This window comes from Zootoca vivipara, chromosome 10 (assembly GCF_965207765.1).
Source record: "Zootoca vivipara chromosome 10, rZooViv2.hap1.1, whole genome shotgun sequence".
Lineage (NCBI taxonomy): Eukaryota > Metazoa > Chordata > Lepidosauria > Squamata > Lacertidae > Zootoca > Zootoca vivipara.
Window position 1 is genome coordinate 20,635,562 of NC_142593.1, and position 112,572 is coordinate 20,748,133.

At 41.4% G+C, this 112,572-nt stretch overlaps 2 protein-coding genes, 1 long non-coding RNA gene and 1 other non-coding gene across 5 annotated transcripts; 3 read left to right on the forward strand and 1 right to left on the reverse strand.

Annotated features, from left to right (window-relative positions):
- Positions 1-168: 168 nt before the first annotated feature.
- Positions 169-9,912, forward strand: STARD4 (StAR related lipid transfer domain containing 4). The gene is made up of 6 exons (XM_035100181.3): positions 169-298; positions 2,834-2,951; positions 4,867-4,916; positions 5,572-5,698; positions 6,922-7,036; positions 8,114-9,912. Exons 2-6 carry the CDS (start codon positions 2,847-2,849, stop codon positions 8,338-8,340), a joined length of 624 nt encoding a protein of 207 aa, XP_034956072.1. The 5' UTR covers positions 169-298; positions 2,834-2,846; the 3' UTR covers positions 8,341-9,912.
- Positions 9,913-13,528: 3,616 nt separating this feature from the next.
- CAMK4 (calcium/calmodulin dependent protein kinase IV) lies at positions 13,529-97,957 on the reverse strand. 2 transcript variants are annotated; one of them, XM_088653111.1, is made up of 12 exons: positions 97,428-97,660; positions 63,832-63,910; positions 59,726-59,779; positions 57,034-57,096; positions 56,678-56,760; positions 45,757-45,829; positions 26,422-26,512; positions 23,994-24,068; positions 21,252-21,327; positions 18,042-18,168; positions 16,925-17,077; positions 15,015-16,203 (listed from the first exon to the last, which is right to left on the reverse strand). In XM_088653111.1, the coding sequence occupies exons 1-12, from the start codon at positions 97,643-97,645 to the stop codon at positions 15,958-15,960; spliced, it is 1,338 nt and encodes a 445-aa protein (XP_088509237.1). In that variant the 5' UTR covers positions 97,646-97,660; the 3' UTR covers positions 15,015-15,957. The 2 variants fall into 2 exon arrangements, with proteins under 2 accessions (XP_034956155.1, XP_088509237.1); XM_035100264.3 differs by lacking the exon at positions 59,726-59,779 and having other exon boundaries at positions 13,529-16,203; positions 97,428-97,957.
- On the forward strand, positions 54,955-55,027 carry TRNAQ-CUG (transfer RNA glutamine (anticodon CUG)). The gene has a single exon. It is a non-coding gene; the product is annotated as a tRNA-Gln (tRNA).
- LOC148684392 (uncharacterized) lies at positions 97,706-105,750 on the forward strand. The gene is made up of 3 exons (XR_015946193.1): positions 97,706-98,060; positions 99,694-99,746; positions 104,388-105,750. It is a non-coding gene; the product is annotated as an uncharacterized LOC148684392 (long non-coding RNA).
- The last annotated feature ends 6,822 nt before the right edge of the window (positions 105,751-112,572 follow it).

Genomic DNA, 112,572 nt, shown 5'->3' on the forward strand with positions numbered 1-112,572 from the left:
CCATGAATTTTGCATAGGGAGATCGATACCGACGGCGGGTTGGGAGGCAAAGAGGTGAGAAAAGACGGGCGCGCTGCGATTGGCTGCGACGAGGATGCCGGCTGAGCTCTGATTGGCCCAACGGTATGAGCTGCTCGACCGGGTGAGCGCAGCAGAAGGAACAGAAGCAGAGCTGGGGGGAGAAGTAGCGGGGACGGCGGCGGTGGCGGGTCGCGCGGGGACGGAGACCGGGGGAACCTTCGACGTGGCGCCGAACCGTCCGCGGGGGAAAAGTCGCTCCTCGCAGCCCGGGATCCTGGTAAGCGTACGCGGCCTCTTTGCCCGGCTGGGGAAGCGGGGCAGTCAGACGCACCGAGAGATGCTCTCTTGGTTGGGTTACTCGTGGAGATGCTGCATCCCTGACCCGCCGCGAGACGCTTTTGCGCGTGAGCCTCTCGCCCGTCAGTACCTCTCGCCTCGCCCGTGTTCACACGTGACGTTTTCACACACACGTGTCCGCGTTCCGAGGCACGAGCCGCTTCGAAGCCTCACCTGTGGAAACGGGGAACGCGAAGAAAACCGCCGCCCTCCCCCCCCCGGCCAAACCTATAACATTGGGTGTTCAGTAGATTTGAAAGCAGTGGGCTGATTGAACAACCCCCCCCCCAAAATGAACCCGAGGACAGGCAGCATGTTTGTTTATGTACCGAATTCATTGGTACCCGATTGCATTTATATCTCAGCCTGCCTCCAACGAGCTCACTGTGCGCCCCCACCCCCCAGTTTTATCCTCAGGAGAATATCTGGTATGAAGTTCATAGACAGCGACTGGCCCAGTGATTATAGATGGAGGAGTAGGGATTTGAACCCGGGTCTTCGCATACATATCACAGTGGCATTCAGGTTATTCTGGAGTGAAAGGATATGTCGCCTTGCTCTTTATTCTGGAGTAGAATCTGAGTGGATGTGGTAACCGAGTAATTTCTTTGTTCCCGCAAGGGGACGATGACAATAAAGATTATCTTATCTTATCTTAGAAGAATGTGGGGCATTACTCATTATTCTGGATTAAAAGGATATGGGGCATTACTCATCTCAGATGAGTAGGTTGTCGGTTTTTTATCCACTTGACAAGGAGAGGCAGGGCAGGATCAAATAGTTTCAGCTCCTTGCTCTGAGCATGGCACTTGCTTTCATAATGGATGTCTGTTAAAGAGCTGGCACAGAAGCCTCAGCTGTTATGGTTGGCCAAGCACCTTATTATCTATCTGTGAGAGAGATAATGGGATGGGAGCAAACAGCACATTTAATTAAGACCAATTTGCATAGTTATTTAGGTCGCAGGTGCTTCTAAATAATAAACATTCAGATTTGTTTTTTAGCAGCTACACATTGTGCATAGAAGCCTCTTTGGGCCTATTGGTCACCGGCCATGGTGTAGCCAAGGGGGGCAGGGAGGCAGCTGACCCTCCCCCAGTCAAGCAAATAAAAAAATAACTAACTAACTAACCAATCGTATCACAGAGAGCTGGGTTCTGCCCCCCAGAACATAAATCCTGGTTACACCTATGCACCTGTATCAGAGGCCGTGGGATCAGTGTTTGGTTATACAACCTGCATAGAATGGCACAACAAAATACTTACACATTGTAAGTTTCTCTTAGGCCAGCTTCATGCCGTCTCTGTTTAATGCTCAACTATGAGCCAGTGCTTCAGTTTTAGGAGTAACTTACTAGGAATATATTGATACCAGTGGATCTTACTTCTCAGTCACCATGTTTAAGATTATGCTAAGAGATGTAGAAGTTACCAGCTGGATGAGCCATTAGAACGGGGATAGGAAACCTGTGGCGCTCCAGATGCTTTTGGCATGCTAGTTTATTTTATTTTAAAGGTTTAATCAACTACAAAAGTGCCTCAGTTAATCAGGCATCAGATATTATAAAAAATATATTTTAATACATGCACTTATCGAAACTGAAAATGGCATCTTAATGGCCATCCTTAAAAATGTATACTTTTAAAATGTTCAGTCTATATTTGTACTGCTTTGCCTTTCAGTGAAGGTTTCATTTCTCTTTTGAGAAAGTGGTTGTACACACAGAAGTGACACCCATCACTGGAATAATTGTATGTGAAGCAGTTTTACTAGAAGGTACAATAGGAGACACTTCACTCTCCATTTTAACAGGTTGTTCTGTTAATGGAGACATCTGTGGGTTAATGTTAGGTTCTGTTTTTGTCCAACTGACTCTCTCATTTGACAGTCCTCCTGTGCCGCTTTTCATAGTCTTCTCTTGAGCTTCTTTGTGTTTTTGGCACTAATATCTGATCTTGTAGGCAGCCTGTGCTGGCATGAGCCACACAGCCCCTCTGAATGCCATTTGCTTACCTTCCCTGATGTCACAGAGGCGCACGCCAACCTGGAGCCATGCAGCAGTTTAAGCGTATACTCTAGAAATCTTAGCACCAGAGTTCCAAGCTCCATGTTCAACCTGTGTGAACCTTAACCACCTTATCAGGGCTAGCGCACTACAGCCTTTCAAAGGTCACTTTCTCACTTGTTAAGATTGTTTGGTGTCCAAGAAGGTGACTGGCAGCACTTGCAACATACGTGTTTAGATCTTGAAACGTGTGTATTTTAATTGTTGGACACTGCAATAATATATTGCTTCTGGTTTGTTGAGAAAAACACTTGCTGCTTACTCCAGATGATCCTGAATCATGCAGCTGTATAATTTAAAGAGAAGTTGAGGTTTTTGTATGATTAGTATAGTGTTAATGCCAAACAGGAAACTGAGAAGGAGCAGTAAATCACTGCCTTTTGTTATTTTTACATCCTGATTTTCTGTAGAAGACGGAAGAGAATGGCAGACTTTCCTGATGTAGCTTCTGTGGCTACAAAGCTAAAAAATGCAGTCATCCAGTACTACAATGTTGAAGATGGTGAATGGAGACTTACTAAGAAAACAGTAAGTTACCAAGCCGTTGCTTTTCCAGATTATTTTCTTTTGTTAATAAATGAGTAGGGTGATTTATATTCTACTTTTGTGTTTTAGGTGGGCCTATATATGGTGCAATGATATGTGAAGTAGCATACTTGAGTGGGTAGATTTCAGAGCCTTGTTTTGGTGTTTTGTTTCTTTGAGTGTTGAAAATCACACAAGGAGATCGAGGGCACTTTCCTCTTTTTTCTACCTTTTCACAAGCTAGAGGTCACACAGGGATCCTCCACATGGGTGTAGCCGGGATTTTTGTTGGTAGGAGGGCAGGCCTTTTGTTGTGGGGGGACGGAACCTCGGTTAGCTATGGGTTTTTTATCAATTTTTATTGATTTGGAGGGGCAGCTGCCCCCCCCCCAGCTACACTCGTGAACCTCCATCAGTAGAGGAGGCTCCCTGCCTCAGACTTTGGCTCTCAAAACTTCTGGAGGTCTCTAAAATCTGTAGTGCTGGTTCACTAGAGCAGGTGGGACATGGCAACCTGTCCCGCCTTTTCCTCATGTGTTTATTTACTGTGTACGGTTTGGGAAAAGCCTGTTCTTCTTACCATCTGATAGTGTTGTATCCTTACTTAACTGCATGTGCAAATGCTGGAACAAGCATAATATACTTTTTCCCGAACCTATAGTGATACTCATCAAAGCTCATATCTAGTTTGGCCCCAGATCAGTTTTTTATACTATCAGATTAACAAAAATTTAACTTAAAATCTTAAATCCTAAACGATTGTGTCAGTTGTGATGCCTACACAATGCCAAGGCAACCTAGGTCAGGGGTTCCCAACAAAAATTTCCCGAGGACCCCTCATCGAGCCGCTATTGTGACAAGGACCCCCATTCCTAATCCTAAAATTAAAAAGTGAGAGCCAAATTAAGAGTCTTTTTATATTTTATATTTATACGTTTTTTACAGTTACAACAGAGTACTCGCATCAGTATACAGCTAGTTTTAATTTTCAGTTCTTAATGAGATGAACCACTTTTTAACCAACGGTCCATTTTTAACTACGCGAACTGTAGCTTCCGCAAAAAAACAACGCTTTGTTTACAAACACTACTGTTTTGCAAAGGGGCAGCGCGCGCCAGGGAGGAGGGAGGGGAATGGAGAAGACAGGGTACCTGCGCAGTAGTGCACAAATGAAGCCGACGCGCGCAAAGCATCTTGGGGAGGTGAGCGTTAGTAGAATGCGCACGATGCCTCTTTGCAAAACAGTAGTGTTTGTAAAGCGCCACCTAACGGCATACAGCAGAACTACTGCCTCTATCTAATTCTAGTTTTGCGCTAGACTCTGCTCATGCAGGAAGCGGCCAAAACAAAAAATCTGTTATCATACGAAATATATTTAATATATTTTTTTATTCTACTAGCATCTTGCGGACCCCTCTGGCATAGCTTGCAGACCCCTGGGGGTCCGCGGACCACCTGTTGGGAACCACTGACCTAGGTAAAATTTGATGTTGTGATAGGGAGACTTTTTGATGTGTGATTTGTCAAGTTTAATTCTCAGAGTTTTTCTTTGTATGCCTTTTAAAAGATTTTTTTAAGAGGCATGGTATGATAGGAATGGCCGTAGTTCATAGAGGATGTGTTCTTACATATAGTGATTTAATGCTATATTTTGGTGTTTGTTTCTCTCCTCATTCCCCAGAAGAATTTACATGACAATTTATTGCATGCATTATTATCATTATTATTTTTTAAAAACTACAATTGAATTAAAATGTGTGTACTGATGAACAGGCTGGTGAAAGATGCACTATATATGAAAAGTTCCTTCTGGTCTGTGTAGTTCATGATTCTGTCATTATATTTGTACATTCAGAGGTGTGAAGTGATTGAGTCATTTTTACTAAAGTACAAATACTGTGATTTTTTTTTTCTGCAGAAAGATACGGCAGTTTGGCGTAAGCCATCTGAAGAATTCAATGGATACCTGTAAGTTAACTTACAGAGGAGGTGAATTCTTTCACAAATACAATTTCCAGTAGAAAGGGGTGTGTTTTTATGAGGGGAAGAGCAGAAGTGGGCCATTCCCCAATGCATTGTGCCATCATTGTTGTATCATACTTCATTTCAGGATCGTTTCTCTGCATCTACCATGGACATAAAAGCATAAAATGCATAGTGGGCGTGGATGGCTTTGAGTGCTTTGTGGAATATAAACGTGAAACCGTCACCTATGCATTTGTGTACATAATGCCGCTGGTGCTAAGCATCCTCCTCTCCGCTGCATTTTGTTTGTTATAAAAAAAATGTTATTTTATTTGTAGACAGTTCTTGCTGTTCTCTGAGGCTGAGTAGGTCCTGTTGTAGCTTTCCTTTTAGGGAGTCCTCATTAAAAAACCTTTGGCACACCTCCTCTTTCCTCACCCACCCTCAAAGTTCATAGAGAGCAAACTTTTTGCTTTGGCACAAGAGGATCTGAGGCATAATGGATGAAATTTAATATTCCCAAGGCCTCTAGATACTGATGGAAAATAAAAGAGATATTGGCACGTGCATAACCCATATGAGTTCCTTTAAACTGGTGGAAAGTTGCTAGGCGCGCTGACATGTTCTAAGCATTTTTGTATTAAATCTGATTCTGTAGCTACAAAGCACAAGGGATTGTGGAGGATGTCGCTAACAGAATAGTAGATCACCTACGTCCTGGGCCCTATCGACTCTACTGGGATAGTCTGATGACCTCGATGGATATTGTTGATGAGTTTGAAGAGGTAATACTTCACCCATTTATCACACAACCGGAAGTTCTACTTGCATGTTTTTCATTTGGCACAGTAGTTGCAATGCAAGTAAAAGTTTTACAGTCAGCAAGAAGGGAGCTTCTCTACTTGCATATATCCGTACTTCATACGTTGTGCTTTGAGTGACACTTTAACCTCCTTGTTGGCAGTGGTAGAACCTGTGATATATAAAAAATCCGAAGTGAACAAAATAGCTTTTGCAGTTTTCAAGAAAGCGCCTAATTTTGAGGAGCTGAAATCTAGGACTTACAAATACAAGCATATCCAAGCTGTTTTGAGTATTAATTCCGATATGACTTCCAACTAAATTTGAACCATACAGAAACAGTTTTAAATCCCATTGGCTTTTGTGGGAAAGCTAATCCCATTGCGATAGATTTAAACTCCTTACCTTTGGCTGCATCGTGCTCTCAATTTTTAATTTCAAGCCTATTATCTTTTGATGTCTAAGGTCTCTTTTCTTGGCCAAGAAGTGACCTTCAGCAGAACTGTCCTGGTTTCAGCACAGCATCTTAATGAATCCTGAAACACAAGCAAAGACCTTTTTTTTTAAAAAAAAGCCTGCAGATTCTACACCAGTTCTGGCTATTTACATTTTGCCAGGCACCTTTCATTCTGATGTGTGTAGCTTTGAGCTAGTTCCTTACTGTTTCTAGTGAAGTTAACTCCTATTAAGAATCTGTTCCTAGCTTTCTTAAAGATGTTTATTATTTAAGATAAGACTGATGATTCATCTCAGTGTGTTGGAATAATCAGGAGCACTTGTAGGAAAACCCGATTGTTTCTTCAAGTAAGATATATCTGTATAGTTCATTATTTGAGTCAGGCAGTCAATTAGGCCTGTAGCTGGAATTTTTTTTAATGTGAGAGACCTAAGGGTACACTGGGTAAGTCTCTTGTCTCTTGAAACTACATAGAGTCCTGAGTCATATCAAGAAATAGCAGCTGTATCTCTTCACTTTCAAGAGACAGCCCTCTAACCACGACCCCCAGTGCCACAGACCTGATCCAAATTGGGGTAGGGAGTGGAACTGCTGCTGCAGAGCTTAAAAAGATGGAAATGTCATGATTTATTTCTGGTCTCATCTAATTTGACCCTTCAGCACAGTCTCCATATTGCTTGGCATAGCTATAAACACTAGGTTTCTACAAAAGAATACTACCTAAACGGGCATTTTGTGATTGCACTGCAGAACTGTTGTATTATGCGGTACACCACAGCTGGCCAGTTGTGGAACATCATTTCTCCCAGAGAGTTTGTTGACTTCTCCTGCACAACAGACTACGAAGACGGGATTCTGTCATGTGGTAATTCTAATTAAATCTGTTTTATTTTCTAATCTTGCTGTCTAAAGCACACCTAAACCTGTAGAAATCAAATCTGTGTATGTTAGTGCTTCTGTTTGCAACAAATCATTGATTTGACCCCCACTTCTTCAAAGCTAAAATTAGAAATAAACTAGCGCCACGAAGGAGGATATCCTGTCTGTCACTTGGCAGATCGAAAGTACTATACAAAAGTCACTTAGTGCAAAGAATAGTAGAATAAATAACTTGCATTTTCTGGTGAGTGAGCTGCACTTTGCCTGAGATTAGGATTGGCTGGTTGAACCTGCCATTCCTGACTGCCTAAAAAGTGGAATTTGAGCAGGTGCTGCTTTGCTTGCCATTCAATCATAGAATCGTAGAGTTGGAAGGGACTTGGAGGGTCATCTAGTCCAGCCCCCTGCAATGCAGGAATCTCGGTTAAGCATCCATGACAGGTGGCCATCCAACCTCTGCTTAAAACCTTCCAAGGAAGGAGAGTGCCAAACCAGTTCTCTCTTCTAATGTAACTGTTTTGGGGAGCAAAGAACCAGACCTAGATTTTGCTTGGGAGATTGCCATGGTTCAGACTAGATTTAGAATATTGTAAATATTGCACATTGACTTAAAATGTTGTTCTTGGGTAACTTTGTCCCCAAATCCCGCCTCTCCCTGGATGGGGGACGGTTGGTTTGGGTAGCTTCTTTTAGACAGCACCATTTCTTGTTGCAAGAAATGGTCACATTCCCCATATGATTATAAGGTACTGCTTTGGATAAGAAATCCCTCAGCTTTACAAGCAGAACTTGAACAGGGGCAAGACAAATGACTACATATTGGGACTTCCCATTTTTTTAAAAAAATCTGCATATGGCTTCTCCAGGTTTGTCAGCGAACTGCTGGATCTCTAGATCCCCTGAGTCTGGATTTTGGGGTTGTTAGAAGGAAGCTTACCTCTACCACAGGATCCTTGGGATATTGGCTGTAATAAAATCTTTAAAAGATTCCTTAGAAATAAAAACAGGTGCATTCTCTTTACTTGAGAGGTTCAACCCACAACTGTGTTCTATTTTAAAACAGGTGTCAGCCTGGACTATGGTGAAGTAAAACCAGGTTATGTTCGAGGTTTTAACCATCCCTGTGGCTGGTTCTGTTTCCCTCTCAAGGACAATCCTAGACACAGCCTGTTGATAGGCTTCATCCAGACAGATTTGCGTGGGATGATCCCCCAGTCAGCGGTGGACACGGCTATGGCCAGTAGTCTGACTAACTTTTATTCTGATCTCAGAAAAACCCTGAAAGCATAATCTGTGCTGACCTCAAACTGTGTGTGTTTCTTGCAATCATATTCTGCACCTCATAGTCGATTCTGAAAACCTTAGGATAGGTTGGAAGCTTCCTGCATGAAGGTCTGTAGTATTTTCCTTATAGGTGCTGGTAGTCCCATTTGCACAGAAGAACTGAAAACATGTTTACTCTTAAGTAAGATCCACTGAGCTCAGTGAAACTCACTTGGCAAGCCTTCAGCACATCATTGCTTCTTAGCCAAGCCTTGGACACAGAAGCCCATGGCACTCGTGCAACCACATTCTGGACGGAACTGTAAATCAGAGTGTTCTAGCAAGTTGAGGGAAAGGATCTCTTCCCTGCAGAAATACAGTCTATGGGCTGACCCACACAACATAATTTCCAGAATGGAAATCACAGTGCTCACATTTGTAGCATCCCCATGGAAGATGCTGGTTTTCACAAAGGGAAGCTGTAGAACTGGGAGGTGAAAACATGTTCTGCTCTAGCTAATTTCACCCCTAAAGGAAACTAGGCAATGATAGGAAAGCTCTGCCATCCAGCAACCCCTTTATTTACTAAGAATGCTTTACTAAACTTTATTACTAGGGAGAAGCCTCATTGAGCACAGTAGGACTTGCTTCTGAGTAAACATGGAAGGCGTTGGCCTGTAAGAGTGGGAATAGCAATACACTGGCATCTTTTCTTTTCAAGGGCTAAATGTATGAATGCGAAATACTAATGCTTTCATGTACTTTATGTTGCTTGCTAATCCTGATCTAAAAGTTGGTTCAGAATCTTTTATCCTTAAACTAAAAAGCTTGATGCACTGTAGAGAATTCTGTGCTCCTGTTTCCATACTTTACTGCTTTATAGAGTAATTTTGTCATTGGTTATTTGGGGTGGCATGCAACTGAGTCTTATTCAGAGTAGACCCACTGAAATTAATGGCCCTTGCTTAATCTTTAATTTCAGTGGACCTACTCTGAATAAAACTTGCTTGCATACCACCCATTGTAGCCAAAAAGTTAGCAGTAGTTGTTACTGATAACAAAATAGTAAAGCATGTGGTAATTTGCAAACTGCTCTGATTATTACTAGTACATGGTGACAAGTTTCAATTAGTAACATCTGTAAAATGTATTATCCTTCAATAGGAGATTGGAGGGACTTAACAGTGCTTAACTTTGACTGGGTGCACCTAAGAATTGAACCAAGATTTTCCATAAAAACAGTTTAATAATATTTAAGGCCTATACTCCAGGACATCGTTTTCTTAAGATTGCTCTTATGTTAACATACCAGGAAAGAATTCATTTGAGACTTTGGTAGAGCATAATCTTCTTAAAGCTTCACGATGAGGTTTATTTTTTTAAATTGTTAATATGCTTCAATTATTTAAAAATATGTTTTTAACTTCACTTGCTGGTACAAGTGACCCACAGTTCTACTGAAATGACTGCTAGTCATTGAGATGGTGCTACTGCTGGAAGAATATATAGGAATTGTGCTGCAGTTCTGTATTATAAACTGGTGAGAGATTATTTATATAAGATGCTTAAGATGTATATTAAAGTATTCAGTTCAAAATATTAGTGGTGGTGGTTGTTTTTTTAAAAAAAGATAACGTTGCCAGTCACGCAAATCTGCTTTATACAGAGTAGCTGGGGAAACCCAGCCAGATGGGTGGGGTAGAAATATGTTGTTGTTGTGCGTGCTCTGGTCCATGGGGTCACGAAGAGTCGGACACGACTAAACAACAAATTTATTATTATTATTATTGTCTGCCTAGTCCAGCATTGTCTGCTTCAACCAGCACTGACCAGCCAATGTCTTGGGCAAACATCTTTCCCATCCTTTCAGCTGGGATTAAAGCAAAGCATGTGCCCTTACATAAGAGGTAGGGGAACTGGTTCTGGCCAGCTAGTCCCACCCACCTGTCAATTGCCTGATGTCACTAGGACATCAGGTGACCCAAACAGGGCTTGAGCTTGCTGCCAATCAGCTGCTTGGCGCTGACTTCAATCCCAGCAGGCTTGACACCAGCACTTATTAGCTGTTTGCTCATTGACTAGAAAGGCTTGCCAATCAGGAGTGCACCTTAAGATTGCCAGTTGTGCACTAGCAGCTGCATCTCTCTACCTGCCCCATGCCTGACACCCCATAGCATCTTTGTGACAGGTGTGGGTGATCTGGAGGAAACATCTTGTTGGGGCTGTGGACTTTCAGCACTTGGTGTATTTTTATTATGACAACTAAGTGCAGAAGTCCATGAGCATATTTTTGAGCTTTCCTTCATAACCACAAGTTCACATGTGCCTATTGTGAGCCATCGTATCATAAGGCACCAGCTTGAAAGCTGGTGTTGGATTTCAGGTGTTACTAGGCAGATCTTGGGATCCTGCACAGATGTCTTTCCTGCCAGCTCATCTAATGTAAACATAACATAAAGCGCAGAACCTGGATACACTAACAGCTGGAAATTCTTCCAGATCCTATCCAGTGCTCCATCACTCGAGCATCACCCACCCAGATCAGAAATTCTGAAAGGCACAAAATTGGGGATGATTCTTGGGTTGTCACTGCATTTTCAATTTTCACAAATATATGGTGTTCTAAGTACCTGCCCCCCCCCCCCGGCACAACGTCTCTATATAAAACCCTTATATCACAGAATGACAAACAGACTTCTCTAGACATATGTGTTTATTTTTATGGTACATGCAAAGTACTTCTTAAACTTTTCAGCATCAAAGTGCATTCTCTTCATTCTCCAGATAATTCGTTTCCATATGGGCATATGAAAGCCTAGGTGAGTTGCACTCATTAAAGCTGCAAACATGCCTAATTCTGAGACTTCAACAGTACTTGTGATAGAAAGGTTTTGCAAGCTTGATCCATCAGATTCTTGGTTATAGTATCCAGGCATTTCCACACACAACTATTTCTTGTTCTTTAGTAACATTGCAAATGGTTTTCTTGATACACTAAGCAACAAAAATGTGCTAGATGTTCGGAGCAAATATAACAAAGCAAATATAATGAAGGTGGGGAAAATATACAGTACAGGGAATGCATACATAGCAATCACACATACACAAGTGTTGCCCAAACCAACTCTAAGGGTCCTTTGCTAGTGGTACTTTTGTGCAACATATCTTGGATTAACCATAATCATTCAATGCTTTACCTAAAAGTGGTCCTTGGTGATAGTCCCACAAAAAGTGCACATATTTCATTAATGGGGGAAAGGAAGGTTTTTATACTTAAGTCAAGTGCCTTAAGCCACAATCGAACACAGTTAAATGTGCTTAATCTCATTCTTTTTAGTAGGTTTAAGGCTTCAATTTCTATATGCCTTTGCATCAGTTCTATTAACAGTTTACTTCTGAGTAGACATGCATAGGATTGTGCTGTTCTGTGTTGGATGGTGTCTCCTTTTAAGAGTCTAGAAGTACACATCCCAATATTGTGCCCACCAAAATCCTGAGCAGGAGAGAATTCCTATTCCTTCTTCAGTCAGAAGTAATAGCATTCATAGACTGTTTTCTATACGCTGATACATAATTTGCACAGTAACTTTTACAACAGTCCTGTAACGTAGGCCTATATCATGAGCCTATGTTGCACATGGTGCTGGAAAGTGGAGGTTCAGAGATAGTCGCTTGCCAATGCCACCTAGGGAGTTTGAGGCAACCTCTCTTCACTTAGTCATTATACTAACAGTGCCAAGCTTCTCCAATACTAGCCAATATTAGATGAGAACCCATAAACAACTTTATGGTTATGCAAGGGATTGCAGCTGCGCAGCAAGCCGTTCGGTTTTTGCAATGAGAATCCTGAAGTGTATTGCAAACTGTTTTTGAAAGTTTCATGGTGCAATGGAGACCTTCCATACCCATGCTTTCCAGACATACTAATAATGTCCTACCTGCATTACAAATTGGTTATTAACAACCTAGTTCTCTTATACTAGACATGTATTCTATATTGCACACTTGAGATGATTCAACGGCAAAAGTAAGAGACACCGCAGTGACTGAGCAGTGGAAATTATATACAGCTACTCACATGAAAATGCAGCAGTAGGATCAGCAGGAACAGTTGCGCTGCTTGAGGGAACCCTATGTCCTCAAGGTCTGCAGGAGTACAAAAATATTTAGGGCAAAAAAATCCCCCCAAGCCTATGGAGGGCTAAGTATGCTCAGAAGGCATGGGATGCTCTCTGGCTGTTAAGAGAAAAAATGGGAAACCAGGTGGGAAGGGGGAATACAATGAAGTGGCTGGAAACCTGAGCAGGAGCAAGCCACACTGCAACATTTAATTGCAGGTCCCGTTCATCCCCTATTATTAGCCTTGACATGCATTAACCATGGGTGTAGCCTGGCTGAACAGAGACTTAAAACCAACTTAAGTCATTTGATTGATTTGTTGCTGTTCTGCAACCAGGAACTGTTGACGTAGCACTCACGAGAAACATAATTCTGTGAAATAATTTTATAATAGTACTTGCTATACTAGACCCTAATCTTGTCTCACCTATCAGAATAATAATAATACCAGTGTCTAATTAACTTTACCAATAGCATGTATTCAATGTTAGTCTACACCTCATTTTCCTCCCCTGTCACAGTAAGCTGCTTTCATACCATTATGTGAAATGGTAATGCTATTCCTTAGGCAACCACAGAATCAATGTCACATTTTAAGGCTGCAACCTTATGCACACTGATCCGGGAGAATGTCCCACTGAATTCCACAGAGCTTACTTTTGAATAAGTATACGTAAGATTGAGCTAAAAGACTCTTATAAACTGGAATTTCCATGACCCATACAGAATCAGATATAACACACCCTTGATTTGCCCTGTTTGCAAAAAATTGCCGCAGAAAATGGGTAGCACCAATGCAGTGTGGAATCTTGGTTTCCCAAGAGCACAGATAATTTTCACATACCTGATCAAGTGCTTGTCGTGATCAGATTTACACACCAAATCAAATGTATCTAGAATAAGTACAGTGGTCCCTCGACTTATGAATTACTCGACATCCGTAGGTTTCGACTTACGAATGGGACAAATGGCCCCACGCTTACGAATATTTCTACATCCGAACGGAAACCGTTGGCGGATTTAAATGTGTTTTTTTCGACTTACAAAATTTTACATGCAGTTTTTTCGACTTACGAATTTTTCCAAATATTTTTTTCCTATGGGAAACCGCTTTTCGACTTACGAACTTTTTGACCTACAAATGTGCATTCGGAACGAATTAAGTTCGTAAGTCCAGGGACCACTGTATAGATGAAGGTTCTGGACCGAATTTTGAACCTTTAGGTGTTTTGATTGTCCCCAGACCTCGTTGCCACCAAGATGCTGATTTTTAAAAATATATTTTATGTGGTTCACAGCACGAGTAGCTTCCAGACTTTTGATAATATGCTAAGAGAGAGAGAGAGAAAGAGAGAGAGACTAGTTTTCTGGAAGAATTTCTGAAGCAATTGTATAAGAAGCTAGGAAATCACTGCATGTACCCTGTGTTTCCCGAATGGCTGGATTTAAAAACAATTCTGTTTTCCTGGCAGCAATAACCTGCTTCCAACTTCAGGCTCAGTACCCAGAACACATAATGCAAGTCACAGTGTGCAGCTGAGAAAGCAGCCCTTGATTCCTTTCAAGCAGATATGCAGCTGATTGTACGCAGAAGTTGTGATCTGGCACTTCTGATGTGTGCACAGAACTTCACATGTAAAGGGGCCATGTGATATAGCCCTCTTCTATATCAACTCATATTGCATGCAGTGGGCAATCTCCATGCAAGTCCAGAGCATTCCTCTTCACAGAAGAAAAAGAACTAGCCCCACCTGCGAACTGCTTTGGATTGTGCTGTGCTTTTCTAGCTAAACACTTCGAATTCTTCCTTTTGCCAGACAGGCAAACACTTTCCAAGAACAACATCTTGGAATCAGTTCGTGTGCTTGGGCACAATGATTCCATGTGCAAAACAAATATTTTTCATGTAAGATCTATCCATTTATAAATGGGTTGAAATATCATGGCAGCTTTCAAAAGTCATATAGGAAACTTTCACTGCAAAAAACTAACTCAGCATTCTGTTCTGTCGTTATCAGAGTTGTTTTAATTTACCAAGTCTCATAGAAATATTATTTAATTACCTTTCTAACTACAATAGAACAGAAGACACAAAACATGTGCATCCTCTTGGTTTCCGTAGTTTAACCGATTCTTGTTTCTCTGCAAGATAATACTATTTCAAAGGCAAAGAAAAAAGAATGCAAGAAATAACTAACGTATTGGGGTATTGGCTGTGTTCCTGAAAAGCAACAGAGACTGCAGTGCTACACTGACTTACCTGTGAGTAAGCTCCACTGAACTCTGTGGGGCATACATACTTCTGAGTATAGGATTGCACTAAAAGTTAATTGTTGCATGCTAATTTCTTTGTATCATTTTTATCTATATGTTAAGAAATTCAGGTGCTACAAAATATATTGCAAATGCTATCCATTCTGCTTATTTTTCAACTCGCATAGGTTACACCTGGCAGAGTGCCTGAACAGAACATTTTCTTTCTTTTTTGCAGTGACAGCGTCCTATCCTAACCTTAACCTCTTCTTTACTGGCACACTTATATAGATCAAGTCTACACTGACGGATTAAACAAAATGAAAACAACAACTGGCTACACAATTCTCATGTATCTCTAATCATGCAAGCATTTCTATTGCTGCTCATGGCAAGTACCTTGATTGGTATCCTAAAGCAAAAGTATCATGTTGTTGAATATTGTTCTTGCAGGACATTAATTGCAGAATCCCTCTCTGTATAAACAGGTGCACAGTTTCATAGTCATGACTAATTCCAATTGTACCTTAACAATGGCACACATACCTGCTCTGTTTGAGTACTATCCTTAACACTGTTTTGTAAAAATAATACTAGATAGTAATGTGACAGAAGTCTAAAGATATTCTAGTTATCATCAAAATACTGTACAGAAATGGTTACTTATAGAGGTAAGGCATTCTTAAGGAACATAGTTTCATAGCCATTCAAATAAATCTTTCACAGGATTCAGTGGAATGTTTTTGTTTTTTGCATATAAATATTTAAGTTCTCAGTTGTAAACAGTTTGTAAATTATCACGGATGAATGCAAAATATTTCATATGCCATTTAAAAAACACTTGGTGGGTCTTAGCGCCCGTTGATCTACTGGGTGATTATGAGTTTGAAAAGAAGCAGATTGAAGAAATGTCAAGATCTCTAGAAAATCTTGTATAATAAGCCATAATCATCATTCACTTCAGAGGTTATCTATAAACACTCTACATGAGATATACATGTTGGTAATAAGGAGTGTTCCCTGCTCTCCACTTCATTCGTTGGTATTACTGTAAATATCACTTTATCCATGGCATGCCATTAAAAGACTGTGAACTATTTATTTTTATCGGAAGCAGTCACATGCATTTTGAAGTTCAGGTCACCAGCGAGAGCATTTTCCATCCCAAGGCAAAGCCACTCAGAGTAGCCATGCTTTTAATTTGTTTCTGTTATGGTATCTTGGCTAGTGCACGGAATGACAGAACTTGGCTGGAATAAGATACCCCAAGATTTAAGACTCTCCTTCAGTTGCTCCTTCAGTTGCTCCTTCAGTTGCTTCTTCATGAGCGTCCTCTTCATGAGATTCAGTGAAGTTTGCTTCTTCTTCTTCCACTACTACTACTTCTTCTTTTCCCTCCACGGTGTCCTCTATTTCTGGGCGCAGAGACTGCCTTTGGCTGGGCTTATTGCTGTCGTGGGTGCTGTGGCAGCTTGCACTCCCAAGACGAGTTGATGCAACAACAGCTTTCACTGCAGCCTGGGTTTTAATAAAAACAAACAAGAGTGGTTAGACTTCTTGGCACCTATGCTGTGGTTTCGTGGCACCGATCCCATCCGTCTCCACTGTGTACCAACCCAGGCAAGGCTATAATCACTTCCTAGTAGATTCTCTCCTGCATAATGTATGAATTAACTCTATTTAGAGTTGCAGGTGTTCAGACAGAATGTGTCCCCAAACTGAACAATCAGTGTGGTCTAACGAAGGAGAATATTTTGCTAAAAGCCAAAATAATTGAAGTTACCGAGACACCAGCCTGTTTCTGCTAAGACTGGGTGATATGCAGCTGTGCACATACAGAGTAGGTTTTAGGGGAATAAGCATGTTTTATCCACACATTTTTCACCTTTATAGGTATTCTTTAGAGCAGCCCCTCCTTACCTTTTTCTAAGTGTGTCGCTATGAGGGATGGGGAGAAATTCAATTCACTTTACATTTAAAGGGCAAACCTACTTCTCACTCTCCAAAGCAATACACAAACCAAAAGACAGCCACACTTCTCTGAAGTTCTCTGGCCAGGTGATGTGTACAAAAATCCATGCACTTTGGTGACGCATGCATAAAAATACACACATCGGTGAAAATAGCATGCAAGTGTGGTGCTATGTAGAGGAGCCCTTGTGCTGTCTTCCGTTAACAGAGCGAGTTACTTGAATCCATCCAAAAGTAAACAATAACACCCCACCCTCCTGAAATGTACCTTAAGTTTACGTCGAGCATTGAATTCTTGGAGTTTCTTTTGGGCTGTATCCATATGAGCGAAATTGGCTGCCTTGCCTGTGACCCAAGGGTGTTGTAAGGCTTGAAATGTGGTGAGACGTTTCTTGGGGTCAAGCACAATTAACTTCTTAACCTGCATAACAAGATGATTTAAAAGTAAGGGGAAAAATGCATTCCTCAGAAACCTCGTAGGCTCCAACCTAAGGATATATGCACCCAGGAGAGGCTGCTGCAGAATTTCATATGCTAGCAACTTGCTACCCGACCAATATACACTTCAAGCATCAAACAACTGTTTAGAAGCAACGTTAGAGTAAACCTGATCTGAGTGCTCTGCACATATTATTTATTATTATTTACTGCATTTATATCCCACCTTTTTCTCCAAGGAACTCAGGGTGGTGTATATATTCTTCTGCTCCTCTTTCAAACCCCACAACAACCCTATGAGGTAGGTTAGGCTGAGAGGCAGTGACTGGCCCAAAGTCACCCAAAGTAGCTGAGTGGGGCTTTGAACCCTGGTCTTCCAGGTCCTAGTCCAACACTCTAACCACTGGGTAGAAACATCCAGTGAATGCATGGATAGAAACTCTCAAAGCACATTATTCCTCCCCCTCAAAAAAGGAGATGGAAAGGAGTCGGCCAAGCTTGTGCTTCAAGCATCCAAAGTCTGTTGTCAGCTGAATCAGCATATGAACTAAGTTCATGCTAAAAGTGCATCTGAACAATATCAAGATTCAAAACTTTCAGGCTATAATTTTACTGGGTGAAATCCAATGTCACACAATCAGATTTCTGCTGATGCAATGAGACTTCTCCTTGCTCTTCTGCCTCCTGCAGCCCCATGAATCCCACCTCCGAATCTGTTCCATAGGGTCCACCAACCCTCCACAGATCTTGCAGAGGTAAGGATAGGAAGTAGAGGTGCCATTGCATTGGTGGAAGTCTATTTTGCTCATGTACAGACACTGGGGATAGAACCTATAATGAAGGATATAACCTATAATAAAGTAGATTCCACATGTATAGTACAATGCTGATTACTGTATCCTGATAAAATTATGCTGATGGTAAATGGCAGAATTAGCTGAACATACCAAATCCTTGGCATTTAGAGACACATCATCCCACCAGGGGGAAACAAAATCATATTCACAATTCAGGATCCTTTTGAACATGTACTGGTCTCCTCTTTCGTCGTAGAACGGCTCAAAACCACAGAGCCTAGAGACAAGCAATAAACAAACTTGTTACATCATTATCGGTGAGATAGCACAACCACGTAGATCAGCTTTCGCTTCCTTGACACAAAGCACATGTTATGTCTGCAAAATACGCAGGAATGTGTAACCTCTGTAGTAATCTACCTTGCCCTGCATGTGCCCACTTGACCGCTTCAATCAGCGAAATTGGTACTGCTACACATCATGCCACATAATATCTGTTCAGCGTTTGTAAGAACTCAGTCGTTTGGTGTGGCAGCATCTACACTTTGGAACTCCCCGCCTATTGAGATCAAGCAAGCAGCTTTGCTGTGCTCTTGTTGGCGCCTGCTATAAACATCCCTGTTTAGACAAGCCCACCCAGATGCTTAGGAATTTGAGGTAATTTTAAACTGTTTTAACTTTTGTATGTTTTAAAGTAGGCTTGTAAATTTCTCTTGATTTTACGGTTTTATGCTTTGTAAACTGCTTCTGAGGGTTTGTTTGTTTTTACACTCAAGCGGTGTATTAATTTTAAGAAATAAATAATATTGGACATGGAATTCATATCATGTTTAAAAGTCTTCAGTACTAAGAGTCAAATGCAAGTGTGTCAGTAAGGAACATCAGATAGAATGGCCCTTCTCAGACTGTAGGGGCTGTAGTCACATGTTCATCTCCCCATTAAATTTCCCCATGCCTAAAAGAATAAAGGAATAAGTCCTAGACCAGCTTCTTCCTGCTACAGCAGCTTTTCACATATGTTCTTATATGCTACTCTGTTCAGCCAGTGGCTCACAGGATCAGGCCATAAGAGATTAACAGAGCACGTAGGATTTTGCAATAGGTATGAAGAATTTTTAATCTATTTATTTTTTTTCACACAACATTTGGGAGGATTAAAAATTATCTAGGCAATTTGAAACCTAAGCATATCTCATACTGGGCTGTAGGTGGAAGCAAAGTAGCATTGGAAATACATTCTGTTCTGGGGCTGACACAGCAGAATACCTGGTAGGTATCAAGGCTGCCATCTATTGGTTTCTATGAAAAGAAAAGGATGTGGCAACACTTGGGTCTAAATAGTTCAGTAGAAGAGTGGGACATACAGTAAATAGTCTTAATAGATAGATAAATAGTTGGATAGACCTGGAGGGCAACAGTTTCCCCATTGCTGTTCTAATGGCACATCTAGGTTTACAAAATTGCAGCCACAAACACTAAAAGAAGGAGCACAATTGCTGCAATAGGGGCTGCCTTCTCTGTAGATAACAATTGGCTCTATCCAGCGTTAGAAAAAGAGGTGCCGGAACTCACCATGAACACCTCCCCCGTTCTCTTAGAATGGCAATGGCATTGAAACTGAGTTCCGTCAAGTTCCGGCTGGAAAAAAAGCCCTGGTTCTATCATAGTGAACCAGGCAGAAGGCCTTCCCGGCAGTGGCACCCTCCCTGTGAAACACCCTCTCATCATCAGATGTCAGGGAGATAAAGAATTACACAACTTTTAGAAAACATCTGAAGGTTCAGGGAAGTTTTTAATGCCTGACATTTTATTATTTTTTAATATTTTTCCTGGAAAGCCATCCAGAGTGGCTGGGGGAAGCCAGCCAGATGGGCAGGGTATAAGCAATACAATTATTATTATTATTATTATTATTATTATTATTATTATTATTATTATTAGATTTAACAAAAGCAGCCACAATACAAGTATCATCTCCACTACAATTAAAGACCCAATGCAAAAAGGGGTTTACAAAAAAAATTGTTTAAGCCAGGGGTTCCCAACAAAATTTTCTCGAGGACCCCTCATCGAGCCGCTATTGTGACAAGGACCCCCATTAATTCCTAATCCTAAAATTAAAAAGTGAGAGCCAAATTAAGAGTCTTTTTATATTTTATATTTATACGTTTTTTACAGTTACAACAGAGTACTCCATCAGTATACAGTTAGTTTTAATTTTCAGTTCTTAATGAGATGAGTTAAATCTGTCCTTTGAGTCCATTATTTCTGAAATATTAGGTTCCAAACTTGAAACTTTCACTCTGAAATCCGACCGCATGTTGAGCCGATTCCTATACAGTATTTGTTTTTCATGAAACACATGGAAGAAAATGCTTGCTCACACCGATATGTGGTTGCAAATGGAAGGATCTTTTTCATTGCCTTATCTCCAAGTTTCTTGTAGTCCTTGCGGCATACAGCAGAACTACTGCCTTTATCTAATTCTAGTTTTGCGCTAGACTCTGCTCATGCAGGAAGCGGCCAAAACAAAAAATCTGTTATCATACGAAATATATTTAATATATTTTTTATTCTAATAGGATCTTGAGGACCCCTCTGGCATAGCTCGTGGACCCCTGGGGGTCCCCGGACCACCTGTTGGGAACCACTGGTTTAAGCTATCTTGGAGAACAGCCCCCCTCTCACCCTGGTAACCTAAACTCCTAGCTCTTTCTGAGGGGGCATTCCTTTCAATAGGTTCCCTATTCTCCCGGGAGAGCGCTGGGAACTTCTCAACTTCTCCCACAAACATGAGGCAAATTGGATGACACCCTCGCCCTGCTTCCAACCCAAGGGGGTGACAATCTTTGATACTACACCTTCACGGCTGCCTGTATTGGCTAAAGGGCAATGTTGATACCAGAGCAGAGTAACATAAGGGTGGACAAGGGTGGTGTGTACTGCAATCGTACCCATGTTAATTTGGAAGTAAGTTTTTACTGTGTTTAATAAGGCTTCCTCCTGTGTAAAGTGCATAAACTGCAGCCAAAAATAAATTCCAATTCACTCATGATCAGTGTGAGGGAAGCCACTGATTCCAGTTAAAGATCAGTGGCTATTCCAGTTAAACATAACGGCCATCCATGAAAACAAAAAGAGAGCAATTAGAAGGAGAAGCATGCCAAAATGAGGGGCAGTACAATTTTTTAAATGTACGGTTTGAACCATCTTCCAAACACATTTCAGAACACAAAATCTGGTGACTAGAAAACAAACTAGTTCAGTAAGGCGAAAGATTGATATGCTCTGAAGAAAAACCAAGAAAACTAATAAATGAATCACATTTGCTTATATAGGGTAATTTTTAGCCAAACTCACAGGATGTAAGTGATTATTCCCAAGGACCACATGTCCACTTCTGGGCCATAGGCGCAGCCTCGCAGTATTTCGGGTGCTGCAGATTATAAAAACCTTGTCAATAAAACAAAAAATTAATGTAGAAAGAAATAATAGTGAAAAAGAGCAGTGGCCAGCATGGATGGGCCCAATGCAGAGGCAGTGGTAAGAAAAAGCAAAATTCTAGAAACCTAGAATTCCTATGTGAGAGAGAGAAAAAGAAAGAAAATAAATAAACCCGCTTAAGCTCAGCAAAGGTAAACCAATTTCTTTACTGAAATATGCGCATTAATTGTGCATTCATATGTTCTAGGAGAATGTGTTTCAGGAAAGAGATATAGTGAAGCTATTCAAAATGAATATTATTAAACCATTATTCTTAGGTAATATTATTATCATATGAAGTGAAGCCTCTCCAGAAGCACAAAAGAAAGCACAGCCCCCTCTCAAGCAATTGTCTCCTGCACTTCAATTGCTTGATGATGCTGGCTTATATTGTGGGACCTTTTGTTACAACCCTTAATTTTTTTAAAAATGAATTCTGGACCATGAAATCTGACTCTGCAGCTGTGTAGTGTATATACTTTATCTTTAAAGCACATTCGAAGCACATCTTTTCCCTCAAAGAATTCTAGGTTCTGTTGCTTGGTAAAGGTTGCTGAGAATTATAACTCTTTGTAATTACAATGTCCTGTTCAATTGTCTAGTCCCATGTTTGGCAAAAGGGAAAGAGCGAAAAGCATTTCGTTCCAGACTCCAATGGAATGTCCTCCAAACAGGTTAAATTTATTTTAGTCAAGGGATAAAAAGGTAAAGGGACCCCTGACCATTAGGTCCAGTCATGACCGACTCTGGGGTTGCGCGCTCATCTCGCATCCCTTTAAAAAAAAAAACTACCAGCAGCCCCTTTTCCTTTTCCCTTCATTCAGGATGCAGTCCTACACACTCTTGCTGATAAGTAAGTGCCAGAAAGCTCAATGGGGTTTAGTTTTGAGTAGGGATGCATAGGATTCCACGGTTAATTATTCATACTTTAAATTTCCTTTCAGATTTGAAAAGTGAGTTTGTATTCCTTGCATGTCTTAATCAGTGCATTATCTGAGATGTCAGACCGTAGCTCATTATACATAATGTGCTCAAAAAGTGATAATCTATTATTTCCATTTTGTGGTTGACTTGCCTTGCTACCCTCAGGCAATGCATGACTATTCTCAGAAGTTAATTATTCATGGACAAGTAACACCACCATTTCTCATTGCATGTGGTTGTTTCAAATTTCCCCATTTGGAATCCTGCTTTTGTCTGGACATTATTTTGCTGCGTTTCTAATTTCTGAATCCCCTGCCCTTTATTTACATCTATTATTAAAAGCCCAAGGCTGGTGGTGCGTCGAAACATACAGATTTATTTCTTCCTACCAAAATGCAACATAATCTAATACTGACTCTTGCTAATGTTTTAAACATTTACAGGGCAGTCTTAAGATTGGGAAGGGAAGGGGATGACTCCATGGTGGAAAAACCACCACTTCCTAAGCTGGCAGTAGCCAGGGCAGAAAGTAAGTGTGGATGGATTTTCTGGAGAAAATCCCCCCCAATTTGGCTTTTTAAATTCTTCTTCTCACTGACACCGATGGCAGGGGAAATAACTAGCTCCATGGCTGGTGTACATCTCCCAGCTTTTCTGGGATGTCAAAGGAACAAAGAGACTTTGGATCCTGTGGGTTCAAAGCTCTTCTGATGCCCTTCCAGAACATTCCGTTTTGGGGCCGCTACCTACATAACACTGCCACTGCCTCTGCCACTGCTAGAGCGATGGCAGGGGAGCTTTCCAGTGCCCTACCTGGAGGGCCTCCACCCAGGGCTCAAGACATTTTGCTGCCTGAGACAGAGCAGCAAACAGCATCCCTTCAGTCACTACTTAAAAGCCAGTCAAGATATTTTGGCATCTTGAGGCAGAAAATACCACAGGGCAGAGGCGCTGAGTTCTGCTTGACATATGGAGGTCTTGTAACGTGGCAGGGAGGCCTGGCAGGGCCCAGCCCCTCAAGATTAGGGGGGGGGGCTCAGCCCCATCCCCATACACTTTGTGGGAACTCAGCTGTCCTCAGCCTTATACAGTTGGCACATATGCCACATGCACCTCTTAATCTCATTTGCAGAAAAAAAAACCACAGCAATAAGAAATGAATCAACTAGTCATTTCTTGATACTCAGAACCAGCTGCCTGACTTGGCTGCCTCACCCTGCCTGATAGTAAGGCCACGGCTTCCAGTGGCCTTCAGTTGGGACTTTAGGAATGCTCACCTAACGTTACCTCAAACAGAAATACCATTAATTTTCCTAAAATGCCTTGTCCTTTGTACTTAACGCCACCTTCTACACTTTACTATTTTTGCATTTAACACCCTTAAATGTGTCTTTAACACTGTTCATTCCATGTTAGTAATATTCATTTTGTGATTTATGTTGACAGACGTCAGGATAAAGAAAATGCAGTAAAGAATAGTAATATTCTTGTGTATCAGTCATAAATGACGCCCCACATGGAGGGACATATCCAAAACCCTTTACAGACCCCCCCCCCAAAAAAATTAACTGTGGATTTTTAAAGTGAAGCTACAAGTTATTTCAGTGGGTCTAATCTGAATAAAACTTAGGTGACTACCACCCTAAGCATTTAAGGTAACTGAATACAAATAAATAGATAGATAAAGGAACATACCACAGTACCCTGGAGTCCCACAGACTGTTTTCATGGTCACTTGATCTGCAACAATCTTGGAAAGTCCAAAATCAGCTGTTACATATAAACCAGAAAGGATTCATTATTTGTTATTATCATTGTTTTATATTTCTTGCACGATACCATGGAAAGAAATGAACATAATATTTTGTCATTTGGAAATGTTATAACAATCAAACACTAATCAAATTACTCCTCGTATAAGGTACAGGAGTGAAACTTTCTGGTGGATGAATACATCCAATCCTAAATTCATTGAATCCAAAGTTGTCAGTGTATGAGTGGGAAACACTTCTGCTCAAGTGAGAGGGGCTTCCTTGGTTTGTGTTGATTTTCTTCTCCATGTACATATCACCAGAGCAAATTCCATGACATCCCACTCAGCAGAGAAGAACCAGTAGACACCTTCTGGTGCCTCAGTGAAGAGGCTTAGAAGGTAAAAACCTTCTCTCTTTCCTCCAAAGAGATTCCCCCACCCAGGGCCGGATTTAGGTTTGATGAGGCCCTAAGCTACTGGAGGTAATGGGGCCCTTTGTATGTCCAGCTGTCCTTTGTCAACAACAAATTGTCGTTTTTTGTGTTGAATATATGCTATATGGTAATTTATGGACCTAATGGGTATCTAAAGCCATTTTATTTGTTTTTTATCTTATATTTTGGAAATGTACCGGTACATCCAGTCCCCCCCCTTTTGTGGAGAGAGAATTGCTAATTGTATTATTGAGCTAAATCTGATTATATAGTTGCATTGTATAATTCTGATTGTATGGCTTAGCCCCCCCCCCATATCCCTGGGATGCTTTCCTCCTAAAATGCTTCTTAAAATGCTTTCCTCTTTTGCCTCTCTGTGTGCCAAAATGTAATGTAAGTGAGACAGCTTCCTATCAAGGCCGAATAAGCTGGCCTTGTCTGGAACACAGAGAAAGGCTTATCAGCGGATGAGCTTGACGCTGGAAGTTGCTAGCTTGACGCATAAACTAGTCTTACTGAAGGCTTTGTTGAGTCAGCATGTGTTTATGCACAGGACCGGACAAGGATCTTCCTTATATGTACTTGTGACCCCCTTGCGTGCACACATTTACAGAGGAGGGGGGAAGGAGCCCAAGAAGTGTATAAGAAGCTTTGCAAATTTGTGTTTCTTGACTCTTGTCATGAGCTGATCACCAAGAGTCTCTTAAATTTAAGAATTAAAATTCTTTCTCTGGATTCAACCCTCAGTGTCTTGTTGACTGTCTCCGTCCCTGCCTGGACGCACCTTAAGGACCCTTATCAGCTAATAAGGCTACACTTTAATTTTTTTGGGGGGGGGCAGAAAGTGGGGCCCCAAGCTATAGCTTGTTTAGCTTATACATAAATCCGGCACTGCCTCCACCCCAAATCCTATGGCTTCAGGGGGACCACAGGACTGCATCCTCAATTGCTTAGATAATGAACATTATTATTTTTATTTATAATTGAAGGCATCATATGCCCATTGGGGCAATAAAAGGTACCTATTCATTTGTTGATTATTTCTAAAACAGAATGCACAGAGGTATAGGGAAAGGAGGACAAGGGAATCCTGAGAAAATAATGTAGTACAAAATAATGTCTTCGATATGGACAATTGATTGTATAGGAATGGGGATCATTGGAATTCAAAGGGTTGTTTTTTTTTGGTGACTTAAGCTGACGGAATATGTGCAGCTTGCAGACCTAACATATAGAATAAGAGAACAAGAAGAACATACGTTTAGAGAAGTTTGGAAAATATTTATTGAATATATGGGGTGAAATTGTGTACATTTGAAAACGTTGGCAGCATTAAGATAAATTCAACAGTGTAAATAAGTTTTTATGGATGTAATGATGGAATACTGAATGGATTAGTTAATGTAAAATATGCAGGGATTTATGATATGCAAAATGAACCATGAAAAGAGAAGAAGGGGAGTCACTGATATTTTAAGGATGTTTAAATGAGTATTCTAAATTGCAAAACAGAAAAATTAATAAAAATTTCATGAAAAAATAAAAATAAAGGAAACCACTTCCCATTAAAAGGGGGGGGGGAATTCAAAAAAGGGTTTTGGAGGGCATGCAGAGGTCTCTGAAGCACAGGGTGCCCTATTCAAAGCTGTGGAATGTTCTGTGATATGAATGAAATAAAAGCATGAGCATTCCCTTTCCTGAATTGAAATAATGGGGCAGCTGCACTAGATTAGAGCATCCTTTTCCCAGTCTCGGGTCCCCAGCTGCTGTTGGAAAACAGCTCCAATCATTCCTGACCACTGGCCCTTCCGGCTAGGAGTGATGGGAGCTTATCTTGTGAACAGCCCAGAGACCTGTGGGTAAAGGGCAGTATAGGAAAGGCTGCAGTAGAACACCAACACGCAAACCAAAGCTGGTACAGAACAAAAGTATTTACCTATTTTTAAAGATGCATCTGGAGCTGGCGTTGCATACAGTAGATTTTCTGGTTTCAAATCACGGTGAACAATTCCATTGGCATGTAGATACTTGGAAGGAATAAGTGGAAAAACACAATTTTAAACTTGCATTTGCAACAAGTATTTCTCCCCCACCCTCCATAACACTGTGCATTTAGAGTACTACAATTCCAAGAGCAAACGAACCAATTATCTGAAAAAGAAGAATCTATCTCAAGACATTTGAATGCAAATTGTAACCTCAAGAGGAAATGGAAAATAATCACTTTTTATACAGTAAAAATATATCAGGTGGGGTTTCTTTTTAGTTCTTTTAGAAATTACAATGGTAGCCATAGTTTTCTGTGTCTGCACAAGATGTAGCTACATTAGTGGCCAACATTGTGGGAACCTTTTGGGGAAAGTGTTTTTCCAAGGTTTGATGGCTCATAGCACCTGATTGGCTCTCTAAACACTCATGCTCATTGGCTACAATCAGATGAAGGAAAGCTACTGCATACCAACCTAAGCAAGTTGTGCTCCTTTTTTCTGGTTATTCGGCTATAACTTTTGATAGAATAAAGATAATTAAACAAACTTAATTGCATTACATTCTTCATTAAATTATCTTTCCATTGATATATCATTTTATGGTATTACTCCCCAAAAAAGTGGTGTTATGAGCCATCAAACTTCAGAAATACACTTTCCCCAAAAGGTTTCCACAATTTTGGCCGCTAGTGTACATGTCTAGCCTTGGTAATGGACTAGATGAGAGCCAACAAACTGAAGCTCAATCCAGATAAGACTGAAGCAGTGTTAGGAGGTGGTTAGGATGGTTTGTTTGAAACTTCAAATCATGGGTTGTTTCAAGAAATGATAGTTAGGATTAACTGTAGTTCAGGGTTTCACATTAATGCTGAACCATGGTTAGTAAAAACAACAACCAGAAATGAAAAATAGGAGTTGGTGGGAGCAGGGAAGTTTGAAACATGCAAACCTCAGACATGTTGCTGCTTGTTCCTGTTGGTTTATTGACATTTGAACAAGCATGATTGCTCTGTGCAAAAATACAATTAGATTTTCTCGTTTCAGAAGCTCCTGATGATTTACAAGCATTGTTTATTTAAGCTGCAGTCACAAACCCAATTACCTGTTAATAAATTCTAGCAATAACATGGCTGTGTAATAACTGTGTGTTTAATAGGGAGTTTTGATGTAATCGCTTCATGAACTGCAACCAAAATGAATGCAGTAACATTATAAAAAAGAACTTTAAGGAGATACAAGAAAGTAGATCAAAATATATTCTATTATAAAACAACAACACATATTTTAGTGTAATTATATTATTACTACAAAGGTCAGGCTTGAGGAGATTTATTATGTTGATCTTGCTTTCTAACTATTCCTCTGTCATCTGCTATGTATTTTGGAAAGTGACTTGTCAATTTGTCCATCCTTCTGTCCTCTGTGGTGTTTCTGAAAGAGCACATTCCCCAATATCAACTATCTCAGACCATTATGATCAGCAGGTGGTGACTCATGACAACAATGCCTTTTCAGTGGCAGATACTGACTGTGGAATGCCTTTCTTTGTGATGTGTGTCTATCTTTCTCATTATTGATTTTTCAGGAAGAACTTCGAAACATTCCTGTTTACTTAGGCATTTGATTACACACTGTTCTTGGCAAAACTCACATCCCTAGCTGAGAAAATGTTTTAACTGTTTTTAGAATGAACTGTTTTCATGTTTTAGATTGTGGGTTTTTTTAGTGCCTTAATTTATTTTACTTATTATTGATGTGCCACCTTGGGCTTCTTCAGGAGGACTGAAGAAATAATTAAAATCAATCTTTCCCCCCTTTTTTAAAAAAATAAATGAATAAATAATAAGTAAAGAAGCTGATTGCACTGTTAACACTCTAAATCACTGACTTTACTCCACTACTCTAAAAACATTTAAGCATGGCAGATTTGTTTAATCTAGTATTCCATGAATGGTACCTTTCCATGTTAGTTAACTGCATTAAATTAAAAACAAAACAACAACTAGTTTATTCTGTAATGAACTTTTTAAAATGTGTGCATACCATACATATGAATGACTGAAATAAAGCAAAATCTTCAGCTGGAAAAGAAATCAATTTATCAGACTTACATCAAGTGCTACATATATTACTTGGAATTAAGTCGCACACATTTTCAACACAGGTTACACTGAAGTAATACAATGCAAGTTAAGAATTGCTTCTGTTATGAAAAGGAGGTCAAAAAACCCCAGAAGCTACAGGTTTAGTCTCTCTGTAATAGATGTAACCTGCTTCGGAAGGGGAGGGGGGAGTGGAATCTAAAATGACACATGAATAAAACGATGTGTTTTCTGCTAGTGAATGCTAGGTGATTTCTGACTGCTTCTGAATGCAAGGGAATAATTCACATCACACCAAGTGTTAGCAAATTTGACAGCCTTATTAAAGTCCTCTCTTTTTTTGGATGACTAATGCTACAAGGTTAGAATTTTAAGTAGTTGTGAGCCTAGAATACTAACTGTAAGAAAATGTTGACTTTTTTGGATGTGGATTTCTGCTGGACCTATGAACACGCCACATGACATGTTGATCAAGATAATTTAATAAAACACCTATGTTTATTTATTCAATGCAAGCATATACGTGCATTAATGTTTTTCTCTGTTGAACCTCACAAAGCAGTTCACATTTAAAAGATTTAATAAGCATCAATAAAATGTATATAAAGGGGGGGGAAGCGTGGTATTCAACTGAGCTTTAATCAAAGTACCGTATTTTTCCATGTATAAGGCGCCCCCATATATAAGACATCTCCTACTTTGGGGGATTCCGAATTAAGAAAACATCCCTCAGCACTACCCGTGTATAAGACGAGCCCCAATTTTAAACCTATTTTTTTGGTAAAAAAACAAACAAACCTTAGTCTTATACATGGAAAAGTACGGTAAACCTATTGAAAAAAACAGACCTAACTTAGGCTGTGTACACACTATACCTTTAAAACACATTCAAAGCACATTGTTTCCCTCAAAAAATTCTGGGGACTGTAGCTCAAACCTCACAGAATCACAACTCCCAACAACACTTAACAAACTCCAATGCCCATTATTCTTGTGGGGGAGACAAAAGGAATGAAGGGGGTTAGGCTAGAATCAGTTATGTCCACCTGAAAAGAAGTGGGAAGAGGTAAATATCTGCCTAAAAGAAGTAGGATGCCATTCTATTTCCACCCCATTTTTTAACATAGCTTCTGTTAATACTGTTTCTTTCTTCTTCTGACCTCTCGCTTAGTCTCTGCATTTGGATATGAGGGTGATCTGACTGCGACATCTGTCACCCCATTGATTGCTGGGGTTGATTCAACTGATCTGGCTGGCTAGGCAGGTGTCCCCTCCCTCCCTCACCGGTTCATGTGCGTCCCTCCTGAAGCTGCGCGCTTGGTGGAAGAGTATGGCCATCCCAGATAGGAGGAGTGAACTGTTCTTCGGTCAAGCCTCTGCATTTACTTGAGCTAGTCCTCCTGCCCCTCATTTCTACCCTGGCTTGCTTTTCCTGTTGTCTGATCTTGCTTTCATTTTAACCTACAACATAACACTCTTCTTGACTCTGTCCATTTCCCCTCCACTAAAACCCACTGTGCCCACCATTCATCTCTTTTATCTATAATCTCTATCTTCTGTCACTAAGATGCATCTGAGTTTCCATTGGGCAAATGAATTTTCTTCATGAAACATGACTGGTGTACCCAAAGGAAATTAATGACTTGCTGAGCACTTCGCCACACAAAGTTTTTACTTTTTGCTACTGCAAAGAGCTACTGTACTTTTATAAATCTGTAGAGAGTCCTCTCTGCTTTTGACAGTTGCATCTTCTCTGATTTCTTGATGCATCATGATGGTTGAACTGCAAATGCTTCTTAAGAATGAAAAGTATCATATTTCCATTTCTTGCAGTTTTTCCAGAGGTACTGTCAGGGCAGAATGTTTGGGACTTCATGGCCCTTTATTTCCCTTGTCACTAGCTCAATGTAATCAACTAGCCAAGCAAACTTACCATTTTCCACTTACAAATCACTGCAATACTAATCTGGCAGGGTTGATGTAAAAATATCAGTTTTGCCTCACTTCTACTTCTCTCACGTTAGCGAAAGATTTATTAGAAGGTACAATTTTTTAAAAAAATCTTTATCAATTCACCAATGTTGTTATGCAGCTTTCAAACACTCCATATAGTGCTGCGAGTGAATTAAATCAGATGGGATCCAAAATAAGGATGAAGAAGGCAGACATTATAAAGTCTGCTGCATTCTGACTTTGCTTCCAGGGCAGTCAGAATGGCTGTCTTCATTCTAATATAACATTGGTTATTTGATTTCATGATAGGATTCCATTCATCAAACCATACTTTTGAATTACAAATATATTCCCCTAAGGTAGAAGGCGGATTTGAAATATACATTAGGACAGCATTATTAAATCATTATAATCACAATTAGAGTGCAAGTTACCTAGAAGCAGAAGCTAGCCTTTGAGAAGTTAACAGGGCTAAGGTTAAAATGATATTTTAATTCTGAGATGCCTATTTTCAAGGAAGAATCTTGCAAGAATATTTGAAAAGCAGCAGATTGCTAATTGTGGGAAATGAGTCCACTAATAAATTATGTAAGGAGTACACCTTGTATCGATGGGGAATATGCCTCTGGATGAAAACACGGCTGTTAAAAGTAGTCCTTGTTTTTCAAAACAGAACCTACTATGACTGCGTCATTTCAAAAACAGCAGCTAGAAATCTAATTACTCTGTACTATTAGACACGCAACACACACACACACACACACACACACACACATGTCCTGCTGAGCTGCACTGCATGGCAGCCTGCTGAAAACCAAGGATTATATTCAAGTAAGTTTTACTGAGAGTAGACCCAACAAAGTTAAGTCCATCATTTCAGTGGGTCTACTCTCAGTAAAACTTACTTGAATATCACCCTAAATGAAGGGAGAATATGCAGTATATTCTTATGAGTTTATGGGCGCTAGATATTTGTAAATTCCTGGAAGCAGTAAGTGCTAGAATTTCATCAAGGTTCTGTGTGTTAAAACTCTAGGTGTCAGACCTGTGTATATTAAGCCAGACCTGTGTGTATTAGGCTGTGTGCTGGACATTTCTAATCCTATAATTAAGCCAAGTGTTAAAAGCTAATTAAAGTAGGCTAAGCTTCTTGTGTTGAGGTGATAGCCCAGGGATGGGCTATTAACAACAAATGATCAAGGAACTCTGTTCCCACATGGATGAAATATAACCCACATGCATCTCAATGGAGTTTTACAATACCATAAATGTCTAGTTGTCAAAGACAAGTATTGGGCATCAGTTACATTTTTTAACAGATTGTTTAGAGCTGCTATACGTCTGGATTTTCCCAGATATTACTGGGATTTCAAAGATGGAATTGATGTCCATGGAGAATTTCTGAAAGGCAGCACTTTGCCCTGGATCTTAGGCAAGTTAAGCGAGAAATTGGTTTTTTTGGTATTTTTGTAAAAAAAAAAAAAAAACCTTTGGGGTTGGTCTTAAAAAAAGATGAACAACTTGGGGATTTTACTTAAAAAGCTCAAAGGTTTTGGTGGTTTCCTTTTAAAAAAAAAAAACCTCAACAGGATATCAGTGCAACCTCCTGGTTTTTACTTTTTGAAATATGGCAGTCCTAAGACTGTTTATTTAACATATTTGATGAGCTACTGTAGGTCTTGTCCTATGAAACTACAAGAGGTAAAACCCAACCTGAATCAATGGTAGGAATAAAGAGCTGGATTCAGGGAACATCATTTATATTTCAGAATTTGTGTTCTAGACCACTGCAACTTTGCTCTGCTGCTGAATCAGAACGTTACGGCTACAGTCAGCTGTCCTCTTCACTCCTGTTTACAAATTTCACCTCTACATATTCCAACGCTTGTGATACCCTGTTTCTCATATTTTAAGGCATCCCCATAAAATAAGCCATAGCAGGATTTTTAAGCATTCAAGGAATATAAGCCATACCCCGAAAATAAGACATAGTGATAGGAGCAGCAGCAATGCCGGCCGCGGCAGGAGGAGGAGGAAAAAAATAAGACATCCCTTGAAAATAAGCATAGTGTGTTTTTTTGAGGAAAAAATAAATATAAGACGTGTCTTATAATATGAGAAACACGGTACAAGTCACTTTCTCATGGCAAAATATCCAGGCCTGGACATGTAAAATTAGTGTGAGTGCTGTCTTACACGGACTGCTGCACAGTTGCACTCCTCATTTGTCATTCATGCACAGAAGCAAGTGAGAGGAAGAGCTTCACTGGGAATTTAAAATGACCGTAGGCAAATAGTCCTGAAACCTAATCTGACAGGATTGGGTTGTCCAAACAGCTTCCATTCTGCTTCTTCCTCTGCAGGAGTCAAGCATCCTTTAAGATTATTATTTTTTTTTAAATTTTAAAATACCTTTATTTCGAATAAGGATTTAAAAGTTATTTACACCAGATCTTTCCAGATGTAAACAAACAAATAAAATATATGACAAAATACATCCAACCAAACCAAATTCTCAACACTAAAATTATACATACCGAAACCATATCTCTGAATGTATTCCATTTCCACAAATAAACCAAACTTCCAACCCTTCACCAGTATATCTAATTTTGTTGTTGTTATTGATATTATTACCCACAGGTTGGTTTATATCAGCTTTAACCACAAATTCTTCCTCACTTTTCTTAGTTTCCCTTTTTATATTTTACAGATATCGCTCAAGTTCTGCCAATAGAATATTGTTATTGCTATATGTTTTTAAATACTCTCTAAAAACTTTCCATTCTTTGGATATCTTTTGATATTCTATATCCCGCACCCAGCCTGTTAATTTCGCTAGCTGTAAATATTCAATCAACAAAGTTTGCCATTCTGTTATAGTAGGGGGTAGTTTATCCTTCCATTTCCTTGCAATCAGAATTCTAGCGGCGGTCAAGCTATACATCATAAGTTTTCTATCTTCCTTTTTAAAGTTGTCGGGCAAAATGCCTAAGAGGAAGATTACGGGTTGTTTTTTAACTGTTGTTTTGAATAGTTTTTTGATTTCATTATAGATCTTATCCCAATAGTCTTTAATTATATCGCACGTCCACCACATGTGGAAGTACGATCCAGGTTCTTTCCCGCATCTCCAACATTCAGGACTTCTCCCTTTATACATCTTTGCTAACTTCTGTGGGTAGAGGTGCCACCTATATAGCATTTTCATGCTATGTTCTCTCAGTGAATAGCACGCTGTGAATTTCAGATCTTTGGTCCACAAACGTTGCCATTGCTCTGTTGTTATATTATGTCCACAGTCCTGCGCCCATTTAATCATGACCGTTTTGGTTAGCTCTTCTTTAGTTTCCCACTCTAGTAGGAGGTCATATATCCCTGAGATATTTTTCTTTTTCTTTATTAATAGTTCTTTTTCAAATCTTGATGTTTCCCTAGCCAATCCATTGCTGATATCTACAGCTAATTTTTGGCGCAGCTGAAAGTATTGGAGCCAGTCCGTCATCCTTCCTTTAATGTCCTCATACTTTTTTAGAATTATCTCTCCATTCTCTATATCTATAACCTCTCTGTATGACGGCCAGCTCCAATCCATATTTCTTCGTTTAATCGCAAAGGCTTCCGTTGGGCAGGCCCATAATGGAATTTTGGGCTCTAGAATTCCTCTGAACTTGGTCCAGATGTTGTACAGGGATTTCCTTATGATGTGATCTAAAAATCCTCTGTGTGATTTTATTTTCCCATATAACAAATATGCGTGCCATCCAAATCTTGTATTATGGCCTTCCAAATCCAATAACTCTCTTTCTTTCAAAACTATCCATTCTCTCAACCATACTAGCCCAGCAGCCGCATGATAGAGTTCCAGATCGGGGAGTGCAAAGCCTCCCCTTTCTCTCTTGTCTATCAACAATTGATGTTTTATCCTTGGTTTTTTCCCGTTCCAGACAAACCTCGCTAGGTCTTTCCTCCATTCCTTAAAACAAGTTTTCCCTCCTAATATGGGTATTGTCTGGAACAGGAACATCAATTTCGGTAAGATGTTCATTTTTACCGCGGAGATTCGACCCCATAGAGATAGGTGGAATTTATTCCACTTTTCCATATTTTTCTTTATCTCTCTCCAGGTTTTACTATAATTATCTTCTATCAAATTTAAATTATTATTTGAGATCCAAATTCCTAAATACTTTACTTTCTTTTTTATTTCTAATTTGGTTATGTCCTCTAATTTCTCTTTTTCCTCCTTATTTAAATTTTTTGTCAACATTTTTGTTTTTTGATAATTTATTCTTAAACCCATCGAGTCTCCGAATTCTCTGATTGCATCTAGGGCTGCTGGTATTCCTACCTCAGGGTCCTGTGTTGTCACAATTAGGTCATCGGCAAACGCCCTGACCTTGTAGGAGTTTCTCCCAAGCCTAATTCCTTTTATGTTCTCTTCAGTCCTGATGTGCTGGAGTAGCGGTTCTAATGCTAGAATGAATAGAAGTGGGGAGAGGGGGCACCCCTGTCTAGTACCTTTATTTATTTTGATTTCCTCTGTCAGGTTCCCGTTGATTAAGAGTCTAGCTTTTTGTTGTTCATAGATGGCCTCCAATCCTCTCCTAAACTGCGTCCCCAGCTCCATCATTTCCCATTGCTTTTTCAAAAATTTCCAAGAAACATTATCGAACGCTTTTTCGGCGTCGATAAGTAGGAGCGCGGCTTTTTTATCAATGTTTACCTCCAGGTACTCTATAATATCAATGATGTTCCTCGTATTATTAGAGATCTGTCTCCCTGGGAGGAAACCCAACTGGTTTGGGTGTATAATATCTTTTATTGTTTCTTTCAGTCTTGTAGCCAGTATGTTGGTGAAAATTTTATAGTCACAGTTTAGGAGTGAGATAGGTCTATAATTTGTCATCTTTTCTGGGTCTCCCCCTTGCTTGGGTATGAGTGTTATATAAGCTTCCCTCCAAGAATCCGGGATTTTGCCTGTTTTCATCACCTGGTTCATAATTTCCACCAGTGGATTGGTTATTATTTCCTCCATTTTTGTATAATATTCCGTTGGCAGACCATCGGGGCCGGGAGTTTTACCTATTTTCATCTTTTTTATTGCCTTCCTAACTTCTGTTTCTGTAATTGGGGCATTTAACTTTTTAATTTCTTCTTTAGTAATATGTGGGATCTTATGTTTAACTAGATATTTTTCTGCTTCTTCTCCTATTTTCAGATCTTCCTTATATAATTCTCTATAGAAATTGACAAATTCTCTTATTATTTTCTTAGGGTTGTCTATGACTTCTTTATTTACTGTGATTTTATTTATCCGCTTTTCACTAATTCTTTTTTTTTAACTTCCATGCCAAATATTTCCCTGGTTTGTTTGCAAATTCAAAATTATCTTGCTTATACATTATCCAATTTTTATCCATTTCTTGATCTATTTTACATGAATATTCTGTTTGCAATAGTTTTAACTCCTTTTTAATTTTCTCGTTGGTAGGTTGTTTATCTAGTTCTTTTTCTTTTTTTCTTATTTCCTCGTAAAGTTTCTTTTTTTCGTTCTCATTGATTTTCTTTCGTATTGAATCTTGTTTTATAAAGTACCCTCTGATTACTGCTTTTTTAGCTTCCCAAATTATTTGAATATCTGTTTGTTTTTCCGAATTTAATTTGAAATAACCACTGCAACTTTGCTCTGCTGCTGAATCAGAACGTTACGGCTACAGTCAGCTGTCCTCTTCACTCCTGTTTACAAATTTCACCTCTACATATTCCAACGCTTGTGATACAAGTCACTTTCTCATGGCAAAATATCCAGGCCTGGACATGTAAAATTAGTGTGAGTGCTGTCTTACACGGACTGCTGCACAGTTGCACTCCTCATTTGTCATTCATGCACAGAAGCAAGTGAGAGGAAGAGCTTCACTGGGAATTTAAAATGACCGTAGGCAAATAGTCCTGAAACCTAATCTGACAGGATTGGGTTGTCCAAACAGCTTCCATTCTGCTTCTTCCTCTGCAGGAGTCAAGCATCCTTTAAGATTAGTGTCCCACTTGTAAACGATGAAAGCTTCGTACATTTTGGTCCATATGTTAGCAATAGGTGTGAGAAGAGGTGAAGGTAGTTTGACAGATCCTCCATTGCCCTGGATGTATTTTCTACTCTAAAGTTTCCTTATTTCAGATCAGATTATTTCCTTCTCTAGCCTAGGATGGGGAATCCTTTCGGCTCCACAAACAAGATTCTTATCAGGACCAGCCTTGTGGCCAAGTTTGGCAGGTGAGCTGGGTTGTGTAAGCGTTTGGCAGGTGGGCTGGGAGCAGGCCTGGGAGGGCAGGCACAAAAATCATACCTTTCCACTCTGATTTGGAGTGGCTAGGAACCTGCCCACCAGTCTGTAGACTCCCTTTTAGACTTTCAGGTCCATAGTATCTCCCAGTATAGCTCCTTGCCAAGGGTGTAAGGGATAGAGGGGAGGGTTAATATAGCTCCTTCTCAAGGGTGCTCGGGAGCTTAGGTACACCTCCACGCATACGCAAAAATACACTGATGCATTTTCCTCTACTCTGTTGCATTTGTATTATTGCAGATTAATATACAAAGCTGGAGAGCAAAGGAACTTGGTTATATAAAGCAATAAGGCACCAATATTTCTCTGAAATTGCCAGTGGTTTCTTGCTCTTTATGAGAATGGCAGGTTTTAATTTAGCTTGTACACAATGGCTCCAAATTACCAAAAGTACTAGTACAAAAGAAAATGGCCGAAAGAAAGGAAAGAGTAATTTAAAATATATAACCATTAATAAAATATTGTGCCTGAGTTGAATAACTCATAAATATAAAGCAGCTTTTTTTGGAATACCAAGTCAAGTGCACTGAACTCAAAGGGTTTCAGAACTGCAGTCTTTGCTTTCACAGATGAAAGGCTTCCTGAGGATATGACAGTATCTGCAGTGTTACAAAGGATGTTCATTTAAAATCGATTTGATGCTGGCTCATATCTAAAGGCAGACCACAACAGAGCTGGCACAATGCTGTCTGCAGCAGGATGTAGAGTCAACAGAACTTGAGATTTAACCTTGCATGTCTATAGCTATAGCATGAAGTTCTAGCTTATTCGAGAATGCTGGCTAAATCAGCATTACTGAATTTTCAGGCACACAGAGGTACCCTTTTTGGTATATTTGTATGTTGGCAAGGTTAGTTTTCATTACTGTGCAGGTGTGCTTCATTTTTAAATGGAACCGCAGAAAATACCTGTATAATTTCCTCAAAACAGAAATGGTTCTAACGCTGTTAACAATTCCACGTGTTTTGTGTATTTTAGTGCCTATCAACTGTTGTCAAGTTCAGCCAGGAAATTCTCAGTTGGGCAGAGCAGCAATGAGATTACTACTAACTGTTCCCGCTGACTAGAGCTCAAGTAATCCCTGGGCACCACAAAGAGCTGCATATGCTGAAATATCAAGGATGACAACTAAAGTGCACGTAGAGTGAATAATTGGGCAAAAATAACTAAGCAGGTCTAGATTCTGCTTTTGAACATATTGAGCAGTCATGGCGGTGTGATCAATGAAATGATTATGGTTCTGCACTGTTGCATCAATGAAATGTTGGTCATTGGAGCTTTTCTGGGTAATTCTGAGTCTTAGGGTATCTGGGGACAATGGAAATAGTACATACATAGTGATCATGGTCAATGGCTCCTAATGCTGGCTGTGTACCACCTCTGAATACTACGGGTGAGTCCTTTAAAACAGGCCCCGTGGATACAGAGTACACATGTTCCACGGGGCCTCTTTTTAAAGACTCACCTTGTACTTGCTAGGGATTGCAGCTGGGAGAGTACGATTGCACCCACGTCCTGCATCTGGAGAAGAGAACGCTGGACTAGATGGGCTTTTTGTCCAGCACAGCTCTTCTTAGGTTCTTACGGACTACTCAGTTGAGTGATTACTCAGTGATCTGTTATGACATGTGTGGCAAATTTGAAACGGTTATGTTATGTTTTTGTTTCGCAGCCGACCTATCGAAGGGTTAACCCAGACTCCTGGTTAACTGACAGCAACATTCCATGGGAGGCGTGGCCTGCATGGGGTTTAAATGGAAAGGGGAACAGTTATGTCAGTTGGCGGTTGGGGTTTTTTTGTGTGGGAGCTTGGGTGGTTGTGGAGAAGGGAGAATTAGAGTAGGTGAAGTAGTGGATAGGTATTCTGTTATTTGATTACCAAGAACGTTACCTGTGAAATTAAGTTTGTACCAATGTTACCAGAAAGCAACCATTAAGATTCAAGCCAATAAATATCCATCTTTAAAGTGTCACATTAGTAATCGTCTATTTCATTTTCCAGCTAAGGTACCCAGGAACCCAGGTGGTGGGGAACTCTTTTAAACTGTCAAAACTGCCTTTTAGAGGAGAAAGGTTAGGTTGTGGCTGAGAGAGCACCAAGAAAGGGGGGGGGCTAAAGGAGGAGACAGGTTCTGAGTGATAATAAAGTTACCTCAGGAAGGAGGCTAGCTTTACAGTAAGGGAGGTTCTAGTGAAGGGAAACCCTTATCTGAGCACACATAGGAACAGTCTTATTTATAGCCCCAAGTCTATATAGGTACCTGGTCATGTTTAGGGTGGAAGAGGACTCTCTTTTATTTTTGAAAACCCACGAGTGCTAGAGGGTTTAAAGAAAGGCTAGAGGGATAAGTGGGAGGTTTGATTTACCTCAGAAATCCCTGCTAGAGCTTTTAATAATTGAGAGGTCAGAGTTATAAGACGGAAAGTGAGAGGGACTTTCGTCGCAACATGTTAACAAAAAACTTTGTGAATAAAATTTATTGCATCCTGCTTTGAACGGCCTGCTGGTTGCAGAGCAGTTTAGTGAAGTGTCATGGGTCTTGTATTAGCACAATTGCTTCAGTATGTTTTGTTTGCTGTGGACTCATTCCAGAAGGTATTAGGTTGATGACCTACACACTCTAGAACAGGCATGTCAAACCTTGCGGCCCTCCAGATGTTTTGGACTACAATCCCCATCTTCCCCAACCACTGGTCCTGCTAGCTAGGGATCATGGGAGTTGTAGGCCAAAACATCTGGAGGGCCGCAGGTTTGACATGCCTGCTCTACCGTGTTTCTCATATTATAAGACACGTCTTATATTTATTTTTTCCTCAAAAAAACACACTATGGCTTATTTTCAAGGGATGTCTTATTTTTTTCCTCCTCCTGCTGCTGCGGCCGGCATTGCTGCTGCTCCTATCACTATGTCTTATTTTCGGGGTATGGCTTATATTCCTTGAATGCTTAAAAATCCTGCTATGGCTTACTTTATGGGGATGCCTTAAAATATGAGAAACAGGGTAGAACTTTGTCCATCATGCCTAATTGTAGCTTGCCAGAAGAGAATGACCGGCTCTGGTAATAGGCCTCTCTGTGAAGACCCTTGGCTTCTTCCCAACTTCCTGATTCTCCAGCGGCTTTTGTAGCACCCAGCTCCTCCAATCTTAGGTCTTGAGTTCTGCTTTTTCTCTGTGCCAAACTGACCTTCCAATTTCCTTAGACACAGTTGCAAAGTTTTGCAACACAGTTGCAAAGTTTTGCAACTTACCTTTGTTTTACAGAGGGGGAAATAAATGGATATTTGGAAGTTGCAATGAAATAATGTTTCATATTCGACAATAAGTTGGTTGTCATTCAACTGTATTTCATGTCTGACAGCGTTTGATAGACAACATGCAATGATAATTAGTAGTAGACGGCTTCATGAGATTTCGCATGTTTTGATTTTGACAGGTTTCAGTCAGGAAAATCTGTTAAGGCTAAAAGCATTTTGATTCAAATTGCTGAGGTAAGTGTTTCACATTCAAAAATGAATCTGGATTCTCCATTCAAAATCTGGATAGATATATTGGAAAGTTCATTTTTTAAAAATCATAAAATTAATTTTAATGTTTGGTTTGGACCTAAGTTTAACAGTTGATATATTTGAGGAGCTGCCTTTATTCGAGCTGGATTTAGGGTCTGCAGTCCAGTACTATTTACCCTAACTGGCAGTATCTTTTAAAGGGCTGAGCTACTTCAGCTGGAGAAACTAGTCATGAACCTGGGACCTTATACATGTGCACTACCACAAAAAATTGCCTTCTCCCTGCTCTAGTGTATAGTTCACATAAAAAACTATTTGCCTATTTCATTATTATTATTTTTTAAAAGCAAGCTAAGATGTGTGTGTTTAAAGTATTCATATGATATAGGTGACCCTTCCAACTCTATTATTCTATAACAGTTCAAGAAAAACAAATTAAGACTAAATACTTTGCAATGTTTATGTGCTAATCGTCCATACTATTATTTATGTCTACACTTCGTTATAGAATAAAAGCAAAGGCAAATAAATCAAAATTGACTCCTGACAATAAATTAATGACCAGAGCACTCAATATTTCATGAAATAAACACTGTCAAAAGTTCAGTTTCTGAATGGACACTGAATCATTGCCCAATTTTTCTCATGAATTTAAAACCACTGGAAGAAGGCAGAGTTCTAGGAATCCTACTTCGGTTCCCCAAGTTGATGAATGTGAGTTCTCCTTTTATAGTTTACTTCATTTATCAGTTTTTGAAAGGGGTTCTTAGTAGACACAAACAACGGAAAAATAAAAGCCCTTCTACTATTATTTAAACTGTGTCCTAAAGGTAAACTTTTGAGTAATATTTTTTACGGGGGACGGCATGTACTGTTTTCCTATACATTTGCTAAAGGACATGAAATAATCACCCAGAGCCTTTTAAAAAGTGGTTAGAAGAAGAAAGCATGGTTCGTTTAACAGAGGTAGGCTTTTGTTTATTTCCACATAAAAGCGCAAATGCACATAACACAACATTGCGACTGGGGCTTATTTTACCATAGAACTTCTAATTATATGAATTGTTATATGAATCCCAGGGTCAATCATCATCCTGGATCATATCTACTGTAGAAAATTATGTCCCACAACTCATTTTAACTAGGGTTTAGAGAGGGTAACATGCTAATCCATTCCTACCAGCTGTGCGATACATCTAGAAAAGCTCAGTGTGTGGAATTACCTGCCAAGGAGACTCCTGGATATTCTATAACCTGGATGTTCAACTTGGGAGTCAGATGCACTGGCAGAAAATGAGGCAAAGGGAAGTGGCAGAACATGGGAATGAGAATAATTCTTTCGGACATAAAAGACACGCACATAAGCATGATGAGCTACAAGGAACTGGGGTATGCAGCCAAAGCAGAACTGAACTTCGCCTTCTGCCCATCAGCTGTCACTTACCCGTTGGAAGAATGTCAGCTGATTGACAGGTGGGCGTGGGGTTTTTTTTGGGGGGAAGATGCCCTCAAGGGCTAAACTGAGACTCTTGTGGGCCAGGACTGCCCATGGGATGTTGGTTCCCAATTGCCTAAGCCACAGTGGGGGCTCTGGGGGCCAAGAACCCTAAGTCAGGTCTTTCAGAGCCTGCACTCCTGATGAACCAATCACCTCCACATGGACACAAATACCCAGGCTGACCTACCAATGTATGTGGTAACACATCTCGAGGGAACTTCTAGGCTCCAAGCCATGTGTCTGCCCTCGTAGAGCAAAAGCCTTAGGACCTCTCTTTGTTGGAGCCACTTGCTCACTTACAGCACTCCCAGTGGCTGCAACTACTAGCATGCCATGTTCCACCATACTGCATTGGTTCCTTGGTTTAAGGTCAGTCAAAAACACCCAGCAAACTTCATGTTGAGTGAAAATTTAACTTCTGCCTCCTCAGTCTTAGTCTGACCTCTATGCCACACTGGCTCTCTTTTCCTAAACGTTATATCTCTATCGCATCTGCATCCTAGCTTTTCTTTGTACTGTGACATTTATTTTAACAAAATACAAATTAACCTTTTGTTTACTTTTTATTACGTGGCTACAAACATGAAGTAAAGGAAGTCAGTTAGAAGCCATCAAGTATCAGTTCAGTAGTCCTCTGTGAGTCATTATATTTAAACTAGCATATCATAAACAGGATTCTAATGAACTTCATTGAAAGAGCAACAGAAGATCAATTACCGGTAGTTCTGAAATTCCTCAGTTCCTACAGAATGGAACAGAATATTCTAGCACTTCATGACCTGACATTTGTAGTATAAACAGCCATATAACCAAGGCAATGGAATTAAAATGAGACCCAATGCCTCACTTTTTTTTCTTTAGTTAAATGGAACATAATATTTGGCTAATTCCCCCACACCCTGCGCGCACACATTTTGGGGCAATTTGCTTCAATGTCTTCCTGTAACAGCCTCTTTTCTCTCTGGACATTTGTAATTTCATGTGTTTCCAAGTTAATGCTTTTAAAATAAAATTGTGCATGCTGAGGCACATGGATAATAAGACTTGAATTCACTGCACAATAAAGGCAAAGGGAGTAGTGGTGGAATATTCCTGAGCTTCAAACCACTGTGGTGATTAAAATAGTTTCTTTAACTTGCAAGGATTTCTCATTCACCTTAGCATCATGCATGCAGCCAATGTATGCACAGAGATTATGCTGACGTGACAATGAATGGGGAAGCATGTCATGACCCCCAGAAATGAGGAGGAGAAGCTTGAAGAAGCCATGGTGGTGGGGGTTGACACACAGGAGGAACTCATGGCAAACTCTTCTTCTTACTGGATAGCACTCCTTGCTGATTCCTCCACCAAAGAGGAGAAATAATAATAATAATAATAATAATAATAATAATAATAATAATAATAATTTATACCCCACCCATCTGGCTGGGTTTCCCCAGCCACTCTGGGTGGCTTCCAACAAAAGATTAAAAATACGTTAAAACATCATTCATTAAAAACTTCCCTAAACAGGGCTGCCTTCAGATGTCTTCTAAAAGTCAGATATTTGTTTATTCCTTTGACATCTGATGGGAGGGCATTCCACAGGGCGGGCGCCACCACCGAGAAGGCCCTCTGCCTCATCCCCTGTAACTTCGCTTCTCGCAGTGAGGGAACTGCCAGAAGGCCCTCGGCGCTGGACCTCAAAGTCTGGGCAGAATGAAGGGGGTGGAGATGCTCCTTCAGGTATCAATAAAGGACATCTCACCCTCTATTTATGAATCCTGAGGTGTTTCTTCTAGCATCCTCAGGTGCATCCTCTACAGCCCCCACCCTATCTTCAATCCCAAGGGGAGCTCTTCATAGCTTTTGCCACTACAGTGTGTGGCCTGGGCTGATGTTGCTTTGATGGCGAGGTGACCATTTAAAGAGAGCGTGGCCTGAGCTATGGCTCCCTTTAGTAGTATTTCAGAGCACAGTAGCCCCCAATAATCTCTGAGCTGGATAAACAATTAAAGCTCTTTTCAGATTTAGCCCTGCACCGTGCCTCCTGTCTTCTGCCCAAGAACATCATGCCTCACCTATAATTCTGACCACTGAACTGGTGTTTACTCAGATCCTGCTTTCTACTGCAGACGCCTCAATGTGACTACTTCCTAGGTAAGATTAAACTGAAGGTACTCTCCACTGCAGCAGCAGCAGCAGCAGCTCCTCCATGGGCACTTTAAAATGTCACACTTTTGTCGAAAGTTGTAGTTTACAGGCACAGAATAAATCTGGTTGTTTCCTGCATCTTTCCTCTGTGTTTGATTATGTGGCTCATTCAGCTGGGTGGCAGCAGCCTTCATCCACTTTCTGATTGAGTTTAAGATTTGTACACACACCCATCTACTTTACAGATACTGTATCTGAGAAGTCCAACACTGTTTGAAAGATCCCTCCAACTCCAAGCTGAAGTCAGTATGGGGATGAAGCAGAGCCTTCCTAGTTATTGCCCCAACTTTAAGCTAACAGGTAATCATTTAGAAGGCAACATAGAATACTGATACAGTATTACAGTACTAGGCAACATGATAGCTGCTAAAAAAAAAACCCATTTGCCAATGGTTTGGATCAGCAGTGAAATGCAGTGGACCTGTTTAAATATGATGACTCACACAGGACCACTGAACTGATTCTTGATGGTTTCTGACTTCCTTTACTTCATGTTTGTAGCAATGTACGAAAAAGTTAGCAAAGGGTTAATTTGTATTTTGTTAGAATAAATGTCACAGAATAAGGAAAAGCTGCTCACCTGACCTCCTTCCAGCTGTGTTGCTGCTGCTGCATACTGGGAAGGAAAGGGGAGGGGGAGGCAGCAGAGATGTTAGCGCAGTGCAAACACATTGGAATTAGTGCCAGATGGGCTCCACATTGTGTCTGCATTACCCTTATGTCATTGCTGTGTTGCCTGCCCCCCTCCAGAAGCAATGGAGAGAGGTCAGGTGAGCAAAGCAACCCCAATGTGCTGGTTTAGTTTCCGCAATGCAATGATCTGCTCCAAACTTAACCCAACCCTCTGGAGCAGATTTTGAGGGTGCACAGTGGGCTGCAAGAGGGACAGAGGAAGGTGATGTCCTGTTGCACAAGCAGAAGTCTGTTCCACTCATGCACAGAGAGCATTGGATCACAACCCAATGAATGCAAGGTCCTGTCCTGCAGATTGCTTGGATTGTAGAATTACTTCTCAAGCCCACACTGGCAATGGCTCAGGCTAAGCTTTCAGTTTGGGATGAAGCAATCTTTAACTGCTTCACCACATGCCCAGCCACTCATCATGGGCAAAATGAATCATGTGGATTTTAAAACATTGTCCATCAAATGGTAACCAGGGAAGTTGGTGTGTAGAATGCTATCTGGCCCCACATTTTAGGACTCAGTTTATACCTTTCCAAGATCCATTCTCCATTTGAATACAAAACTCAATGCTGCCTTTGAACATCTGCTGTTATTTTGTTAACTCTCTATACAGTAAGAAACATACACCCCAAACTGCCTAAATATAAAAATTATATACTAAAGATGCTTTACCAGAATGAACGGATAGCTATTGGCACACAGCAGAAAGTATCAAAGCTGCCTCCTCATTCTTGACATAAATGACCAAGAGTGAAAATAAATAGGTTTCACAGAAAGTGAGCTGTGATAACAATCATTCAGGTGTGCAGCAGGAAAGATGCTGCTATCGCAAGATCACTTAGGTCTCAAAGATGCCGCTGATTTAGACAGGTAAGCAGAAAACCAACCCAAGAATTGTAGGCAAGAGCTGTCACACCTATATGTATATTGATTGCACAAATTGCTCCAGGTAAGTGAAAGATTATTCTAAGCTGAGTCTGAGACTAGTAATGCTTACAGCAACTGCCTCCAGGATTTGCTTGACGGCACCCGCAGCATCTCGTTCACTGTAATATCCCTTTTCCACAATCCTATAAAGAAATAGAAGATTTATTTATTTATAATAAATTTGTATACTGCCCTTAGCATAAACATACAAACAAAACAAAACACAGCATAAACATACAAAACACATAGTAAAAGCAAGAACAAAAATGACACACACCCACAACCCCTCCTACCAACACATTTAAAATGACAAAGATTGCAAATCAGTCCAAGGCCTGGCTGAAGAGGAACATTTTCACTTGGCACAAAATTTCACTTCAGACTCAACAGAAAGCACAGACCTAGGTAAATGTGCTATTAAAAATTAATCACACAGTAATCAGAGCAGACACATCTTATAGTCTAGGAAGTCTCCTGCAGAATAAAAAAGCCACTTGCTCATAGCTAAAAATAGATTTACCAAGTATACAGCAACTCTGATTCTCAGCTAATAACAAAGAGATTGTTTTTCACGACATCAGCTTAAGTGCTATGGGAATGAAATAAATTTGTGCTAATAAATGCAGTATCCTTAAAAGGCTACCATAAAAAATGTTCATACTTATGAACTCCAGAATTAAAAGGCAGATGCACAAACTCCATACTCTTAGTCAGGAATAAGCCCTTCTGAGTAAAATGCTATTTATTTCTGACAGTGTGTAAAGGACTAAAGTAATGGCTTGCAAGCCTAACCAAGGCTAGCTATAATGAAATAAAAGTGATATACTGTACAGGAAAAGTCAGGAATAGGTAAGGCCATAATATGCCTTTTATTTTGTGTATATATACACTAGTTTCATTCTGTGATACAACTTTCAGGTCTAAGTACTGTTCCTTATTGCCTTATTTTTACAGAATGGGAATCTCAGTGTTGTTATTGATAACTACTGAAAAGCTAGACCACACAGTTGGCTTCCCAAACAAGGAAACCCTGAACCAGGCTCTATGGATATAGCTGAAACTATTCCCATGGTTGTGTTGGCTGGGCATGCATATGGCTGAGAGATTGGCCATACTCCTGGCATGTAGGTGGTAACAGTGATTTTATGATTTAATCTGAAGTAAACCATCTAGCCCTAGTTAAGAGTGCAGGTGAAGTGACTGCATCCTAAGGCTAACAAAGCATCAGGATGCTACTTGCATTCATAACTTTTTAGGAGCTTTTGATTGCATTGCAACTACTAAAAGCTGCAGCATAGGACCAAGCATTCCCATTGCCATAGCTCCATTGCACAGAATATCATTTTAGAGCAGGGGTAGGCAACCTAAGGCCCGGGGGCCGGATGCGGCCTAATCGCCTTCTCAATCTGGCCTGCGGATGGTCCAGGAATCAGTGTGTTTTTACATGAGTAGAATGTGTCCTTTTATTTAAAATGCATCTCTGGGTTATTTGTGGGGCATTATTCTTTTTCAAAATATAATCCGGCCCACCACATGGTCTGAGGAACGGTGGAGCAGCCCACAGCTGAAAAAGGTTGCTGACCCCTGTTGTAGAGGAATAATCCTCATACCTTTTACTCTGTGGCAGTTGCAGTTAAATCAATGGATCTACTCCAGAATAAATGATTTGAAGACTGCAGAAATAATCTGTGGTCTCCTGTACAGAAGCAGCATTTTGTTTTCAGGCTGTTCACTGGCTGAAGGCTCCGTGAACTAAAATGTGATCACAGCACAGCTCCTTAGAAAAGAAGATTGCCTCCATGCTATAGTAATAACCACAGTACAATGAAAATAATACAGCAAAATAACCTTGAACAATCAATTGCAAAGTGCTTCTGAGTTAGAAATAGAAAGCAAGAAAGTTGGTATATTTTGAGGCACTGAGGCATTCGACAGCCAACCTTTCCCACAGACTCACTTTTATTACTCTATTGATCCAAAAGAGAGAGAAAAAGATTAATCTAGCTCAGCTCAGGGGGGTGGGGGGAATACCACAGAAACATTGTTTTGTACAGGGTTTCCAGCTTTAAATTTAAGAAATATTGGCCACCTAAGTCCATGGGGAGAATCAGAGGAAGCCAAAAATGGTGCTTGGCAGGTCAAGGGTATGAGGTAAAATATCATTGCCTGGGCTTTCTCTGATATTTACTGGGGGTTTTTAAGATATTGATTCTAGTTACTTCCCAGAACATTGTTTTACTACTAATAATGGATAGTTTGGCAATGCTGTTTCAGCAGTTCATTAGACAACAGAGACACATGTGAGTGACTCATATGGGACACAGAAGAAGAAATACACTAACTTGTCAGAGGCTATAAAAACACACACACCCCACATAAAAAAAGAACACGTCTAGATCATTTATCAGTGTCCTCACCTTCGATTGTCAGCTCATGCTTTTCAAAGTGCTAAATTATCTAACTTATTGATGCCCAAAAATATCTCAACAATGCAAGAAGTTTGTGCTATTACTCACCCCCCCCCCTCAGTTTTAATGAAATGAGAAGGCAAAAATAACTTCTCTGTATGTTCAGAAAGGGTTCTCCCAATGTAACCCCCCAAAAAGCCAAAACTTATTTCTTTCTGCTCATTTGAAGACCTGATAATTATCACTTTGCCTTTTAACCGCCTACTCTCAGAATAAATTTTCATGGAAAAGCAGACAACTCAGTGGGTCGCATCCAGTGGTGGCTTTGCCTTACACAAGTGAGGGCATTTGATTTTTGCCAATCTGCCATGCCCACTTAAGTCCCCCAATCACCCTGGAAACTGGTTCTGAGAACTAGTGGGACACCCACACAAAGAATAAACACATAATGTGATACCTCCTGGTGCACGTATGGAAGCAAGAACACACATAACCACTTTTGCAGCAACTGCACAGATTGACTGTGAGTTTCCAGGTCCCATTCTGAACTTTCTGCACTACCTGGCATGAACTAGCAGGGCTTGGGATGTGGTGATGAATCCTCTGTGCTGCTCCCTCCCCCGTTTAGGTTTGCTCTGTAAGGCTGTAAACCTATTTGCACTACACACACACACACACACACACACACACACACACACAATGTGTAATATCACATAATGGGATATGGCTCAGAGGCCTGCAGTAGGTAAAAGGGAAAGCATGATGTCGCAACATGCATGAAAGGAAACGTTTCCACTAAGGCAAAAATTCACATTTGGATTCAATGCAGCATTTTAGATTGCTAAACCACTTAGGACTCAGCTACATTAGTAAATGAAAACCATTTTATATGCGTTATAACACTATGACACCAGATGGCACTGTGGAAAGCATGAAGTGGGTAAACTTGCCTTTAAACGCAAACTGAATTGATTTTCTACCCACCTGCCCCCCATTCCTACCTGCAAATAAGGTCCATTGAACTCAATGGCTCTTCCTTCTAAGTAGACATGCATAGGGTTGTACTGTAAATGGCCTTTCCTCTTGTAGAATGTTTATGGGCCTTTCAAGATGTTGTGCACAATAAGAGGGAAAAACAAAGCATTGAGTCTCATTGATTTCAATGGTAGAATTATGTGCATGTTTAAGATACCCTGTATTGAAATAAAGTAAATTAAAAACCTGGCTGAGGCTGCTAGTGTCAGGAGTGTGGGCAGGAGTCAGGCTCTGGGGCCTGTAGTGCTTTGCAGGACTGGGGCCTGCCTCAGCTTGTGCTGGAGAAGCTAGGAGTGGCCACTCAGGTGAGGCCACTTGATAACTCACTGCACCTGGTGGCAAGAGCTGGGAGGGATAAAAGCTCAGCATTTCCCTTCAGCTCTTTGCCACAGCGACGCTATCCCTGCCTGGTTGCCTCTGGCCTTTTGCTCCTTGGACCCTTGCCTTGCTGACGCCTTGCTCCATGGACCCTTGCCTTACCGACGCCTTGTTCCTTGGACCCTCGCCTTGCTGACGCCTTGATCCTCGACCCTTGGACCTTCGTTTTCGCCTCTGCCTTGCTCCTTGACCCTGTGACTGCCTGCTGCTGGACCCTCAGCCCTGCACCTGTTCCTACACCACCATCTTGCCTCTGGTCCTGACGTCCTCAGCCAGGGCTTCAACCGCCCGCTGACCGGACCATGACAGTTAGAAGTTGTGGTCCAAAACATCTGGAAGGCAGACTAAGGTGGGTGAAGACTGCTATAGTGCATCCTTGGAAATCACCTTCCATATTGAATGGCAGGTTTGACCCTTAAGCATGTGTGCTCATAATAAAGAAATGTAGTGCCTCAGCATGCTATAAAAGATTCCCCCACACACATCTTCATCTGAAAGTAACAAACTAAAAATCTACTTTTACTGCAATAAAAAAATACACTGATCCTGTTTCAACAGAGTGTGCAACAGCTGGAGATGCATGTGTACAGCCCATTCAGAAAATTGGCAATCATGCTGATTAGTTGCTCTTGGGGAGGGAGATGAACAGCTGGTCAATGTTAACACATATTTTCTAAGACGCATGATATATGCATATAGCCCCATTAGCTGAATCAGTGAGCTCTCTTCTGTATGTATTGCTTCTCAATCAGCAGGTGAAGGGGGGGGGCAGGACACACATATGGAAACCTGCTCCCTACAGGTGTACTCCCAAGCAGGATCAGAGATTTTTAACTTCAACTTGCCTTCATCCCTGTTTGCTACCCTTTCCGAGAACTACTGGCGAGGAACAAAGTCCAAGCTCTACCTGTTTCGCTGAATAGTTGCATTCTCCAGCATGCCAGAAATAAACAGTAAATTGCAAGAACTCGGGCCAGGAGGAAGATGAATTTCAAGTAAGCCTTCAAAAGGTTTTAGTTATGTAATGATAAGATGAATTCAAATGGGAATCAATTCCAGTATGATAGTGAGGCAAATAAAAATAAATCCCAGTGGAAAAAATCCCAGGACAAGGCCCTGTTTCGCCAATTCATACTTGCAAACATACTTGGTACACTCTGACCATTAAAACATTGCTGATGAAGAATTGGCAAAACAGGGCCTTGTCCTGGGATTTTTTCACTGGAATTTATTTTCATTTCCCTCACTATCATACTGGAATTGATTCCCATTGGAATTCATCTTATCATTACATAACTAAAACCTTTTGAAGGCTTACTTGAAATTCATCTTCCTCCTGGCCCGAGTTCTTGCAATTCACGGTGCGTTTTTGGACTTCACCAAGAACTCAAATTTCTACAGTTCTCCAGCATGCCATCATTTGTGTTGCATTTGCTGCACTTTTCTGTGCTAGAAGCTGATTTAGCATTATGTTTACGCATACACTTTATTTCGTGCTTCTCTCAGGCTGATTAGCGAAAATTGAATTTTATGCTAAGCAGACCAGTCAATTATTGCCCAGTTTGAATCTTGTGCCACTTCAAAACTGTCTTCAGCTCCTGGTCTTTCTTAGTGCTGATGACACAAACATTTCAAACGGCAGTCTTTTGCTACGACAGGGTTGGCTGCCATTTGGAAACAAAACTGGAAATGCTTTCAGGAACCAGCAGTGCCCATCCTAAAATACTGGGCTCTACTATTGCCCGTTGGGAAGAATTATCATTCCAAATATCAGTTGCCCATTGCCTTCACTGAACTATATTACTGCATAATGTGAAGCATTCGGCACTTCACTGAATAAATATTTCTTCTACTCTCCTATTTTAAATAGCTTACATTATTTCATTTTTCTAACATCGTATAATAGCTAGATGATTGTCTAAAGCAGAGGCTGATGCACAAATTAAACTTCCCTCAAAGCAATGCTTTTAAAATTACAGGTATCTTGGGTTTTTTCTCTTTTGCGGAATGAAACTGTTGAAAAGTTTGTAAAATATTTAAAACAAAATGGTATCTCTTTATTTCACTAAGAAATCTGACAGCGTGTGGATGGCTTTCCCCAGTGCCTGCCACCAGCATTGATGCACTTCCAGTTTCTTGTTGCCAAGATATCTTTAGATAGTTACAAAGTGATGTGACTTTGAAAATGAATCCAGTGTGCTAGTTTTGCACTTACTTCAGAATTTTTAGCAAATGTCAGCTAGCCAGCCTTGTAAGATATCATATCCTGACTTGTCTAGCCGTCACAAAGGAATTGTGCTTGGCAATGGTGCTTTCTCCTGCTTCCGACACTGCCTACACAGCGAGACGCTGTCTCGGGATCCGGCCATTTAGCACAGATGAACATGAACTTATGTTGCAGTTATATAACCCAAAAAAACCTGGAAACAGTGTTATGTTTTCTGTATACCTCACCGTCATCATAGCAGTTTACAGCGGGGATGGGGAACCTCTGTCAGCCCTAGATTGGCATTGCTTATTAGGCATGCAACCACCACCGCCACCGCCACCACCCCAGCCCTTCAGACTGAAATGTCTGCACTCAGGCTTTGTCTCTGGACTTCACTGGTTGCCCTTTCTGCCTTGCTCCTTATTCATGTTTTCCTGCTCAATATTCTTGATTAGCAACTGTGCCAGTACGGGCCTTGAAAACAGAGCCTTTTATTTTTATTCTTAATCCAGTTTATAGCTCCACTCTTAAGACACAACATGTCATTTCTCTGCACCCTTCACAACTCCTTCCTGCCCCAGTTTTATTAATTTCTTTGTGTGTGGGGGGGGGGGAGTCAGCTGCAGACTAAGCCAAGATAACTCCATTCGAGGACCATTCGGAAGGAGAGTGTTTAAGGCAGGGTGGTCCAAAATCGTGCACTCTTCTTCTTTGCAGGCTGTGTTTATTTACAGACTTTGGAAGAATCTCTACTAGTTTTGAATATTCTGAATTATTATTATTATTATTATTATTATTATTATTATTATTATTACCCCGCCTTTTATCCTGACAGGAACTCTACTACTACTTACTTATCAAACCTTTATTAGGCATTTTACAAATAAAACCATAAAAGAGAGAATCACATACAAGAGCCTTGAAATATATATAAAAAAGGCAGCAGTTGGCTACATAGACTGATTGTATGTGTATATATATACCGGTATATATATATATAGTAGAATCTGGGGTTTTCCCTGTTAACCTGCTCCTTGGAGGACTGCTACCAAAAACTCGGCCGTTACCCTTTGGTCAGCGTCAGATAGGCAGAATCCCACACTTTCACCTTACTGGGGTTCCAGACCACCCAAAAGAGGGGACAGCACATGTTGACGGAGCGTACTGTACAATGGACAATGAAAGAGAATATGCTCTTCAGACATTCATAGAACATCTGCAGAATCTCTTGTTTCTAGGAATGTTTTGATATCTTCCCCCTGACAGGAACTCAACACAGGTGCTTTTGTTAACAATGCAGACAACCAGTGGGATGTCTGAGTTAGACAATTCTTCACCAGTTGACCGATGTCCGCCTTGAGGTTGGTTGTTGACATTCGCAGGCAGCTCTCAAGTGAATTATCTACTAGGTTATTTTGAGTTTGGGACTTTATGAAGTTCATGTTTGAAAATGATTGTTCATAGTTCACCCACCTAACCTCTCTGGCACCAAAGTTCCCTTCTCTCCCCCGCCAATTGGTACACCCCAAAGCTCAAACTTCTCTGCATTGCAAAAGAAAGAAAGCAAAGTCTCTCTCTCTCTCTCTGGACCGCCCTGGCCCAGGTGATATGAAAGCCATATGAAAGAACCCATGTAATGTGCTCTCTGCAGACAATCACCCATAGGAACCTGCATTAGGAAATTCTCAAAGTTCACAGATATAAGCAAATAAGAAAAACAGGGCCTCCTTGGTTAAATAATGTTTAGCACAGAAAAATGGACCTAATTACTATGAAACAAAATTTAAGAAATCCTTCCAGTAGCACCTTAGAGACCAACCAAGTTTGTCATTGGTATGAGCTTTCGTGTGCGTGCACACTTCTTTTTTGTGTGCATGCACACTTCTTTCGTGCATGCACATGAAAGCTCATACCAATGACAAACTTAGTTGGTCTCTAAGGTGCTACTGGTAGGGATTTTTTTATTTTGTTTCGACTACGGCAGACCAACACAGCTACCTACCTGTAACTAATTACTATGAGTCTATCTTACCTCTAGGATCACGCAGCACTGCCATCAGAAGGGAAAACGCAAGAATGGGAAAGTGTTCAAAGTGGTCTGATTTTTACAACTCATTATAATGATGCAAATCTTGATGATTGGTTATTTTATCCTCCACTTCCTTTTCCTATAAAATGCCCATCTGTTTCTTGTACAGTAATACCTCGGGTTACGAACGCGATCCGTTTCGGATCACAGTTCATAACCCGAACAGTTCGTAAACCGAACGCGATGGGCAGCGCCATTTTGCGCATGCGCAAAGCGCGATTTTTTGCGCTTTGCGTATGCGCAGACCGTGTGTGTGTGCGCGCGCCGCTTCTGCGCACGCACGACGAAAACACTTCCGGGTTTGCGCAGTTCGTAACCCGAACTGTTTGCAAACCGAGGTGTTCGTAACCCGAGGTACGACTGAATACTTTTGCCTCACCTGCAGATCTGATCACATCCATTCACTGGCAATTTGCCCACATTCACCTTCTGAAACTCTCACTGTTCATTACTCACTTCTGCTCTGTTGACCTTCTATAAATGATAAACCTGTTTGACATACTGATGTGACCAGCATGTTCATGATACATGCTGTTTACTTTTTGTCATGGTATTTGAGCCTATGAGGTATGAAACTTTGAAGCTATGATCCACATTCATGGTATAAAATGTCATCTTTGAAAGAATATGCCTGTGTGTTATGTATGTTTGGCATTTTTATCTCAGCTTTTATCCAAGGAACTCAAGACAGCATACATGGTTCCTCTCACACCCTATTCTATACCCACAACAACTCTGTGAGATAGGTTAGGCTGAGAGAGAAAGACTGTCCCCAGGTCACTCAGCATCATGGCAGAGCTGGGATTTTAACCCAGGTCTCAGAGATGCTTAGGAAACAGGAATAAGCATCCCTTCCTGTTTCCTCTGTAAGACCTTCTAACAACGGCATCAAACCAGAGAGAGAATGGGTCGTTTTGCATACTTAAAAGGAGGCTTTGCTTTTGCTTCCCAGGGTAAAACTGGAGCATTCAGAGCATAAATACTGCTGAGTGAGTGCTTCTATGCTGCTGAGTCTGTCCAGCGGCTGTGGGGGATGGTAGATGCATGTACATGGTTCTGCTGTGTATATGTCTGCCTGCGTATATCTGTGCATGCAGGAGCATGGGGTGGCTGCAATCATTTTTTGGCAACACACGCTGCTGGCATGCAGCCCCTGGTAGCTCACTGGTAGAGTATGAGACTCTGAATCTCAGGGTCGTGGGTTCGAGCCCTACTTTGGGCAAAAGATTGATGCATTGCAGACTAGATGACCCTCGTGGTCCCTTTCAGCTCTATGGTGCTATTATTTCTATGATTGGACAATGGCGAATGCAGCCCCCAGGCCCTCTGCCCTGCAAGGCTAGTCACTCCTGATAAATATTGGTACATAAAACATGGTTTAGTGTTACATCTGAACCCAGCAGAGTGCCTTAACTATAGTTTAACTTTGAAAGCCATGATTTGTTGTTGGCTCAGTGACCTTAACTATGGCCAAGGGTTATGTGTAAACATGAGCACCTCCCTAACTATATAGTTTAAGTGACCCTTGTAATGTCACCCTTCCCAAATTGTCCACCAAGAAACAGACACCAAACAAGAGTGGCTGAAAAATGAATCCACTCTTTGTGCTCAGTTCCTCTCACTGGCACTTTTCTTGTAGTTGACATTGCTGCTAACTTTGCCTGGTAACAGGACTCTTTCCCCTTCTATTCAAAGCTGCAGCTCAAGCTGGATTTGAAAACTTAAAGGAAACACTGATGAATTTTTGCTTTGCAAATGTTTCCACTGTTGGGCACTGGAGTGATTCTGGTTAGTGGGTGGAATGATTTCTGGGAATGTGCCTCCTTTAAATTTGGGCAGGTTTTGAAGGAAAAACTCATTATGCATGAGCTTGAAATGAGGTTTTGTTCCTGACAGTCATTACAATTAACATATGAAACTACTTAAGTGTGCATTAGTCAAATCAGTCTTTCAGTACCCACCTAGCAGGAGAAGAACATAGAGAGGGGTCCAATGTAAGGAATGCTTACTTAAACCAATTGCCAGTTGGGGAAAGAAAAATAAAAGGCATGGTTGCAGAGGAAAGGAGTGCACTTTAAGAAACAACAAGTTGCAAAGTAGTGTGGGTGTTTCTTTCCTGGCAGAATGGAAAGAGGGAGCAGTTGTTTGATGACAGCTCTCACTCTCACAGCCGACCAGTGGAAAGGGAAATGGTGGCATGGTGAGGCGATGCCAGCAACTAGGTGCTGCAAACACTTAAGTGATGTCAGCAGGAGGGGCAGAAGAGAGTTAGAAGCCAGATGGGATGAAAGGGTGAAACAAACCAGAATTACTTTGATAATTTGCAGTTCATCCTTTGGTTTAAACAAGGTTCGTTGACTTGCTTAAATAAACCATGGTTTAAGAACGGTTTAATGTGATGGTGATGATGATGATGATAATAATAATAATATATTTATACCCCGCCCATCTTGCTGGGTTTCCCCAGCCACTCTCCCCAGCAGCTTCCAACAAAATATTAAAATACAGTAGTCCATCAAACATTAAAAGCTTCCCTAAACAGGGCTGCCTTCAGGTGTCTTCTAAAAGTCTGGTAGTTGTTGTTCTCTTTGACATCTGGTGGGAGAAGGGGCCTGAGGCCTGTTCCTCTTTACACCCTAACAGGGCAGTCCTTGAGAAAGACATGTGCTTTGAAGTCCGCCCTGTGAGCCAGAGGAGAGCAAGATCACAGCAGTTTTCAGGGCAGGACAGTGAGCTGAAGTCCCTCCCCACCACCTTGGGCTTCCTGCCTTCTCATTAACTCTATGCAAAACTGGTCCCCATTCCGTAGTAACTCTTCATTAGAACAACATTCCTGCAAGAGATATGGAATAACTTGTCACACATCGCCTACCTGTCAAACAGTTCTCCTCCTGTGACCAGCTCCAAGACAAGGCTGATTTCTGTGGGGGTTTCAAATATCTCCTTCAGTCTTATCTGAGAAAGGCACAAAATAAGGAATTTTTCAATTTCAGAGAAAGTATGTACAGTATATACTTTGAAGGTCAACAGCAAAGAAGTTACAGTGAAGGATAAATGTCTCATTTATCCCATTAACTTGGTCTTGGGGTTTGTTTGAACTCATTATTGTTTTTAATTACTTCTTAAAACCTCTGCTTTTCATTCTGCCTCAAGGTTCCACAATAAAACATCTGTATCACAAGCAAACAAGCAAACAAAAAATTTTGTTGTAAAAAATACCCAACTTACAATATTTGGATGTGAAAGCCGAAGTAGAACGCCTATTTCTGTTCGGACAATCTTCTTGTCTACCTAGTTAAAGGGGGGGGGAATGCATAATAAGTTGTTGGTATTCATCTTAGACATTTTTAACTATTACTGTGCAATCCTAAACACATGTCCTAGAAAATGAGTCTTAGTGAAGTCACTGGGACTTACTTGCATGTTAAAGAACATTCAAAGATTTCAGTGACTTTTCATACAAAATTATGATGGAAATTTGATCAGCACCCAATGTTTCAGCTGACAGGAAATTCCACTGGATCAAAAAGTTTTCTATCTGCAGACGGCACAACCTTCTACAACCACCTCTCTCATTCAGCAAGGCTACTTTTTTTAAAATCTTGCATTACTATTCAAACATCCTATATATTTACACAATACTGCATATTAGAAACACATTATTATTCTGAAAGCTGCCTTGTGCCCAATTACCTGCTGAGCACAGTTCCAATGACATCAGTGTGACTGCAAAAACCAATATAAGAAAATATGCCTTCCTTTCTGGAGTTTAATGTCTACATAAAAAGACAGTATGTTGCTAGCACATTTGCAAAGCTAAGCAGGGTTCAGCATGGTTTCAAAGTGGATGGGAGACCGCGTGTTGAGATTCCTACATTGCAGGGGGTTTGGGCTAGATGACCCTCAGTGCCCCAACTCTATAATTCTGTGAAGTGGAAGGCAAGAAGTCTCAGGGGGTGGTGGAAGGAATCTTGCTAATACCAGTGAGGGGAGAAAATGCTCCAGGCATCGAAGTCAACATCACTGAAACCTATATAAGGAAAATAAATCATTAAAAAAATAACAGTAGGTGTGATCAGGGGCATGAAGAGGTCTGAAGTCTGAAACAAAGATGATCAGCTATTTTAGACAGATTTGAGAATATCGCAAGATACTGAGGAGACAACGAGAAATAAGTTTACACTAAGTTGGGGGGGGAATATGTTCAAGAAACAGAAGCAAGGTACATGAAGCAAGGCTTCCCTTTGTTTTATTAGGTTAGTAAGCACTCCCTGCTGGCGAATATCTGTGCCCCCAAGCTACTTCTGTGTGAGGCAGCAGTGACCCTCTAGTGCCAGCATGTCACAGAGGATTCTCTTTTTACAACACTACAAAGTTAATTTTAGAAATGTGCTCAAAGACAGAATTTTATATCACTTGTTGTTTACACATTTGGGAGAAGGGAAAGGTTTCCTCTGCGCTCTGAAAAGACCCAGCAAGCTAGCTGAAACAAGAGGGTAAGGAATAAGTGCCTGGAGGGTAAACAAGAATGGAAGAAAGGAACAAAAATCTTACTGTTTTGTAAGCTCCAGTAGTTTTTCTGACTGCCTCTCCACTTAAGATGAATGTTGCATGTTTCAGCAGAACTCACCACTCAGTTTTATAAAAATAAAACATTAATTACTCAGTCCTTCAGTGCACTCTGCCCACCCAGCAGGTTTTTTTTGTTTTTGTTTGTTTCCAGTTTCCAGTTCATTCAATGCTCAGAAATTCCATTTGCCAGTTTCCATCCTTGATTTGCCAGTATGATATCTACACATGTTCATACCACAGAGTAATAGTTGGCATTTATTATTGTCCTACTTTAACATTTTGAAGTCTCAGGACAGAATTCAACGGCAAGGTTCCATCTGCAAGCATATTTGCTTGTCAGATGGAACATCCCCCTCCCTTTGCATGCTGTTCTGGGGGTTCTCCTGACCCCCTCAGATGCAATTTCAGGGCAGGGGGGGCATGTTGGGGGGGGAGAAATGAGGAAGTTGCATTGCACAAGTGGAAACTCTTGCATAAAGCTTCTGCTGGCAGGGTTCATTAGGTGAATCCCGTCCTTAATGTTTGTTCAAAATTGTTACATAGACTTAATGACCAATAGTTGCAGTAAATGCCATCTACCAAGCAACAGCTGCTGCACACGTTATTTATTTCCATGCAGAATGAATGCTGCGCATTTAGCTGAATGTGTAGCATAAATACTAGGCGAAATGCACTCTTTACCATTACAACAAACAGGCCGCTGTCCAGGTTGAAGGGACAATGTTCTTCTTACTGCTCCTCCCTGCTATATAGTCAGAGTAACAAGGATAGTGACTGATTAGGGATAATTTATTTACATGAATGGAGTTGACCTAAGGCTGCTTTTAAACACAAGGCTTCGAATGTGCGACTCGGTGTGTGTGCAGACATCGAATTCCTGCGTGAATTAGCCTCTCACTTCCCATGGAGCAGGCAGCTCAACATCCATGAAGAGAACAGAAAAATACTGTACTTAGAGAATTTCCTCTGCAAACAGATCTTCTGCTGCATGGGATTACTAAACTGGGCGGGTATATTTTTTGCAAAAATAATAATAATTCCTTCCAGTAGCACCTTAGAGACCAACTACGTTTGTCATAGGTATGAGCTTTCGTGTGCATGCACACTTCTTCAGATATCTGAAAAATCTGAAGAAGAATCTGAAGAAGTGTGCATGCACACGAAAGCTCATACCTATGACAAACTTAGTTGGTTTCTAAGGTGCTACTGGAAGGAACCCCCCCCCCCGACTACGTCAGGCCAACACGGCTACCTACCTGTAACTAACTTGTATTTTTGCAGTTCTAGTTTTTCTGAAGCCACCTAATACTTTCTTCCTATTATCTAATAGATATAAATATAGCAATACCTTTTCTTGATACAACTTCTTTAGGGTTGCACAGAGCTCTTCAGCAGGCAACACCTGAAATAACATGTTTGTTTACAGATTACTATAACAGCTTTACGCCCAGTTTAGCCTTGGCCCAATGGATACATTGGAGCTCATGGTACAAAAAATAGTATATCCTTATACAGTGCTATTTTTCTAGAAAAAAAGGTGCCGGAACTCACCATGAACGCCTCCCTTGTTGTGTTATAACAACACAGTTGCCGGAATTCTGGTCTGCCGAGTTCTAGCTGGGGAAAAAACCTCTGTCTTCCCTAGGTCTTGCTAAAAATGTATCCAATCTCTAGACTTTGCTCCGAACACACGTGTGAATTAATGTTTGTGAAACATGCTACCTATGCTTACCCTTAAAATGTTTTAGTAGCTACTACCATGACTGGGATGCAGGTGGCGCTGTGCGTAAAACCACAGGGCTTAGGGCTTGCCGATCAGAAGGTCGGTGATGGGGTAAGCTCCCGTTGCTTGGTCCCAGCTCCTGCCAACCTAGCAGTTCGAAAGCATATCAAAGTGCAAGTAGATAAATAGGTACTGCTACAGCGGGAAGGTAAACGGTGTTTCCGTACGCTGCTCTGGTTCGCCAGAAGCGGCTTAGTCATGCTGGCCACATGACCTGGAAGCTGTACGCCGGCTCCCTTGGCCAATAACGTGAGATGAACGCCGCAACCCCAGAGTCGGCCACGACTGGACCTAATGGTCAGGGATCCCCAGTGGCGGAGCTTCATGTTCCGGCACTGGGGGCGGGGCTGGCCCCCATTCTGGGGGCGGGGCACACGCTCCAGGGCCGTGGCGCGCCTCCCGGGGGCACGCCGCATCTCCCGGAGGGGCGTGGGGTGGGATGCGCCTCCTGGAGGGGCGTGACATGCGTTCCAGGGGCGGGGCGCACGTTTTGGGGACGAGGTGGGCAGCCCGCGATGGCGCCCCTTGGAGCCCGCTGCTCGGGGCAGCCTGCCCCTACTGCCCCTATCTTCCTACGCCACTGGGGGTCCCTTTATCTTTACGTTTACCATGGCTTTAGTGAGCTTTTCGTGTCATGACAACAACTCTGGTAAATGTTTATGAGGATACTCACTGGTATCTTGCACTGCAGTGTTTCTGTGTCTCAACATTGAAGGCCACATTTATTTGATACTTATTTGTTATATAATTTATAAGTGATAAAGTATGCATCATCATTAACAGTCCATATGTTTAGGATAAAACCTTGCGGGGGGCGGGCAAATCAATAATCTGGATAAAGTAATAGGGACCCAGGTGGCGCTGTGGTTAAACCACTGAGCCTAGGGCTTGCTGATCAGAAGGTCGGCGGTTCGAATCCCTGTGACGGGGTGAGCTCCTGTTGCTTGGTCCCAGCTCCTGCTTTTTTTTGCATATTAACCAATTTGCCCAACTTTTAAAGATGAGGGGGCTAGCGTGGGGTGGGATGCGCCTCCTGGAGGGGCGTGACATGCGTTCCAGGGGCGGGGCGCACGTTTTGGGGACGAGGTGGGCAGCCCGCGATGGCGCCCCTTGGAGCCCGCTGCTCGGGGCAGCCTGCCCCTACTGCCCCTATCTTCCTACGCCACTGGGGGTCCCTTTATCTTTACGTTTACCATGGCTTTAGTGAGCTTTTCGTGTCATGACAACAACTCTGGTAAATGTTTATGAGGATACTCACTGGTATCTTGCACTGCAGTGTTTCTGTGTCTCAACATTGAAGGCCACATTTATTTGATACTTATTTGTTATATAATTTATAAGTGATAAAGTATGCATCATCATTAACAGTCCATATGTTTAGGATAAAACCTTGCGGGGGGCGGGCAAATCAATAATCTGGATAAAGTAATAGGGACCCAGGTGGCGCTGTGGTTAAACCACTGAGCCTAGGGCTTGCTGATCAGAAGGTCGGCGGTTCGAATCCCTGTGACGGGGTGAGCTCCTGTTGCTTGGTCCCAGCTCCTGCTTTTTTTTGCATATTAACCAATTTGCCCAACTTTTAAAGATGAGGGGGCTAGAACTATGCATATTAACTCCAGACAGACAGATAGTTGCAACATGGTCGCATAGCTCCATTGCACTATGTTTACGCTTTCAACAGTGATGTCAAAATATTTTACTCCATAGCAAACAGCTACATCTGAGGCTGAAAATGAGGAAAATGAGGTCTCAAATAGGAATATCTGCACTGTGCTAAATTTTCAGCTTGCAACTCTAGTATTTCAAGCCCCTTCGGCGAGAACACAATAAAACAATATTAAAGTTGTTGTTTAGTCATTTAGTCTTGTCCGACTCTTCGTGACCCCATGGACCAGAGCACTCCAGGCACTCCTGTCTTCCACTGCCTCCCGCAGTTTGGTCAGACTCATGTTCGTAGCTTCGAGAACACTGTCCAACCATCTCGTCTTCTGTCGTCCCCTTCTCCTTGTGCCCTCAATCTTTCTCAACATCAAGGTCAACACCTTGACATTGGGAATCTTAAAGTAGGACTCCTTAAATTTATTGTCAGAACATTTTAATATCTGGAGGAGCTACTGTTGAAAATACAGTGGTACCTCTACTTACGAATTTAATGTGTTCCGAACGCACATTCGTAAGTCGGAAAAATTTGTAATTCGAATCCTATAGGAATGCATTGGGAGAAAAAATTCGTAAGTAGAAGCAACCCTATCTAAAAATTCGTAAGTAGAAAAAATCCTATCTAAACCGCATCCAAGATGGCGGACGGAGCTCCATTCGTAAGTAGAAACATTCGTAAGTAGAGTTATTTGTAAGTAGAGGTACCACTGTAACTCTAAACTCCATGAAAGATGGTGTGTAAGTAGTGCTTGAACCTCCCCTGGTAAGATAAGAGGAACAGAAAGAACAATCCTCTTATTTGGTGGAATAAGCGGCCTATAGTGATACAGTTGGTACAGACATGCTATTCCACATACCGAAGAGCTCTTTCCATTTGCAGAAGTGACTTGGATCTCCATTGATACAAATCTCATCCCCTCTACTTACCCACTGAAGCCTGGAGAGGTTTTCACAGTCAATATGGCTAGATCATAAAACTGTTGTTGTAAAGGAAATGCATCTAGCTTGGCCGATCCCCCCGCCCCAAATTCTCTCCCCCCACCCCACCATTCTGCTTACTAATTTGAAACTCCATAACTTACATGTATTTCGGCCTCAAATATGATGCTCAAATAATAGCAACTCTTTTGAGAGAGTTGCAGGTGCTTATGTAATAACCACCCTAAATGAATCTCCTGACTGTACTTCTTTTGAATTTTTCAATCCTAATGCTATTTTTATAATACCATGAAATGTTCATCACTCAGAGAACATGGCACAATGCAGAGTTCTCAAAGTACGGCATGCTAGCAAAGTTGAAGCAGCACCTGCCATTAACCTACTTACAGTAGAAATTAGCAATTCTCTAGCAACACACATAAACAGTTTTACTCTTGTTTTAAACCTCTCTTTCCTCCCCCCTGCCGCCCATCCCTCTCCTGAGGGCTACATTGAGGGTTGGTCACCCCCCTGAGTCAGAACTATTGCTCAGGTACAACTGCAGCACGAAACAAAAGGTAAGGTTGCTTCCTTCACAAAAACAAGAACTGTTGTATTCTTTCTGGCATGTAGTCTTGGGGTGATAATCTCTTTCTTCTTCCCCCACCCTCATGCCTCTGCAGAAGATGCTGATTTCCACAAAATGCTGAGTTCAAATCAGGAAGTCATACAAGATATATGGGTTAGTTTGCAGAACCTCTTGTTTTTTACGTCCATTCCATGGTTTCCTACTGCTTTGTTCTCATCAGGAATTCATGCACTTGGTGTTTTCTAAGTATACATTTTCTACTAACCATTTTACAATATGCAGATAGAATAGTAATATACAAAAAGATAAGTAAATGCATAGCGTGTCCTCGGGAATAATTTCCTCTGAAGGCTGCTGGTGTGCACATCATGAATTTAAATCAAACGAAGCTGGAAAGTCCTCATGGGTCAGACTGTGCAATTAAAGCCTAAACACATTTGCAATGGATCCTCTGAAGAAAACCTCTGTAAGAAAAATTTGAGAATTGGGGGGGGGTGAAACTTACAGTTTTCTGCAAGATTTTGACAGCAAATGGCTTTTGTGTTCCCTTCTGCCTGCATCTGTAGACAACAGATGTTGCACCCCTGAATAAAACAAAATATAAAGTTATGTTCAAATATGTAGAATATATTCTATTCTATTCTATAAAATAAAATAAAAATAAAAAATCCTTCCAGTAGCACCTTAGAGACCAACTACTGGAAGGATTATTATTTTTTGACTGCGTCAGACCAACATGGCTACCTACCTGTAACTATTCTATAAAATGTTATTTCTCTGAAAACTGAGCTTGCTTTAAAATTTGAAATTTAATTCTTGGAAATTAAAATAAGTTATGATTTTTCACTGTACGGTTTTGATTTTCAGTTTTGATCAAGTACTTGCTTGGAATTTATTTTGGCTATATTCCGACCTCAGCAATGTAACACCTACACAAAGTAATTCTGTTCATTATTCCAATTCCATTGCCCAGAGATATTTAACTACAGGACTGTACTAAGGAATCGTGAAAAGTAAACAAATAAATAAAATCCAATAGTAGCGACATTGTAACACTCCTGCAGAACAGAAAACTGTTTCATTTGTAGCTCTTTCTATTCCACAGGAGAGTTGTTATTTCACTGCTGGAATGACTTTGGCACATTGGAAAATGCAATCTTCAGCTGTCAGTCTTGAAAATTTCTTCGCTCTTTTCAGTATTCAACTTTTCAAGCCAATGACGACAGAATTAGGTGGTGTGTTTTCTTATATGGAATATTTATACTGCAGTTCTAGAAGTGCTGTTTGAACTCTTTGAACATTAATTTAAAAAAACAACAACAACAGATGCATCCACCATTTGCCTAATGCAAAATGTGTTACTCTGAAAAATATTTTAGCAAGACCTTCCAGTTGCCATTTGTGTGTTCACACAAACTTCTTATCTACATGTGTAAGAAGTGAGGGAAAGTGATGTGTGAATTGCATCTATCCTGAACATATCTTCACTGAATGAAGAGCATCCATTTCTAATTAACACATTTGTAGTATATATTATAGAGAAGGAAGGGTAGTTAAAATAATAGAAAATGCAATGAATGTCAAGTCGACCTGACCCAGCAGCATCCTCAGAACATTTTAAAGGAAGTTATGGCACAAGGCACAAAACGAGAAAGAAAAAAAAGATATCTGAGTAACGGTCCTTTCATTAAAGGTGAAGGAGCCAATAATTCTGGGGCTGCTCAAGAAACTGTCAGAATTGCAGTTGAGAAGAATCCTGTTATTATGGCTGAACTTTCTTCCATTCCCATCAGCAACTCTTCCTCCTTCTGGGCATTGCTTGACAGACAAAATTCTTGCCTCAAATGTTTCCATAAGTGTCTCATTTTTCACCTATTTCAGGTTCTCTGAGAAGGGTGAACAGGGAGTGGAGGTGGTGCCAGATTTAAAAGGGGAATGGATTTGGGAACTATGGTACATGCTAGGTCTACATCATGGGTAGGCAAACTAAGGCCCCGGGGCCGGATCTGGCCCAATTGCCTTCTCAATCCGGCCCACAGATGGTCTGGGAATCAGCGTGTTTTTACATGAGTAGAATGTGTCCTTTTATTTAAAATGCATCTCTGGGTTATTTGCGGGGCCTGCCTGGTGTTTTTACATGAGTAGAATGTGTGCTTTTATAATAATAATAATAATAATAATAATAATTAATAATAATTTATTATTTGTACCCCGCCCATCTGGATGGGCTTCCCCTGCCACTCTCTGGGCATAAAATGTATCTCTGGGTTATTTGTGGGGCATAGGAATTCGTTCATTTATTTTTTCTTCAAAATATAGTCCGGCCCCCCACAAGGTCTGAGGGACAGAGGACTGGCCCCTGCTGAAAAAGTCTGCTGACCCCTGGTCTGCGTGAACCATTTGAAAAACAGTACACAGCCACATGGTGCCAGCAATGCATGCATGCGTAATGCTGAATAAAGTGCCAACTTGGCTGCCCATCATTTCCCTCTCTCCATCCTTCAGTCAGGCTGTATACATTTTTATTTTTAAAAGCACCACATGATGCATTTCTGTGCTCATTCATTATTAATATTTTATACACTTTTTTTAAAATTTAAGTGCAAGACTGCTCCAAAGTTTGAGGAACCAGAGAAGTTTTTCTTCTTGGTATGAAGCCAGCCAATGAGCACCATGCATAGCTGGTTTCTGCAGAAAATTTGCTGAACCTCTTTTGTTTGAGTTCAACAACGGAAGGGAAATGTGGATCAAATGTAGTAAAGGGGTTTCCAGAGTTGCTCCACTGTTCCAAAATGTCGCATTTGTCTTTGCTCTACTGTATGTTTCACAAACCAGCTGCAGCACATTCAGAAGGAAAGGAAACGTTTTGCTTAATAAAGCTAAATTGCACTATGTATCTTTAAAAAAAGAATCAGATCAACCCTGTACAGTACTGCATTTCAAATACAATAATCACCACCACAAATCCAATCCTGCCTAAATTTGAACTGGATAAATTATTCAAGTCTTAAACAGGTTTGTGTGAGTATATTTTCAAAATCCAATTTCTATTTTATCTAATCGGAGAATTGCTACCCAAATCAAAATAAAAGGATGTAAAAGGATGAAATGAACATGGGTAAATGCTTTGCATGAAATGGTCCTGAGAAGGTACTGGATCCAATACTATAAAGGCTAACTTTTTCTACATGCATAAGAGATTAGGTATGTAATTTTGTAGGACCATGCAAAATTGGTAGTCTGCACTCCACAGTAGTCAAAATTCCATATAGAACATTCAGAGAATGTTGTAGTCTCAGAAACCTTGTGTGTGCACGTGCAACTCCCCCCCCCTCCATTTATTTAATGTCCCTGTGGGGAAGGCAGCATGGCCTCTCACCACCTAAGAATACATGGCGAGTTGGAAAATCTGGCTTTGGGCAAGTTATTTCTAGTTGTTGTTTCAGAATTTGATTCTGTTCCTTTCCCCTTTTTGATCCAGCCCCTTCCCTGCCTTTAATTATTATACATTCCATTTCCCCTATTTCTTCTCAGGACAAAGTGGATGATTTATTTTATCATTTAATATTACATCCATAGCTCACATTTCCTCTAAGGTGGCATAGTTTCAGTGCTTTTTTTCTGGGCGTACTCAAGGGTTCACAATACTGACAGCTTTTTTCAGATGTTAAAAGTGTGGCACTTACTGTAATAACTTCATGGTGAGTTCTGGCACCTTTTTTCTTTTTTTAAAAAGAGCACTGCATAGTTCTCCCCCTTCTGTTTGATCCCAACAACAAAGCTCTGAGGTAGGTTAGTAGCCCAAGGTCACCAAATAAGAATCATGACTGTGGGGGGATTTGAACCCCAATCTCCTACCGGTAGGTCCTAGCCCAACACACTGGCCGCTATACCACATCAGCTCAATGGCATGAGAGATCCAGGAAAATTATCTCCTGCTTATTTGTTTCATTGATAGCAGCTGTGGAGGAACAGGCCCAACCAAATACATTTGGCTGACTGAAGCAAAGGACAAGATACTGTCTCCCCCACAGGGATGTCAGAGAATAAAGAACATGAATGCAGGAGGGAAGGAGGGAGGAGTTAACCTTTCCCACATGCCATTTTGCTGATTGAAATCACACACTCTGCTAACATTTGCAAACCCCTGCAAATATAACTTTGCTAGAGTTTTTTTCTGCTTTCATTTTGCCAAGAAAGAACATCAGTGCACTTCTAGATTTTGGATCTATGTCTTTTAGCTCCCAAATGGATTTTTGTTTGTTGACTTGTTTTACTTTTGGGTCTGACAAGTGAACCTATCATCAACACTGGTTTATTGTGCACTACTTTTCCATCATAAGCCATGCCCAAAGGAGCTCACCACAATTAAAAGTCTACTCTAATCTGTGTAGGCTCACAAACAATAAGGGGGAAATGCTCTGAATTGTCTGCACATAAAAGAAACCATGGCTGGAAAGCAGAACATACAAAATTGTTGAGCAAAACAATCGCTTCCCACTTTTCCTGTCTATCTCCTTGCAATTAGGACAGCGTGATCTCTAAAACATGTCTGAAAATATAACCAAATTGGCATAGTTCATTTTTTCCCTTTACTTCTGCAGAATCAAATACTTCACCAAGCCAGCTATTTCAGCATTAGCCTAATGATAGCAAATTTATTGCCAGGCTCTAAAGAGTGTCCAGGCTTTTCCTAGCCGGGTGGAAAGTTTGTTTATTTTTCTGCCTTGAATAGCTTCCTACCCTACTTGCAGCCACTGTGCCACATTGTGAACTGCTTTTGAAATGCTGTTTCAGTATTTGTTTGCCATACAGCATAGGTAGTCCCTTGCCAGGACAGCCTCTTCCTCTGCTTCTGACATGTCCTGCACTCGCCCCTCTGCCTCAGACTGCTCTGACCTGTCTTCTTTCCCCCTTCCTGACTCTTGCCTCACGCGGACACCAAACCCCATAAATCATTGGTCTGCTCTCCTGTGTCAGCAGCCCCCAACCCCCTGCCTCCACAACTCACTCATAAGCGCCCCACCAGTCCCTGACAATCATCCCTCAAAATTTGCAGTTCTCCAAATTTTGCAATGCAGTTCTCCAGCCAAGAAATAGGTTAATACTTATAATAATAACAATAATGCACAGACTAGGGTAAAGTGTGCATAAAATGATGTTTTACTGAAAACATACAAAAATGTTATTTTTGTTTTTTGCAAAATTGTTTTTGCAATTGTTTCGCAAAAATGTGTAGTATATTAGGTAAATTTGCATGCATTAGGAAAAATTCACATGGAAATGCTGACAAATGCACTTATTTCTACATATGCACATATGTATTGCCAAGAAGCCCACCACAGTGGTACCTCGGGTTACAAACCGTCCTACTTACGAACGCTTCAGGTTAGGAACTCCGCAAACCTGGAAGTAGGTGATCCAGGTTGCAAACTTTGCCCCGGGATACGAACGTAATCCGCTTCCGGGGCCGTGGGAGGCCTAGGTAGGGAATGCGCACCTCAGGTTAAGAACGGACTTCTGGAACGTATTAAGTTCGTAACCCAAGGTACCACTGTACTGCAAATGAGGAAAGCAGCCACTTGCTGTTTGAAAAACTGAGGCAATGCAGTGGGGGGGTGAGAAAAGGGGCATATTATCTATATCCCTTCCTCACTTTGTGACCCTCTCTCACTGTGGCACATTCTGATCCAGTTGGGCCTTTCAATTCCTTGTGGCAAGGGAGTCTATATGACAATCATTGTGCATGAGTGTGTGGTGCTGCATATAAAATGAGAGCCAGCTGCTTAGCAATTCACATGGGTCAATATTGATATAGATGTATATACATGGCTGTGAATTTATAATCACAAGGAAAAAGAAAAGCTGTTCCTGTTGGGTGGCTTGCTTCCTTTTACTCTCCCCCTCCCCACTTTTCTGCAGAATCTTTAACATATTGAAAAAAACTAGATATAGAACAATAGTACCTAATTAATAATATTTAATTTAAAAAAAAATCACATGGTGGAATAGCAAAGGTACAGGTCAGACAGATGTGGTCGTTTATAAAAATGAACAGAGGACATATGCACAATTGTCATACAATAACAGAGCAAGCATTGAACAGAAGGGTAATGTCAACTCTACACATGCAAATTATGATAGTTATGAATATGGGCCTCTGGCTATAGATGTAAGCTCTGTATTCTAAATCACACTTCCACAATCCTCCAATGAATCATATTTCACCAGCCGGTGTGTGTGTGTGTGTTTGTGTTCCGTAGAACTACACAAGTAGAAATACCTACTGTGGGTTATTAAATCTACATCAGCAGCAGAAAGCCTAGTAGATTTTGTGACAAAGGACAAAACAGGTCTATAGTAAACGTGAGTAACATATAGCAAAAGTGAGCATAAGCGTGTGCGCACACGCGTACACACGCGCACACACCGCCTACAGATGAAGCCAGAGATGTGGCAAATAGAGCAATTTAAACAGTAGGAAGCCAGCAGAACTTATTCTAGGGTCAGGGCTGGGATTTATGCCAGCTGAGCCAGGATGGGGGATTTATACTGGCTTAGTACTGGAGAGCCAGTGTGGTGTAGTGTTTAAGAGCAATGGACTCCTAATCTGGCAAACCGGGGTTCGCTTCCCCACTCCTCCACATGCAGCTGCTGGGTGACCTTGGGCTAGTAATACTTCTCTGAAGTCTCTCAGCCTCACTCACCTCACCTGTTTGTTGTGGGGGAAGGAAAGGAAAGTAGATTGTTAGCCGCTTTGGAGACTCCTTAGAGTAGTGATAAAGCGGGATATCATATCCAAACTCCTCCTCCTCCTCCTCCTTTGCCCCAGCTCAGCTCACAGTCCAAGATCTGCTGTATACAAACTTCTCCATTCAGGTGGAGCTGAGATTTGGATTGTGCAGGAAATTGGCAAAGCTACCAGCCCCCCCCCCAAATATAACCTCACTCACACACCTGAGTTTGGGATCTCTTCAACCATATTGTATTCTTGCATTCCATGATGTGGTCAACCTGGGATTTTACCAGAGCAGGTCAAGGCAGCTCCAGGTCTGCTTCTTGTTGGGCCCACCCAGAGCAGTCCAGGGCTGCTAAAAGCAGGGTGCTCAGGCAACCACATGTTTAATCAGGATTTAAAACACTAGTTAAAGATAGGGTTGGTGGAGGGGGGAAGATGACATAGGCAGACACTCTCTTTTCCTCCCTCCCTCCCTCCCCTCCTCACTGCCAACTGGATGTTTAATTAGGGTTTAAATCCTTAATTAAACATGTAATCAGGTGCAGGGAGAAGGAGATGGACACATCAAACATTAAAAACTTCCCAGTACAGGGCTGCCTTCAGATGTCTTCTAAAAGTTTGTAGTTCTTTATCTCCTTTGCCATCTGAAGGGGGCGGGGGCGTTCCACAGGGAGGGCACTGCCGCCGAAAAGGCCCTCCGCCTTCTACTTTCCCTTTCACTGCCAGTCAAATGTTTAATTGGGGGTTAAAAGCCTAATTAAATAATGAGGGCTGTACAAGGCCCCTCTGTCTCTCTGTATATGAATAGGTGTATCTATATCTGTACCAGCTGTATATCTGCATTTGACTGAAAGCGAGGAACAAAACTGGATCCAATTCCAGGGTGGTGGCAGTGATAAATGCTGTAAATGTGTAACAAATGAGAAACGGATCTGTAATCAAACTAGTGTAGTCCATTTCATTTCTTAGGGTAGTAACAAACTTCAGGCAGCTTCCACAGCATTCATAATATTTATGCTACAATCTCATGATTTTACGTCCTTCATTACAGCGGAAATGGAACAAACTCAGTGGTTTAGACCACAGCGCCACCCATGTCCTACCCATGGTCTAAAGTACAGTCCCTTGTCCTGAAATGATGCTACTGCTCATATCCTATGAGAGAAGGAGGCAAAACCAGTGCTGCGTAGGGCTTTCCTGCACTGACAGATATACTATGGAATATGCATATAACTGGATGGTTTGGATTGTTCAAATAACCATTTTGCCTCTCATTCTGCACAGCTTTGTCCTAACACACGGTCCTATAATCAATTTTTTTTCTTTAAAAAAATCAGATTATGGAAGCATGTTACAAAAACCATTGCCATGGCGAAACAGGAGGACAAAAAGATTGGCATCAGTCACATCTATCTCATGTCTAGTACAAAGTTTTTCATCTTTATCACTGGATTATTTTGCTCCCATTTTTGTTACAATATGTGTACTGATAATTAATTTGACTATCCTTTCATTGTGTTTGCACCACATCCTCAGACATGTTCACAGGAAAGGTGTTCTGAGATTTATCAACTGTACAGGCATAATTTTATCAGTTTACCTAACTTAATACAAGTTTTTGGATAGTCTGGGACTTCCGGTCTGGTAGCCATTGGGATCGGCGGGGGATTCTCGATCTCCGAGATCCCCGGGCGCTGCAGGGGGGGGAGGTCATCTGAGCGAGGTGGCCCCCCCAGAGAACCCCTGGACTGGGCTGTCCAGGGACATGGCACCCGGCAGAGCTCCCTGAAGTCGCGGCCGCTGCGAGTAACCCCTCTTTTTTAGGGGGCGAAGTCAGCAGGCGGCGCGCGACGGAGCCTCGGGACAATACGCTCACTCTGCGGCGCAAAGCTCCGAGCCGACACCAACTGCGCACCAGATGCCTCCAGAATCAAAATTGGATTATCAAGTAAGATTTTGCATTCAAATTGAAAATAATTTGGACTTGGGGGAGGAATTTAAAGATGACGGAGGTCGTTCCCCCCCTTCACTGAGACTCTCTAGATGCAATTACCGAGCCTGCAGCTACTAAGCTGGAACGGGACTTGGAATCTCCCTAAAAATAGCAAGCAGGAGCTCTCCCCTGTGGTTAGCAGAGCCAAGGGGGGGACGATTGTATGTTATAAGACTGGATTTCTGCTAAATTGGATTTATTTTGCTACTTGACGACCCCTTTGGAAACCGGGGGCAGGAATCTGGAGCCCCGGCTGGCGAAGTTTAAGATACGTCTCCGACACTTCTGCCTGATCGCCATATTGAAATTGGAGAGGACAAAGGAAATCCCTAGACAAAACAACATCACAAGATGGGAGAGAATGGGATACAAAGAGTCTGGGAAAAAATCTACGAAATCTTTGAAGGAGTAAAAGAATATAAAAGGATTACAAAGTCATGCCTTGAGACACAGCAACGACTTCTCTCCATTGACAAGGAAGATGAACAAGAGGACAAATTAGAGGATGATAAGAATACTGATACAAAGTTGACAGAACAAGAAGAGGAAGAGTTTGAGATCGAAGTGCAAGCGGTGAGAGAGTTTGCACAGGACCTAGACTGTTACCAAGGAGCTCCAATGCCTAAAAAAATCCAGGAGCTGTCTCTCCTAGTGAGAGGAGGAGAGTTGGCTCCAGGAAAAAAGAAGCAAGCGATGGCCCGGATTCGAACCTCCTCAATGAGAGAGGGGAGGGTAGGTCCGGGAGAAGGACATGAACAATGGGGGCGACAGAAGGGTTGCTGGGAAGAAGAGAGGGGGTTGGAGTGGGTGAGAGACGGAATAGGTTGATTGCCAGAGGACATTATAAATAAGAGACGGATAATACGGTTGAAAATTGGACTGTTAAAAGATGCTGGTCGGGTCATCCAGAGAAGGGCACCCGGATGAAGAAGGGTGATCTTTTGTAAAATAATAAATGTTCTTTTTTGTTAGAAATTGTTAAAAATAGAGATTTGAGGAGATTTTTAGGGAAAGCATGAGGCTGAAGGGAATTATTATAGAATTAAAGTGTGGGGAATATAATTGAAGGGATTGTATGTAATTGGATATCATAAGGATTTAATTGAGATATGTGGATGAGTGTAAAGTATCAGGAAAATTGCCAAAATGGGATATTAACAAGACTCGGGAAGGACAGAATGGGGAAGTCTAAGTTTATTACAGTGGTTTACATATTAGATGTTTAACTGTTTTTTATTTTTTATCTTTTTTTCAGTGTGCTTTTTTTCCTCTCTTTTTTGTATTTTTCTTTTTTTTCTTTTTTTCTTATTGTTGTGGTTTTTTTTTTTCTTTTGCTTTTTCTTTGTTGAAGATATTGATTTGTATTGTTGGAAAACTCAATAAATATTATTATATAAAAAAAACAAGTTTTTGGATAGTCTGATTCACACACTATTATCCTGAATCAATTACAAAAAGAAAAAGTATTCTGTGCCATTAGAACCAAGCCTGAGCAATGGCTAGATAGCCATTTAGAAAGTGGTGATTCAGAAAGTGGTGATTCAGATATACTTCACTTACGGGACAATATGGAAGTCTACGGAACTCAGAACCGTTGTGTTAAATGGGTCTTCCTCTCACATTAAGTGTGTATCTGAACACAGCTTTAGTTGCAATCCTAAGCAGACTTAACAATGAATAAGTGGGACATATGTCTGAGAAAACATACAAAGGAGTGTCTTGTTAGGCATCATTCACATAACAGACGTTAGTTCTAACAGTAAAACCATTGGGAAAGAGAAAATATTAATTATTAAGGTATAAACACTTTCTCCCCCAACATGAATTGAATGAATATTAAGGCTGTTTAATACAACACTGCACTGCAGTAACTTCCATGTAGGAAAAAATGTATACAAGAAGATGTGTGAAAACGGCAGGCTGTTATATTTTGATGCATACAAACACCTAGAAGGAACTTCATGTACTGGTTTCTTAATCCCATGTAGACATAACAAAATAAACTATGGCATGATTTTCACACATGATAATGGGCTGTATAGTTTTTCCCCCTTGACAGTTCTCTATTTAGGAAAAATCTTATGCAAAGGATTTTAATTAAAACATATTTGGAGATAACATATTTTTTTGTGTTTTTCAGACTGAGTAATTCAAGTAACAGAAGTTGTCAAAAATAAATGACTTAACCTGGATAATTACCAGCCGTGAGAAACCCATTCCGTGTTGCAAATATGATTTTTGTGACAGCAGTAGCTTCCCTTAGACAAGTGATATGATTAGCAAGGAGAAGAGTAACTCCCAATTGTTATTTTCTCTCGGATGGGAGAGAAGGAGAACTGTACTTTCTGAAAAGAAACAAATTACTGTGAAGGAGTCAAGGTTGTGCCAAGAAAAAAGCTTTTGCAACCTGGACATATGGAGAAGGCCACATTTAGGGGGGGGGAGTGAAGTGAGCTTGCCATATGGAAACAGTCTCCATAGAGGAAAAAGTTGGAAGACGACATCCAAAAAGGTTACTTTGACACAGAACAGCGGCATGTCTCCATCTGATTTATCTGGGTCATAAAACAGCTGCTGGCTTGTATTGTTTGATTGCCCTCAGTGGGCAAGCAGGTGTGGATGGCCGATATGATGCATCTGCACATGGAAAGGAATAGCGCAAGAGAGGGAGGGGTGGTCAAAGTTAATAATTTTGCTTTGAATTGCCATAGAAATGTTAGAAAAGCTATTGTTGTATAGACTTTCAGTAACGGGGGAGATAAAACAAGAGATAATTAGCATGTTCTGCATATCTATATCTATAAAAATGTAAACTTGGTATGTTCCTTCGCCTCCAATGTTCAACAAAACTGCTTGACCGATTGCGTTCAAATTTTGACACAACGTCCCAAGCGAATGTCCGAAGGTTCTCATAAAGTTTGCTAAGACAGATGTCACACCTGTGGCAGGTAAAAACCCCCAAACCCTGTGTTTCAAAACACACCACTCAGACGAAAGTGCATGCTGGGAAAAGAACTAGGTTGCGAACCAGCGCTCTCTAGCGGTGGCTACACTGGTACTACACCTATAAAACCATCCGTCTCAACAGCATCTAGGCTCCTGTTTACATACTACGCCGAAGCCTTTACAGACTAGGCCAAATGGAGGTAATGATTCGCCTGGGTGGGGGTTTGGGGGAGGAGGGGACGGGATAGGTCGGGACACAGTGGGACCATTCACAGGGATGAACCGGGGTGGGGGGAGAAGGGGGGTGTGATACGTCATGGGTCAGGACAGGGAGAGGGAAATCACAGGGATAAGCCAGGGGTAGGAGGGGCCGGGTAGGGGCAATTACAGGGATACGCCTGTCTAAACAGAACACGCATAAAACAGGGGGACTCTGAACCTCCATTTAACAGACTGAGCCACAGCTCAGGGCCAGCGTGTGTGTGTGTGTGTGTGTGAACATAGCTGCTTTTTAGGTTTCAAACACTTGTCCCATAAATTATTTATTTATATTTTTTAAAAAATATTTAATTCTTAATAATAGTAATATTTACTGCTAATAATAATATTCAGTATACAGTGGTACTTCAGGTTACGAACTTAATTGGTTTCAGAGGTCCGAAACCTTTCTTAACCTGAGGCATGCTCTCGCTAATGGGGTCTCCTGCTGCCACCGCGCTGCTAGCACATGATTTCCGTTCTCATCCCGGGACAAAGTTCTCAACCTGAGGTACTACCTCTGGGTTAGCGGAGTTTGTAACCCAAAGTGTTTGTGACCTGAAGAACCACTGCACTCATAAGGCAATTTCTAGCTCACCTTTCATCACATGATTCCAGAGCAGGTTGCAATACCATAAAACCCTAGAACAGTACTGCAATAAAACTGAATTTAGTACCATTTATAAAATCAGATAAAATTTCACATGTTCTTAAAAGCACACAAGGAGCCACAAACCAAGCTCCTAGCTTGCGGCAGTGACAAAACTCCTAATTAGCTCTAAAAAGTCGAGGTGAACACAAGAGTTTTCGCACAGTGCCAAATGACAAAAGTGTCGTAGCCAGTTGTGCCTCTAGGGGGAGGACATTCCATGGGGGGGGTGCTTTTGGAGGGCACAATGGGCCTCATTGGGTCCTTCATGCCATGTAATGTCATGTGCTCGCTGTGTTGGGTATCACACACATGCGCGGGGCACCCCCAATGGGGGGCAGAACTCTGCATGCCTGCTGCTATTCTTTTTTATCAACACCCCCCCACACACACATATCAGCATGCAAGGGTAATCAGTAGCTTCTTCACAGATTCACATATCAAGATACTAATGCTCTCTTTCCTATATATTCCTTAGAAGCTTCAAATAAAGCCAGCAGCCAATAAATATGTCTTGTTTAACTGTCCGTCTTTATGCCAGAGCTACATTAGTGCAAAGTGCTGAAGCGGAGCAGTGCCCATTCTTATTTAACTCAATCAAATATTAAAGCACTCTAGTTAACCCCCCCACCCCCACCCGCCACAGACTTTTGACCCCAAGCATTTCAAAATATGCTAAAGTGAGGGCAGGGTACCATGACCTAGATTATAATTTTCAAGAACTCATGCATGCTTTATCTATTGATTCCAATGTGCAATTCATATATTACTTTGAAAAGTGAGATTATGAATCTTACTATGACTCAAAGAGCTGAGCTTTAAGGTAATTAGTGATATTATATGGGTCAGCTTTTGACAAATCAACTTGCAGCAAAATCCTATGCGTGTCTACGCAGAAGTCAGCTCCATTTAATTATGTGGAAAATCAATCTTGGGTAAGTTTGCATAGAACTATGCCTGTTAGTGACCAGAATTAGCCATTTGGTAAGGATTGTGCATATCTCATTGTGGAGCCACATCAATCATGTTTTGTAGGTTTTAGGGTTCATCACATTCTCCCTAATTTGTATGTTAGAATCTTAATAACTATACTGTAAGAAGCATAGAAAGGTTAGGTGAGTAAACTCACATAGCCTTCCAACAGTATACAGTACTGTAATCATATAAACTCACATAGCCTTCCAAAATTATTAGCATTATTTTTTAAGTAAATATCTTTATTTTGCTTTGTAACGTTTTAAAGATTCCACTAAAATCCACTTTAATACAAATAGTCTGGGATTACATCAGGTGGCTTTCTGTCAAGAAGTGTATCTTCTTCACAGCTTTTGTTCTTAGTCTTAAGCAAAATCTTTGAGGAAGAAAAATGATTTATACTCTTTACGTTGGCAGCATTAAGATAAATTCGGCAGTGTAAACAAGTTTTGATGGATGCAATAATGGATTACTGAATGGTTTAGTTTATGTAAAATATGCAGGTTTATGTAAATATATGCAAAATGAACCGTGGAAAGAGAAGAAGGAAAGTCATTGACGTTTTAAGGTTGTTTAAATGAATATTCTCAATTGTAAAACAGAAAATTTAATAAAATTATGCACAAAAATGATTTATACTCTTTAGACATAAAAGACAAAAGGATTAAATCTGGAGACGATTCCGTTTGTATTTCTGAAACAGGTATTTGTTTAACTGGAAATGTTGTCTATTATACTCAATTTCTTTCCTTCCTTTTTAGTTTATATTCAGTAGCAATTCAATTATTTTGAACAGATGGTTACCATGGCCTTTATTTAATGCATGTGATTTCCTGGTACCCCTTTCTGCTTGTGTTTCATGATCAAAATGGATTTCCTTGCATATTAAATTTTAGTCTCTGTGCCATGTGCATGTTCAATAAAATTCTCACCATGTCATGTTTACAGGCATAAATTCCCATTGCATCACTTTATTAATATTATATGACTTGTTTGGTCAGCTTTAATTGGCCCAGGCATTGTAATTGTGATTTATTTATCTATTTATTTTGTGCTGTAACAATGATGTTCCAGTATGTTTATTGCTGTTGCTTCTGATTGGATGTAAACCCTTTGAGGATTCACATGAATATGAAGTGGCATAGAGATAAAACAAACGAGTAAATAATTAATCAAACCAGAAACTAAAATGCTAAATGGCAGAACTGAGTGGCTACCTGCTACAAACCACTGTTCCTTCCACAATTCTGAATGTTCCCTAATGCTTATTATTCCTCCTGGAAAATCAAATATTTAAACAATATCCCTTTGCCAAGAATTATTGCCAGGTTTTACGCTTTGGGTTTCCCGATCCTGCCACCCTGTTGGAACTTCTACTCATGAAGCTGTCATCTGTGCATGGGTGCTCATGTGGACATGCACAGCGGCTTTTAAGATATGTTCACATTACCTCTAACTTCACATCCAGTTTTCTAGTTGGATTGAAGTTCATTGGAGGAAAAATATCACATCCAACAGCAGTGCTGGTCAAGAAATGGGAGGATCAATATGAATTGTGGCTATCGTCATATGCAAGTGCACTGAAAACATAGTGTGCGGTAATGTGAATATACTCCTAGACAGTTCATCTTCCTCAAATTAAATTGGCCAGTGACCTTGTGGAGACCTAGGTAGCTTAAACTTTCACATTTCATCACCTGTTGTTGTTTAGTCGTTTAGTTGTGTCCGACTCTTCGTGACCCCATGGACCATAGCACGCCAGGCACTCCTGTTTTCCACTGCCTCCCACAGTTTGGTCAAACTCATGTTCGTAGCTTCGAGAACACTGTCCAACCATCTCGTCCTCTGTCGTCCCCTTCTCCTAGTGCCCTCCATCTTTCCCAGCATCAAGGTCTTTTCCAAGGATTCTTCTCTTCTCATGAGGTGGCCAAAGTATTGGAGCCTCAGCTTCACGATCTGTCCTTCCAGTGAGCACTCAGGGCTGATTTCCTTCAGAATGAATAGGTTTGATCTTCTTGCAGTCCATGGGACTCTCAAGAGTCTCCTCCAGCACCATAATTCAAAAGCATCAATTCTTCGGCGATCAGCCTTCTTTATGGTCCAGCTCTCACTTCCATACATCACTACTGGGAAAACCATAGCTTTAACTATATGGACCTTTGTCGGCAAGGTGATGTCTCTGCTTTTTAAGATGCTGTCTAGGTTTGTCATTGCTTTTCTCCCAAGAAGCAGGCGTCTTTTAATTTCGTGACTGCTGTCACCATCTGCAGTGATCAAGGACCCCAAGAAGTTTTTACCTCCATTTCTTCCCCTGTTATTTGCCAGGAGGTGATGGGACCAGTGGCCATGATCTTGGTTTTTTTATGTTGAGCTTCAGACTATATTTTGTGCTCTTCTCTTTCACCCTCATTAAAAGGTTCTTTAATTCCTCCTCACTTTCTGCCATCAAGGTTGTGTCATCTGCATATCTGAGGTTGTTGATATTTCTTCCGGCAATTTTAATTCCGGCTTGGGATTCATCTAGTCCGGCCTTTCACATGATGAATTCTGCATATAAGTTAAATAAGCAGGGAGACAATATACAACCTTGCCGTACTCCTTTCCCAATTTTGAACCAATCAGTTGTTCCATATCCAGTTCTAACTGTAGCTTCTTGTCCCACACAGAGATTTCTCAGGAGACAGATGAGGTGATCAGGCACTCCCATTTCTTTAAGAACTTGCCATAGTTTGCTGTGGTCGACACAGTCAAAGGCTTTTGCATAGTCAATGAAGCAGAAGTAGAGAACCTAGCCTCTACTTTATCAAGAACTCTTGCCCTGGTGCTTATCTTGTCATTGAAATTCTACTCAATGTTAATCCAGAGCAGATTCCAACATATAGTTAGCAGAGTAACAAACAAAAAAATTGAACAGAGGCAATTATATTTCATCCAGCAGAGCTTTACTGCTACTGAAGGCAAATGGCCACAAATCCAATACATTCAGGATTGGCACAGTCCAAAAGAAATCCAGTTGCAGCAGACTTAACTTAAACTTACAATAACTTATAATAAGTCCAAACCTTAACACCAAGCATACTATGTACAGAACACCACACCAGAAGGAAAAGAGATAGAAAGAGAAACTGAAACACAGGCTCCTTCCGGCCCTACTTTTATAGACAGCATGACCTTGACAGAAAGAGATAAGAGAACCAGTTAAAGCCAGCTGTACTCAGCTTCTCAGAAGGAATAACCCAAACACCATTAACCTTCTGCTTGTTTCTTTCACAAAGAGAAGCTTCCATAACCCTCTTGAATTAATTAGAATAGGAAAGATCTCTACACATCAGATCAATGCTTTCTGTACTAAGAAATGCAAACCAACATATCTATCCCACCAGTTAGCATCACTTCATAAGCACCTGCTTGGTTGGCAAAGGTTTCAAGGCTAGTGGGAAAGAAGAAAAATATATATTCTCTTACCTACCCCATCCTAAAATCTCCCTGCTCCCACCATCTCATGAGCCCTAAACAGTACTGCAAGGCTCCTGTACCAGGCTTATATAATCTGCATTGGCAATTAGAGATGTGTCTTGAAGATTATCTCAGGAATGAGAAGATTTAAAAGTTCAAACACCTTATGTAGTCATCCTTTATTAAAAGAAAGATGTGGGCAGAACCACCAGTGGGCTACATGGGCATGTTTCTAAGTATAGAAGAAGGATGAGGGTTTTGAATGACAGGTAAATAAATACTGCTACACTTCACAGTATACAATTCCTAGACCTTTATTGCTACCCAGCCTCCTCAAAACCACCTCCATGAAACTATTTTTCTGCTTTCTGCACCACACACCTGCAGTTCCTCTGACTTCACTGCCTATTTAAAAATGCTTGTGTTTAAATAGTAATTCTTACCAATTTATCTTTCATCTTAGAAAAATAAAAGCAGAACTTTAAAATCAGGAACACTGATAAACACTACTGAAAATTTCAGTTGGCTCTCTTTTCACGTGTGGCTTGTGCGTATTCAGAAATCAAAACCATCCATTAGTATAATATAGTTTTCTTGATACAGATTACTTTCAAGGCTGAAACGGTGCTTCCACAATAGAAGCTTACTGAGAAATTGCTGTGGTTTGTTCACTCACTTTTTTTTGCAGGGCATCCATACAACACCATCATGCAATTACAGTCTTTCTGAATTTCCTGTGTGGTTCTTCTATCTTCTCTCAGACCACAGAAACTCTGACTTTTTTTTAGAAGGATGGAAGAGTTTTGCAGTCTCCATTGGTATAAATGCTGTTAGCACTACTATATTTTTAATGACGTGTGGTTTTGAGATGGGCAGTGATTAATTAAAAACAAAGTGCAATGGTTTGGGCATCACACTAAGTCAAGGCTCATGGTTTGCTGCTCCTTGCTAGACAAAAGAAAGAGCAAAATGAGAGCATTTGAGCTGTGTTATTGTGCACATTGTGGGTTAAGCAAACCACACAACTTGGCTTAGCTTTATGTGTGAATGTGCCCATTGTTTCAGTTATTTAAAAAAATACAATAAATAAATGTAATTGAGTGGTGATAATAATTTCTACACATCATACAAGCCTGTGCTGTTGGTGAAAGTCTTTTTGAGCCTGACTGGTTGTTTTCTTCAAATGCAATAAACTGTTTACTTACAACGAAATGTTCTTATTAACATATGGTCTACCTAACAGTTGCAATGCTGGGCAAAATGTTCTGATTTAAATATAGCATGTTATATATAAATAATAATAATACCAACAGTAGCAATTACAAGATACATCCGTTTAACTTACAAGCATAAAAGAGGATGCCAACAAAAGTGTATTTTCAGTTTTTTGGAAACACACATAGAAATAGAAGTTAAAACAAAAAGATACTAGAAGAAGTGGAATAGCCCAGTTGGTAGAGCATGAGATTCTTTCCTTTTTTCACAATAAATTTTTATTGTTTTCTTTTTTGTACTTTCCAACTTTATACAGAATATAATTAACATCTATACAACATATAGCTTTGCCAAGCTCTGACTTCCCTCCACCACCACCCCAAGCAGGTAAACTAATCTTCATCCACTCCCGTATTTTCTAAACTTCCCACAACATCAAAGATCTAGGATTTATCTCAACCCCGCTAATGTTTTCATACCTTTATAATTTTCTTTTACATATTCAACATATTTACTCCACTCTTTTTGAAACCTCACATCATCCTGATCACGTATTCTGCAGGTCAGTTTGGCCATTTCCATATATTCTAGTAATTTCGTTTGCCACTCCGATATGGAAGGTATTTCATGTGATTTCCACTTTTGGGCTATCAGGACTCTTGCCGCCACTGTGGCGTACATAAACAGTCTGTGATCTGATTTTAAAATCTCTTTACCCATCAGCCCCAATAGAAAGGCTTCTGGTTTTTTAGAGAAAGTATATCTAAATATTTTTTTTAATTCATTATAGATTGATTCCCAAAATATTTTTATCTTATCACACGTCCACCACATGTGGTAGAATTCACCATCTGATGTTTTACATTTCCAGCATGCCTTATTTTTCATTCTATACATTTTTGCTAACCTTACGGGTGTCAAATACCAACGATATACCATCTTCATAACATTTTCTTTTAAAACTGTACATGCCGTAAATTTTAAATTATCATTCCATAATTTTGTCCAATCATCAAATTCAATATTGTGCCCAAAATCGATTGCCCATTTAATCATTGCTTCTTTCACCATCTCATCCATAGTAATCTCAGGGTCATGGGTTCGAGGGTTGCCCATGTTGGGCAAAAGATTCCTGCATTGCAGGGGGTTGGACTAGCTGACCCTTGTAGTCCCTTCCAACTCTATGATTCTATGATTCCAAGTATCATGCTGGACCACACAAAAAAAGGATAATGTGAGCCAGCACTAAATATCTCACATGGCCATTGAGATGCCCCAGGGAAGCTTACAAAGATTGCACAATAGAGAAAGTCTCACAGACCATAGTGTGCTACAAGGGTTATTGGAATGTGCCTTGAAAAAGTACACCATGTTAGACTCATCCACTATTCTCTCTCTCTTATTTTAGTTATAAGTTAAATATAAAAGATAGGGGGAAAGTAGAAACATTTTAAAATGAGTTTACAGAATATTAGGTATCAAAGACTACATACAAAATCCTAACAGGAAAAAATAGGCTGCATCTGTAATCTTATACAGACTTCTTAGGGATTGACTTCTTAGTAGATAGGTACTGACAGAGACTTACCATAGTGCATGTCATCGTCATAAATCAACTTCATACCATAGAATCAACCCATTTAACTGGGTTCTTGAATTGTACCATATTTTGGATGTGGTTGGGTGGTGTCTTGAACCTTCTGATTTTAGTACATGCAATGTCATTCAAGTATACTTAAGGTACACCAGTAATGACTTACAAAGCCCTAAACAACTGGACACCTATATTGTTGAAGGAGCATTCCTCCAGCATGAATCTGTCCATGTGCTAAGCTCAGCGGCTGATACACTGAATTCTGGTTGTCCCACAGTATAAGGAAATCTGAAATTCAGCAACCAAATGGCCTATTCTGCAGGGGTATGTGGAATGTCCTCTCCCACAATTTACCACTGGCATGGTGATAAGATTTCAGCATCTCTTGAAGACTCATTTGGTTCAGTAGAACCTTATAGTGCATAAATGCCTGCCTATGTTTTGGTACTATCACGTCTGACCAATATATTTTGCTGACTGAGGCAGAGCAACAGATGACGACTCCCTTTGCAAGTCAAGGTGCATGGTAGGAAGAAGAAGAAGAAGAAGAAGAAGAAGAAGAAGAAGAAGAAGAAGAAGAAGAAGAAGAAGAAGAAGAAGAAGAAGAAGAAGAGTTTGGATTTGATATCCCGCTTTATCACTACCCGAAGGAGTCTCAAAGCGGCTAACAATCTCCTTTCCCTTCCTCCCCCACAACAAACACTCTGTGAGGTGAGTGGGGCTGAGAGACTTCAGAGAAGTGTGACTAGCCCAAGGTCACCCAGCAGCTGCATGTGGAGGAGCGGAGACGCGAACCCGGTTCCCCAGATTACGAGTCTACCACTCTTAACCACTACACCACACTGGCCCATAGCTCAAAGACAGGGCATCTGCCTTGCATGCTGAAGGTCCCCAGTTCAATCCCCAGCATCTTCAGGTAGGACTCGTAAAAGACTCCTTCATGAAACCCTGGGCAATTGCTGCCAGTCAGTGTACGCAATAATGAGCTAGAATAGACGAATACTCCTCCTCAGCATAAGGCATTTTCCTATATTTTCTACTGTTTATTGCGATAATTTTTAGGTCACATAGTGCAATGGTTTACAGCATTTTTATTTTATTTATTCATTTAATAAGAATGCTTTTAGGCTGCCCTTCATCCTCACAGATACAAGAAGTGTATATGTTTTTTAATCACACCAAACCATGAGTGCAATAAAACAGTAAGACGAAGCTGTCATTAAACCTTATGAAAGACTTTGGAGACCTAACTTATTTTCCTAGTTGCATATTATATGGAAAAAGGAAGAATCCATTCTTGAAAAACAAAAACATCCACGTCAACAAGATTCACGTTTGTCCCTTCAATATTTTCTTGCTCTTCTTGATTCTTTTAAACTTTCCTGTCTTTTATTCACGTTTGCACGGCATGCTTTGAATCTAGCTGTATCCCCCACTCACCCCTGCTCACACTTGCTCCTTGTTTGCATTTCCCCCCATTGTCTGTTCATTTCTAGTTTTGGCTGTATTTCTAATGTCTACCTCCTTTCTTTCTTTCTTTCTTTCTTTCTTTCTTTCTTTCTTTCTTTCTTTCTTTCTTTCACCAAGAGAACATGGTCTATTTTATTATATTTTCTTCTTCTCAGATTTCATCATTTCCTAAGTTTCACTGAGTTCACTTGTCAAATATTGCTAACATTTGCTCTTTTCTTTCTGTTTATTCTGCCCACAATTTGGCTCATTCTCTTATTTTATCCTGATTGGATAATGGTTATGCTCTTTTAGTTGCTTTTTCCTTATGCTCACCTTAAGCTTTTTGTTTGTGTTTTGCATTCCATTACCTACCTTTTTTTTAAAAAAAATCATGTATTCATTCTCGTTCTCTAGTTCGGACTTTTTTTTTTTTTTACTTTGTAAATGCTGTATCCTTCCCACCACTTCATGCTTCTTCCTTCCTTCCTCTCATCTATGGAATGCTTTTACCAGCTAATTTTCTCACTTAATTAGTCTTTTAACATTTCTTTAAATGTTCCTTATCATTCCTTAATAAATAAATAAAATCTTTATGTCAGTTAGCTTATGCCTAATTATTTCTGTTCATCTGTTCCTCCTCCAGTTTTCAGTCTCTTAGTTATACTTATAGTTTTAGTTTTGCCTAATTAGAATGCAAGCCCAATGGACAAGGTCTGTCTATTTATATGCACTGCATCCGCCCTAGATTCTTTAGACACTTCACAATTATATTGTTACAATATCACCTGCAACAAAATATTGCTGTGTATCATAAGGTGGCTACGTGTGTATCACAAAAAAAGTATTTTGGGGGGCAAGTGTGCTGAGTTCAAAAGTTGGGTAAGAGTGTTGAGTTAGAGCTCAACCCACTGGGGCAGCAGAAAGCAAATGTGTTCCAACGTCTATGTGACAGTTCTTCAATACAGTTGTACCTTGGATCCTGAACGCCTTGGTACTCGGACATTTTGGCCCCCGAATGCTGCAAACCCAGACGTGAGTGTTCCGGTTTGCGAACGTTCTTTGGAACCCAAACATCGGACTGGACTTCCGCGGCTTACTGTAGCCAATCAGAAGCCGCGCTTTGGTTTCCGAACATTTTGGAAGTCGAACGGGCTTCCGGAACAGATTCCGTTCAACTTCCAAGGTATGACTGTATTTGAAAATGGCCATCATATCACCTCTTAATCATCTCCTCTCCAGATTGCACATAACCAACTTCTTCAATATTTACACATTCAAACATACAGTATAATATTCCAATATTTTATTCCCAACTGGGACAAATCATGCTACATTTACCTTTTGCTTATGTAGCTTTCTTTCACGATGCTAATAGCTATGCACACTTGCCTTCACAGCCCCCACCCCACCCCCAATTCGGGAATGAAGACTGCCATTCCATGGGGAAGGGGGTGTTAGGGGGAAAAACTCTCAGAGATTTCACTGCACTTGAACTAAAATCTGTCCGACAAAACACCTGCGTTTTCAGGTTGCCATCCCGTTTGAAAGGGCTTTCTTCCACATGAGCAATTCCTTAACATTGCTCACATAGGAGTTTCCCTTTCAGAGAGTCTGGACATTTAACAAGTGGGCACAGTCAGAAGCCACTGCACAGGATCACTTGGTGTCTGCCTTTGATAGCATGTGACTTTCTCTTTGATCAATAGAGCAGAAGAAGATTTGGTAGCATCTTTTCTATCCACAGCTGCTGTTAAAAAAGACCTCTTTCCTACAGAAAGCTGGGCTGCAGGTTCATGCTTTATAAATGAGCATGTGTGTAAGAAAAACAGGGTGCATTAATTCTAGAGCTGGACATCTGGTGGAGAGCATTTTGCTAGAATGTGGGTTTCCTTGGGTTATTGTTTAGAACCTCAGAACTTCAGCAGGACTCTTCAATAACATATGTGCTTTGAGTCAGTGATGTTTTATCATGCACTGCAAGGCTTCAGAGGGGAAGTCAGTTCAGAAGAAGTTGCCTTATGCTACATGTTCATCTAGCTCAGCCTAGTATTGTCTAAGGACCACCTGACTTCTTATGCTTCACCTGTATTGCTGAGGTCTTCCAATGGGGCATTCTCAGCAGTCCCACATGCTCCTGAAGTTTGGCTGGCCTTTCCCAGGGACTCACAAACCTTGCTCTGTGGAGCTCCTTGCCAACAGAAGTTTGGCAAGAGTCATCCGATTCCCCGCTCTCTTTCAGACGTCTTTTAAAAACTGCATTATTCAGACTGGCCTTTCAAACCTGAGGGTTTTGCTTTCTTTTGTTTTGATCCAGCTTTTACTGGTGTGTTTGACATTTTTATTATATTTACTGCCGTATTGCATTTTTAGGTTGTCCTTGCAATGTTTCAGATGAATGTGTGGTCTATGAATATTTAAACAAATAACATAATGACTGTAAGTTCATTTGAGTCTCTCCTGTCTTTTTGTTACCTAATCCTTTTAATTGGAGAGGAGAGGGACTGAACTTGGGACTCAGTTTGTGAGTGCCACTCTCCCTCATGCCATGAGTTTCTGGGTGCCACACACTGAACCCCTGGATTCAGCTAATGTTAAAACATAAGCCAGGACAGTTTCCTGATGAGGAAATCACCTGGGGTGAAGGTGAGGAGGGGCTCTGTGCCAGACAGCACTCCCCCCCCCTCAACTCATGGTTAGTTTTTGAAGACAAAGGCAGAGTTGGAAGAAAGGTTTTAGAGTTGGGAGATATGTGGCTGGGAGAAGCAAAGCAACAAGCAGGAGAGTCAGAGAGACGTTTGAGAGCAATGGTTGAGGTCTGTTTGAATCCAAGGCTGTGGCTATGGGAGAAACAAGTCCCTCTTGGGGTGCCAATGCTGTGAACTACACTATAGACTCAGGTTATATATGTGTGTTGTTGCTGTCATTGGCATCCATCTGCCTCGAGAGACAATGGAGTGCACCTCTCCAGTGGTAAAGTCAAACCACTGTGTTAGCAGCACCAAAGTGACCTCCCTGGGGCACAAGTCTGAGCAGCATGTATGGAGATCCTGTGCTGCCCAGATGACAAGACCCCCTCTTGGCCTCACTGACGTGGTCCAAAGGAGAGCAGAACAATACGTTTAGCACCAGCTTAGTGGCAGGAGTTGCCAGAAGGAGGCACACAAGGCATAAACCATAAGTCATCAATACACCACAGCCTCATTTCCAAAAAGAAGCATGAGCCATGAACCCTGCGTAAAGCACCTGGAACCCACTGCTCAGAAATTGGGGGTGATGTGCAAACAGGACCCTGCTGCATGTACAGCATATGCTCCACTTCTATGGTTCCTCTCCACTGCAAAAGAAAGGTTTTCTCAGCAGGTAGCAAAGTTCAGAGCCATATGCACAAAGGTACACAATGCACATTTAGGCTGAGCAAATAAGAGTCTTGTGGCACCATAAAGACTAAATTGTTGCACTGCAGATTGTTGCTCAATATAATAAGAGTTAAGGATAGCCCATTAACATCCATTTAGCATTGCATTTCATGCTGATCAATCTCTAAGGGCTTCTTCATTCACTTTTTAATATATTGCAAGATTTATGGTTCCCCAGATAGCACTGGCCCAGTTTCACAGTCTCCTTCAAGAGGTACTGGAGACCTTGTACAAGCTGGAAGCACAGTATGATAAAACAGAGGCAATGACTACAGCTATTCTTATCTTATGGCCATTCAAATTCTTTCTTTTATAGCTGTACTGTGCACCATGGGTAGGAAAAATCAAGAAATTTTCAACTATGACGCCCACCAAGGTATTGAAAGATATATAACTTGAACTCAGCAGAAAAAACAGGCAGTAACTCACATGGAAGTGAGAGAACCGCCTCTGATATACTAATGGTGTCTTGGAACAATTGTACTTCGCCTTCCATTTTCCTTCTAATACTTTTTACAAACTGTTCAGTGCTGCTTCATTTTTAGAAACCCAGATTAGAGACCCAGATACTCAGAGGTAACACACGAAAGGGAATGAATACCTGAAAACTAAAAGGAACTAACCTATTTTTCGTTCCATAAGACACACTTTTTTCCTCCTAAAAAGTAAGAGGGAATGTCTGTGTGTCTTATGGAGTGAATGTGTGGTCCCTGGAGCCGAATTGCCCAGGGGCTAAAGGCAGAGCATGCTTCTTCTTTTTTTTAAGAAAGAGCTAAAGGCTAACAAGAGGGAAAGAGAAAGGAACCCGCTCAGCAGCTGATTGCAAGAGATCGGAGAGGGAGATAAGGGAGCTACGGTAGCTCTCTTCCTGGCCCCTCCAGGCCCCTTGCCTAGGCCTCAATTGTTGTCTGCAGAGGGAGACATGTGACTGGCTGATTAGATTATCTGTCTGGAAACTGTAGAAATGCAGAGAAGCTAGAGAAGCTGCAGAACTGTGAGTTGAACCCCATAAAAACAGGATTTTCCCCCTTTGCAAGGAAACTCAGCAACTTTGAGCTGATCCTTAAAAATGGAGCACAACACTGAGCTGACCCCCCCTCCAAATGGGGCTTTTCCCATTTGCAAAAAAAAGCTGCACAACTTTGAGCTGATCCTAAAAATTGAGCTTTCCCCCTTTGCAAAATAAGCTTCCTCGAATATTTAATGGGGGGGGGGGGCAAAGGCACCTAGGCCTCTAGGAGTTGGCTGCTGTGCCCAGGACAATTCAAGAAAGCAAAATATTTTTTCTTGTTTTCTTCCTCTAAAAACTCTGTGCGTCCTATGGTGCGAAAAATACGGTAATTAGTTGTTGAATTGCTGCAGTGATGGCACCAGAGGTATCCTAATTTACAGGAAAAACTTCTAATCTTGAGAATTTGCATTAAGTCTACTGTAGAAAAGGTAGAGACCTTCTTTGAAGTGGATAGTGTTAGCTTTGGCCATGATCCAAAAGACTGGGTGTTTGAAAGATGATTTACATGTGTCCTTTGAAAGCAGCTCTTTACCTTTTCATAACCAACTGCAGAAGCACCGTGGATTTCCTGTAGACTACTGTCCATTGCTATTGCTTATATTAAGACAAAACTGAAGCACATAGCTGCCAGGTTTTCCCTTTTCTCGCGAGGAAGCCTATTCAGCATAAGGGAAAATCCCTTTAAAAAAGGGATAACTTGGCAGCTATGCTGAAGCGGGATCTACACAAGTTAGCAGAATGAAGTGATGGATTCCTAAAGTGGTAGGCTATACATTAGATATTGTAACCCAGCCTTCTCATGTGGTTCTTTTTTAACATTTGAGATAATTAAAAAATTGTATTTGGCACCCGCTACCTCCAGATTTGATACAATTCTCTCCCTCACCTCATTCTGCTGCCCTTGAGGCTAATTCACACAATATTTGCTACATGTATACTAAGCATTATGACAATACTTCCAAGCAAAGAAGCTTCACTTAACTTGTATGAGCTCATTCAAACCAAATAACCACGCACAAGCTGACGCCAATTTGCCTTTGTTTTTAGCGCATGTGTAATGAATCAGGTCAAGTGCATGCATCTGTGTGGGTATGAGATGAATGAATGAAATGAGACACTACAATACAGGGAGCTGCTTAGCACAGGAATTGTGTAGAAAAAGATTATTGCTCCTGAAGAAAACACTATATTGCATTGTGTTGCTCCTCTCAAATTATGAATTATTAGAGCTTTGTGTTTTCCCCAAACACAGATGTATGCAAAGGGTGCTGTAATATAGGGTCATGGATAAATGTTTGCAAAAAGAGAGAAGAAAAAGGTCTCAATTTGTCAGAAGACTAGTCCTGAAAAATGAACAATAATTACCTATCCAGCCATGTTGTGTATATCTATATATATAAAAATGTAAACTGGCCATGTCCATTAGTATCCACGTTTTACCAAAACTGCTTGACCGATTGCGTTCAAATTTTGACACAATGCCGCATGCGAATATGAGAGTAACCCTGTACCGTTTTCAAAGACAGGTGTCACACCTGTGCCTGGTAAAAAACCCCAAAAAACCATGTTTCAAAACACACCACTCAGATGAAAATGCATTCTGGGAAAAGAACCAGGTTGCAAACCAGCACCTTCTAGCGGTGGCTACACTGGTACTGCACTTATAAAACCTTCCCTCTCAACAGCACCTCAGCTGCCATTTACATACTAGGCCGAAGCCTTTATAGACTAGGCTGAATGGAGGTACTGACTTGCCTGGGTGGGGGTTGGGGGGAGGAGGGGACGGAATAGGTCAGGACACGGTTGGGGGGAATCACAGGGAAAACCCGGGGTGGGGGGAGGAGGGGGCGGGATACGTCATGGATCAGAACAAAAGTTACCCAGATAACTCACATACCTTCTAGCATCTAGCTTAACTTCAGTTGAATATCTAGTAAAGGAAAGTTTTTGCCTGGCTGAGATCCTGGGAAAGTTCTCATTATCTCTTTCACTCTCTCACGTACGTTCTTATCTTTCTGGGGCATCAGAGACCACAATGGTAGGATGAAAGTGAATTATAGTGCAATCTTGTACATGTCAGAGGTAATCATCACTTCATCCCAGGTAAACGTTATGCATCCTTAAATGTGAAGACAGCATCCTTACATGTGAATAAGATTTCTACGGTAAATTACTTCCTGAGTCAATTGCAGCTTTTTTGTTTTTCAGGCAAATTTTCTTACTGGAGAACACAATGTTGTTGTTATTGCCTACTTTTGCTACTCTGTGATCTGATGTGTGCAGCATTGATGTGTTGATGGTCATGTTTTGTGACCAGGGTTTATTTAAAAAAAAAAGCATTCTGGTCCTTCAAACACAACTGGTGACACCAATAATAAACCATACTTTGAGCTTCTACTAAGATCATAAGAATAGCTGCATCAGGCCACCACCACAGGAAGCTGGACTCAAATACAACAACACTCACTCTCGGTCAGTAGTGTTAAAATGGGAGGGGGGGAACAGAAGGAAAAACAAATGGGCATTCCAGAAATGTAGGTTTCCTTAGAAGCAAATTGCATTCTCATGTATAAAACAATTTACATTTCAACAAAACCTTGCCTGGGATTGTTCAACTCCACTCTGATATGACTGGCTTAACAATAAGCTCCAAAGCAAAATGAATCAGAACTTTTTATGTATCTGGCATTTCTAGAATATATTGCTAAAGTGTTTCGCAAAAGGCGATTTTGCTAGCAAGAAATAACTTCATCATAACTGTGTAAGATAGATGTACACTCTAATGCAGGCATCCCCAAACTTCGGCCCTCCAGATGTTTTGGACTACAATTCCCACCATCCCTGACCACTGGTCCTCTTAGCTAGGGATCATGGGAGTTGTAGGCCAAAACATCTGGAGGGCCGCAGTTTGGGGGTGCCTGCTCTAATGTCTTCACCACTATACCCAGAACTCTGTGTGCTTTAAATATTAACACCATATTACAGATATATACGACTAAATTATGAATCCATGTAAAACATTAAAATATGAGCTATAGAGCTTTGAAACTTCACCCATGAAAGTTTAATACCTTCTGGAATGAATAAGTCAAGTAACTGTGCCAGTTCAGATTTAGTATGGCACAAAAATTTTACTGTCAGATTGTTTATAGGGAGAAAGAATGGACCTTTTTTAAAGCACTCTCCTTGATATAAAACACTTTTATATTTTCATACATAGGCATTTTTTTTGTTTTTATTATTCTTTTAAGAGAATGATTAATATAATTACAAAACAAGAAGGGGGAGGGGAAATAATTCATTATTTACAAAAACAAATTCCCTTTGGGGAAGAGTGAATGCTCTCGAAATGAATATTATTCCCAGATTCATTTATATCCTGAGAGGACTTTCAGTTTTTATATCTGAATCATATTTTCAAAAGATAAACTCATTGTTTAGGAAATGCCTTTGGGGCTCAGCAACACCAAGAATATCCTTGCAGAGAATGCAGCTACAAATTAAAGAAGGTGGTTTTGGAATCCCAAATTTGGAATTATATCACTTAGCTTGCATACAGTCAAGTACTAAATATTGGAATCCCACTGTTGGCCCTAATTTTCTGATGTGGGCAACCCTACAATATATGTACCTTTGGTTCGTTGGACAATACAGTACTAGGATTGAAAATTTTGAAATCTCAGGTGACTCTGGAAAAAAATAATCATTTAGAATTATATGGAATATATTGGCTAATAAAAACAAATTTGATCCATTTTCACATGCTAAACTTACTCTGTGAGGAAACCCCACACTAAGAATTGCAAAAAAGAAATGGTGATATGGAAAAATTGGATGAAAGCAGGTATTTTGACATTGGACGAACTGATAGATGGGGAAGATGAATTTTATACTTTTTTTTTTGCTATTTTAGGACAAAAATATCATCTATCAGATGCAGTCCAATGGCAATATCTTCAATTACAACATCTCCTAACCAAGTGTGTTTGCTCCATCAGCCCTTTCAGCTTCCGACATACCTGAGATATTGGAGCAATTGGACAACTCGTTCAAAAATAAAAAGCCAGCAATTACTTTTTATAGATATATATTAACAATACAAAAGTTCAATACGCAGACAGTAAGAGATGATTGGAATAAAGAATTAGAACTTTCATTATCACCCAGACAGTGGGAAAATGTATTTAAACAAAGTCGCAGTGCAATCCACACCATTTATTTCACGGAACATATTATTTGACTCAAAAAATCATATACCTTCTTAAACTTCTGTCACATATGAGGTTAGTGTGCACTGGTGCCAGAAAACTTTCAGCGTTCAAACTGTATGTTGGATTAGATTTTATTGAGTCTATCTGGTGTTAGATAGGTGTACCATAGCAACAAATTATAATGAGTTTCCCATATTAGAATACTTTAATACAGATGCTACCAAATATCTGGTCTTAAATTTTTTTTTATTCCATGTTTTTAACAGTTTATATGGAATCAAATTGTGTTTCTGCTCTTGTTCTCCATCTTGGCTGTGAGTACTGGCATGGGAGGGTGGGACTATGACTGACTCCAGCTACAAATGCTGAGGCTGCTGAACAGATTCAGGTTGGCGGTATTGTTTAGAGGATTTTATTGCTGCTATTGATATTAAATTTATGTGTTTATTTTGTATCTTTATTATGATTTATGTGGAAAGTTTTCAGTTTGGCTCTGTGCTTTTTTGATGTTTTATTTATTGTTACTACTTTTGTTGTGTTTGAAAATTGTTTTGTTTTTATCTTGTAAGCCCCCTTGAGCATGGTTTTAAATAAAATGATGTATGTTTGCAGGTATGTTCTCTCTCCCACATAAGAAGGGATGGTAGAAGTATATTTTAACCTACACATACACTTTATGATACACTAGTCCCATAGCTGCCAAGTTATCCCTTATTTTAAGGGATTTTCCCTTATGCTGAATAGGCTTCCTCGCGAGAAAAGGGAAAACTTGGCAGCTATTCTAGTGCCAATATCATAATGTAACTATTGCATGCACTTCTAAAATAGGTTATAAAAAGGCACCAGTCAATATAAGCCACTGAGAATTGGAACTGCCCCATGATGCGGTTTTGTATTTAGATATGATTTTGTATTTAGATATGATTGACTTTATGCTTTAACAAAGTCTAGCTTTTATATGTTTGTGTGTGTGTGCGTGTGTGTGTGCGTGTGTGTGTGCTTACCTACCCCCTCCACTCTGCTCATTCAGGCTTTTTCTACCTTGTTCAACTCCATTGGCTCCTACCCAGTGACTTCTGTTCTCCCAGTTCTGCTTCTGCCATTGCTCCTCCTTCCCTGTGTCTGCAGATGCCAGGCAGCCTTCACAGTGCTACTTTCATTAGAATCTAATTCTGCAGCAAAAAGAGGAAGGCAGTGCTTCATAGCACTGAGATGCCAGGAGACACATTTCAGGAGTACGGATGGGATGGGATATAGGTGCAGTTTGTCAAATGGCAACTCACTGGAGGGTCTTTGCTCTTCATCCCATATTGAATAAGAAAGTTAGAAAATGCATGGATGACTTAGGCTGCAATCCGATACTGTATAAACCTATCAGGAAGTAAGTTTCACCGCACACAGTGGAACTTATTTCTGAGTAAACATACACAGTGTCGCGCTGTTAATGGAGTTTTGGGTACTTGGTGGTTGTGAAGTGTCAGGTAACAATGCCTATTGGATACCACCCAGGGTCTGAAAAGATAGCGGGCAGTTTTAAAATATTTTAATAGTAAAATACATAAATGTTTTCAGCTGAGATTTCCAGTTGCATATTACTAAATCTACCCCTGGATTATTCAGCACTGGAACAGGTTATTAATTGATATTTTTCTTTTTCCCTTCATTGACTTCCGTGATGGTCTTACCCCACCTTATTTGGCCTTTACAGGCAAAAGGCGCTGAAAACTCCTCTTACACTTGTATCAATGTGTGTGGAAAGGGATGTCACACCACAGCACCGTCCTCCTCATATCTGAGTGGGAAGCTACTGCACTCACATCGCCCCACCATTAGCCAACTAAAATACTGGCCCACCAGCTAAACCAAAGGTTGGTGTTTTCACAAACTCTCCACCATTAAATAAAATATTGCTTCAGGAGGAAGCTACTTTCAGATGAGATGGAGAAGGTTATATAAATGTCCTAAACATTTTTCGCCTGTAAAAAAATTCAACTTGAATCTTTCGACTTAAAATGAATTCTGTTTTCCAAAAGAAAACCGTGTGGCTTTCTACCTTTCTACCACCCCCTGTTTAGATTGCAGGTTGACACACACACACACACCCTCAATTCACGAGGAACACAGAATTTTTGGAAATGCTTTATCCATGCAAACACAAATGTTCTGTCAAGTCATAAGTATGCAACAGCTGTTACCATTAAATAATTATCCAGAATAATAATAATAATAATAATAATAATAATTTATTATTTATACCCCGCCCATCTGGCCGGGTTCCCCCAGCCACTCTGGGCGGCTTCCAAAAAAACAGAAATTCTAAAATACAGAAATCCATCAAACATTAAAAGCTTCCCTAAACAGGGCTGCCTTGAGATGCCTTCTAAAGGTCTGGTAATTGTTCTCTTTGACCTCTAGTGGGAGGGCATTCCACAGGGTGGGTGCCACTACCGAGAAGGCCCTCTGCCTGGTTCCCTGCAACTTGGCTTCTCGCAATGAGGGAACCGCCAGAAGGCCCTCGGTGCTGGACCTCAGTGTCCGGGCAGAACGATGGGGGTGGAGACGCTCCTTCAGGTATACCGGACCGAGGCCGTTTAGGGCTTTAAAGGTCAACACCAACACTTTGAATTGTGCTCGGAAACGTACTGGGAGCCAATAATGCTCTTGAGATGGTATTTGCAAAACATTTCTTCATGTTTCAGAAGACGACGCTGCAAGCTTAGCCTCTTCCCAGATAATTAGTGCTAGGCTGTTCATTTCTTTGAACTAGGGCATCACTTTATTATTCTTCCTTTCAACTGCTTTAAATGATTCATTCCCACTCTCTAGCACCTACTGACAGAACCGCAAATCCAAACTAGTATTTAAATTCCATTTTCAGTATCACTTGCCTCCATACCATAACAATAAGTTTAACATGGATAGAATAACGGTGCTGATTACCCAAAATCTGTATGTGGTTTTGTTTTTGTTTTTTTTAAAAAAAAGATTTTCCATCTCCTATTAGAGCACTACAGATGGCGCATCTTTCAATACCGCCTCCTACACATGTGAAACAAGGGGCAAACAGCTCGATCCGTTTACAGCTTTCTTCCCTCGATATAAGAGGGTTGGTGGGCGGGAGGGAAGGAGGGGAGACTTGTGGGGAAGAGGAAGAAATCTTTGGCAGTGCGTGGATGCTGCTGAGCAGAAGTGCTGAGGCACCAACTCAGCACACTCGCCCCAGTCTGACCCCTGCTCCCCAACACCAGCAAGAGAAAGATGCCAAGCACTTGTCCCTCTCCCATAAGTGGCCATTCTCTCCTCCCCAACGTGCCACCTCTCCCGCAGAGGAACGGAATATCCCTCTGTCTTCCGGGATCAAGTCCTGAAACTGCCACACCGCGTCCTCCTTCCTAGCCAGGGGTGTCCTAACCAGGGGTGTGCCAACTTGAATGAAAGCGTTGGGGGGGGGCAGATAAGCCCCACCCTGAATAGCTGATCCAAACACACATACTACAGTATTTGAATATCAATGCTCATCAACTTGGGGAGGGGGGCGCGCGCGCGGACCCCTCATTTATTGGGAGGACCGAAGGGATCCTCGGCAGCTAGGAGTTGGCTCCTCTGGTCCTAACTCTCCAGTCCCCAGCGCCACCTGGCCGCCTTTCCCCTCCGCATCCCCGCTCTAAAGCGAGACTGGCGGCCGCCCACACGGCTGTCTAGGAATGTCTCCTCTCTGCGGAACCACGATCTCTCTCTCTCTCTCTCTCTCTCTCTCTCTCTCTCTCTCTCTCTCTCTCTCTCTCTCTCTCTCTCTCTCTGCCTGGACCGCTCCGCGCACCCCCACAATCCCTTGCACCGCGCAGGACTTCGCTGGCCCTGCTGTGCCCCCTGCATTGCCTCACCTGGCGACAAGCGCCCCTGCTGCCGCACCACCGGCTCCTCTTCCCCTCACTTGGCCGGCGCTGGAAGCTGCCCCCCGCCCCCGCTTTGTTCAGAAACGCCTCCCTCAGCCCGGGCACCCCAGCGCCACCCTGCCTAGTGATAAGGGGGCCGCCGCCGCCGCCACCCTGACGTGCCAGCAGCAGCACCCAGGATGTTGCCCTCCCTGAAACGCCCGAGAGCCCTGCATAGCTTCCCCCCCCTCCCACGCCTCGCCACCTCCTCTTCCCCGGCGGCGCCCGCGCAAATCTCCCGCCTCCTCACCGTCCCAGCTCCGACTCCAGGTCGTAATAGTCGGCCAAGGTGTCTCTGTTGGAGCCGTCGATCCAGTAGTCCGGGACGACGGTGGCGGTGGCTCCGGAGGCAGGGACGCCCCCAGCCCGGCCCGAGGTCGGGGCAGAGGCGACGGCGGTGGACGTGGTGGGGGCGGAGGAGGGCGACGACGAAGACGACGACGACGAGGGCATGGTGACTTTCAGCATGCAACGGCGCGGGCGTCCGGCTCTTCAGGGGCTGAGGGGGAGCGAGAGGAACAAAGCGGCTAAGCAGAGAGGCGGGCTCGGCGGCGGCGGCGGCTCCGAGAGAGCGGCGTTGCTTGCTGGCGCGGCCGGCGGCGGCGGCGGCGGCGGCTGCCTAGGGAGCCAGAGCTGCCGGCCAAACTTCGAGGCGGGCGCAGCAGCAACAGAGGCGCTCGGAGACTGGCGGAACGGAAAGGGAGCTGGGGAGGAGGCTGCGGGAGGAGCGCGCGCCCCCGCTGTAGCGCGCCCGCGCGCGCCTGGGCACACCGAAAGTGTGTGTGAGAGGGGGGCGTCGCCCCGAAGAGAAGCGGCTCTGGCCGAGCAGAAGCCCACCCTTCCCGCCCTCTTGGCAGCAGCCTAACGAGGAGGGCAAGTTGAGGTTGGGCGCAGCCCGTAACGTGAGGGAAGGCGAGAGGGCGCGCGCGCGCGCGTCTCTCTATCTCTCCGTGTATGAGTGAATGTGCGCGCGCGTGTGTGCCAAGTGGACGGATGGTGGAGGGAGCCAGCCCAGCGCCGGGCTTCAGAGGTTCCTTTCGTTGAATGTGGGGGTTGCCGCCGCCGCCGCTGCTACCATCGCAACACACGAAGGCAGTAGCGGCTGGCAGCTGTCCCGAGCTCGGCTCAGCGCAGCCGCTGCCCTGCCCTGCCCTGCCTGCCAGCCACTCTCTGCGCGCGGGCAGGCGGGCGGGCGGGGTGTGTGTGCGAGACCCAGGCAAGCCGGACAGAGGGACCCCGCTTGGGGCGCTTTCCCGCAGGGCCCTAATGGGCGGAAGGGCTTCCTCGGCGGGTGGAAGGGCTCGTGCTCCACATTCCGCTCCACTTTGTGTGCTTCAGCAATGGAAGCAAATTAGAGAGAGAGGCCCCTCGCCCTCCTTTCTCTACAAGGGTCAGGTTGCAAAGCCATCAGTCCCGCTCAAAAGGCGGCTTCCTTTGGATTCGAAAGAGGGGTGCCAACTTGAATGAAATATTGGGGTGGGTGGGTGTCAAGGAAGCTCCGCCCTGCATAATCTATCACAAGATCCAGCACATACGCACAATCACACCGCATTTGAATGGCGGTGCCCATAAACATGGGGGGCAGGCCCCCTCAAATATTTTATTGAGGGGGAGGCGAAGGGATATTGGCCCCTAGGAGTTGGTTCCTAATGATACAAGAGGATGATTTGGGGTTCTGGACCTAAGTATCAACCAACCCCATTGGTCAAGAATCACATGCTTTCAGGGGGTTCAGCATGGGCAGTTTCAGGCACTAGGCAAAGGCCAACCCAGGTTGCCCACCAAACTTCCACTCAATCCATCACAGCTCCCTAAGGAGTGTGCCATGTGATATGATGCACATGTTTGCAAATGTGCATTTGTCCTATCATATTCATTCTACTTTTTTAAAGGCAAAGCTTCATACACTAGAGTCTGCTTCACATGCAAGGAGTCTTATCCTCCATTGGAGAATGTGCAGGCATATATTTCAGGGGTAATGTGAGCCGAATGGCTCATGTGCATAACAACCAGCCACTGCACCCCTTTACTGTGCCTTGTGGATTATGTGCACACATTATAATGAATTGTCAGTTGTTACGCACCTTAGCTGTCACCTCTAATACATGTATTTGTGTATACATATCTACACATGTGTAGAGAAGAAGGGATGGAAACAGTGGGGTCTAAGGACAATGAAATATAAATAATACAGGATATGGCAATTTTAAGTAAAATGCATGCAAAGTGACCGTGCATGAGATCAGGGACTGGTGATATTGTCATCCTTTGGATTGATGGATGAATTGACACCTCTGGTGGGACAGGAAACCATTATCTTAGTTCAAGATAATGAACTTGATATATTCAATATTTCCGTATGAGTTCCAGTTCAGTAGTTTCATGCTGCAGTCCCCTTTGAAATCACTTCGTTGGAGAACAGTGGAGTATCCTAGGAGACCCAAATTCTCTTCCTTTGGTTTCTGAATGTTGCCATTTCTGATACTAGAGATGTGTCCATCTATTTGTTTGCACAGCAACTGACCTGATGATCCTATGTGGAAAGCTGCATGCTGAAAATACTTGGAAGGTAGGCACACTTTGACATGGTTAGGTGTACAATTAAAACATCTAAAGAATATATTGCATCAAGTGGTCCGTTGGGTTCTTAATACATTGCCAGTAAGCATTAAAAATAATGAAATTTAATGGGAAGAAGAGTGTAATACAAAAGCTAGCCCAGGTGACCTTTGGAGTAAGGTAGGTTGGAAATAAAACATGATGTCAGACATCTGAGTAGTGATGCATTATATTGGTGGCATGGAACTGCTGTACTCGGAAATTATCTGTGGGTTGATGTCCACAATTATGAACTACGGAAATTATCGTGTAAAGATCGGGGGCGGAGGAGTAGAAGAAGGTTGTTCATGGTTAAATATTGCATGTTTGCTGGCCACACCACAGAGATTTCCTTGCTTTTTAAGGATTTCAACAGATTATCAACCTCTCTCTATAGTCAGTGAATATTGTATCTGACATTACCAAAAGGCATTAACTGCAATCTTGTATGCCAAGTGTGTGTAGTTCTGCTGCTGGTCTAGTAGTAACTTTGATTGGGGCATTACATGTGCCATGCGGGGCATTTTTCAGCCCAAAGGCCAAATTGCTTAGCTGTGATTTGTTCCATCCCTGCTGCCGGAGCCAACTCCCTTTCTTTCCTGCTGAAAGGTACCTGGTGAAGGCAGCAAGAATGGAACAGGCTGCAGCTGTGGCTTTCCTCCATCACTTCAGCAGCATTAGAGCACCAAGACCTTACGAAGGGGCAATAAACCCTGGGAAATTTATAATTCTCGTGGATCCTGGTGTCCAATCCACTGTTCCTCCAACATTCCAGGGTAAAGGGATGGGGAACCTGCAGCTTTCCCAATGCTGTTGGATTACAAATTCTATCACCCAGAAACATTGACTTGGGTCTGATGGTTGGAATCCAACAATATCTGGAGGGCCACAGGTTTCTCATACCTGTCCTAGGTCTTAGTCAATGCTGCTGCTGCAAATCTTCATTTTTTTTCACTGTCAGCAGTATAGGTTTGTGGGGAGGATGAGAAGGGGGTGACTTAAGAGAGCTCCTAATGGACTTGTTGTTAAAATGAGCTAATTTGAGCTCAGTCTAAACCAAGTCCTAATTTTAAGCAAGCCTGGGAAAGCTCACCCATCACTTGTTAAAAGATTCCTGCTATACTCACCGCGGTGTAGTTAGATTGTGAGGCCTTTGTTCTCTTAAGACACCCAGTTTACGCATGCATGCCTCCTCCTCGATGCCCCGCTTGCTGTTTCTTTCTGCCCAGCCTGGAACTTTTCTTGGCTCCTGCACTGCACTTCCTGTTGCTAGGTGACATGCTACTTGATTTTGTGACATGTGGTTGTTTTGTGAGAGCAGAGATAAATAAATATCAAACAGTAGCCAATGACTGTAATGCATTAGCAAACTGCATGATCTATAAATTTAAAAAACCCAGCACTCGTAACATTATACTTTGCTGTATAGCAGGGGTCCCCAAACTTACCCGGCTTCAGGCCAGTGCCCACAGCACCGATTGCACGGCGGGCTGGAGGAGCACACGCATGCATGCACACACACTATTTCCGGCGCACTTCCGGGTCGGAAAAGTGATGGAAGTAGCATGTGCACATGCGCACGGGCCTCCTCCGACCCAGAAGTGCACTGGAAATGCACGTGCGCAAGATATTTATGGCACTTTTCAGACCCGGAAGTGGGCAGCCGCGTTGCGCTGCGCCCACCGGTAAGAGCAGGCGGCGGGGGTTGTCGCGGGCCGCATGAATGAGCCTCGTGGGCCGCATCCGGCCCCAGGGCCGTAGTTTGGGAAACCCTGCTGTATAGTTTCAGCAAAGCAACATTCATATTCCATTACTAGTATTTAGGCATTCCTTTGTACTGATGAGGCGATTTATTGCTATAGCCTCAGAATTCCAGATACAGTGGTACCTCGACTTACGAACGACTCGACAACCAAATTTTTTGACTTACGAGTGGGGCAAATGGCCGCACGCTTACGAATTTCTCGACAGCCGAACGGAAACCGCAGCGGTTTTAGATAGGGTTTTCTCGACTTACGAATTTTTAGATGGGGTTGCTTCGACTTACGAATTTTTCCGTTTCCAATGCATTCCTATGGGAAATCGCATTTCCAATGGCGCTTTTTGACTTACGAATTTTTCGACCTACGAAGGTGCCTTCGGAACGGATTAAATTCGTAAGTCGAGGCACCACTGTATGCTGAGACACAGTTATGTTGGAGAGTTCAGCTGCCATCCCCAGTGCGAGGTGCTGTCACCTTGTACGTTGTAGACATACAGAGCCACATGTCACAAAATCAAATAGGGAGAGGGTTCTGAATTTAAATGGTGCCCACAATCTGCTGTGAGATTAAAGGCAACAATGCTGACAAATCCATCATATATATAAAAGGGCAATTGCAGATCATGAATCTGAGTTTCCTCCATGCTTCCTCCAACTTTCAAACCAAAACTGCAGGAAAAAAGCTTTCAGGTTTAAAAGTGGACTATTAAGTCTGGTTTGCTAAACCAAAACTAAGCCAAAACTTAGCTTAGTAAGTGTGAGGAAATGTGAGCTTTTGGAGAGATTATGGCCACCTTTCCTGCTGCACTGAGCTGAGACATGGTTTGGCTTACTATATCACCTGAATCTGGACACGTGTTTTTGCAGACAAACCGCGAGCAATTAACCATAGCACAAACCACGTTACAGCTTGTAGTTTGTTTGCACTGAGACACTTCCATATGCAGGCTGAAGAGAAGCAGGAGTGTTTTGCCAATTGCTTCTCCACCCCATAGCTGACTGTTCCACCTGAAAAGCTGCTCTGGAGAATCTCCAGGACACCCATAAGAAGTGGTCCTGGAGGGTGCAGAGGGAATTGCCTCGGAGTCTTTATTTTCATTTCATTTTTTTAAAAAAACTTATTTCTAACCCACTCCAAAGCCCTCTTGCAGGTTCACACTTTAAAACCACATAACAAAAACAAACAGTGGGGCTGGTTCAGCAATTCTAACCCGCGTTATGCACACTGGATAGGAATAAGAAGACTCCTAAGTTCTCCTGTAATGGCAGAACACAAAGATACACCACCAGAAGAAACCTGTGCTGCTGAACTGGCAGGCAGTGCCACCAGTACTTACCTACCACTGGTGGAGCAATATCAGCACAATTAGTAAGAAATGAGCAGTGGGAACATTGCAGGTGAATCTCTAAAAGCCCATGTGGAATATTATTAAGAGAGTGGAGAACTGAGAAAGGCATACAGAACGGAGGAGTATATGGATGGTGGCTCCTATTCACATAGTGAATAAGCACCCAATCGCAACTCTTTCTTTTCCATTCTTCTCACACTTGGTCCTGTGTCGCTGCCACAATAACCCATCAGAGTTTGGCATCTGCATGTTGTCCATGGCTTTGCCATGAGGAACAAGCAAAGTTGGAGTAAGGGACCATACCTCACTGTCTTCTGACTCTGCTCCCGGCTACTGCTGGTGTATTAAACCAAGCACAGGTCTACATTAACCAAACTGATACTAACAACAACAACAACAACAACAACCCGAATTAAACAAATGTGAAGTTGATGGGATGGAGGAGGCAGTGTCAAAACAAAAGGCATTCTAGGAAATGGTTGGTTCTGTTACCCGAAATAATAGAATTGTAGAGTTGGAAGTGGAATCTTTTGCTCAACGTGGGGCTCGAACCCACAGCCCTGAGATTTAAGAGTCTCATGCATAGGGCATTGGTCCTTGAAAGGCTCCCTATGGTAGCAACACTGTAGGCTTAATGGCTCTGTGGCCTACCACTCACTCCATGCAGTAGCAACTATTGTCACCTGTTTTCTCTGTATGATTACCCAGGAGCAGTGAACTTTGGACAAGTTTCCCCAAATTTGCCATCCTTAAACTGCATCACATATTCACTGCCAGCAACAGAATGGCCTTGTTCTTCTTCACTATTATGTTACTTGAACTGAAGGCTGCACGAAATAAAGCTGTGAGGAGACCAACTTTCTCAAAGGTCCAATGTTTATTTCCTATATAATCACAATCACAACAAAGGAATTAGAGTGATTAAAAGAGATTAAACATTTCCTGGGAATAGCATCAAATGGCTTAAACACTGGCAAATTATGTAGCTAGCCTGGTGTGTAAGGGACAAATAACAAACTGCTTTTATAAACCATGAAATGGTATTGTTTGTGTTTTGACACATTGAGGTCAAGCTGGAATATAAGCATGCAGTAGCTAATAGATATTTCAGCTCTTTAGAAATTATATAAAGCAGAGGTGTCAAAAACATTAGCAGGAAGGCTTTCCCCCCCATCCTGATACAGACATAAAATCTTCATTCGCAAAAGGCAAATGTCTCATTCCAGTTGAATTTTCAAGCAAAGCTAAATAAACCATTACTGTGTCTTCATGCACAGCAACTATTTGTCTGAATTTTCTCCCCCATTGCCTGTGACCGTACTCATTTTTTTCTATTCATTGCCTTGCATTGCAAACTTAAATATATAACTTGGAAGCGTATCTCATGAGTTTCATCGGGACATACTTCCAAGTAATGGGCTGCAACCAACACTACTCCCATTCTGCTAGTGCAAGAGACATGAGCTAATAGAACCAAATTTTCCTTTTCTTTCCCTTTCAGTCCTCAAACTCTGCTGCAGAGAAGAAAAACCTCTGGATAAGGTTTTTGTGTGTGGAACGTATGTCAGACAGAGAAGAAGAAGAAGAAGAGTTTGGATTTGATATCCCGCTTTATCACTACCCGAAGGAGTCTCAAAGCGGCTAACAATCTCCTTTCCCTTCCTCCCCCACAACAGACACCCTGTGAGGTGAGTGGGGCTGAGAGACTTCAGAGAAGTGTGACTAGCCCAAGGTCACCCAGCAGCTGCATGTGGAGGAGCGGAGACGCGAACCTGGTTCCCCAGATTACGAGTCTCCACTCTTAACCACTACACCACACATATAGGAAATACTATATGTATACATTTATTAGTAATTTGTATTAATGGATTTATTGTCTATTTTTGTGATATTTGCTGCTGTTCTAATTTTATGTACACTGCTAAGAGGTATGGTGTAGAAATGGCCTAAATAAATATAACAATGCATTTGTGCCTGGAAAGGAAAATAAGATAATTTTGTCCTGTATGAAAACCTCAGAATGGCACTAGCTTGGCTAAATACCCGTAGCTCATCAATTCTGGCAAAACCTGAGGCAGTACAGTGATCTAAAGCAATTCCTCATTGCTTTAGGATAGAAGAGTACAGTATTGGCTTATCCAACCGGGGAATCCTCAATGCATGTCGATCAGCAGTTGTTCATTGAGATTTTTAAAAGGGGAAGACTGGCACAGGGCAGAAGAGCTTCAGGCCACACAATCCTGGGCACATTTACCCAGAAGTCAGTCCCACTGTGTACAGTGAAGCTTGCAGCTTGGTAAGCTTAGAGTTGCAGCTTTCACCCTTTCGTAGCTTGGGCTACAAAGAATAATCACCATTTCTGTTGATTTGTGCAGCAGTCATGTTTGGTTCTTGTGCCAATAGCTTAACAACTGACTGTGGATCAAGAGGTAAACCACTTCACTCTTGCAGCTGCCCTATTATTTTCCTGTTGAAAATCCTGATTCCCCCTTTGGGGAGAATATACAACTATCAATACTTTCTACCTTTTAAAATCCTCATCATTCTTGTGATCTTGCACTACTGAAAAGATGGGGGGGGGCTTTTTTGGAGTATCAGTGTAACAAAACCCGCCCATTTATTTTCAAAACAGACTACTTTTAAATAATTTAAATGCAAATTATTTCTTTTTCAAAACCAGAGCTTATAAAATATGCAGTATCTTTTCCTGGGCTTATTATGCATAATGGCAAAGAACAGATGAAAATACTGCAATTTTTAGTGTTGGCTTCTAATGATTTTTGTAAATGACTCTAATTGTATTTTGTGTAATGCATTGAAAACCATTGCTAAAAGCCACTTAAATATATATTACATCAAGCCAATATTTATTTCTTCATTTCCTGCCTTTCTTCAGTTTTAAAGGAATCTATTGTTATAAGGGGGGCGGGTAATTGATAAAAACAGTTCTATACAGACACATGATAACATATCAGGGTGGTGTACAACAACAACAAAATACAAATATCATATGTGCACCCTCCCCCCGAAGAATTGGTTATTTTGTTGCATGATATAATTGTTTGTATGTTTTGAGGAAGAAGTTGAGAGAATGTTTATCATGATCCTAAGGTAAATAAATGCAGAGCTGGGATGGTGCAGAGCAGTTATCATTGTCGCAGAAATGACCCCAGTGTAGTGAAATGGGGGAGGACTATCATATTGTGTTGAAGGTACAGGCACCCCCAACCTGTGGCCCTTCAGATGTTTTGGCCTACAATTCCCATGATCTCTAGCTAACAGAACCAGTGGTCAAGGATGATGGGAATTGTAGGCCAAAACATCTGGAGGTCCGAAGGTTGGGGGTGCCTGGAATAGCCCAAACATCATGAACCTTCTGCTTGCTTCGAACTATTTTGCTGAATCAACACCTCATTCCAGTCAAAGGAATGTCAAGGAAAACTGACCCGAACTTCAACAACTCAAGATTTATAGCCAATTTCCCCATCTGTTCTGTTTCATTTGATTTTTTTTTTAATGAATAGTTTCACGTAAACTTCATTTGCTGCACATTTATGTTTTAGATTTATTGCAAAACAGCCTTTCCAAGTCAGAATCATCTTTATTTAAAACTAAAATCAGAATAATAGTCTCTTTTCTTGAAGAACTAGCTTTGGCAGAACCCTCATTTGGCTAAGCCCTGCATGTTCTGCCTTTCTGAACCACACATATTAATAAACGCTGGGTTTTAAAATGTTAGTTTGGACAGAGAGTAAATAGAGAATAGGGGAGAATCCAAGAACAGCATTTACTAACCGCTGGGTTGTTTGCTTGCTAGGCTGTCTTCCGAACAAGATTTATTCATTCAGGTCAAACCTAATAAATTAAATACATATATGAAGAAGCAGGAATAGTTCAAATATTTGAAGTGCAGGCAGATCTGGCTTTTCCATTAAAAAGTCATTTTGCAAACGGAAAAAGGCTCCTGAAACTGAGTCATTGATACTGATTAAAGAGGGGAGAGCTATGAAATAGTGGGGAATGTATTATCAATGTATGTACAAGTGGTATCCAAAAACATTCAAAGTCAGAAATGGTGGGAATAAAAAAAATACTGCTGTTCACATAACAGCCCCATATTAATTTGCACAGTAATATTCTATATGCTGTGATTAAACCTTTTGGTAAATTATTATCATTCTGGCCTCCTGATTTCCTCCTGCCAGCTACACTGGAAAAAGGAGTGTGCAAGCTAGAGGCTCAACCAGGTTCATTCCTGTAGCACCAAACTATGGTTTAACACCTCATACAAATGCAGACCACAGTGTTTAATGAAAATATGTTTAAAGCCTATTTCATTCTATGTCCCTTTAATGTTTGTTTTCATTTTGACATCTTGACTGGCACTCTCACATTGTGTCAGCAGGAAGAACGAAATCTATAAAAGATGCAGTCAAGCAAAACAGTAGTAATCCTAAACTCCTTGGGAGTCTATTGTTTCGGCTCCCTAGCGATCAGAAACCAGAATTGAGTGTTCTGGTTTTCTAACCTTTTTTGGAAGCCGAATGTCCGACGCGGCTTCTGCTATTGTTTCCGGCGCGCCTGCGCAATCGGAAACCAATTGGAAGTCGTACCTTGGTTTCTGAACTTTCCAGGTACGTCTGTACTTAACTAACTGACCAATCACATTGGTTCTGTCCCCCCCCCCAACAAAAATCCTGGCTACACACTTGCAGTGAAGGATGTTAATCAACCCCTACCCTGCTCAATCAACTGGGAATGAGAACAAAGTCAATTTACGGACATCAAGTCAAAATGGAAGATCAGGACTATGTGTGTACCACATGCCTTAAGAACATATATCTCAACTCGTTTAAACAACTTATGCCCTTTTTGTATTTGCCCACTGGCTACGCACAGCACTGCTGAGCCCTCTTTCCTTCTGATTCATCAGGTCCTGACCACACCTTTCAAGTTCTTTTCTGTTTTGTTAAAGAAGAAGAAGAGTTTGGATTTGATATCCCACTTTATCACTACCCGAAGGAGTCTCAAAGCAGCTAACAATCTCCTTTCCCATCCTCCCCTACAACAAACTCTCTGTGAGGAGAGTGAGGCTGAGAGACTTCAGAGAAGTGTGACTAGCCCAAGGTCACCCAGCAGCTGCATGTGGAGGAGCGGAGACGCGAACCCGGTTCACCAGATTATGAGTCTACTGCTCTTAACCACTATACCACACTGACTCTTAAAAGACTGATTCCAAGAGTGCTGAATTCTATGCCTGACACCCCTTCTTTGCTTTCATGGTCCAACCACATTACTGTGGAACACACCTGATCCTAGCAACCGCTTTCAAGGAGAGCTACTTGGATACCAAATGCAACCAACTTCAAATGCAACACATGACCCCACTATTTTAACAAAGATACTACTTGCTGTCATATTTGGTGAGATATCATCACTTTATTCACAAATTAGTACCCATTTTAAAAAGCACTGTTTGGAACATTCCCTTCCCCTCATAATTGCGTATTCAGTTCCATAATGGCATTCGCAAAGAGATTCCTTTGAAGCCCAGATAAAGATCTTGTCACCAAGATACTCATTTTCACTCAGCAATGAGAGCACTATAGTCAGCCTTCATTTTTAGGATATAATGGAAATTTAATTTCCATATCCATTTAGTGTGTGGCCTTTCCCTGAAGACTACTCATAAAAGTGTTTTTTGATGTCCTGAGGGAAGAGCTCTCAAAGCTCTTGTTCTCAACTCTGCACTTCTGTACTGCTCAATTTGTACTTTTATTGCAGAATAGCGGGCACCTTTCCAGAGCCAAGGAAAAAGACAAAGGAAAGCTAACAGTACACAAGGGTTAGAAATTCTTAGTAGCCGCAGTGGAAGAGACTCAAATCATTCAGTTTGGAAGGAAACGGCTCAGGGGATTGACATATGAAGTATGCTAATACTTTGCTTTTCCCTCGATGAGCAAGCTTTTCTGCTTTCTCTAGTCTTTAATTGACCACACTTCAAAGATTCCTTTTGTTAGACGGCGATGCATTCTGGGATTCAGGGCAACGCTTTGTTTAGATTTATATCCCACTTTTCATCTTTTGTGATCCCAGAGTGGGTAACCATTTAAAAAGCTATAGCTAAGCAAAATAATTTACCGTTAAGAGACACAAAGTAATACAGCAGCAAAAGTCAAAAGTATCTCCAGCAACGTCACTCCCCACAATAAAAATGTTTTTAACTGGCATCAAAAGAGGACCAAAGATGATGCCAATCATATTTTAGAACCCTCCATTACACATTATGGCTAAAGAGCAGAAGGAAAGTGAAGCCCGGAAAAAATAGCCATTTAAAATGCCCAAATCAATTGCTAGGTAAAGCCAAATCACAAATAATTTCACTTTCTATATGGTCTGTGGAATTTTCAGATTTTTACACCAACCTGGTTCACACACCATGCAATACCAAACCATCGCTAAGCATGCAGGCTCCAAGAGAGACCATCATGGCCACTTTGCTCCTTTCTCAATTGTGCTCCTGCTCTGCTGCACTAAATCAAAATATAACTTAGTAGTGTGTAGACTAAAGCTGGGTTCATGGTTTAGTTTTCCCAGACAAATTGTGAGTCATAAACCACAGGACAAACCTTGGCTACAGCTCACGATTAGTCTGGAGAGTTGAACCACAAGCCTGGGCTAGGGTGAAACACTAAGCCTGGCATCCCCAAACTTTGGCCCTCCAGATGTTTTGGCTTACAACTCCCATGATCCCTAGCTAACAGGGCCAGTGGTCGGGGAAGATGGGAATTGTAGTCCAAAACATCTGGAGGGCCAAGGTTTGGGGATGCCTGCACTAAGCCAAACCATGGCTAACTAAGTGCTGCAGAGCTCTCTCTCCCCACCCCCAAAAACATATACTGATACCAGGCATGTTATTTTTATGTTCAAAAGTCACTTTGGGCATGCCAACCTATGCCTTGAGATGATCAAGCTGGTTGTCAAGGTTTACAAATATTGCATCCCTGCCTAGACACAGTATTATGAACTGGCAACTAAGTGGAAAAAACAACCACCAAAATATTATTTCCCTGAAGGGAAATAAATACCATATTATAGTATTTATAGATACAGTACCCATATTAGGTTCAGGTCTGGTTAACTGCAGTAACAATTTCCCCCTTTTTTGTAATGTACACAACATCATTTTGTTTGTTCTGGGTTTTTTTCCCCTACCTGGCTACTATTTCTTGTTTCTTCTTCTTTGTGTCTTATCTTACTCTGTGCACTTGGAATTTTGTACTTTTTATTATTCAATAAAGAATATAAAATTAAAAAAACCAAAATATCATTTCCCTGAGCCATTCATCCCTCAGACAAGATTTCACATATTTCTTCATAAAATGTTGAGGACCACCAACACACGTTGAGCACTGAAGCTGCTGTGCTCTTTATATTTATCACTTGCATATACAGTAGTTGAACACAGGACACTCAACCAAAATTGTAGCTAAAAGGATAGTCTAATAGTCTTGCCCCTTCAACTGTAACAAAATGGCACAAAATGTAACAATTTCTAGTTACAAGTTTCACAAAGGCTTATTTCCAAGTTACTATTCTGAAGGTAAGGTATTAAAATAATGGGCCTCACCAGGTACTCCCTAGAACAAGTTGCTAAATATTATTAAAGTTTATTCAAAGAATTATGCACAAGTTTTTCTTCTTACTTTATTCAACATTCGCCTTATTAGCTTACTACAATTTGCAACTATTGGCTTGGATCCAAACTTGGTCCAGCTTAGGAAACAGCCCTTGAAATTACGCCTTGACTAACAAGACCCATTTATTTCAAGCATGACAATCCAGTTTGTTAGGTGCCAAAAGATCTAAAGACATTTGATCAAAGTTTGTGGCTACTCTAATCTTGTTAGTATTGGCCCTGCCTGAGAAAGCTCTTCCCATGGTGTCTGGATTACAACCAGTGCTTTGACTTAAACTTGGGGGAAATGCCCTGAGCTCTGCACTTTTAAGCCCCCCCCCGCCAAATTTTGCACAAAATTCTGCCTGCCTTGCCATTAACACAGAAGCTCTACAAGCAAGTCCTTCCCTGCAAAAACAGGCAGAGGAGGGCCTCCACCCCACCCTTAAAAACAGGCCCACCCACAACTGATCCTTGGTTGGGAGTTGTCCTTGTGCCTTTTCTTCTGCACAGGCCTAGTTGCAGTTTCTTCACAGGACATGATTCAGGAGAAGGAGGCAGCCATTGTGCTTTAGTAAGAGGGAGAAAGGGAAGAAATTCACAATTTCACAGGTACTGCTTCACAATGAAATCTCAGCAGAATGGAGAAAATATAGTCCTGCTGCCTTTTTCTATATGGTGTGGATGGGAACATCTTTACCCCTCTGGAGCAACAAACAGAAAAGCTAATACAGTGGTACCTTGGTTCTCAAATGCCTTGGTACTCAAACAGCTTGGAACCCAAATACTGCAAACCCGGAAGTGTTCTGGTTTGTGAACTTTATTCGGAAGCTGAACATGCTCCGTTTTAAGTGTTCCACACTTCCGTTTTGAGTGTTACGTTTACGATTTGAGTGCCACTCTTCCGTTTTGAGTGCCACATTTTGAGTGCCACACTTCAGTTTTGAGTGTTACGCTGAGGTCTGTTTTTGCTATTTATTTTGCATTTTTGTTTTTGTGAATGCGTGGAACCCAGTTCAGCTGCTGATTGATTGTGTGACTGCAGTACATTGTTTATTGCTTTCATTTTAGGGATCAATGGTCTCATTAGACAGTAAAATTCATGTTAAATTGCTGTTTTAGGGGTTGTTTTTAAAAGTCTGGAACGGATTAATCCATTTTGCATTACTTTCTATGGGAAAGTGGGTCTTGGTTTTGGAACGGACTTCTGGAACTGATTAAGTTTGAGAACCAAGGTACCGCTGTAAGGCCGAAACAGAATCAAGAGTTAGGCAAGGAGTGAGATGCTTTGGAGAAATACAAAAAGGAGGAAAGCATAGCCCAATTCACAAGAACAAGACGCAGCTGCTGGGCTGCCTGAAACTGCTCTCTACACTCAGATCATCAACGTGACAGTTATTTTGATGAAAAATAAAAAGCAGCTCCTGATTAAAATGTATTGGGAGAAGATCTATATAGAACTGAAAATATTCTTTCAAAAAAGCTCCAGTGTTGTTTCTGCTGAGTATATTAAATGAGGAAATCAAGGAAAAAGATAAGTGCCTAATAATGTATGCGACTACATCCGCTAGGTTTCTCATTGCAAAAAGATGGAAGATGAAATTCCAAAATTAGAGGATTGGCAAATCAAATCAATAAATTATCAAAATTTGGCGAGGAAAATAGGAGAAACCAAGGGGATTCCAGTGTAGAAAATTGATAAGGATTGGGGAAAATTTAATGAATATAAGAAAAAAAAACCTCTTAGCAGACAGGTGAAGGACTCAAAAAGATAAAAACTTAAGGAATAAAAGATATAAAAAGGTATACAAAAGAACTTGAAAACTGAAACCGAAATAGATAACAGGCTGGAAGTCACAAAGGGTGTGTGGGGGGTGTAGGGTGAATAGGTGGATGGGGATTTTTTCTTTTCCTTCTCTTTTTTGTATCTGCAATTGTGGTTGGATATTGTGTTAAAAGGTACGAACCTTTTTTCCTCTCCCCCCCCCTATTTTAAACAAATAGCGTA

What these genes read in the sequence shown, in the direction of transcription:
- STARD4 (XM_035100181.3), top strand. Translation starts at nt 2,847, where the DNA reads ATGGCAGACTTTCCTGATGTAGCTTCTGTGGCTACAAAGCTAAAAAAT. An exon ending in GAAGAATTCAATGGATACCT is followed by an intron (nt 4,917 to 5,571) that starts GTAAGTTAACTT and finishes CTGATTCTGTAG; the next exon opens with CTACAAAGCACAAGGGATTG. An exon ending in TTGTTGATGAGTTTGAAGAG is followed by an intron (nt 5,699 to 6,921) that starts GTAATACTTCAC and finishes ATTGCACTGCAG; the next exon opens with AACTGTTGTATTATGCGGTA.
- CAMK4 (XM_088653111.1), bottom strand. Translation starts at nt 97,645, where the DNA reads ATGCTGAAAGTCACCATGCCCTCGTCGTCGTCGTCTTCGTCGTCGCCC. An exon ending in GGCTTTCACATCCAAATATT is followed by an intron (nt 56,761 to 57,033) that starts GTAAGTTGGGTA and finishes TGCCTTTCTCAG; the next exon opens with ATAAGACTGAAGGAGATATT. An exon ending in GGAATAATCACTTACATCCT is followed by an intron (nt 18,169 to 21,251) that starts GTGAGTTTGGCT and finishes GCTTGTCTCTAG; the next exon opens with GCTCTGTGGTTTTGAGCCGT.